Source organism: Balaenoptera physalus (genome assembly GCF_965194825.1).
Source record: "Balaenoptera physalus genome assembly, chromosome: 2".
Classification (NCBI taxonomy): domain Eukaryota; kingdom Metazoa; phylum Chordata; class Mammalia; order Artiodactyla; family Balaenopteridae; genus Balaenoptera; species Balaenoptera physalus.
This window is the reverse complement of record NC_138883.1, coordinates 1,187,887-1,323,835: the sequence shown is the minus strand read 5'-3', so window position 1 is coordinate 1,323,835 and position 135,949 is coordinate 1,187,887. Positions and strand designations below refer to the sequence as shown.

At 62.0% G+C, this 135,949-nt stretch overlaps 4 protein-coding genes and 1 long non-coding RNA gene across 21 annotated transcripts; 4 read left to right on the top strand and 1 right to left on the bottom strand.

Annotated features, from left to right (window-relative positions):
* Positions 1-37,250: 37,250 nt before the first annotated feature.
* LOC309655557 lies at positions 37,251-42,404 on the top strand. Of its 2 annotated transcripts, XR_014260889.1 has the most exons (4): positions 37,251-38,352; positions 38,825-39,221; positions 41,873-42,006; positions 42,149-42,404. It is a non-coding gene; the product is annotated as an uncharacterized lncRNA (long non-coding RNA). The 2 variants fall into 2 exon arrangements; XR_014260890.1 differs by lacking the exons at positions 41,873-42,006; positions 42,149-42,404 and adding an exon at positions 39,414-41,048 and having other exon boundaries at positions 37,252-38,352.
* A 478-nt stretch (positions 42,405-42,882) lies between these two features.
* On the top strand, positions 42,883-72,108 carry INF2 (inverted formin 2). 7 transcript variants are annotated; one of them, XM_082450877.1, is made up of 25 exons: positions 42,886-43,199; positions 43,442-43,815; positions 55,021-55,420; positions 56,728-56,843; positions 56,910-57,069; positions 57,552-57,585; positions 58,520-58,661; positions 59,340-59,481; positions 59,692-60,345; positions 60,756-60,901; positions 60,980-61,041; positions 61,715-61,817; positions 61,954-62,039; positions 62,598-62,698; positions 63,213-63,283; positions 63,373-63,480; positions 63,796-63,866; positions 65,246-65,366; positions 65,785-65,949; positions 66,108-66,213; positions 66,386-66,547; positions 67,171-67,351; positions 67,472-67,815; positions 68,255-68,311; positions 71,115-72,108. In XM_082450877.1, exons 1-24 carry the CDS (start codon positions 43,133-43,135, stop codon positions 68,308-68,310), a joined length of 3,972 nt encoding a protein of 1,323 aa, XP_082307003.1. In that variant the 5' UTR covers positions 42,886-43,132; the 3' UTR covers position 68,311; positions 71,115-72,108. The 7 variants fall into 7 exon arrangements, with proteins under 7 accessions (XP_082307007.1, XP_082307005.1, XP_082307003.1 ...); XM_082450875.1 differs by having other exon boundaries at positions 42,887-43,199; positions 67,171-67,815; XM_082450881.1 differs by lacking the exons at positions 68,255-68,311; positions 71,115-72,108 and having other exon boundaries at positions 42,883-43,199; positions 66,390-66,547; positions 67,472-67,638.
* Positions 72,109-75,222: 3,114 nt separating this feature from the next.
* ADSS1 (adenylosuccinate synthase 1) lies at positions 75,223-93,708 on the top strand. Of its 6 annotated transcripts, none has more exons than XM_082450833.1 (13): positions 75,223-75,494; positions 82,335-82,437; positions 85,664-85,726; positions 86,481-86,531; positions 86,759-86,825; positions 88,011-88,118; positions 88,215-88,296; positions 88,815-88,941; positions 89,390-89,544; positions 90,282-90,406; positions 91,819-91,916; positions 93,101-93,221; positions 93,323-93,708. In XM_082450833.1, exons 1-13 carry the CDS (start codon positions 75,303-75,305, stop codon positions 93,426-93,428), a joined length of 1,398 nt encoding a protein of 465 aa, XP_082306959.1. In that variant the 5' UTR covers positions 75,223-75,302; the 3' UTR covers positions 93,429-93,708. The 6 variants fall into 6 exon arrangements, with proteins under 6 accessions (XP_082306959.1, XP_082306960.1, XP_082306957.1 ...); XM_082450834.1 differs by having other exon boundaries at positions 75,224-75,494; positions 93,101-93,250; XM_082450831.1 differs by lacking the exon at positions 75,223-75,494 and adding an exon at positions 81,506-81,739.
* A 6,454-nt stretch (positions 93,709-100,162) lies between these two features.
* On the top strand, positions 100,163-105,404 carry SIVA1 (SIVA1 apoptosis inducing factor). 3 transcript variants are annotated; one of them, XM_082450853.1, is made up of 5 exons: positions 100,163-100,344; positions 102,477-102,671; positions 103,364-103,520; positions 104,711-104,794; positions 105,199-105,404. In XM_082450853.1, the coding sequence occupies exons 1-5, from the start codon at positions 100,227-100,229 to the stop codon at positions 105,254-105,256; spliced, it is 612 nt and encodes a 203-aa protein (XP_082306979.1). In that variant the 5' UTR covers positions 100,163-100,226; the 3' UTR covers positions 105,257-105,404. The 3 variants fall into 3 exon arrangements, with proteins under 3 accessions (XP_082306979.1, XP_082306980.1, XP_082306981.1); XM_082450854.1 differs by lacking the exon at positions 104,711-104,794 and adding an exon at positions 104,207-104,288 and having other exon boundaries at positions 100,164-100,344; XM_082450855.1 differs by lacking the exon at positions 104,711-104,794 and having other exon boundaries at positions 100,166-100,344.
* A 5,144-nt stretch (positions 105,405-110,548) lies between these two features.
* Positions 110,549-133,422, bottom strand: AKT1 (AKT serine/threonine kinase 1). Of its 3 annotated transcripts, XR_014260514.1 has the most exons (15): positions 133,194-133,420; positions 130,367-130,505; positions 118,571-118,699; positions 115,902-116,013; positions 115,649-115,796; positions 115,205-115,336; positions 115,057-115,122; positions 113,865-113,933; positions 113,594-113,719; positions 113,352-113,480; positions 113,031-113,245; positions 112,647-112,734; positions 111,777-111,879; positions 111,357-111,533; positions 110,549-111,181 (listed from the first exon to the last, which is right to left on the bottom strand). XR_014260514.1 is itself a non-coding variant. In XM_082449539.1 (14 exons), exons 2-14 carry the CDS (start codon positions 130,410-130,412, stop codon positions 111,454-111,456), a joined length of 1,344 nt encoding a protein of 447 aa, XP_082305665.1. In that variant the 5' UTR covers positions 130,413-130,505; positions 133,194-133,422; the 3' UTR covers positions 110,549-111,453. The 3 variants fall into 3 exon arrangements, 2 of the variants coding, with proteins under 2 accessions (XP_082305665.1, XP_082305664.1); XM_082449539.1 differs by having other exon boundaries at positions 110,549-111,533; positions 113,031-113,146; positions 133,194-133,422; XM_082449538.1 differs by having other exon boundaries at positions 110,549-111,533.
* Positions 133,423-135,949: the final 2,527 nt, after the last annotated feature.

The following is a 135,949-nucleotide window of genomic DNA, read 5'->3' as shown; positions in this document are numbered from 1 at the left end:
TCCCAGGTGAGGCCGGAGCCCTCTGTCCTCCCCGACATGTTCACTGGCTGAGTCCAGTGAGACCTGGATATTTGGCTGAAGGAGGCCATGGGCTGGCAAGAGCCAAGCGCAGGTGAGCAAGGTCACACCTCAGGTCCAAAGGCTCCCGTGCTGTACAAACGGTGACCCCACAGCCAACACAGTGAGTATCTGGCAAGGATCTCGGCTCTGGGGAGACAGAAAAGACCCCACTAACAACCACACTCGTTACCCGCCGGGTGTACTGTTAGTGATACATAATGATCAATCTAGTCCTTTACTTAAAAATACAAACATAAAACTAAGAACCCCCAGCTAATTGAGGGAAAGCAACAAAGTGCAAGAGAAGCACTAAAATTGTAAGCAGATCTCCATTGACAGAGGAATGGATAAAGAAGATGCGGTACATATATACAATGGAATACTACTCAGCCATAAAAAAGAAGGAAATAATGCCTTTTGCAGCAACATGGATGGACCTAGAGGCTCACATACTGAGTTAAGTAAGTCAGACAGAGAAAGACAAATTTATGATATCATTTATATGTGGAATCTGAAAAAAGGGTACAAATGAACTTATCTACAAAACAGAAATAGAGTTACAGATGTAGAAAACAAACTTATGGTTACCAAGGGTAAGGGGTGTGGGAGGGATAAATTGGGAGATTGGGACAGACACATACACACTACTATATATAACATAGATAACTAACAAGGATCTACTGCATAGCACAGGGAGCTCTACTCAATACTCTGTAATGGCCTACATGGGAAAAGAATCTAAAAAAGAGTGGATATATGTATATGTATAACTGATTCACTTTGCTGTACAGCAGAAACTAACACAACACTGTAAATCAACTATACTCCATAAAAGTTTTTTTAATTAAAATTTTTAAAAAATTATAAACAGATCAGGACTTCCCAGTTGTCCAGTGGGTAAGACTCCACGCTCCCAATGCAGGGGGCCCGGGTTCGATCCCTGGTCAGGGAACTCGATCCTACATGCCGCAACTAAGAGGCCGCATGCCGCAACTAAAGATCCCGCATGCAACAGCTAAGACCTGGCACAGCCAAAATAAATAAATAAAATAATAAATAAATAAATATTTTTTTTAAATTATAAACAGATCAACTCACAAGGAGACAGAGATAACGCAGGAAACAGAAGGAAAGTTCAAAGAGTTCATAAGACTCCACAGAACCAAACGGGCCGCCGGGGAAGGGCATCGGAGAGTTCCTGGGGTTAGACGTGAAGTTCCACGGAAAGAATGGCAGCTCAGATGACACTGAGCCCTGAGTGAGGAGCCTGGGAAATGCGGTCACAGAAGCCTGTCTGGACATGAGACAGCAAACGACAAGGGGCATCAATTGTTCCTGATGGTCACTGGCTCTTGCCCCTTTGCCCGACTCCCACCCTGTGGCCTGAAAAAGTCAACATTTCATTTTCCCAGTCTCCTTTGAAACGAGTGTTGTCACATGACGTGCAATTGGGGATCTGCTGAGGGGTCTCTGGGAAAGATTTCTCTCTTACAAAAGAAGAAAGGCTCGTGTGGAAACTCATACCACACTGGTGTCCCCTGCTTCCTGCTTTTAAACAGTGTTTGTGAACCTGATGGCTGGAAGCTCTGGCAGCCAACTTGTCATCAAGAGGCAACAAGTCTACATGCTGAAGATGGCAGAGAGGGAGGAGGAAACAAAACCCTCAGACCTGGCAGAGTGATTCAGTTACACATACACATGTATCTAGTCTTCAAATTCTTTTCCCATTTAGATTATTACAGAGTATTGAACAGAGTTCCCTGTGCTATACAGCAGATCCTCGTTGGTTATCTATTTAAAATATAGCAGTATGTACATGTCAGTCCCAAACTCCCAATCTATCCCTGCCCCCCACCCTTCCCCCGTGGTAACCATAAGTTTCTTTCTCTGTGAGTCTGTTTCTGTTTTGTAAATAAGGTCATTTGCATCATTTCTTTTAGATTCCAGTATAAGCTATATCATATGATGTTTGTCTTTCTCTGCCTGACTTATGGAATTACTTTTTTCTTTAAAGGAAACACACCCAGGGGCTTCCCTGGTGGCGCAGCGGTTAAGAATGCGCCTGCCAAGGCAGGGGACACGGGTTCGAGCCCTTGTCCGGGAGGATCCCACATGCCGTGGAGCAACTAAGCCCGTGAGCCACAACTACTGAAGCCCGCGCGCCTAGAGCCCGTGCTCCGCAACAAGAGAAGCCACCGCAATGAGAAGCCTGTGCACCAAAACAAAGAGTAGCCCCCACTCGCCGCAACTAGAGAAAGCCCGCACGCAGCAATGAAGACCCAACGCAGCCAAACATTAATTAATTAATTTTATAAATAAAAATAAAGGAAATACACACAGGTGAAAATTCTGAACTCCAGGGATGAAAAAGAAAAGCTGTCGATGTGAATAAACAGATTACCTGGTGAGCAGCGCACACCACGTGGGCAGACGACGGCTCCTTTGCAACCCCAAAGGCCAATAGATAATGAAGCACCATCTTCCAAAGGAAAACATTTATCAAAGGGAAATATTTGTTTCCTAGACCTCAACACCCCGGCCAATTGTGATTCAAATATCGGGGGGTGGGAAATAATATTCCCAGAGATGCAAAGACCAGTAAATTACTGAAGCTCCCTCTGGAAGAGCAAGAGTGCTCATGTGCCCGCACTGGCAAAATGGAAAAGTAAACTCAAGAAAGAGGGAAAATTAAATCAAGGAATGATGATGAGCAAAGAAACCATAAAACAGAAAATTATTCTTGATAATTATCAGCAGTGCAATCATCATGTTTAACGTGATTATTAAAAAAAAGATTCCTAAAAATAGTAGATATTTAAGGTAAAAGGCATTAATAACAGCTAGAAGCTAAAATTCTGGAAGACATCAACCAAACAAGAGATGAGGGTGAAAAAGAAAGGACTAAATGGGTGTCAAGCATCGTGTCCTGTTCAAAGGGAGGAAATAGACATGATTAAAATGCAGTGTGAGTGGAAAACACCCTTCGATGTTTTCATTTTAAAAATTTAAGGGAATTCCCTGGTGGTCCAGTGGTTAGGACTTCTCACTTCCACTGCTGAGGACCTGGGTTTGATCCCTGGTCAGAGAAATAAGATCCTGAATGCTGCGCAGTTCGGCAAAAAAAAAATTAAGGCTGGCCACTAATAAAATGCAAATGAAATGTAAAACTTCCAGCAGGCCTGGTGTCTATTCCAACCCCGCTGCTCCATGCTCTGTGACCTTGGGGACTTAACTTCATTCCTCTGAGCCTGGGAGGAATAAGCTTCAGCTAAAAGACGGCTACGAGGATTGAGGCCCCCAGGGGGCGCTCTCCGACGTGTCCTGTAGTGAGAGGGCAGGACACACCACAAGCACAGAGCAAGACGGCAGGACCCCGAGGCCAGACGTACACTCAGCCCAATAAACGTAAACGTGGCAAACTCTCCGGACGAGACACAGCCTCTCAAATCGAGTTGTTTTAAATCCAGCTGTGTTGTTTACAGCAGATGCACCAAAAACAAAATGCCACAGGTTGACTATATAAGGATGGACAAAGAGATAACAGGTGAGTTTAAAAAAAAAAAAAAGAAAGATAGAAAACAAACTTATGGTTAGCAGGGGGTAAGGGGGGGAGGGATAAATTGGGAGATTGGGACTGACATATACACACTACTATATATAAAAGAGATAACTCATAAGGACCTATTGTATAGCACAGGGAACTCTACTCAATACTCTGTGATGACCTATATGGGAAAGAATCTAATAGAGTGGATATATGTATATGTATAACTGATTCACTTTGCTGTACACCTGAAACTAACACAACATTGTACATCAGTTCTACTCCAACAAAAATTAAAGAAAAAAAAAAGAATGCAGAATTTGTGACAATGTCAGTGTTCAACTAAGTTGACTTCAAGGTAAAAGTACTAAATGGAATAAAGAAGATTTTCTATTTAGACCCTGTTGGCGAGCCCTGGAGGATGGGTTGGCCTCCAAGGAGAGGGTAAGCCCCCTGTGGCCCTTGTGACCAGGCAGCCGTGCCTTGCAGATGCACAGATGCTGCACACACACATATCACCACCTGCCCAGCTCCAACAGCCACACATTTCCTCCATGCCTCCCAAGGGGGCAGGGTCTGCACGCAGGAAAACAGTCCAAGCATCTCAGAACATGAGGATAAACTGAGGAGTCCAGAAGTCTAGAATATAAGTAGTACATTAGTCAGGGTTCTCCAGGGAAGCAGACCCAATAACCAATAGGGTGTGTGTGTCTATGTCTATATCTGTATCTATATCTGTATCTGTGTCTACATCTATATCTATATGGAGAGAGAGATTTATTATAAGAAACTGGCTTGTGCAATTACAAAGGCTGACAAATCCCCAGCTCTGCAGCCAACAATCTGGAGACCCAGGGCAAGCCAATCATGTAAGTTCCAGTCTGAGTCCAAAGGCAGGAGACTGATGTCACAGCTGGAAGACAGTCAGGCTGGAGAAGTTCCCTCTTACTCGGCCTTTTATGCTAGTTAGTCCTTCAACTGTTTGGGTGAGGCCCACCCCCACTGCGGAGTTCAATCTGATTCAAATGTTAATCACATCCAGAAATGCCCTCACAGACACACTCAGAATACTGTTAGACCAAAGAGCTGGGCCCCCTGTGGCCCAGTCAAGGTGACATAAAATGAGCCATCACAGGCAGCCAGCCCACCATCCATCCCTGGACACGGTGTGGGCTCTGAGTTGCTGGTATCTCAATCCTGTGCCTGTGACCATGACAGGGAGACAAAGCTGCGCATCACAGCCATGGCTGATCTCTGCCCCTGACATGATGTCAGCACCTCCAGTGGCAAGCACGGCCCCATCCGTGAGGCTCCCAAGCCCAGCCCACAGCGGGCCTCCCAGGGACACTCCACAGCCGCCCGTGCAGTCCCAGTGGGGACACACACTACCTAGGCAGCAGTGAGCAATGAAGTCATCAAATCAAAAGTCCCAGCTTCCATGGGATCTGGGAACTGAGGCCAAGAAGAAGTCCCAGCCAATTATTTATGAGACCTGAGCCTTCTCTCTACCAGACAAGTAGCTCCCAGGCAGGACCAGAAGACAGAAGGTCTCAGAGCAAGAGAACCTCCCTGCAAATCCAGCTCAGACATCACTCTGTGCTTTATTGCTTCCCGGTCTTCAAATCTATTTTAACTGGTATAAGAAGCTGGGATGGTTGTTTTGTTTTCTAAAATCCTTAAGGAGCAAAATCCTACACAGTCTTGTAGGGAATTAAATTTAGAAATTGGATGCTAGGCTTGGCAGAGACCACGGTGGAGCCCCCAGCTGGGCCAGACTGACACATCCACTGAGACCACATCACAGTTATTAACCTTTTGCTCCAAAACATATGGAGAAAAGCTGTTAGAAACCCAGGGAGAATTTGCCTAAATGACAGTCACAGTGGGAGACCAACACACCTCGAGCAGCAATTGCCAGATCAAAAGAATGAGTAAAGGAGAAGAGAATATTAATAGAACAATTAACCACCATAAATTAGATATACAGGACTTTACATTCCACAATGAAAGAAAGTGCATTCCTTTCAAATGCCAAACAAACAAACAAAAAAAGAGCATGTGTGAGAACTCCCAGAAAATCTCAATAGATTCCTAAGATCGGAAATCACGCAGGCGGCGCCCCCTGAACACATGTAGTAAAACACAGAACTAACATCAGATGATGTTTTTAAAGTTATGACCTCTTGTCAGCTTGGCAAAGCAGAGTACACCCAACCTGTTCTGCCACTTACAGGCTAGATGATTCTGCTTCTTCATCTGCAGAAGGAGGGCCACTCTGTCACCTGCACATTTCTGTGTTCCAAAGATTGAACGTGATGAAGCACTTGGTAAACGTGGCACACAGAGGGCACTCAGTAAATGTCAGCTGCCATCACTAATGTAAGATGAGATGCACACAGTCTTCTGAGTTAAAGAGAAAATGAAACATCCCATTACAGACTCTTGATAAATTTGATAATGAGGGCACTACATGTCAAAAAACGTGAATGCAACCAAAGCAGCTCCCTAAGGACAATGGATAGCCTTAAGGAATTCTGATAGAAGGCAAGAAAGAATGAAACTGTGCTTTCCTTTAAGAAGCTCTTGTGTGTAAGGCTTCCTTTACTCAGCATGTTTTTGAGATTCATCCATGATGTTGCACATATAGGTGCATTGACATTTTGAAAATAAGTGTTAGATTGGTCTTTTAAATATATCCAACAAAATCTAAATATGGTGATTTAAAACCCACCATCATCGATGATTTTTAAAAAGGCAATTCTTTAATAGGCATAAATATTTTTCTAATTTACCTGTAGTTTCATTCCACTTTGCCCTCTGAATTTTATCCTAGTGTAATGTATTTTGTGCTCATCTGTGTTAAAAATAAGGAAGGGGGGCTTCCCTGGTGGTGCAGTGGTTAAGAATCCACCTGTCAATGCAGAGGACATGGGTTCAAGCCCTGGTCCGGGAAGATCCCACATGCCGTGGAGCAGCGAAGCCCGTGTGCCACAGCTACTGAGCCTGCTCTCTAGAGCCCGTAAGCCACAACTACTGAGCCCATGTGCCACAACTACTGAAGCCCACGTGCTTAGAGCACATGCTCTGCAGCAAAAGAAGCCACTGCAATGAGAAGACCGTGCACTGCAACGAAGAGTAGCCCCCGCTCACTGCAACTAGAGAAAGCCCATGCGCAGCAACAGAGACCCAACGCAGCCAAAAATAAAATAAATAATAAAAATAAAATAAATGTTTTAAAAAAAGATGTTAGCACTAAGTGACCTTTTTCCCACGAGTAGGTATACAGGAACAAAAGGAGTTTTGTTACAGCAATTCCAAAAATTACCTAGAGATACATTATCAAAAGTGACTTTCGTGGTCAGCTGCTTGCAGAGCCATCTGCCACCCGGTGCTGGTGTCACTCACGTAGCCAAACCCGGATTTGGAGACCACCCCCGCCGCCTCCCCCCATTTGGAACCTCCTTTCAGCGAAGACAAGAAGTGTGATGCTGCATCTTGCCACCAGAGGGCGCGCCAGGCCCCAAACGGACCAGGACCGGTAGCAGAGGACTTGAGTACGCCTGCCTGGGGAGGGGTCCGGTGGCAGGTTTGGGTGGTCCTTGCAGTTGCCTGGGGTGAGGGAGGGGCGAGGCCTCAGCAGCAGGGAGCTCCATGTACCTGCCCTTCGTGTACCTGCCCAGGGCTGGAGTGGGTTGGAAGGCCTGAGCCCCAGGGCTGCGCCCTGGTCTCCCCTTCTCCTGGCTGAGGGGCTTGGCTGGAGGCCTGGCCAGCCCCCTCCTCTCACTGGCCCCGCTCTGGGGCAGAGCAGCTGGGTCCAGGGGGACTGGCGACATCACAGTGCCCTGGAGCTCTAGCTGGGTGTGGGGGTCCCCCGAGCAGGGTGGACCACCTCCCCCAGAAAGACCCCCAGGACCTCCTGCTGGAACAGGGACCGACGAGGTCCTGGGAGGGGCAGGGGGCACGCAGCCCTCTCTGCAAAGCACCTGCCCCTGAGTTCCAGGGAGCGGGTCCTGTGCCACTTCAGGGAATGACAGGGCTTCCCGGAGTGGGGGAGGGGGGCAGTCACCTGGGCTGAGCCCTGGCGTGGTCAGCTAGGAGCCGGTGACCCCCCATGGTCGTGGCCTAGCCCCTGACCCGCCGTCTCAGGTCTGCATGTGGTAACAGCGGCTCAGTGTAGGGCGGAGTGTGCCCCCAGGCCCGCCGGGGCATGTCCTGAGTCCCCTCTGCCCCGCCCACCCCAGGCTGGCAGATGAGGTCTCAGCCATGAAGCCCTGAAAGAGGAGCCCCGGCTAGGATCTTGAACCCCAGGGGCCCCTCAGTTCAGGGCAAGGCGCCCCCGCCCCAAGGGCCCAAGGGCCGGTCTGGCCCATGGCCCTCACTCCCCACCTCCATCACAGCCCAGCTCCGCCTGGACCACGTCACCTCCCAGGCCTCAGTTTCCCCCCCTGCAGAGCAGGGAGTTGATGGCTTCTGCCTGGGGGGCAAACAGGTCGTGTGCTGAAGTGCCCATCATGTAGCAGGTGCTCGGGACACGGCATTTCTCTCTTCCAGCCTGGGAGCTCGGGACACTGCGCTGCCCTCTTCCAGCCTGGGCCCAGCCAGGGGGGTGGCCAGTCTGCCAGCGCAGTGGGCACCCCTTCACTAAGCTCACTCCCAGGGGCTGTGGGCCACCCCTGACCAGGGGAGGCCCCACACACAGCCCCTGCCCGGAGCTCCCCGAGCAGGATGAGCCCCAGCCCTGGGAGCACGGGGCCTCGCTTGGGGGCCTGGGGGTCTCACCCTAGGACTTCCCCAGGCCCTGAGCTGGTTCTGTGCAAAGCAGGCGCAGGGTCCCTCCTTCCTGGCCGGTCGGGGGGCTGGTCGGTTGAGAAGGGCTTCTGTCAGGGCTGCGGCCACTCCTTAGAAGGGCCCCAGGCGGAAACCGGACCTGACAGCTGACATGGGGCCAGGGGGTCTCTGGGCACTCCCAGGTGGGCAGGACTGGCGTTAGCCTGAGGCCCAGGGACCGACCTGGGGCCTGGGATGGGTGACGAGGGCAGAGGTCACTCGGGCAAGAGGAGAGGGACAGCATGCAGTCAGGAGGGACGAGCTCCCGCTCTGGGCATGTGGCAGAGCTGGGCAGACAGAGGGGCCGCAGAGGGACGCTGCTGGGAGGGTCCTGCCCGGAGCCCCAGAGACCCGTTCCAGCCAGAGAGAAGCCTCCTTGCCCCAGCAGCTCCCAGGGCCCTGACCGTCGGCGTCCCTTGGGACTGGCGTCCAGTGGGGCTCTTGAGCGCGCATCCCTCCCGGGAGTCCCGGGGCCTGTCTGGGAGGTGGGTCCCCCGCAGCCCCACGCCTGCCCTGCCCACTGCTCTGGAAGCAGCTCGGGAACTCGGGGCCCTGGAAGGGGCCAGCCCAGGCCTCGGGACTGGCGGGGGCTAGGGCCCCCCTCCCCCCATCAGGGAGGAAAGTCCCAGAGGCCCGAGGGGAAGGGCCCGGCCGGCCAGGGCCAGGTCTGGGGGAGCAGATGGACGCCGGGCGGGCGGGTCCTCACTGAGTCCCCTCGGGTGAGAAGGGGGCCCCCGTGGGCAGCCGAAGCCTGGATTCGCGGCCGCCCCCTCCCAGCCTTGTCCTCCTGTCTGAAGATGGAAAAGAAGGCAGGCTCGCAGGCCTGGGGAAGCTGGAGGCTGGCCTTACAGAGTCACAGGTTCCAACACACTGACCCACGTCACGTGTGGCTTCACACACATACACACGCCCTCACGTGTCCCCATGTTTCTACCCACACATCCGAGCGGGCTCGGGGCCCCGGTGAACGGTTCAGCCTCCCTGAAGCGGTGGAAGCCGCCGCTCGGCCCTGGAGCAGGGGGAGTGGGGCGGGGGGGATACTTTGGTCCTGGGAGCTGAGCTCATGAGGGAGTCCCTGCAGGCCTGGGGCAGCCGGGCGCCGCCGGGTCCCTCCTCTCAGGCCGCCTTGCTGGACCACTCCCCCTCCCCCTCCGCTCCACATCCTGGGCCCCCACGGAGCGGCTCACCCTTGAGGGGGTCAGACCCCATGGGGCTGGCTCAGGTGACCTGGGGGCCCAGGAGGAGGAGGGGCTGCCGGAAGCTCTCCACCTCCCCCGACGGAGGAGACCAGGGTGCTGTCCTGTCCCGTGTTGCCCTGTGTTGTCCCGTGTTGCCCTGTGTTGTGTTGTCCCATGTTGCCCTGTGTTGTGCTGTGTTGCCCCGTGTTGTGTTGTCCCATGTTGCCCTGTGTTGTCCCGTGTTGCCCTGTGTTGTGTTGTCCCATGTTGCCCTGTGTTGTCCCATGTTGCCCTGTGTTGTCCCGTGTTGCCCTGTGTTGTGTTGTCCCATGTTGCCCTGTGTTGTGCTGTGTTGCCCTGTGTTGTGTTGTCCCATGTTGCCCTGTGTTGTCCCGTGTTGCCCTGTGTTGTGTTGTCCCATGTTGCCCTGTGTTGTGCTGTGTTGCCCTGTGTTGTGTTGTCCCATGTTGCCCTGTGTTGTCCTGTGTTGCCCTGTGTTGTCCCGTGTTGCCCTGTGTTGTGTTGTCCCATGTTGTCCCGTGTTGTGCTGTGTTGCCCCGTGTCGCCCTGTGTTGCGTTGCCCTGTGCTGTCCTGTCCCGTGTTGTGTTGCACTGTGTCTCATGGTGCGCACAGGAGCCTGCGAAGGCCTCTGGTCAGTCCTCACAGCCCGTGGCTCTGCGGGTCCCTGCAGCTGAGGCAGGGCCGTCTGCCCACACAGACTGCAGCTCCTTCGCCCGGATGGGCGTTTTCCAGGATTTCCTTAGTTCCTTAGATATTTTAAGGCCTTAGAGCCCCAGATCCTCCAAGTGGAAACCACCACATGGGCGATTTGCAGACACATGTGTCCTACAGACAGGAGATCCTGACAGCCCAGGGTCCTGGCACAGGGGTGGGGGTCCCATGACCTCAGACTGGGGCGCCCCTGGCGGGACATTCTGGCCCTTCACTGGGGGAGGGTGACCTGGAGGTGGACAGAGAGAGGCACAGCTCAGTGCCCAGCCCGCTGAGACCACAGAGCCGTCAGGGACAGCGGCCTGGGGGCCAGAGTCGGGGAGGGGAGCCGGGGACAAAGGACAGACGCCCAGAGGCTCGTGGCCTCTCGTCTGGTCCCCCCACCCCAGGTCCTGCTGACTGAGCCCAATTATCCTGGAAATAGATAAAGGCCACAGGCCGCGAACGTGAGGCTGCCCTGCGGGAAGGGGGCGGACAGGGCACGGGGGCCCCACCCTCACGCTGGGCAGGGCTGGGCGGCAGCTGCGAGGCTGCCTCTCGGCGGCGGGGCTGCTCCTCGCGAACATGTGTTTCTCGTACTCTCGGGTCCGGAGTCGGCCCTTCCTCCCTCCAAGAGGCCCCGGCGGCTCCAGTGGGAAAGGGTCTTCTGGGACCACAGTCTGGGCACAGGGATGCTCGCAGCCTCAGGTTAGCGCTTCCCAGCCTGTGGACACCTGACAGCAAGAGAAATCACTCTTCCGCACACGCGCAGAGGATTTCCGTCCCTGGAGGGCCGCCCGGCCGCCTTGATATTCCTGATCGTCTCATAAACGCGTCTGTTCTGGGTCGTGCTTCCACCCGGCATCTGCCTGCTCCTTCTTTAGGAGCTAAGGAAGCTCTTCACCAGGTGCCGGCTTGTTTGTTGCTAAAGCCTATTGAGGCGCCCCTGATACCTACGCAAAAACCCTGCGCGTACGTGACGTAAACAATTCGAGGAACAAGTGCTCATCTTTACATCTGCGTGAGGCTTGTAACTTTCCTCGTCTTTGGAAATTATCATTGAACACGTATAACATATTTCTCGTCATTACTCCAGGCTCAGTCCCACCGGTAAACATCTATCTGTGTCCGTGTCTCCCGGCCGTTCAGTTGTCTGATGTGTCTCTTAGTGGATTCTAACGAAGAGACGGTGGGGACAATATCCCTAAACTCTTGCGTGTTGATGGCAGTCTGTCAACAGCCACTGTATGTGCAAGTTATTCGGCCAAACATGAAAACCCCAGCTCCCTTGTCCCCCCTTTAGTGTCCTAAATATATCGCTGCATTTTCTTCCTACATATACCATTGCTTTTGAAAAGTCGCAGACAATCTGATTTTCTTCCCCTGATAGACGACAGGCATTTTGCCTGGCTGTCCACAGGATTTTTTTCTTTAATATCCAATAATTTTACAAAAATATGTCTCAGGGTTGGTCATTCTGGGTCAATATCCCTCAGTATGGAATGTGTCCTTTCAATATATGTTTCAGATCTTTTTATGCTAGATGAATCATGTTTGATTTTAATTTTTAATATCTGCTCTCTTCCAATGCTTTTGATTTTCGTTTTTGTTTTTCCAGGAATTCCTTGTATATGTACGTTGGCTCCTGTTCTTTCTTTTCTAAACGCCTTGATTGAGATATAATTTACGTCATGAAATTCACCCATTTAAAATGTACAGTTCAGTGGTTTTTAGTCCATTTGCAAAGTTGTGCAACCAAACCATCACCATAATCTAATCTTAGGTCATTTTTATCACCCCAAAAAAGAAACCACATACCTATCAGCAGTCCCAGCCTCTGGAAAAATACTTTCTGTCTCTATAGATCTCCCTATTCTGACATTTTGTATAAATGGAATTATACAATATGTGGCCTTCCGTGACTGGCCTCTTTCACGCAGAATGGTTTTTAAGGTTCATCATGTAGCAGGTGTCAGTACTTCATTCCTTTTTACAGCACGATAATATTCCATTATATAAATATACCATATTTTGTTTATCAGTTGATGAGTATTTGGGCTGTTTCCACTTTGGGGCTACTATGAATAATGCTACTATGAACATTCACGTACCAGTTTTTGTGTGGACGTAGATTCCAGTCCTCTTTGGTGGATATCTAAGAGTAGAAACGCCGATCGTATGGAAACGCTAACTTCCCAAGGACCTGCTGAGCTGTCTTCCTGGGGGCTGCCCCCTTTCACCTCCCCACCACCGACAGTGCACAAGGGCTCCACCTTCTCCACATCCTCGCCGACACTTGCTGTTGCCTGTCTTTTTATCTTAACCGTCCTACTGGGTATGACGCAGTATCTCACTGCAGCTTTGATTTGCATTTCGCTGTTGTTGAGCATGTGTTCATGTGCTTGATGGAGAAATTCATACAGCCTTTCTAGGAGAAATTTCTATTGGACCTTCTTTGCCTGTTTTCTGTATTTTCCGCTTTCTCGTGAATGCTTTTCATGTCTTTCTTCGTTTCTTTTTATCTTTCTCAAAGTGTTTTCTTTTATGTTTATCCACTCTTGTGTTCCCTCTGGTTTAATCTTAGTTTCCCAAAATAGTTTTCTTTTTATTGCTTATTCTTTTCTAAGTTTTTCTAATACTGATTTCTACTTTTTTCATATATTGTATCATTTTCTTACCATCTTTAAGTTTGTTTTGAAGTATTAGGTTGCGTTTTCGTCCAAGAGGGCTCATTAATCCTCAGATCCCAGCGTCCTTGTTCAAGTGTAGTCCCCGCCCACGTTAAAATCAGGTGGGCTCGTGTGATCAGTAACACCGGGGGACGTTACAGTGTTGACTCCTGGTCACAGGTCACAAAGGGACTGCAGCCTCCCCCCGCTTGGTTTCTCAGTGCACTCGCCCTGGGGGAGGCCAGCCACCTTGCTGTGAGGACACTCGACCATGCCGTGGAGGGGTCCACACAGTGAACCTGACTTGCCCCCAGGAAGCCAGTTGCCTTGGAAGGAGGTCTTGAGCCCCAGTCCAGCCTTCAGATAACGGCGACCCAGGCAAACATTGGCCACATGGGGGACCCCCAAGCCCGAGCTTCCCAAATGAGCCCCTAAGGGCCAGCCCACAGCAAGCATGACAGACGGTGGCTGGGTGTGTTGTCATGACCACCGTCTGGTGGGTGGTTCCTCATGTAGCAAAGGAAACCCATAGAGTGGGCTGTGTGGGCATCTCTTCTCGTGTCTGTCCTCGTCTGCGGGGATGTTATGCTACGCCTGGCCCTTTCTTTTCCTGGAGTATCTCTGTGCAGGGTCAGGATCTGACGACAAGCCATTTCTGTGGCTCACTTTCATATTAACCGGGTTCCCTGTGCTTTGGAACCAGATGTGGTTCAGACGTATTTCCAGCTCATGACCCTCGAGCTCCCCCTGGTGCTGATGTTGGGAAGTGCTCCATCCGCGGCGGCAGCTCCGACGTTCTTGCCCTTCCTCGGCCTGGACTTCTTCCTACTTCCCTGTGCTTCCCAGTTTGGGTCTATTCCCAGCGCTCTCTCCTCTGAGAGCTCATGGGCCGGCCCGACTCTGCTGGTCCCCTAAGGAACGCACCCCACTGCTGTGTCAACCCCACCCCACCCACCGGCATTCGCTGCTGCTTCCATGCTGGCTCCTGAGCATTTGAGGAAGTTCTCCCTGGGACTTGGTTTCTCAGGCCTGCCGAATGCCCAGCTGCTTCCCCTGGCTTCCTCCTGCTCCGAGGCCACAGGTCTCCACGCTGCTGGCGGGGTTTTCCTGCCACCAACAGAGGGATGCACTGACACCTGGCTTCTTGCAGATGATGTCCGTGCACTTTGGTTTCGCTGTCCTGGTGGATTTGTGGGTTTGTGGGGTTTGGGGAGAGCTAAATCCTACGCCACTCCTAACACATCCTTCCGCAAGTCCAGGACGCTAGAATGTTTCCATGCCTTAGGGCAACAAGCACCCCCTATGAGCCAGGAATCCAGGCTAGAGTGGTAATGGACTGTTGTCTTGGGAAAAAAAAAAAAATTAAGGAAATAAAATGCTTATAAACCACATTGACGACGTCTTCTTTTTTAGGCTGTGTTGGGTCCATTGCTGCGCGCGGGCTTTCTCTAGTTGCGGCGAGCGGGGGCTACTCTTCGTTGCGGTGCGTGGGATTCTCATTGCAGTGGCTCCTCTTGTTGCGGAGCACAGGCTCCAGGCACGTGGGCTTCAGTAGTTGTGGCACGCGGGCTCAGTTGTGGCTCACGGTAGGCTCAGTAGTTGTGGCGCAAGGGCTTAGTTGCTCCACGGCACGTGGCATCTTCCTGGAACAGGGCTCAAGCCCGTGTCCCCTGCATTGGCAGGCGGATTCTTTTTTTTTTTTTTTAAACTTTGGGTTTATTTATTTATTTATTTATTTATTTATTTATGGCTGTGTTGGGTCTTCGTTTCTGTGTGAGGGCTTTCTCTAGCTGCAGCAAGTGGGGGCCACGCTTCATCGCGGTGCGCGGGCCTCTCATTATCGTGGCCTGTCTTGTTGCGGAGCACAGGCTCCAGACGGCAGGCGGATTCTTAACCACTGCACCACCAGAGAAGTCCTTGACTTCTTACACTATGTGTATGTATAAAGTTGGTAGAAGTTAGAACTTTTAAAAAACAGCTGTGTAGAACCCCACTGACACTTGGATCTATGTAGGTGTGTAAATTTGATAAAAATGAAAACTTTAAAAAAATTAAAGGGAATTGCAAACATGAGCAAGGTACACGAGACTACCAAAAATTATCAGACAGATTTTTTAAAAGACTTTTATAGACTCTAAACTTATGCATCGTCATTGAAATCTGAAACTTGATTGATCGGTTTAACAGCAGATCTGATGTAGATGCAGAGGGAATGGTGAACCGGTGGACAGTCCGAGAAGGCCGCCCAGGATCCAGCAGAGAGAGGAGGAGGCATAGAAGGGAGCACGCGAAGGCGCCACACTTCTGATTGCTTCTCTGAAAGGCAAACGTATGCATAATGCGGAGAAGCAACAGGCAAGGGACTGTGGCTGGGGATTTTCCAGAGCTGGTCAACTCTTGAAGCCTCGGTTTCAAGAAGCCCAATAATCTTGAGCAGGATAAAGGAGCACTAACTAGATCCCTCAGGGTGAACCTGCAGGAGCCCAACTAGAAGGAGGGGCCGTGGACCCGGGTGGTGGCGGGAGCCATGGATGCGAGAGAGATTCAGGGAGCAGACAAGCCCCTCTGTGTGTGAAGATCAGGAGCGAGGCCCAGTTTGGAGCTCCAGCAAAGCGTTGGGGTGATTTATTGGGGTGGAAAAGGCTGCAGGGGGAAGGGGACGGGGCGGAGAGAGGGTCACGGGCTCTCTTCTGGCCTCGGCAAGCTGTGCGTCCCCTCGGACTTACACGGGGAGAGCGGAGGGAGGGTGGAGGCCTGGCAGAGCTCAGGAGAGGGACCCAGGGTGGAGGGACCCGTGGGGTCAGCAGCAGGCAAGATGCAACCCCCCACATGCAAAGGGACAGAGACAAGAGAAGCGGCCCAGGACCACGCCCTGGGCACTCAGATGTTTAGAGTCAGGACAGGGAGTTGACACAGGGACTCGGATGCTGCAGCCAGGGAATGAGAGGATGTTGTGGACGGAAATGTGTCCCCCAAAATCCACATGCGGGAGCCCTAACCCCCAGGGTGACTCTATTTGGAGATAGTGTCTTTAGGAGGTCATAATGGTTAAGTGAGGTCATAGGAGTCGGGCCCTAATCCACTAGGACAGTGACCTCACAAAAAGGGGAAGACACCAGGGCACATGTGCAGAGGGCATAAAGGTTAAATGAGGTCATAGGAGTCGGGCCCTAATCCACTAGGACAGTGACCTCACAAAAAGGGAAAGACACCGGGGCACATGTGCAGAGGGAAGACCTTGTGAGGACACCGAGGGAGGGAGAGAGGAGAAACCAACCTCGCCGGCACCTTGACCTTGGGCTTCCAGCCTCCGGGACTGTAAGAGTTCATTTCTGCCGTGTAAGCCCAGCCTCTGGCATTCTGCTGTGGCCGCCCGAGCAGGGGACAGAGGGCAACCACGACCGTGTGGGCCGGCACCCACAAAGGAGGGAGCGGAACCGGTCTACAGCCTGCAGAAAACCCCCAAATGACTCCTCAAGGAACGGCCGGGGCAGGGAGGTGCAGCCCCAAATCCGTATTTAGGAAAGAAGCATCTTCCTGGCTCACTCGGGCGCTGCTGAGAGGCAGAGGCCCCCACAGGGATCCGGCTGTTCTCCGTAAGGTGCCCGGACAGCCTCCATCCCCACGGGGCAGGCTGCGCCTCCCAAAAGTGGCCGCACACTGTCTCCCGCCCCATGTGTCCTCCTAGCACCTTGTCCGGAAGGAGAGTCCCCTCCCCTTGAATCTGGGCAGGTTGGCAACAGCAGAAGTGATGCTGCGTGACTTGGAAGCCCCTCCCCATGTTCCGCAGGGAGGCCCGCTCTTGGACCAGCGGACCCTTGCTCACGTGTGAGTGAACCACCAGGAGTGGATCCCCTAGCTGCCACCTGAGCCACCCTGACCGTTGCCATGTGGACAGAGTTGAGGCGACCCTGCTCACTGCAGATCTGTGAATCAGAGAAGCGGTCACTGTTGCTTGAGTTTGAGGGCACTTTGTTCCGCAGTAACAGATAGATGCACTTTGCCTGTGGCCGGCCCGCAGCAGGACCAGTTATTCTGCAGAGGGCGGCCAGAGACCCGGTCATCCCTGTGTCCTGGTGCCATCACTGGGATGCCCCGTTTCTCTGTCAAAAGTATCCTGGTTTGGAGGTTGAGTTGTGAGGTCATCCTGTCTGTACGAAGCCAGGGGGCCTTACTGAGGCAGCTCCTTCCTGGGAGGGCTCGGGACCCTGCCATCGGGCTGAGCCGGGTGAGTTTCCTTCCTGCTCTCTAAAGGGGAAATTAAGGAACTGAATGTGAAAACGTCCCATTTTCTCATAGTTTGGTTTCTGGAATCTTATTTTCTGGTTTATGCTGAATCAGAGGTCGTTCAGGGAGAGGTGAGCTGGTCCCAGAAGGGGAAGGGCTTCTTGGAGGGCTTCTTGGAGGGGGGGTGGGGAGCGGGGGCAGGCCCCACCCCTCCCGCATCCGGGCGGAGCGGCGGGGTGCCCGACAGGGTCCGCAGTGGGCCGTGTGGCAGAGCTGCCCAGCCCCTCCAGCACTCCACACAGGCGGTCCGGATTCTGGCGGGTCCCCTGGCTGGTCCAGCCCCCCGAAGCACCCACGTCTCAGCCAGATCACAGGCTGCGCAGCCGACTGGCAGCGGGTCCTCCACAGCTCCCTGGGTTCCCCACCAGGGTCTACCCAGCCCACAGGGTCAGGCAGGGCACCCAGGCCATCAGCCCTTCTCCTTGAGGGGGGCGGGGTTCCTCCCCTTTTACCCCACAGTGAATCGAAACCTGGGACCTCGTGACAGTCCCCCTTCGAGGGACCCCACTGAGCCTGCTGGCCCACCCCCCCCACCCCCCCAGGGAACTCCACAGCCCCACCTGCCATCCCCACCCCAGCTGGCACCTTGGGGCTGTCAGGGCTCCTCTCCAGGTGTCCCGCTCTCCACACACTCTCCTCTCAGGTTCCAGAGACCTCTCTCCCCCATCGCGCTGGGAGCCCTGGGGGTCCCCCACACCCGCCCCTTGACCAAGGCCTCCTGCAATTAACCGAATCTAAATGCAACTCTCTTTCCTGCTGAGACCCTGAGAGATCTAAGATCTCCCAGGATTTCAAGGAAGGTTCAACATAAGAAACCAATCAATGCAAATCCCATATGAATAGATTACAAGACAAAAAGCATATAATTCTCTCAGGTGATGAAGAGAAGTCACCTGATTTAACACCTATCTGTGACTTTTTTAAAAGTCTCTCAGCAAATTAGGAATAGAGGCAAAGGAAACATTCACAACTTGATAAATTCACTGAAAACCCACGACAAGAGTGTATTTAGGTAAACAGAGAGCTGGTTGCTGAGGCCTGGGGAGGGGGAGGTTGACCAGGAGAAGCACAGGGCATGTTCTAGGGCCTATTCTGTGCAGCACTGAATGGTGGATACAGGGCACTATGATTTTCACCATCCATAGAACTTGACAGCAGAAGAGCAAACCTTAATGTATGCAAGTTTCAAGTCATTTAAGAGGTCAGGTGCCCTGGGTTGGGAGGCAGACAGTGACAAGGGAATCTAACCGTTATTGCAAATGTATGAAACAACCTCTTGGAAGCCCGTGGAAGAGACAGATGCTAACCTAAGTAACTTTGGGAATGAGTGGAAACCGGAAAACTAAAGCCTGTAAAACTTAATATAAAAAAGTACATGAGCACGGTTGTTTCCCACGGGGGTACAATTCTCAAACCACTCACCATGTACGCTGGAGTGTAACGATGAAGTAAATGGGAGATGGATGGGGGCCAGTGTCTCACTGATGGGTGGGAATTTTCAGGTGGGCACGAGGAGGAGCTCAGGACGACCCACATGGTGATGGATTTGAGGTGGAGACGTCTGTAGGAACTCACGTGTAGCTTAATAGGGATGCAGGCGGGCACATATGGACACACGTGCAGACACGCGTTTATGTACACGAGTTAGTACACACGCGTATTCCCTGGCTCTGTCAGCCAAGAGGGCCAAGAAGCAGCAACACCCCAGTAGCAACCAGCACGTCTAGGGCCCAGATCTTGGTTTCTAATAGGATTCTCCAATAAGAGGAACCAGGGGTCCCTGGAGAAATGGCTGATTCTAGGGCTGGGCCAGGGAAAATTCCAGAAAACCTGCAGTTTCTTGTCGTGCCAGAAAGTAAGAAAGTGTCAACAGATAAGCATGTCAAAGACACAGGAGCCACCCAAAGAGCTCAATGGCCAAGGCCGGAACAATTTGAGCAATAAAATAAATAGCACTGGATTTTAATCCAAAGTATAAAATAAGTATTCAAATGACATAGCCATATAAACACATGATTAAATAAATAATAGAAGAAAAGAGAGAAATCTCCCTGTGTAACCAAGCAGTACCTTATGGGGCCTTCCCAGGACAGGCCCACCCACTCCTGCAAAGTCCTCTGCCTGCTTCTTTTTTTTTTAATAATTTTTTTTTTTTTATTTTTGGCTGCATTGGGTCTTCGTTGCTGTGCGCGGGCTTTCTCTAGTTGAGGCGAGAGGGGGCTACTCTTCATTGCGGTGCAGAGGCTCCTTCTCATTGCAGTCGCTTCTCTTGTTGCAGAGCATGGGCTCTAGGTGCACACGCAGGCTCAGTAATTGTGGCTCATGGGCTCTAGAGCACAGGCTCAGTAGTTGTGGCACACAGGCTAAGTTGCTCTGCGGCATGTGGGATCTTCCTGGACCAGGGCTCGAACCCGTGTCCCCTGCACTGGCAGGCGGATTCTTAATGACTGTACCACCAAGGAAGCCCCTCTGCCTGCTTCTTGTTTGTAGAAAAACTTTAGCCTCCTAGGCTTTCCCCAAGTTCCAAAGAACAAATTTAATCAAAGAAATGAGAAAATACAGAAAGAAAGGAAAGCAAACAAGACAAAATAATAACAATTTAGCCATTAAGCAAAGTCAAGGACCTTTAGTTCCTCCTCAAGGGCAATAGGTACTATTCTGAGCCACGTCCTTTGAGCTGTTTTGCAGATACTGAAACCCCCACCAGGTGGAAGAAGTTAACTGCATGCTGCCCATAAGCACGTAGACCCCTGGAACCAGAAGGACCAGGGGACCAGAGATTTAAGGCTCAGATAACGTTCCAATCACAACTGAGACGTGGCGGCTACTTAAAGCCACTTAATGGAGACAATCATCTCTAAAAATAGAAGATTACCCCCTCCCCAGCATGTAGCCCCTTCCTCTTTTCCCTGTATAATCTCCAAGCAAAACCCGGGGGCGGGGGGACTTGGTTCTTTGGGACGTGAGTCCACCTTCTCCCCAGGATTGCCAGCTTCCTCAGTAAATCTGTCTTTCCTTTTACCCAACACTTGTCTCTCAGTTTTGGATCCTTGAGCGACGAGCAGCTGACCCTGAGCTGGCTAACACCTGCAGAAGAATTCCAGATAGTTTATGCAGATGCTCAGGGAGGTGGAGGGTGGCTCCCCAGCCCTCAGGTGTGGGCTGCAGGGTGACCTCCTTCCAGAGGACAGTGTGCCAAGTGGGGAAAGAGTCACTCAGCAGCGGAGACACCTGGCAAGCACACCTCAGCCAGGTGATCAGGATGAACGTCCAGCATGACACGTCATGGTAACACTGAGTCCTCTTGAAAAGAAGTGATGGAAACAGCACGTCCCCTCTGTGCTCTTCTTCCCCAAACCTGTGACTCCAGTGTAACCACGAGGAAAACATCAGACAAACCTCAGCTGAGGGACATTCTACAGAATACCTGCCCAGTTCTCCTCGAAACCACCCACAGCAAGGGCAAGTGTAAGAACCGTCTCCACGCAAAGAACCCTAAGACCACACGATGACCAGTGGAATGTGGGGTCTGCATGGGGTCCTGGATGGAAGAAGACATTCGTATAAACTAAGGAAATCTGAATAAAGCAGACTTTAGTTAATAGTAACCCATCGAGGACTTCCCTGGTGGTGCAGTGGTTAAGAATCCGCCTGCCAATGCAGGGGACACAGGTTCGACCCCTGGTTCGGGAAGATCCCACATGCCGCGGATCAACTAAGCCCATGCGCCACAACTACTGAGCCTGTGCTCTAGAGCCCGCGAGCCACAACTACTGAGCCCATGTGCCACAACTACTGAAGCCTGTGCGCCTAGAGCCTGTGCTCTGCAACAGGAGAAGCCGCCGCAATGAGAAGACCGCGCACTGCAATGAAGAGTAGCCCTCGCTCACCACAGCTAGAGAAAGCCCACGTGCAGCAACGAAGACCCAATCAATGCAGCCAAAAATTAATTAATTAATTAATTTTTTTTTTTTTTAAAAAGTAACGCATGGATATTGGTTCAGTGGTCGTGACAAAGGTCTCCCTAACGTGAGATGTGAACATTAGCGGCATTCGTACAGGGTAGACTGGAATCCTGTACTATTTCTGCACCTTTTCTGTAAATCTAAAACTATTCTCAAATAAACAGGCTATTTTTTTTTTTCTTTTTTGGTCTTGCAGCGCAGCTTGTGGGATCTCAGTTCCCCGACCAGGGATCAAACCCATGCCCCCATCAGTGGAACTGCAGAGTCTTAACCACTGACCACCAGGGAAGTCCCAAACAGGCTATTTTTTAAGTACATTTAGTACAGAATCTTTTAGACCCATTCCTTCCAAAAGCCAGAACAAGAAAGGAAGAAGGAAATGGGGAGCCAGGCCCTTCCCCCCTGCCCCCAACCCCCATCTCCAACCAGGGCTCCCCCTTGGCTGAGCTGGTGAGAAGTTGGAGGGTCCTCAGTCCACAGACAGGCTTTCCAGCCAGGCTGCCAGGCCAAGGCCAAGGCCAGAGGCTGGAGTGGGCAGGACAAGGGCAGCCAGCCACCCAGCCCTACTCAGCTAGTAGGTTATGCAGGACTTTCAGCTTAAGTTCACAGAGGAGATGGACAGATTATCTTTTCATACATTTACCTGGTTTTAGAGTCAAGGTTGGTTCTAGCCTCATGACACAAGCTGGGCCACCTTGCTTGTGGTTCTTTTGTCTTCTCTTTTCTGAAACAATTTGTCCAGGAAAGGAATTAACTGATCCTTTAAAGTTCGGTAGAATCCCCTGTAAAACCAACTGGGGCCTAGGTGGGTGTTTTGGCGGGGGCAGGGGGGTGTGAGTCTGACTACCGTTTCCATTTCCTTAGTACTTATTAGTATTTAAGCTCTCTATTTCCTCTCGTGCCAATTTTAGTATTTCACATTTTCAAGGAGTTTACCCGCTTCCATCTAGGTTTTCAGATTTATCATCTGAAATGACAGTATTGTGCACAGCCCTCCTCTAGTTTGGAACCTATTGTTTTTTATAAGCTTCTTTCTAAGGACTGCACAGCTGGGTCTTGCAAATCTTGGCACGTGGTGCAAACATTATTTAATCCTAAGAATGTCCAATTTCCTGTTGGACCCAGCGGTCCTGAAGCGGCCGTAAGTGTGGTCGCGTGTGGGACATGGGATGTGCCATGACTCACCTATCCTCCCAGCAACTCTGTAAATTGGGACCTTTATCGTCCCTGTTTTACAGATGGGGAAACTGAGGCATAGAGCAGTGCCGTGACTTGCCGAGGCTGTGCAAGTGTATTAGCCGACCCCCGGTGGCGGGGGCGGGTGTTAGCCTTTTCCACGGCCCCTCTGGGGAAGCCTGCAGATTCCCTTCCCAGAACTCGATTTGTAAATGCATAAAATAAAACACATCGAGTTGCAAAGGAAACCACCTACACTGAAATACGGTTACCAAAATAACACAAAGTGTAATTTCCTTATACGGTAATAAAGGAGCCTTCCTGCTAAGGTATTAGGGGAGATCCAGAGGCCAGTCTCATGACCACCAGTGCCGAAACATCAGCCAAAGTGCTGCTGAGCCCCTACGGCGGCCGGACGATGACAGGGCATTTCGGGGGCTCTTCCTGCCTTCACAGGCGGGCACTCAGTTTAGGTGAGGGGTCTGGAAAGTGAGGATGGGACTCTTCCCGTCGGAGTTCACGGACGTCCCGAATTCCGTCCCCAGTGCGTTCCAGCTCAGGCACTCGGTGTAGTTTGCACCCGGGTGCTGTGAGTACACGGCTCCTTTTCCTTTAGTCCTGAACTTTCTCGGAGGACCATATTCTGAGCCAAGGCGTGGGATCCCCCTCCTTCCCACATGCCTTGTGGGGGAGGAGGGACGTCCTCCCGGATTCCTTTCACTCCCCGCTGAGTACTTCCTCCAAACAGGTTTTCCCTGCGGGCCTCTTTGGAGCAAACTTCCTGCGGCTTTGTGGCCTGAGAATATTTTCTTTCCCCCTCGAGTTTGGGTGTGGTTTGACTACAGGCTCCCGGGTCCAACTCCGCCAACACTGTTCCACTTCTCGCATCCAGAATTGTTGCTGAGACCCGGGGTATCAGCCTGATTTGTGCTCTTTGGTGGGGAATCTTCTTCTCTTTTTTTTGGAAACATCTAGAATTTTCTTTTTGTCTCCAATATTTGGAAACAAAAACATGCCTGGACGCCCCTACCTCTCCCATCCACATCTGAGCCCGTGAATTCTCCCAACACAGATTCTGAAAAGGTCTCCTCTTTACGTTTTCAAATGCTCCCCCCACCTCCCAGCCCAGAACTCCTATGTCCCAGGGTTGGCGTCTCCACTCTGTCCTCTGTGTCCCTCAGCTTTTCTTGTATACTTTCAATCTCATCTCGCCATGGTTTCCTGCTGCCCCTCGGATGCTTTCTTGGCCCTACAGCCCGCCCGTGGGTTCAGCTGTATCCATCCTGCTATTTGTCTTATCTGTCGTGTGATTTATTTCCACAATCACGGTTGTGAAACCCAACATTTCCGCTAGGTTCTTTTTTTCTCAATTTGCTGCTCGCTTCGTATCGTTGCTCTCCTCCTTTCTCCACTTGAGTAGATCTATCCCATTCGCTCCACTTTAATCTTATGCTTATGTCACACTCTTGGTCCACCTGTTCCAATCATAGTGCCTGACACCGCGGATGTTGCTGGGTAGCCGGCGTCCCTTCCCGGTGAGATCTCGTGTTCTGGTTCTGGTTCTGCAGGGCTGCACCCGCTGCTTGTAACTCCCAGAGCCCAAGGAGGACAAGTGATGTGCCTCCCTGTGATGCCGTGATTTACAACAGAAAGATATACATATTTAATCTTAATCCCCATTTCTGGCATTTTTAGAGCTCCTAAAACCCTCGGCATTTCCTAAGTGAAGAGAGTGGTCAAGGTGTCTTCTGTTGTGTGAATGAGGTGACCTTGGAAACGCCTGAGGGTGGGGACTGGTTGCCAGGAGAACCAATCACGTGATGACAGGGCTGGAACTGTCGGTCCCACCCACCCGACCTCTGGGGAGGGGAGAGGGGCTGGAGGTGAGCCAACAATCAGTGGCCGATGTTTTAATCAATTGCACCCATGCAAGAAGCCTCCATGAGGCCACAGGAGGAAAAGGTTCGGAGGGCTTCCTGGCTGGTGAGCCCGCGGAGAATCGGGGAGAGGGGCTCGTTCGGAGGGAGCCTGGAGCTCCTCGTACTTTCCCCACGCCTCGCCCCAGGCATCTCGTGCACCTGGCTCTTCCTGAGTTATATCCTTTTATGACAAACTGGTGATCTAGTGAGTAAACTGTTTCCCTGAGTTCTATGAGCAGCTCTAGCAAATTAATGGAACCCAAGGAGGGGGTCGTGGGAACCTCTGGTCTAGCCAGTCGGTCACAACCTGGACTCGAGACTGGGGTCTGAAGTGGGGGGAGGGGGCAGTCCTGTGGGGCTGAGCTTTAACCTGTAGGATCTGACACTGTTTCCAGGTCTTGTCAGAATCGAGTTGAATTGTAGGACACCTGGCTGGTGTGGAGAAGTTGTTTGGTGTGGGGAAGAAACTCACAAGGGAATTGATGTCAGAACCATACTCCCCCCGTACCTGTTCTTCCAGGAAGCCCTCCGCCAGCGCCTGGCCTTCCCCCTCCCCCCACCCAAGTGCTCATCAATCCCTCCCACCAGCATGTGTAGGTGCACCTGCCACGCCCACCCTGCAGCCTGGCCGTGGCTGCCCCCTACCGCGTCCACCCCATTGAAGACGACCTCCATCTCAGGGGTTTCCCTGGGGTCTTGCTGGGTTTTCACGGTTCCACAGAGCCATCATCGCCTGCCCTCTGTGGCTTCCCGGGCTTGATTGGGGAGGAGCCCATACGAACCACGAATCCAGACAGGATGGGGAAGACAGGCCCCAGGGGGGACCTGCATGGGAAGACTGTGGACCCCCAAATCCCCGCTCCCCCTCTTGTGCTGTATGAAGCTTCGCCAGGTGACGATGTCTTAGCCTCTGCAGAGCAGGCACCTGTGGCTGGTTAAAGGGAGACCTGCCTGGACAGGATAGCGTGGATGAGGTCATCTCCCCCACCCTGGGGCAGGGCACCCAGGGGAGAGAGAAGGGGGCCCGCTGAGGGGGTCTAGTGCCCAGGGGGGCTGGGACCACCCCCTCCCAACACACACGTGTGCACAGACACACACACACACACATACACATGCACTCACAACCTTCACACCCTCCTCCTGCTCCCGTCGCTGGGCATTTTCCACAGTGGGATTAATGGGGAGATCTGCGAGGGAATCCAGGGCAGGGAGGGGCCAAGGTACTCATTAGCCTCAGTAAATAAATAAGAGCCCAAGTGCTTAACAGAAGGCGTTTTCACTTCTCAGCGTGACCACAGCAGCAATCCTGCTGCAGGCAGGTGCGTTCGCTCTCGGATTCTCCAGCGGCTGGCACACAGGCCCGGTTCCGGGCTTCCCCCAGAATCAGGCCCCGCCTCCGAGGCCAGCACTGCTGGGGGCTGTGCAGGAGAGAAGCCTGGGCTTGGAAGGACTGAGCTGGCAGAACTGCGTGGGTTGCACCTGGGGACACCTGGGGAGGGAGGTGAGAAGGAGCTCAGGACTCCCCTGCAGGAACCCCCACCACCAGGGCAGGGGAGCAGGGCCGCCCACCCCGCGGGCCCTGGCCCAGTTCCTGAGTGTTGTGGGCTGAATCGTGTGCCCCGCAACGTCACTGGTGAAGCCCCGCCCCCAGTGTGACTGTATTTGGAGATGGGGCCTATGAGGCCGGAAGGGTGGGTCCCAATTCCACAGGGCTGGTGTCCTCATAAGAGGAGCAAACACCAAGCTCGAAATCTCTCCCCCGTGTGCGCGGTGAGAAGGCGGCCGCCTGCCACCCAAGGAAAGAGGCCTTCCCAGAGAAATAAACGGCTGTGGACTAAGCCACGCAGTCCGTGAGGTTTTGGCAGACACGTCCCTGAGGCCAGCAGCAGCCCCCGGGACCCGGCACTGCGCTCGCCCCCAGACTAAGCTCCTCTCCCCCGAGTCGGCCCACCCTGCCTGCCACAGGCCGTGAGGCCGGTTAGAGGTGCCGCCGCCAGCCCGGAAGCCGTGCAGCCCCAGCTGGGTCCTGGGAGCAGCTGACACTTGGCTGGCAGCTCAGAAGGAAGTGCCCCGCCCCCCCCCAGGAATGCAGCCTTTCTCCCCTCCCGCCTCCACTGCAGGGCAGAAGATGCCTCTGGTGCAAAGGTCTTCTGTCCCTCTGGCCAGGTGACCCCAAGCTGACACGGGAGCCGAGGGGGGGTAGCCTCGGGCCGGGCGGGCCCCTCCCGCTGCAGAGCCCCTCCCGCTCCCCAGGCCCGGCCGCAGGGCCCAGAGGCGGGGATGATGTGGACACGCCTCCCTGAGGGCCTGGCTGCAAACACGGCTTCTCTGAGCCATGTTTACCCACAGTTCACCTTAGGCCAGAACGAGGCACCGGGGATTCTGAGGAGGTGGAAACAGTCCTTGTTCTGGGTGAGGGTTACACGGGCTATTTATTCTCATACTTCATCAAACTGCACACTTTGGGTCTACACATTCTACTGTATGTAACTCACACTTCAAAAACACAGAATCAAAAAATAGTCATTATTCAAAAAATCAGAAAACACAGACAACCAGAAGATACTAAATAACTGCACCCTGAGTCCACGGCTGTGAGAGCAGGTGCGTGGGCCCCGCCAGACACCCCTCCTTCAACCCCGTGGCGACGTGCCACAAAGCCTTCAGACCACACACGGACTTGGATCCTGCAAACGTCTATCAATAGTAAAGCCCCAGCGTGTTTCCACTACATCTGCCACCATACTTTTAATGACTACACGACTTCACACTCCGCATAAACCAAAATTTTTTTTCAACAAGTTACCTATTGTTCTACAGTTTTTCTTTCAACATCCGAAGTAGTACTGCCGTAAACATCCTGGCAGCTTGATCTCTGAGCACATTCTAAATTCTTGCCTTGAGATAAAGTCCCAGGATTGGTATTGCTGGGACAAAAGGCACTCGCATTTTTTTTTTTAATATTTATTTTATTGGGACTTCCCTGATGAAACAATGGTTAAGAGTCCGCCTACCAATGCAGGGGGCACGGGTTCAAGCCCTGGTCCGGGAAGATCCCACATGTTGCGGAGCAACTAAGCCCATGTGCCACAACTACTGAGCCTGCGCTCTAGAGCCTGTGAACCACAACTACGGAGCCCATGTGCTACAACTACTGAAGCCCGCACACCTAGAGCCCGTGCTCTGCAACAAGAGAAGCCACCGCACTAAGTAGCCCGCACACCTCAACGAAGAGTAGCCCCTGCTTGCAGCGACTAGAGAAAGCCCGTGCGCAGCAACAAAGACCCAATGCAGCCAAAAATAAATAAATAAATAAATCTATTTTAAAATATTTATTTATTTAGTTGCGCTGCGTCTTAGTTGAGGCAGGCAGGCTCCTAAGTTGCGGCATGCATGTGGGATCTAGTTCCCTGACCAGGGATTGAACCTGGGCCCCCTGCATTGGGAGAACCACTGCGCCACCCGGGAAGTCCCAGCACTTGCATTTTAAAGGTTTCTTTTTTGGTTAAATACCAACTGGAAAGCAGAGGTTTGGACAGCACTTTTTTGTGTTGTTGTTTTTTTTTTTTTTTTTGGTCTGATCTCTCATTTGATCTTTACAAACCGAAGGAGGCTGAGCCTAGAGGGAGCATCGGAAACACTCCACTTTGGATTTGAGGCTAAATGACAGGAAGCAGACCAGAACGGAAATAACAAGTGTAAAAATAATTATTGGACGTCCACTTCTGAGGAGGAAAGGGTGGATCCCACATGGAAGGCCATCAGTCCTGAAGACAGCCACTGAGAGCGGCCGGACACATTACAAAAATCCTGCTGCGGAGGTCAGAGAAGTGTGGCGCCCTGAGGACTTAAGGACCTGAAACTCTGGGGACGGGAGAACTGTCCAGATGGGCAGATGGTCACAGCCCTCTTGTCCCCTGGGGACACTTGTCGGTCTGGGTGCTGGGCCGAGGACTGGGCTTGGCCCCAGCAGCTGCAGAGAAGAGGAATCAGCAAAGTTTTGCACAGTCCCAGGAGCAAAAGTGGCCAAATTAGAGAATTCAGGGGCCTTAAACACACCGCTGGCCTCCCACCCCCACTACAAAACATTTGTAAGGTCATGGTACTGTATTCGGCCGGAGGCTGACCTGCAAGTTCTCAGGTGAATCTCTGAAGAGACCGGTCCCCAAACCAGACAAGCCCCTTCCAGCCCCAGGTCATTCCTGATCCGGCTGTGGGATCTGCCCTCCTCCAGCCCTGTAACTGCCTGAGGGTTTGCTCCCAGTAACGGTCAGGTGGCTCCAACTGGACCAACTCTTGCACAGGTAACAACTACGATTGCTGGATACAAAGACAACTGTCTGACAGCACCGGAGAGCAGCCAGGACCAGACAGAGGCTGTAGGGGATGGACACAGGGGAGAAGGGAACAGCTGGGGTTCCCATGTTCCAAGGGCAGCCCCATCTGGGCCGCACAGGGTAGCTAAAATCATGATGGAACATGCGGTCTTACTGACGTGAAGAACCAGAGGACACAGTTTGGGGTGACCAGAGCAGCTAGAAAGTGAGGGGAAATCCCAGAAAAGAGAGAGCCACAGGACTTCCCTGGTGGCGCAGTGGTTAAGAGTCCGCCTGCCAATGCAGGGGACATGGGTTCGAGCCCTGGTCTGGGAAGATCCCACATGCCACAGAGCAACTAAGCCCATGTGCCACAACTACTGAAGCCTGCGCGCCTAGAGCCCGTGCTCTGCAACAAGAAGCCCGTGCACTGCAACAAAGACCCAACGCAGCCAAAAATTAATTAATTAATTAATTAATTTTTAAAAAAAAGAGAGAGAGAGAGCCACAGACAGGAAGCCCCAAATACTCCATAATAAACTCATCTCAAACCTCTGGCTGGTCTGTGAGCTGTGCTTGCACAGGACGGATTCCAAACAGCTCTGCGAACAGAACAGAGATCTTACCCACCAACCACCACAGGGGAGGCGGTGTGTACGGTTTGAGTTCAGTTGAGTTAACCACGGAATAGAACAAACAAAAAAATTAATAATCCTAAAGAGAACACAGCAGAATCCAGAGTCCCTAAAACAGTGCACAGGGGAGGAAACCATAAAACCAACACACATGCAAAGAAGCTGGACAGTGTGACTGAGACTCAAGAAAAAGAGCTGATGGAAGTCAGGAGACAAAGGAATATATCATTAAGGTGCTGAAAGGAAAGAAAACAGCCAACCTAAAATTCTGCACCCTTCAAAAATATCCTTCCAAGATGAAAATGAAACCAAGACTTCAGAGAAACAGAGACTTCCCTGGTGGCACAGTGGTTAAGACTCCGTGCTCCCAAAGCAGGGGGTCCAGGTTCAATCCCTGGTCAGGGAACTAGATTCCACATGCTGCAACTAAGAGTTCGCATGCCACAACTAAGGAGCCCATGTGCCGCAACTAAGACCTGGCGCAGCCAAATAAAAATAAATAAATAAATAATTTTTTTTTTTTTTTAAACCTGAGAAAATTTTTTTTTAAAAAAAGACTTCAGAGAAACAAAAACTAAAACTATTCATCTTTGCCAGATCTGCATTAAAAGGAATATTAAAGGAAATTTACTCAGGCAAAAGGAAAAGGATCCCAGATGTAAACATGAAAATGTAGGAAAAAATAAAGAATACCAAAAAGGATAAAATTTGTGGGCAAATTGAAATGACTATAGACTGCAAAACAATACTCATAATGTCTTTTTTTTTTAAATACATTTGTTTATTTATTTATTTATTTGGCTGCGTTGGGTTTTCGTTGCTGCGCGCGGGCTTTTCTCCAGTTGCAGCAAGTGTTGTTGAGGTGCGCGGGCTTCTCATTGCGGTGGCTTCTCTTGTTGTGGAGTATGGGCTGTAGGCGCGTCGGCTTCAGTAGTCATGGCATGCTGTCTCAGTAGTTGTGGCTCATGGGTTCTAGAGCGCAGGCTCAGTAGTTGTGGGCCACGGGCTTAGTTGCTCTGTGGCATGTGGGATCTTCCCGGAGCAGGGCTCGAACCCGTGTCCCCTGCATTGGCAGGCAGATTCTTAACCACTGCACCACCAGGGAAGTCCCTCATAATATCTTATAGAATTTAAAAATATAAGTAAAGCTACATGCATAACAATAAAGGTGGGGGATATTTGCAATACATGTGCAGCAAACCACCAAAGACTTAATGTCCAGAACATATACATATATAAAGAACATGTACAAAGCAACAAGTAAAGGACAGACAACTCCATAGAAAAATAGGTGAAAAGACCTGAACGGACACTTCACAAAAGAGGAGAGTCAAGAGATCAGTAAACATATAAAAAGTGACCCAATTTCATTAACCGTCATGGAAATGCAAATTAAAATCACAATGGAATATCACAAACCTGCAGAGTGGTCAACGTGATATAGATGAAAACTTCCAGTTACAGTAAGTCCCCTACATACAAACAAGTTCCTTTCCGAGAGCGCATTCATAAGTCCAATTTGTTCGTAAGTCCAACAAAGTTAGCCTGGGTACCCAACTAACACAATCGGCTATATAGTACTGTACTGCAATAGGTTTGTAATACTTTTCACACAAATAAGACCTAAAAAACAAACAAAAAATAACAAAAACATTTTTAATCTTACCATAGAGTACCTTGAAAAGTACAGTAATACAGCACAAGAGCAGGCATACTGGGGCACGTTTGCATCTTTGAAAGTTCTCAACTTGAAGGTTCGTATGTAGGGGACTTACTGTATGGGCAAGGATGTGAAGTAAGCAGAACTCATGATCACTGGTGACAGTAAAAGCCGGTGTGGCCACTTAGGAAAACTGCACCTACACAGACACACACCTAAGATTTACCCAGCAGAAGGGTCCGGACTAAAGACAGGTGCTTGAGTGTTCAGAGCAACAAAAGAGGCCAAAGCTGGAACCCCTGCAGTGCCCATCAGCCTTAAAACGGGACAGGTGGACAAATCCGGGGCCATGCACGGGGGAAATGGCATTCGGCAAGGGGGCCAAGAGCGACCCTCCCACACCTGGTTCTGAGTCCAGTAAAAGGAAAACAACCAAACCCAGTAACTCATGGCCCCCCCTGGGTGGGGTGCTGATGGGAGGAGGGGTGAGGGGCGCTTTGAGGGGGGCTGGGATGGTCCCCTTGATCTGCAAGTGGTTACGGGTGAGTTCAGGGTGTGTGAAAATTCATCGAGCCCTGCTTACGTTGGAGCACTTTCCTGTGCGTCTATTACACACGGAAGTAGAGGGAGGAGTGGGTGTGGGCAGAAGCCCGGGAGGCGCCTCCCCGCGTGTTCCTAGGGGCTCAGTACCTCTGGATCACTGTCAATTTCGTGGTTACGTAAACATAAGGACGCCCAGATTTTAAAGCATGACTATGGAAAACATGCAGATCTTTTAGGAACCAGTCTCTTTTGTTGTCATAAAATACATATTTGAAATTCAGCAACTCCTTCCATTTAAATCCAAATAAAGTTTGACATTTTATTTTAGAGTAAAGCACTATAGTATTAGCTCAAGCTGCTTTTCAGCTATTTCCAACCCTCTTCCCTCTATGTATTTGTGAAGCAAGATGTCTGGGTTAGGGTGGGGCAATTGAACGATGGTTACCTCTTAGTGATGGGATTTCAACTGACTTTTACAGACTTCCTTTTCCGTCATTTTTTGCATTAATAGATATTTTAATAATAAGCATTTTTCAAGATGATAAAACTGCTCTTTTGTGCCCCTGGTTTAGCCACTCCTAGCTGGGTAACCTTGAGGAGGTTTCTTAACCTCTCTGAGCCTCTCTACTTACAACTTTAAAATGTAGATAATAATATTACCAAGTTCATAGGTTTTTGTAAGAATTATATTAGATCATTTTTCAAAGCACCCATAGGGTAGGAGAGGCCCGTAAGGCACAGCAGCTGCTGCTGTTGTCGCCAGGCGTGAATAGGGGATGAAACAACAAACAGACTTGGCCTTTCCTGCAAGGAGATTATAGACCAGCAGCACAAGATGAGGCAAACACCCAAGCCCAGACCAATTCACCACCTGCTGCCCTGGGGGTGGCCAGCGAGCAGGTGTGAAGGGCAGAAAAACAGGGCCAGGAGGGAATGGAGGGGTGGGCCAGGGCCGGGGGGTGAGGGGCGGCAGGCCTCCTGAGGGCCCCGTGACCACACGGAGACAGCATCCGACCCCAGGGGCACGGAGCACTCAGTGCTGGGCGGGGCCCCAAGACCAGAAAGTCAGGAATACCTGGAGCCAGATTCTCCCAGCCTGAAAGACAGGTGGGTGTCCTGTATTTCTCTTTGCAGTAGCTGGCAACACTACTCAAGGGTGATGCTATGCTTTTGCTCACCTGGTATCACCAGTACTAACCCTATGCCCAGCACATGGCAGGCTTTCAATAAATGTTCGGTAGATGGATGGATGGTGGGTGGATGGATGGATGAATAGATAGAAGAATAGATGGATGGATGGATAGATGGATGGGTGTTGGATTCTGTAAAGGTTTTAACACTAATCAGCCTCAGGTATCTCATGACAGAGCCAGGACAGGAGCAAAGGAAGTGCTTGCTGATGGGCAGAACCCCAGCTCTAACACATCTCACTATCTCTGGCACCGTCCTTTTCAGCTTCTGTATGTGTATATGGGAAGGCTCTGTCGTGCCCCAGACAAGAAGAAGCCGGTGTGCCAGGGCATAGGCTGCGTGTGCCTGACACGGGGAGGTGGGTAACATGACTTGCCGGCCGGCTTCAAAGCCCTGCTGAGATCCCTGACTTCCCAGCCTCGACCTTCACACAAAGGTGACCAGGACCAAGGAGCTGCTCCCAGACGGCCGACCACGCCCATGGCCATGGCCAAGCCCGCCTGTGTCGCCCGGCAGCCCTCCAGAGGCCCCCTCAGTCCTGGTGTCCGGGAGGATACACCTCTCCCGCCTCGGGGTCGGGAACCGAGTCTTTCCAGAGAGACCCACCTCCACCTGTCGGGAAGGACCCGCGCCAGGTGCGTCTTGCTAACCAGCTACGCCTCCCCTCTTTTGGAGAGCTGCCCCCCGTAAAGCCAGGCACTGGAGAAAAGGCCTCCCATTCACAGCACCTTGTCTCCCCTCCCCCCAGCCCACCCCAGACTGTCCATCCCCAGGATTCTTCCTCCAAGGGCCCCAGGCAAGGAATAGTGGGCGGCAGCTACAGGAGGACGTGGCACCAGCCTGGGGGAGGACGACGCTGGCGGGGCAAAGCTGAGCCAGGGGATGGAGAGGCGCTCCTGACCGGCGCACCCCCGCCCTTGTGACTCCCGTCCGTCAACTCCTCTTTCTCTCCTCCACCAGGTTGGGGCTCTGACCCTGGCAACCAAAAGGCTCTTGACCACTTCCGCATCCCTGGACACGGACCACCAGGCCCCGGCGCTGCCCCTCCCCAGGACGGGGCCCAGCCCAGCAGCGCCTCTCCCGGCCTTTGGGGTCGCGGACGCCATTCCCATCTGGTGGCTTCCTGCTGACTGTGACCCGCGTCAGGCGCAGCAAGGACCGTAATGAACATCCTCTGCCCTGCCAGTCCCATTTCAGACAGGAAACCCGAAGCTCAGAAAGGTGAATGCATCTAGGAAGGGGTGCCGCACCCATGTCTGCTCGAGGGGGCGCACAGCGCAGGGCAGGCTGAAGCTCAGCTCTCAGGCGTTAGCATCTAGGTAAGCTCTCACGGGACAGGTTTCACTGCTAAGATACGCCTAATGCTCCACACCTTAGAACCCACTGATCCAGCCCAGCGCCTGTTTTTGCAGCTGCGGAGAGACCTGCAGTGAGACCGGGGGTCCAGGAGCCCCTTCCCCTCTCAGGCCTCAGCTGCCCCATCTGCACGTAACATGACAAGGGGAATCTGTCATAATTCCAGGAGGCTGGGAAGGCAGTGCGGCCTAAGGGGGTGCCCCAGTCAGAAAGGGCATCCCCTCCACCCACCCAGCCCCAGGGGGAGGGGCTGCCACAGAGGCGGGGCTGCAGAGCCACCCCACTCACACCCAGCCCCCACCTGCAGAGCTGCCAGGGCGGTGGTCCCAGGGATGTGTTGAGTGGGAGGCTTGGGGCTGCTCAAAGGCTCTGAGCCAAGGCTTCCCAGCCTGGGGGACGGGGGACATCTGGTCAGGGGTGGGGGCAGGGCACTTGGCGCCCTGCACCGGGCTGTGCTCAGGAGAGCCCTGCAGGCTCTGGGGTCCCTGAACTGGGGTGAGGGAGCCCCCGAAAAGACCCTTCACGGGAGCGCCTGGTGTGGCCTGGGTTTGCTATGAGCATCAGACGCCCCTCCCTGTTGACTTGCGGGGTCCCTCTGGGGGTTGAGGCAGAGCTGCTTTGGGAAAGAGCCTCCACCTCCACCCCAGTCCTCCCCAGGGACAGACAGGGAAGAAGGGTCCAGGTGCGGCCCCCTCCCCCTCCCCCTGCAGCCCTGCCCCCTGCCCTCTCCTCTCGGCCCCCGCCCCCACCCCGCATCTCCTCCTCCTCCTCCTGAGGAGCCAGATGGTGGTGGAAGCAGCGTCTCATTTTCCGGAGCGTGACTCAGATGCAGCTGCCTTCTCAGCCCCACACGGCAGCCTGCAGCCTGCCCTCCCCCACCGCAGCAGGGGCCCAGGGGCTCCCAGGCCACCCCCAGACTCCACCTGGGGGCCGCGGGGCGGAGGAGCTGGAAAATCTCTGCCAGGGCCCCCACCCCAGGCCCGGGGGCGGGGATGAGCTGCGTGTCCCCCCAACCTGGGCTGACCCTGCGGAGGCCTCTCCCGCCCCCCTCACCCTCTGGCACCAGCACCCTACGACCAGGCAGTAGGGAGACCGGCGTGTTCCGGGCCCCCCTAGGTGTCTGAGGCGGGGGGGAAACTTGGGGAGTGGGGCAGTGGAGGGGCCTGGACTGGACCAGGTGCCTGGGCTGAGCTCCGCTACTCAGGGACACTGCCCTGGCCCAGCGGAGGGCTGAGGGGAAGGGGAGGGGAGGGCCGGCAGGGAGTCCCAAGCGAGGACTAGAGAAGTCTCCAGATGCAAGAAGTCTGACCTGCAGGGGTCCACGCGGAAGCAGGCAGGCTGGCCTCCTCCCGGGAGAATGTGGGTCAGAGGGGAGCAGACGTCACCCAGGAATCCCCTTGGGACATTAACTGCTCTGAGCACGGGACAGCGTCCCCCTCCCCCCACCAAGTCCTCCCCCTGGAAGCCCCCAAAGACACTCTTGGGTGGGAGCCCGGAAACCTCTGGGCCACCACTGGGACCCCCGCCAGCTCAGGGCCCTTCCAGGGCAGGGCTGGGCCTCCTCGTCTCATCTGCCCACCTGGCTGCCCACTGCACGTTCTGGGGCCCTGGGTACTGGCCCGCATCCACCAATGAGGTGAACCACGAATCCAGGCCACACTGAGCCACCCAGAGAAAGCCAGAGGGAAACCCAGCTCCCAGGGTCCCGGGCCTGGTGTGTTTCTGTCGCTCTGATGGTTTTAAGTCCAGGACCTGCCAAGGGCTGTGGGAGAGCCGGCCACCCCTGCAGGGGTTTCTGGCCTTTCTCTAGGCGGTCACGGGGTGAGCGGGGACTGAGGCCCCGGGGGAAGGCAGCACCGTAGTCGAGACAGGCTCCCAAGTGTCCCCAACCTTTGTAAATTGCCAGCTGTCCCCATAGGCCTAAGCTTACTTCATCCTCAGTGAATACCAAGGGCCTGGCAGCCTTCACCACTGGGCACCTGCGTCCGTTCCTCGCCCCCCGCCACCCCGGAAAACTGACCTCTCAACAGGCTCCCACATGCGCACTCATGTCTAACCCCCACCAGACCTGCCAGTGCGGCCCCTGCGTCACAGCCTCGCCTGGCCCTGCCCCCCACCGTCTGTCCCTACGCCAGGGGGATCTTTCACGCCATAAGTCAGGGTGCCCCACGCCCACCCCTGCTTAAACCCCTTTGACTTCTTCCCCGATCTCAGAGTAAAACCTACTCTCCTCGCCCTGCGTAATATTCACACTGATTCTTGCCCCTCCCTCCTCCTGGTGTGTCCGAAGGAACTTTCCCTGCCCCCAACAAAGTGGCCCAGCACCACCACCCCTGGACTTCGGCCAGGTCACTGAAGGGCTGCCGGCAGCTCAGCCCCATCTCCCACCCACACCTCATGACACTCAGCTCCATGCGCAGACGGTAGGGGGACCGCTCAGAGGACCCCATTCAAGCCTCCGTAGCCCCAGGCGGGGGACCCCCAGCTCCAAGCAGCAGAAACAGGATCTGGGCCCAGGCTGTCTGGCTACAGGGTCCCTGGGCTGGACCACTGGGCCACACTGCCCACAGGGGTGTACCTGGCCGCCAGCAGGGTCCTCCCTACACGGGCCACGACAGGCTCGGAGCTCTGGAATTTGGCCTGTGGGCGGCGCACAAGGCCCTGCTGGGCAGTGGCGAGGCTGCACCCATCCCCCAGGGCCTCTGCACGCCCCCAACCTAGGCGGAGCCTGCCCCTCCCCCAACTCGCCCCTCCCCCCTCAGCTGCTGTTCCAGGTGATGCAGGCCTGAGGCAGCGGCTTCAGGAGAAGGGCGTGGCCACTTCTTTGCCAACACGAGGTGGCGGGGTGGGCGGGCGGGGGCTGAAGCGCCCAGGCTCTGTTAGCTGGCATCAGCAGGGACCCCCTGGCCAGGACTGAACCAACCACACCGTTGCCCCTTCCCAGAGCCCTGGAGGCCTCTCCCGGGGAAAACGTACATACACACAAAGCCCCCCCTGGGCGGGAGGTGGGACCGTACCAGCGACAGCCCAGCCCATGGAAGAGGAGCCAGAGACAGGGAGGTGGGGTCTCCAGGGAGGTGGGGTCTCCCAGGGAGGTGGGGTCTCCAGGGAGGTGGGGTCTGCCAGGGAGGTGGGGTCTCCAGGGAGGTGGGGTCTGCCAGGGAGGTGGGGTCTCCCAGGGAGGTGGGGTCTGCCAGGGAGGGGCTCTCTGGGCTCATCGGCCACACGCCCCCCAACCCATACCCAGCCACCCGCCCATCACCCAGCGCCCTCCGAGCCAGGCCCCGTGCTGGGCACAGGAGCAAATGAGGAAACGGAGCTGTGCCTTGGGGGTGCGGGGTGGGAGGGCAGCAGATGGGGGGGGAGATCCACAGACGCATCGCGGAAAGAAATAGCGCCGGGGTTAGGGCCTCCCAAAAGCTAAAGCAGGCAGGGGGCATCTCGCTGCCTCTCCTCCGCCCCTTACCGGCTGGTGACTCTGGATCTTAAGAATGTATTCAGTGTTCAATAAGGAAACTGATCCAATTTAAAAAGAAAGAAAAGAAAATCCCTTGAGAGCCATCAAGAGAAAGCTTGTCCCTCGCCTTCGTGGCACCAGATGCGGTGCTGGTTGCGCCCCAGCTGGGCTCGCCTGGCCTGGGGAGGGTCGGGTAGGACTCATTGTGGAGGGGCCCCGGCTTAGCACCCGGCACCCCGCGCGCCCCGACGTGTGCGCCCACGGAGCCTCCCACCCCAGGGCGCTCACGGAGCAATCCGCCGTCCCTAACAGCGGTGCAGTTACCACCCGCTAGAGGCGGTGCTGAGTCCCCGCGCCGCTCCTCAAATTAGAACTTGATTTCTAGTTAATTTCAAGAAAAAAAAATATGGCCAAGGTAATTAAGGTACTGATGGATGAAAGGAAACGGTGACGCCGCCTGGGACGGCCACAGAGGGCCTCCCTGGGGAGGGGCGGGGTGCCGAGCCCCGGGAGGCTGGAGGACGCGCAGGGCACGGAGAGCCTGGCGGGGTCCTGAGCTGCACCGCGGAGTGGGGCCCGTCCGGGGCCCATTCTGAGGCACGCCGCAGAGACAGGGCGGGCGGAGCTGGCGGTGGGGTAGGGGCTGGAGCTCACTCCTTCCTCCCACATGCCCACACACCGGGCACTCCAGGGCCGCCGGCACCCTGACTCTCAGCCCCGCCCCGCCTGGAACTCACAATCCAATCAGGGACACGGATGACGCCCACACGGGCCTGTGCAAGGGGAGCAGAGGTCAAAGCTTCCTGGGAGAGAGGGGAACGCAGGGATTCTTCCTGGGGCCGGAAGGGCGTGGAGAGGTGGAGCGTCCCCGTGGAGGGGGTCCTTGTGCGGGGCCAGGGGAAGTGCCCGGGGAGTGGGGGTGGGGGACGAGGGCAGTGGGCGGCAGCCCGTGCAGAGCCCACGGCCTGTGCAGAGGGACGGGAAAGACCGCGAGGTCTTGGGCTGGGAATTGGCAAGCCAGACCGGTGTATGCGGAAGAACCGTATTCGGGTTTTGGTTTGGGGGTTATTTTTAACCCTTAAACCTCCCCACCGGGCTGGAGGAGAAAAGGAGAGTTGTGATGGGGTCAGGAAGGTGCTGAGCAGCAGACAGCTAGGGGGTGGGGGCGGGAGGGGCTGGGGCAGAGCCCTGTCCTGGGGGCTGAGGGAGTGGAGCCCCGCCGCTGGGGGGTGGGGGGCCACAGGAGCCCCTTCCTCCATCCCCGCCTGAAATCTGTGAACTCTTCCTCCCCGGGAAAGCTCAGATGCCAGCAGGTTCTTTTCCACACAGGAGAGGCTGGGAGCCTAATTCAAGGATGGCTGGGAGCCGAATGGAACCGGTTATCCTGGGAGAAGCAGGGGACTGCCGCGTGGGGGGGCCTGGAGGCCGGAGCCCGGAGGGGTGGGACGCAGTGAGGCAGGTGCGCCAGGACAAAACCTCCAAGACCTGGGAGGCCCAGGCTTGGCGCTGTGCCTCTGAGAAACACAGCCCAGTGGCCAAAACCAGCAGCAAGGATTCCAGCCTTGATTTCCATCTCTCAGCAAACACCAGGGGGGACCCAATTCTTCAGCCTAAATGCCCTGTCCCCTCCCTTCCCAAGTCACCTCTGCCCCTCAGAGCCCTGCCTCTTTAGAGGGGAGAAGGGAGACCCGCCTTCTGAGTCTGCAGCTTCAAGGCCAAGGGCAAGGTGAGTCGAAAACTGCTACGTGGACGGAGACACCGGGTTTGGGGCAGGGTGGGTCTCAGGCACCTCCTCACCGTCGAAGCCCTAAGGAGGCCCCTGGGATTCCAGCGGGTGTGCCCGCCAGCAGCCTCCCTCTGCAGCACTCCCAGAGCCAGGGCTGCACGGCCCAGTGGTTTCTTGCCTCTTTCCCTGCAGAACCTTTATCCTGAGTTAAAGATGCTTCCCCCCCCCCCGCCATATAAAGAAGTCAGCGCTGAGCTGCTGTGTGCCCCCGTCACACTGGGTTATCTCTGCAGAACCAAGGAGAAAACCACTGTCCCAGCTAGACCTTCACTGGGTAACTGAGGCAACGAAGGGAGTCCAGGAGGCGAGGGACAGTCCAAGTCTTGGTGGGTCAGCAGAGGCCCCAGGCCCGCCCCTTTCCGCTCTGCAGGCTGCATCTCTGGGCATGGCCCCGGCACTCCCCAGGGATGGCCACCCACTGCCCTAGGGGACTGCAGGACCACTGGCCCAGCTGCTCAGAGAGGCACCAGAGGGGAGGTGGCTACGGACAGAGAGACCAGGAGCCCGGAGGTCGGCCAGCTCTGCCGACACCTCCGCCCCTCTGCATCGTGGCTTCCTTGGCTGGATGGGCCTGCAGACGCGGGGAGGTCCGTGCGGGAGCCCATGGGCCTCTTGCCCCGATGCGGAAGCCACACACCGTCTCGGCCAGCCCCAGGACACAGCGGTTCTGGTCTGTAGAGTCGCCACAAACACTGAATATTGGAGAACTGAGCCATCACCCCAGGCGGAGCCCAGGGTCAGGGTCCCACCAGCCTCGGGCCACATTCTTTCAGCCAGCTGATACATAATCTTGTTCTACGTATTCTTGCATTCCTGTTTAAAGACACCGTATTTGGTACGATTGTATTGTTGGTTCACGAGCGTTGAACCCGCTGCGGCTGCCCTGTAGCTCACGTGGACGGGATGGTCTTCAGACACAGGTGTTTTCTCTGTGAGGCACGTCCAACCTCCCTGTGCTAAGGGCCACTGGACGCACTTCAGGGCTGTGCTGGGGGCCGCTTTAGACAGGGAAATCTCCTCCCGAAAAAGCACAAAAATGTGGAAAACTGAACACTAAATTGGCCGTGTTTGCAGCAGGCGATTAAACGAGAAGGCACAGAGCATCACCTCGTCTGACCTCAGCTGGGGACTCAGAGTTTTTGCCGGTCTACACATGTCAGCAAAAGACTGCAAAACAAGTAGTGATTTTAGGGTCACAAATAGATTTTAGCGAGTAGGCAAGTTCCCAGATACAGAGCTGCAAATGATGAGATCTCCTGAGCGTGTGACCGCTACTCAGAGGAAGAGGCTAGAGGTTACTGACCCACCCGAGCCTCTGACTGACCGGCCCGCCCACTGTCCCTTCTGAGAATCTGGTCCCGACTCCCACCTCCCCTCCCCAGACCAGGGATGGGCCCTGACTGACGTCACCTTCTGCCACGAGGGGGTGTTGAGGCTACAGTGGCCAAAGCTGCCAGGCTACAGAGGAAAGGCGCTGAAGGAGAGGCAGGGGTGCTGAGAGGAGCGGGGCCCAGGGCCGGAGCCTGCAGCTGCTGCCGCATTACAGCCCACCTTTCTGGAGGTGGCCAGAGTGGTCAGCTTCCTGTCAACAAGCACAGGGGCAGAACGGTTGCCCGAGGTGCCATAGCTGCTCTGTAGCAGAGCTAGGTACCCCAGGTCTTACTCACCAGGTAGACCTAGTCCTGCAGTGGATGAGTGGATGGATGGATGAGTGAGTGAGTGGGTGCGTGGGTGGGTGGGTGGAAGGAAGGATGGGAAGATGGATGGATGGGTGGGTGGGTGTAATGGGTGGATGGTGGGTGAGTGGATGGGTGGGTGGGTAGGTGGATGGATGGGTAGATGGATGGATGGGTGGTAGATGGGTAGGTGGACGGGTGAATAGGTAGATGGGTGGTTAGGTAGGTAGGTGGGTGGGTGGGTGAATGGATGGGGGGCACACTTCTGCTGACTTTATTCTGTAGCAGTATCAGGGGTCACATCAGGGCACCCCAACAGGATAAAAAAGGAAAAACATTTCAAAAGGCAAATGGTAAAAAGCATTTTTGGTGCTGAACTGACACAGGAAATGAAACCCAAGGCCAGGCGGCTGCTTGGGGTCCCCAGGTGGGCCCCAGGCTCCCCTCTTGGCCCACAAGTGCCCGCTCACTACACTCAGGTCTGTCCTGGCATCAAACATAGGGCTGGAAGACCTGTCTCTGAGAAATTCCCGTGCCCGCCCGGCTGCTCCCAGAGCTCACGTGTCAGCGCCCAAAGCCTGTTCTGCCCCCTCATCCCAAGCTCTGTTTTCTGCATCCCAGCAGGAGGCAGTGCCAGGCTCTCCACAGGCCCAGGCACGGTGCCGTGGGTGCGGGCTCTTTGCGGGTCAGTCTCAGGCCTGCGCGAGTGCCACTGTGGGTGTATGCTGGAGGGGGCCGGGTGCGGTGAACGGACCTGACCCTCGGGTAGGGCCTCTACCATTGGTGCCATCCAGGACACCCGCCAGACCGGGAGAGTCGGGACTGTGCCCACCTGCCCCAGGCTGGAGCACAAGGGAGAAAGCCCTGGGCAGGAGCCAGCTCTGGGGGCAAGAGAGCTTCCCTCTCTTCCATCAGGGAGGGGTCCTCATGCCTGAGTGCGCCACAGAAGGGCTGCCAGTGGCCGAGCCGCAGATCCGTGGCCAAAGCCAGGCCTCCCGCTTCAGCCGCTGGGAGACGCTCAGGATTCTGCCTGCTCCCCGCCCCAGCTGGTAAGAGCTGGGGGTCCAGGGCACGGGAGGCCCCGCCCGACGCTGCTCTCCCAGCTGGGTCACCCTCGCCAGCCCAGCCTGAAGGCTGGAAAGTCACTCCCCACCTTCCTCCCCTGCGCTTCTCCATCCACTGGATCCACAGACACACCCACTGACCACAGCCGGCTGCAGCCAGGAGCCAGGTTCGGGAAGCGGTGAGTCAGCGACTGGTGTCACCCCCAGAGGTGCCAACTGCTGGGATCCAGGAGGGCATGGAGGGGCCTGAAATCCAGCTCAGGGAGGATAGGAAGGCTTCCAGGAGGAAGCCACACCTGCTCCACGGGAGGGTCAAGGAGAGGGGCCGGGAGCCAGTCGGGGCGCTGGCCGGCCCTCGGAGCAAGGACTCGCGCATTCCAAGAACAGCAGAGTCAGGGAGCGGCCTCCACGGTCACACGTCCCCTGGCTGGAGGGCGTCCAGGAGCCAGCGCGCCCTCCTTGGCAGCTCACCTGGGCACGCCCAGCCCTCAGAGGCCTTCGTTCCACACCGGCCTGTTGCCAGAAGCTGCTCCCTCACTGGGGCCGAGCCAAGGAGACTTCCAGGGGCTGTACACGCTGCTCTTATCCCCACCCGACGGGGGCAGGCTGGGCGCCAGGGGGCGTGTGGTTGGCCCCAGGGAGAAGCAGGAGCGAGGTTGTGAAGCCGCCTGGACCCGGCGCTGTTCCCTCTGCCCTGAGCGGCCCGTCATGAGCCCTCTCCACCCACACTGCCCCCACCATGGCCCGGACACGGCAGGTCTCGGGAGAGATTTGGCAAGACAAAACCAACAGTGGAGACACCACCACGTGTGCTCATCTCACCTGGTAACCTTTAGACGTAATTGTCAATGTTTTACAGATGGAACTGCGGCTCGGCAGTGCACGTCAAGCCCGAGCCTGAGGTTCAAGCCCGAGCCTGAGGTCACACCCTGACCGTGCAGGACCCTCAGGCCTGCTGCCTGCACCACCCAGCAGGGTCCAGGCTGCCCAGAGACCACCCAGACCCCGTCTCTGCTGGGGGTCAGGGAGCACTGCTGGAAGGGGTCCACACCGTCCGGCCCGGTTGATCGGGACACTCTCCATCCCGGAAGACCCGGAAGACCAGTCTCCCATGAGGGAGCCTCAGACGTCAGGACGTGCGATCAGCGGGCCCAAGGGGGGCTCCCACTCAGGGCGCAGTGAGCGAAGCGTGGGAAGCCGGTCCCACCTGCCGCCGGGCTTTGACAGGGAGCCTCAGTGGGTGAGCCGGTGACCTGGAGCGCTGCCAGCGCGGGTGGACCTGCAGGGGGTTTGTGGGGGGAGGAGGAGCAGTGGAGCCCAGGGAGGGGGCGGGCAGTGAGGGCTGAGGCGGGGAGACCACTTCCAGATGTTTCCCAGGACGCCCCCACCCCTTCCCCGCTCTGTGTGTCTCACTCCCCAGCGCCACCCCGGCCCACGAACAGCGAAACTGGCAGGGCCGGGAACGGGTCGAGCCGCGGCGGAGGCGGGCCGGGTATTTATAGACGCGGGGAGATTCCCTCGGCGTCCCAGCCCGCCGGGCAGGAGTGGGCGGGGCCTCTCCCGGGACCCCCACCGCAGACTCCGCCCCCGGCCGCCGCCCGCTCCCCACGTGGCCGCCGGCGGGCGGGGCTGGGCGGTGCCTCTTCTTCCTCCCGCGCGCCCAGCGGAGCCGGAGTCCGAGCTGTGCGGAGCCCCGCTGTGCGCCGGCGGTCCGCGGTTCCTGACCCGGCTCCTGACCCGACGCGGACCGAGCGCCGGCCTAATATACCCGCCCTCCGCCGCCGTCCCCTCCCGGTAAGTCCGCGCCCTCTGGGCCGGCCAGGAGCCGCGGGGAAACTGAGTCCGGGCCGTGGGGGCGCTTGGGGCCGGGGAGTGGGGTTGGGGGAGCGGCGCGTGCGCCCGGGGTGGCGGCCAGCAGCCCCGCGGCGCAGGGCGGCGGGATCCCGGCGCCCGGGCGGGGACCCCGCGGCGCCCCGGCCCCGCCGGCTCGCGCCCCACCCCGGACTGCCGGCCCCGGCGCGGAGACGCCGCCCGAGCGCGCGCTGCCCTCGAGTGGTGGGCCGAGGGTCGGCCGGGCCTCCGCCCTGCCCGGTGCCGGCAGAATTTACCCGCCTCACGGCTACTACATCCTGATTATGAATCAGCCACAGTTGGGGAAATAAACTTCAACTTCGCGTCCGCCGCCCCGGTGGCACCACAAGGCATGCGGCGGCCTGCGGCCCCGCCTGGGCTGCTGGGTCTGTAGCCGCCTGGATGCGGGTGGGCGCACACGGGGCCCTGGCACCCCCATAGACAGGCCTTGGGGGAGCGAGCCTCCGTCACTGCTCTGGGTTTCTCCAGAATGGGGCTGGCAGTCTGGCCCTGTGCTCCTCCGGTCCCACTTCTGGGCCCCTTTCCTGGGGAGGAACCCGAGGGTGACCATAGCCTCAGGAGGGAATCCGTGCTTCCACCAACCCTGGCTGCTCCTGGGGAGACACGAAGGGAGACTGTCTGCCTGGCCTCCTGAGCCTCTGTGACCCAGGGCCCCAGGCTGCGTGGCGGCCGGCCTCAGTTGTGACCGCAGCTTTAGTGCCCCACCCCAGCTGGACACACACACCAGGAGTCAGAGCACCTAAGATGCCCCAGCTGGGAATCAGGAACAAGGCCAGAGGTCAGGCGCACCCATGAAGGAGCTGGAGTTGGGAAGTCCCCTCCCCACCAGCCCCGCCCCCTTCTCCCTCTGGCAGTGGGAACCGGCCAGGACTCTGGCCTTCTCTGGGCCTCTGTCTCCCCACCTGCACCCTGAAGGGTGGGGACAGTTGCTCAGGCGTGAACCTCCTCTGTCACCCAGCAGTGCAGGAGCTGGGGACCCAGAACAAAGCCCCAGACCCCGTCATGGTGCTTCCCAGGGTGGCGGGCTTTGGGTAGCGCACACCGCAGCTCTCTCGTAGCAGCTGTGGATGGGCGTTTGGTTCCAGGTCTGGAGTCTGAGACCTCACACTGTCCCCACCCCTTTGCAGGCCGGCATCAACTCTCTGCTCAAAGAGCCAGGTTGGTGCGGTAGGCCCGTCCCGACCGCTGCCCAGGCCCACCCTCCTGTCTCTTCCACAAGAGTTCCCGGCCCCCAGCTCGGGGCTGACAGGTCATCGGGGCGGGTGGGCAGGCGGGGGAGGGGGGCACTGCCGGGGGACGTGAACCCAGGTGACCGGGTGGGGCTGCCCATCCCGTGACCCATCCAGGCCGCAAGTCCGTTGAGGCTCCGCTCCTTGGCGGCAAAGAGTTAACCGTCAGGTGGGGGCCCCCGCTCTGTGGAGGTGCTGACAGGCTGTCGGAGCTAATTGCACACACTTCACATTTGGGACCTGGAAGCTGTACCCTGAATAGATTCCGTTTGCCTTTCATCAAAGTGCAGTTGTTTTCCAGGTTGGAAAAGTTAGTGGTTTGAGGGACTGCAGGAGGGATAGATGGTAACTGGATGACGATGGGGCACCGCCCTGGGTGCAGGTGTGATCAGCTGGCCCGGCCTGGACCCTGGCGGGGGGCTTTCCCTGAGGTGAGCTCGAGCCCCTGGCTTTTGAGGGCACCCAGAGGCGAAGTCCCCCCACGGTCTGAGGGTCTGTGGGCTGAATGAATGAAGGAGAGGAGGACCGAGTGAACTAGCCCGCCACGTTCCCACCGTGATCTCTGACCCTCACGCCGTCCCTGGGTAAGGGTGGGTCCTGGGATTCTTGTCTGTTTCACGGGAAGAGGAGACTGAGACACGGGGTGGTTGGGTGACAGAACCAGTGCTGCCCTCCTGGCAAGAGATGTCTGTAAAGCCCCTACTGTGTGCGTCAGCGCTCATGCTCCCCTCACCGCTGTGGTGGCCAGAGCGTGGCATCCACCACTCTGGGCACGCGGGAGGTGCTGCCCCGGGGGCCGGGGGAGAACTGGCCGGCCCCCGGGGAGCACTTGGAGGACAGGGCTGTCCCCCTGCCCCTCATCACCGCCGCAGTTCCCACGGGAAGAGCAAGCACGTGGGTGCAGCAGCCTCTGGGTTCCAGGCCTGATGCCCTAGGAGTTTGGAGAGCTTTGTCCTGGCCAAGCAGCGCCCCCTGCCCCTGGCCCCCAATGCGGGGAGGGGGTGCCGGCCCACCCTCAGGGCACCCACCTGTGTGAGTGCAGAGCAGAGCAGCCAACGCAGACAGACAGCTGCCCTGGAGCCCGGGAGCCGCCGGCCCATCAGGGCGGTGGACCCTCCTGGCAGTGGCGGGGGGCGGGAGGGGCGGAAGCAGTCGCGGGTGGGTGAGTGACGAAAAAGCCCCTCTCCCTGAGCTGTCTAAAACAGAAGGGCAAAGGGCCAAGGCCGCTTTCCTCTTCCACCTGCCCTTCCTGCCCCATCGCAGCCCCCTCCCCCGCTGCAGCTTTCCCAGCTGCGCCTCCTGGGTGCCCTGGGCAGGGGCCCCTGCTCACGGGCTGCCAGAGCACCCTCCGGCCCCCCCCATCCTGTGAGCTGGGCCCAGTGGGAAGGGAGGGGGAGGGAGGGGCAGGGCAGACTGGAGGACCACCGGCTCCCATGAGGTCGTGCCTGGGCCCACCCGATCGGGAAGGCGGAGGCCTCCCTGGGAAGGGGGGCAAGGCCAGCGCTGCTGGAGGCCCGGCCGGCCAGGGCCATTGAGCGCAGCCCTCCATGGGTGGGAGGCACACGCCTGGGGAGGTGCAGGCTGTTTCTGCTTCCTGTTTTGCAGGTGGTGCCACCGAGGCCTAGCATCGAAGGGGAGCACTGCGGCTAGAGGGTGCCGTGGGTCAGGGTGGGGGCGGGGCCGGGTGGCCCACTCGGGCCGCATCACAGCCCTGGGCCGTGGTTTCCCTGCGTTACCTCTGAGACCCCGCTCGGCTGTGTGAGCAGAGGCCGGCCCCAGCCCCCCGCTGTGCCAGACACTGCCGGTCCCCCCACCCCACACGCGTGCACGCAGTCCCAGCAGACCCAGCTGGTGGGGCGGGGGCTTCTCTGTCCCTGAGCCTGACCTTGGTCCTCGCCGAGTGCTGGTGGGTGTGGGCGTGGGTGCCAGCGCCTCAGTCTCCCCGTCCGGCCTGGTCCCGGTCCTCTGGGGCCCTGGGATGTGGCCTCGGTGTGCAGCCTGCCTCTCCCACCATCCATGTCCCCGAGCCCCCCCGAGCCCACGTCCCCATTTCTGCTCCAAGTACGTACAGCTCGGCACTGCCGCCTGCACGCCGCAGCCGGGAAGCAGACATCTGCCCTTCACCCAGCCCCAGGGTGGGGAGGGGGTGCTGCCTGTCCCCCTTCCCGGCCTGGCTCCGCCGCCCCACACGCACAGGCGCAAGTGGCCTGAGAACGCCAGCCCCGCGTGCCCAGATCAGATGCTGCTCTCTGGGGACATCCGTGGCCCCTGCCTGGTGTTTCCGGGCTATCCGCCCAGGGGCTGGGCCAGGCCGTGCAGATGGAGGCAGAGCAGTCGGGGCTGCCTGTGGAAGGTGGCAGAGTGATGGGAGGGACGGCCGGGACACAGGCCCAGGGGTAGGACCTAGGAGGTCACCTCTGAGAGGAGGAGGGGAGCCGCCTGGGAGGGGCCTTACTGGCCAGGCAGGCCCGGCGCCTGTGCAGATGGTACTGGCCCAGCCAACCCACGGTCCCTGGATGACATTCTGGCCGTTTTGCAGATGAGAAAACCAAGTCCAGGACGGGCCTGGCCCCTCGGTGCCTGGCAGGGAACAGCACACAGCATCTGTGCCCGATGCCCAGGATCCCACTTGCCCGGTAGGGCCGGGCTCCTGGCGCCGGCTCTCCGGGGTGGCTGAGCCGGGGCTGCAGAAGAGGCACGCTCCGTTCCAGCTCGGTGTCGGCCACGGCAGCCTGGCCGAGGCGACGTCACGCGCAGTGGACTGCTAGGCAGCGGGGCACAGTACTGCCTGGCAGTAACGGGCCCGCTTTGCAGATGGCATCCGTGGCTCTGTCGGCAGACTGGGATGGGGAGGTGGCACCAACATGCTCATGCCTGTGAGAGGACAGAATCCAGGGCCCAGCAGGTCCTGTGTGTTGCCCAAGGGGCACGGCCGGTCAGCAGCAGAGCCTGGTCTCAGCTAGAACCTGAGCGGTCCCCTGCCCCCAGGCCCCGGCTGCAGCCCTTGGCAGTGCCAGGCTGCGCAGGCTGGGCCCCTCCCCGCCACAATCTGCTGCTTTGTTCTCCCTACTCTGGGCAGGCAGCCTGGAATGGGGATGCAAGACAGGCGGGGGTGGGGGCCCCCTGGGGCAGGCGGTGGGTGGCCTTCATGTCCCACCCCAAGACTCTGAGGCCTAGACAAGTACAGGGCGATCAGGGCCTGAAGCTGGCCTACGCCTTCCCTTCCCTGGACACCGAGGGTCCTCCTCCCTGCTGGGAGAGGCCTTTCCTGAGGGCAGCAGGGGGCCGGGGGGAGGGACACGAGGCTTCCTGGAGGAGGCTGCTTGGAGCTCTGTCTGCTCTTGGGGGAGAGAACCCACGCGGAGGGGACGCTGGTGGCGAGCCTGAGGGCTGCGTGCGGCCCAGCGGAGCCCTACGGGTGGAAGCTGTGGCCAGACGCCCCCTTGCCACCCGCGGGGCCACCCAGTTCCTCGCCCTCGCTCACTCCCTAACCGCAGGTCTGCACGCATCACTTCCCTCAAGTGTTCGTTGTCAGAGCTGACTCAGCTCCAGAAGGCGGCAGTGGCCTCTGTCACCGTTGGCCCCTGAGCCGCTCCCCTCCCTCCCGGCCTGGGATCCCCCAGAACCTGGACCAGAGCCCTGAGACTGGCAGAGGTGGCCCGGCCCTCTGGGAGCTCCCCATTATTGGCTCTGCTTGTGTGCAGCTGGGGAGGCCGAGGCCCAGCGACCAGGTGAGAGCGGGAGGCGAGGACAGACCCAGTTCCTGTGAGCCTGCAGGGCAGGTGGAAGCGAAAGCCTGGCTTCCTGGTGTGGGCGCCTCCACCCTTCCTGTCCTCTCCCTGCACCCGAGCTGGCCCATCCCCAGGGAATGGGGCTCCCAGATCACCCCCAGCCCCTTCCCAGAAACCCAGACACCCACAGTGCCCAGCTCAGGGCTGCACTGCGGACACCCTCCTCCCAGAGAGCCCGGGGTAGGGCGGCACCACCCACCCCCCTCCGGCAGGCGTTTCCTGTTCACCGGAGTCAGTTCCCTGCACCAGGGCCCCCCTGTGTGGCTCCCACCAGCTTCTACTCCTAACGAGGAGGGTGTGAGCAGGCCGTGTCGGTCGTGACTCCAACCTGCTCCAGATCCCTGGGCACAGTGGGCCGCCCGGGCCCCCGGCCCTTCTCCACTAGCTAACCGTACAGGAGACCCAGCTCCCAGGTCCGTCCCTTCACCCCTGGTGACCTGAGCTGGGGGCGGACCTGCTCTAAGCCCAGCTCCCTCTGTGAGATGCTGCTGGTCCCCTGCCGTCTTGCTTGCTCTGTCCCTTTATGACTATGAAGATGACCACTTCCGCCGTGGGCGCATCACCTCTTGGCGTTCGGCGCGCGTCTTGCGCGACACGTCACATTTCACGTGGTCGGGATCCCACACGGTGCGCCTGGCATCCTGGTTGTCATCTCTGGGTTTTAATTTGGTGCTGCCGCGAATGTCTTGGCGCCCACCCACCTCCCAGCGGGCCCCTCTGTCCCGCCGCTGGGTGCAGTGAGGGCTCCGAAGGCAGGGGCCTCACACCCCATCCTGGAGACGGCAGGTGGGGCGGGCAGGAGGGCTCCTTGGACGGGAGACGGGCCAGGGAACCGTGAGGACCCTGCGCACTCCACGCCCAGGGACGGGCCGGCGATGGGTGGACGCCCAGTTCCTTCCCCGAGGCCCACTGTGCACAGGACCCCCTACCTGGGGTGAGCCCACACGAGGTGACCCACACAGTTGAGTCGAGGCACCCTGAGGGCTCGGGGCCTGGCGAAGATGACACAGAGGCGCCAAGATTCTGGAAAGGAGGGGTAACGAGGTCATAGCAGGGCAGCCTCAGCTCCCCCTCCTACCCGGCAGGGCCCGGGCTGCCCCTGAGCTCCAGGGAGCTGCCAGGAATGTAATCCAAGAGTTGCCAGGCAGTGGAAAAATTTGGGTTCTTGTAGGAGCTAAAAATACAGTGTGGCAGCCCCTGCCTCCCAGTTCCGGAACCCCCCTCCTGCCGTTTTACGCCCACCCCGGGGGAAGACGAGCTAACTCTTTGCACCCGCCCCCGCCCTCGCTGGCTCTGGGCCCAGAAGCACCCCAGCCCCTTTGCTGATGCTGGCAGGGCTACCCCAAAGCTGTCTCCCCAGCCTCAGGCAGCCGGTCCCCCTCACCAGCGCCTTCCTTAGCCCTGGCCCCCGCCCCGGCCCCAGAGTCCCTCCGCCTGCCCTTGTAGGGATTGAGAAACAGAAGGCCTCACCCACCTCCACGAGGTGCCAAGTGCTTAGCCCAGAGTCTGGGCTTCCCCACCCTACCACGCTGCTCAAAGCCCAATGGACCCGTGCAGGGCCTCCCAGCAGCCGTGCCCAGGACACAGCTCAGTGCCCAGTGCCTGCCTGGACCGGCTCGCCCTCTCTGGCTCAGTTTCTCCATCTGCAGGGGCTGGTCTGGGAGGTCTGGGAGGCCAGCTTTGACCCTACCCCCGCCATACGCACGCACTCAGTTTGACGACTGCCAAGCAGGGGCGGTGGCTTCCCGAGAGTCTGCACAGCTGCCCAGGCATGAGGGTGCCCAGGTGGAGGTGCCAGCGTCACCATGGCAGGCTGGCCAGGTGCAGGAGGAGAGCCAGATGGCTGTCTGAGGAAGTGGCATCTGCGTGGGCTGGGCGAGTGCCCATGAGCAGGACACCCAGATCGGTGGGCTGACCCTAGGAAAGCTCAGAGGAGACCCTACCTTCTGGAGTTCCCGTCCTAAGGGGAAGGCACGACCCCGTCCAAGTGGAAACCCCACGTTAATGGAAGAAAAAAGGTGAACGTTAGAGATCCACGGGCAACATCCCACTAATGTCAGAGCCTCAGGGTCTCCCTCTGCAAAGGGTCACTGCCCCTGTAGTTTTGGTGCAGGGGTGGGGCGGACTGCTTGGAGGACAGATGGGGGTGCTTCAGCTCCCCGACCCTTCAGTTGCCAAGGGACGGGGGCTGGCCTGAGCCACTTGAACTTGGACCTCTGGGAGCCCCAGGTGGTCGTGCTCTTCTTAAGTCTGCCATGCTGGCTGCAAAAAAAGGTCTGCCATTCCAAATTCCTGGGCAGGCCCTGCCCTGGGCGGGCTGGCCACACCCCTCATCTGGGGGGGCCTGCAGAACTGGGAACACCTTCCTGAGCTTGGGGCCCCGCCCCCGCCCAGAGCAGGCCGGCCCCGCCCCACCCTGGCGAGACTAAGCTGGGTTGGTCCCCGAGACCCAGCGCCTGTACTGGCTGCGCGGTGGGCCAGGGCTGAGCAGGGCCCGAGGGCAGAGAGGCAGGCATCCACGGACAGGGTGACAAGAGCCGGAAGAGCCCTGCGCGCTCGCTCTGCCCACCGGGTCCAGCTTCTGCACGGAAACCCACTGCAGCCCCCTGAGACACTTCACAGACGGAGAACAGAGGGGCAGAGTAACTTCCCTGGGCGCACAGCCGGTGAGGCCGGGAAGGAGGCACCAGCCTCCCACCACGCTCCCTCCCGCGCAGCGCCCCGGGTGTTGTCAGGAAGGGCCGTCCCCGTCCCGCAGCCTGTGCTCCTGAGAGCAGTAGAGGTTGATCTCCTGCGGTGCTCCCTTTGGAAGTGCTCGGCCACCACCCAGACGGGAGCAGGCAAAGGCTGTGTATTCCAAGCTGCTGCAGCCAGGGAGTCGTCTGCTGGCTGCTTACTACAGACGTGGAGCGCTACATACGCACATACCCGTCTGCATACGTATTATGTAATATATGTTAACATGTTAAAATATTTTCTGTGTACAGAAAGCTTCTTTACAGGAAAAAGGGGGCCTCGGTCATGATGGGGGCTGCGGGACTGGGGAAGCTGGACGGCCCGTAAGACGCGGGGCGCCCACGTGATGGCTGGGGGCACATCTGGCTTTCCCCAGTTGGTCCTCAGTTGGAAGCGAGGACAAAAACAATGGAAGGCGCGGGTTACTGATCAAGTCCCGGCTGTGGGGTGATGTCACAGGGCAGTTGTAGAGCTTCCTGGGCTGTCACTAGAGATAGAGGTCTGACTTCCTGCAGGTCTGGCGCAGAGGGCGCGGGCTGGTTCCTGTGATGGTGGCTGGGTGTCCAGGGCTGGTGGCCGCAGCTGTGGCTCAGAGCTCCGTGTTTGTATATGATCTGGTCGTGGTCCATTTACGTAGTCAGTCTTTATCCTGAAAAGCAGTTGGAACATTTCTAGGAAGATGTCCTTGGCCCAGGGCCTGACGGCCCCGGATGATGTTGGGCAGCCTGGTGGGCATCACGGAGGGAGAAAAGCCGCCCCACCTAAGCCTCTGGGTCCCTAGCCGAGCTCGCTCTCCCAGCTGGATGCCCTGTGCTCAGTGGGCCGCAGCCAGCCGAGCCCTGCGCACCTTCGCTGCCCCACACGGCGCCTGGGGCAGAGCTCGGTGCCAGGGCACATGGCATAGGATCCTTCGTGGACCGGTGGCGGGCAGGGCTGGTCGCCTGCTGTGCTTCCCCTCCCGCAGACCCAGGGCTCCCATGTGGGGGGTCTTTCAGGACAGCAAGCCGGTGGGCCCGGGAATTGGGTGTGTACTGGGAGGACGGGGCAGCACCAGGAAGGGTGGTGCTGGTGACATGGGCGGGCTCTTGGCTGGCGAGGACACTTGGAGGCCAGAGTGCTGGCCTGGGAGAGTTCGCGCTCTGTCCACTCAGCCTGTGCCAAGCAGCCAGGGACTCGGGCCAGTGGAGGCGGGGCGGGAGGGGAGGGTCGGTGCTGGGTCCTCCTCAAGCAGCAGCACCCACGGCGGGTGGCAGTGTGTGCGGAGGTCCGTCTGCCGTGCTCTTCACGGTGCTGGTGGGAGTGGCCCCCTCCCCTCCACTGAGAGGCTGCCTGGGAGGGACCAGGGCCACGGCTGGTACCGGGCAGTTCAGTGGTCAGCAGCGATGAGACGCCAGGAGAGTGTGAGGGGCAGCCGGTGGCAGGGCCCAGAATCGATGGGCCGAGGCAGCCGGAAGGTCCTGCGAATCTGGGTGAGTGCCTGGGCGTCTGAGGCGGCCGGGCCTGGGAGGGTGCAGTCATGGGGAGGGCTCCGGGTTCTGCACCCGGCCTGGCCCAGCACAGGACCCAGGCCGTGGGGGCCCCTGGGGGAGGGCTGAGGAGCATCCCGCAGGCCCCTCGCCTCCCACCCCTCAGGATGCTGCCGGCAGCCCGACGCTGGTCCCGGTGAGGAAACAGGCTCGGCCAGGGTCTGCGGGGAGGGTCCGAGCTGGGGGCGCTTGCGGGTCAGCCCTCTCTCCCCCCAGCCAGGCTGCTTCCCGGAAGGACCCCATGGGCCCCGCCGGGCAGGTGGGCAGGTGGAGGGTGAAGGGTGGGGGGAGGGTGCTGGACTCCTGGTGCGGACCCACTGCAGACAGAGGAGGGGCTGCTGAAACTCCAGGAGGCCTCTGGCTGTTCTCTGTGCTCCGGGCAGGCGGGGGCGAGGGGGGTGGTTCCGGAAGCTCGAGGGAGGATGCCCAAGACCCTCACCCAGGCGGAGGGGGAGCGGGACCTCCGAGAGTGACAGCAGCGAGCGCTGGGGACCGCGAGCCCCGCCAGGGACGGGCACCTGGGCTCTTGGCCCCATTCAGCCTGTCTCCTGTGACCTCAGGCGGCCCCGCGGGTCTCCCCGCTAAATTGCCAGGGCAGCCCTTAGGGTGACGCTGCCCTGGCCATCCAGCATCTCGAGGGCCTCAGGCCGCCCTCTGGGGTCCAACCTCAGCTCTGCCGTTTCCATCCATGGGGCCATGGGCATGTGATCTGCTTTCCCTGGGTGCCGCCTCCGTGTCCCCTCCTGTGAAGTGGGGGCGTAGGAGGCCAAGGGTCGGGGCGGGCAGTGCTGGCACCAGGCCCTGGGCATGAGGCACAGTGGTGTTGCCGTGCCCTGCCCCTGAGGCCTCCCTCCACGCTGCCCTTCTCACACGCTAAATATAAGACCAAGCCATACATGGTGGCAGAAGAGCCTGGACTGCCCCTGACCTCTGGGGGCCGGTCCCAGGGTCTGTGGTCGTGGACAGCGTCACAGCCCGGGGCCCCAGGGAGGGGGCTCGCTGGGTGTGATGATGACACAGAGGCACAGCCTGCCTGTCCCGCTGTTGCGGTTTGGGGAGGGCACGTCTGGGGGTCATTCTGGGCTGGGCCACACCCTCGGCCTCCGGGGGATGTTCTCTGGGCAGCGATCATACCTCCTGCAGCTGCATCCGGGTCATTCTCCGAGAGCCACAGGCCTGGGGGACACTGGTCCTCCACTGCACGCAGGTTGCCAGAGTGAGGCCCACAGAAACTGGGGCCTGGCAGGGCTGCTGCCCACAGGGCCCTGGTCTTGCCCACAATTGGGCGGGCGGTGGACGTGACCCTCGAGTCAGCCCCCCTCGCCAGGCACATTCCCGGTGCTGTGGGCAGGCTAGAAATGACCAGGGTCTGGAGTTGTCCCCGCCCACCCTATTGTCCACATCTGATTCTGTCCGCCGGGCAGGGGAAGCACCCTGGGGGACAAGGGAGCCCCGGAGACGCCGTTTCTGCCGCCTGATCACCGCTGGGTCAGTGGTATTCCTGCCAGTGTAGCCTTCTGGGGTCCTGGTGCCTTCAGCGAGGACAGTGGTGCTGCCTCCTTGGTTGCCATGATGATCGAGACAGGGGTGGGTGTAAGCAGAGCCTGGCACAGGGGAAGCCAAGGGGCAGTGGCAGCCCTGGTGAGACGAGGGTTTGCCAGTAGTGTGTCCCCCGGGCAGGCCTGGGCATCAGCAAGAAACGCAGTGAGTCCCCAGTTGGCAGGTGGAGGCTCAGAGCAGGGGACGTTGCCTCCACTGACCAGCCAGGGGCCAAGCTGGGCCGTGGCTCCCCTCCGGGCCCAGGGCCGGGCTCCGGGCTGACACCCCTCTCCTCTGGCCCCACAGTTCAGCAAGATGTCGGTGAAGGAGGGCACGCAGCGCAAGTGGGCAGCGCTGAAGGAGAAGCTGGGGCCTCAGGACTCGGACCCCACGGAGGCCAACCTGGAGAGCGCTGAGCCCGAGCTGTGCATCCGGCTCCTGCAGATGCCCTCCGTGGTCAACTACTCGGGGCTGCGCAAGCGGCTGGAGAGCAGCGACGGTGGCTGGATGGTGCAGTTCCTGGAGCAGAGCGGCCTGGACCTCCTGCTCGAGGCCCTGGCGCGCCTGTCGGGCCGCGGCGTGGCCCGCATCGCCGACGCCCTGCTGCAGCTCACCTGCATCAGTTGCGTGCGCGCCGTCATGAACTCCCAGGAGGGCATCCAGTACATCCTCAGCAACCAGGCCTACGTGCGCCAGCTCTCCCAGGGTGAGGCTCCGGGCTGGGAAAGGCGGTGGGAGGGCTGGGGCACAGGAAGAGAGAGCTTGGCCCGGCAGCCAGGGAGGACTTCCTGGAGGAGGAACCAGTTTCCCATCTTCCCAAGTCTGAAGCCTCCAGGTCACCTTGGAGCTGTGAACTTCTACCAGCTGCACCTAGTTGCCCCCTCTGTTCTGTGACTTTGCCCGGCTTTTCCACCTAGCCCTGTGCTCGTTTGGGCCCTGCCCCCTCCCCAGTCTCTGGCCTCCGGGCCCCTGTCCACACCATGGCAGCTGGAGTCACCTGGGTCAGAAACACACGTGCACCTGAGGGGCCCGCTTCCACTCCGCCTGGCTCCGAGCTCCTCGGCCGTAGCCAGGCCTCAGCCCTTCAGGTCTGCGGCCCCTGCCAGTGACACCATCCTCCACCTCCACGCCCCCTCCCTGCCCCCATCCCTGCTCTGGCCACCTGGGGCTTTTCCTTCCCCAGCTGCCGGCCCCCAGTCTCCACCCCCTGCTCAGGCTGCTGTGCCCTCGTGTGCCTGCCAAGTCCTGCCCGCCCTTCAAGTTCTGGCTCACTGTCACCTCTTTTAGGAAGTCTCCCCGGACTGCAGCCAGACTTAGTCCTCAACCCTCGGGCGTGACCGCAAGTGGCCCTTGGTGGACAGTGGCCCCTGCGTGCTCTTTGCCTGCCAGGCTGTGCTGCTCCCACTGATGTGTGGGGCTCCGGGGCGGGCAGGGCCCGTGCGGGCGAGCGAGCCAGAGACCACCCGGCCCAGGCCCAGCTGTTGCCGTCTGTGGAGTCCTTTGTGCCTTAGTCTCAGCAGGGCCGGCCGAGAGACACCCCCAAAACTTTCCCAGCTCCGGGAATGCAGTGGGAGGCAGGGGTACATGGGGACAAGGAGGCATCGCAGGCTGTGTCTGCCATAAACACAGTTGGTCTAAGTTTGGAGAAAACACGGGCTCAGCCCTGGGAGGGCTGCCAATGTTGGCCTTGGGCCCGGAGCCCGCAGAGACCCCCCCCCTTAGACCTGAGGGCCAGCGGGAGTCGACCCCGGGTGACTGGAGCCGTGCCTGCCCCCACACCTCTCCCTGTGGCCCTGGGGACGGTCAGCGCGTCTGGAGAGGCCAGCGCCTGATGTGGGCGGTGGGCCAATACAGAGCGCCCCCTGGCCTCTGCCAGCCAGGCACTTGGCAGCTAAAGTGTGGGAGCCCAGGGTGGGCGGTGGGCACAGGCGGGGGAAGGGCAGGACTGGGAGGAGGAGGACCCCGGGCTGGGGGGTCGGTGGGCCCCTCTGAGAGGCCCCCTGCCCTTGGCAGCTCTGGACACATCCAACGTGATGGTCAAGAAGCAGGTGCTGGAGCTGCTAGCGGCCCTGTGCGTCTACTCACCGGAGGGCCACGCCCTGACCCTGGACGCCCTGGACCATTACAAGGTGAGCGCTGGGTGGCTGGCGCCTGGGTGGGGCCTGGGGGCGCACTGACCCCTGCCCACCCTGCAGACGGTGTGCAGCCAGCAGTACCGCTTCAGCGTCATCATGAACGAGCTCTCGGACAGCGACAACGTGCCCTACGTGGCCACCCTGCTTAGCGTGGTCAACGCCATCATCCTGGGCCCCGAGGACGTCCGTGCCCGCGCCCAGCTGCGCAGCGAGTTCATTGGTAACCCTGCCCGGACCTCCGCCACTGGGCCCCTGGCCGCCCAGCCCGCGCTGCCCCCTCCCGGGGAGACGCCCCGTGCCCTCCACTCCAGGGCCCCAGAGACAGGCTCTGCGTGGGCCTGGGAAGCCTCCTGCCCCCACCTGCTCCCTTCGGTGGGCCCAGGGCCTCAGGACCCCTGGGTGTTAGCCCTGGAGGGCTCTCTGGGCAAGGCTGCTGGGCAGTGGAGGGAGGCGGGTCCTCTGACGTCCAGTTCCAGCCCTGCTGGCTGTGCCAGTGACCGTTTACTGGGGACCACTGCGCGTCCTGTGTGGTCTCCCCCGAGAGCCCCGTATCCCCGGTGCCCCGAGGGAACGGGCCGGCTGCTTCGGGTGGTAGGCGTGAGCCCAGGGAAAGGGTGGAGGCGAAGGTGTCAAAGGTGCGAGTGGCCCGGGGTGGGCGGCCCGGGCAGCGCCTGTGAGGCCCACCTGCCTGTCCGTTCCCAGGGCTGCAGCTGCTGGACGCCCTGATGCGGCTACGGTGAGTCCCCACTCTGCTCCCCGGAGCCGGGCCCCCCCCCCGGGCCCCAAGCAGCGCCTCCAGATGGGCAGGGAGGGGGCTTCCTGGAGCAGCCCCAGCAGGCCCACCCCTCCTGGGGCCAGGTCCCAGGGAGGACCCAGCTTGCCATCCCTAGCGCTGCTGGACAGGCCACTCTGCAGAATTTCCCGCCCAGGGTCTCGGGAGCTGCCCCGAGAAACTAAGTTACCAGGTAGGGTACAGGACGCCCACTTAAACTGGATTGTAGGTAGACAACAGATCGCTTTGTTAGTGTAAGTGTGTCCCACTTATTGCACGGACGTACTTGTGCTGAATACCGTTCAGCGTTTATCTGAAATTCAAATTTAAATGCATATCTAGAAACCCGTGTAGCTGAGAACCCCATCCCAGGCCTCATCAGGACCACTCTCCAGGGTGGGGCCTCCGCCCCCAGCGAAGTGGGCAAGGGGCGACCCCAGAAGCAGGAGCCCCAGCCGGTGCGACTGGTGCTGCGCTGGCCTCGGGCAGAGGTCTGCCGGGCGCTGAGGGTGCGGCTCGTTGGCTAGGCTGAGGACAGGCCTGTGCTGGGCTCAGTGAACGCACGGCCCCCCGCTCAGGCCAGAGCCCCGCGCCTGCTCGCAGAGGCCGGGTGGACCCCTCGGGGGAGGCCTTGGTGCCGCCCTCCAGCACCCAGAGGAGGGCCTGCCCTCCCTACTGTGCCCGCCGCAGCACGGCCCCTCCATCTCTCCCTGCGAGTGTGAGAACGCGCGCTTCCCGTCCCGAGAGGCCGGCCCGACAGACCACGCTGCCCCCGGCCGCGGCGGCCACCGACAGGCCACGGGCCCTGCTTGGGGTTGTCTGCACGCCTGTCCCGGGGGGGAAGCTGGGGGAGCAGCCCGCTGAGCCCGCCCGTGCCCTGCCCACCCTCCCGCCTCAGAGACCTGGAGGACGAGGACCTGCTCATCCAGCTGGAGGCCTTCAGGGAGGCCAAGGCCGAGGACGAGGAGGAACTGCTGCGGGTCTTCGGGGGCGTCGACATCAACAGCCACCAGGAGGTCTTCGCCTCCCTCTTCCACAAGGTGGGCCGGGGCCGGGGCAGCCCCTCCCGGGACTGTCTCGGGGGAGGGGCCGGTGGGCTCAGGGCTCGGAAGTGGCCTCCTGTCCTGCCCTGGGCACACCCTGCCCTGCTGGGGCCGGGGGGAGCCACATCTGGAGCTGAGAGGGCTGGGGGGCTGGAGAGAGGTAGAGGCTGCAGCCCGCTGCCTGGGGCCGGCTCTGGGCTGCCCCCCGCCAGAGCCAGGGCCCCAGGACGCAGGAGGACAGGCTAGGCTGCGCTGTCCTGGGCCCAGCCGCCCGGCCACCATGAGGGGTACCGAGGGGACTTTGGGACCAGCGAGAGTCGGGGGGCCGGGTTCTGGTCCAGCTCAGCCCCTCCCTTCACCAAACCCAGCAGCTCTCAGCCAGGGGCCAGTGTCCCCAGGGGCGTCCAGAAACATCTGGAGACATCTGGGGTTGTCACAACTGAGCAGGGGTGCTGCTGGCTTCGAGTGGGTGGAGACCAGGGATGCGGCTGAACGTCCCGCAGGGCACGGACCGCCCGCACACGGTGCCCCGACCCCAGGTGTCCCAGCGTGCCCGTCAGGGAACCCTGACTCAGGCGCCTCGCCAGGGCCCCCGTGGGGTGTAGAGGGGTGACAGGGTGGACACTCCTGGCGAGGCGATGGCTGTGACCCCTGCTCCTCGCCCACCCCGCCCAGGTGAGCTGCTCCCCAGCGTCTGCCCACCTGCTGTCTGTGCTGCAGGGCCTCCTGCATCTGGAGCCCACCGTCCGCTCCAGCCAGCTGCTCTGGGAGGCCCTGGAGAGCCTGGTGAACCGGGCCGTGCTCCTGGCCAGTGACAGTGAGTGGGTGGGATGGGGCGGGGGAGGGGGCCCCGTGCCCTTAGCCCCCGCCCGCGTCCCCCTCCCTGACCCCAGCCTGGTGGGCAGACACTGGGTTCTTAGCCTGTGGGGGGAGGGGGCCAGCCTCGGTCCTTAACCTGCCCCTGCCCGAGGGAGGGGCCGCACCTTTCCGGATGCCCCCTACCCTGACCTGGATGTCCCCACCCCAGCCCAGGAGTGCACCCTGGAGGAGATGGTCGAGCGGCTCCTGTCCATCAAGGGGTGGCCCCGCCCGCGCTCCCTGGACAAGGCCCACAAGGGCGTCCAGGTCAACCTGGGCCAGAGTCAAAGGGGCAGCTCCCCCCAGAACACCGGTGCCCCGACGGTGGGGGTCGGGGGCCAGCAGCCAGCGGCAGCCCTCACTGGCCTGCACGTTGCCAGTGTCCAGGGCGAGAGTGGCAGGATGGCGCCACAGCCCACAGCTCCGGAGCAGCTGGAGCCCACCCCACCCCCAGCTGCACCCCCCCTCCCTGGCACCGCAACCTGTCCCCCGCCCCCGCCCCCACCCCCACCACCTCCTCCACCCCCGCCCCTGCCAAGCCTGGGGGCCGCGTTCCCCTCACCCCCACCTCCCCCACTGCCTGGCCCTAGTGGGACCATACCCCCCCCGCCTCCACTCCCAGGCCTGGGGTGCCCGCCCCCGCCCCCGCCCCTGCCGGACACCTCCAGGCCCCCTGCAGCGGGCGGCACGGAGGAGATCATCGTGGCCCACGTGGGCCACAGCCTGGGCTCCGCCTGGGTCCCCAGCCACCGGCGGGTGCAGCCCCCCACCCTGCGCATGAAGAAGCTGAATTGGCAGAAGCTGCCGTCCACCGTGGTCCGAGGTGAGTCCAAGCCCCCAGGTGGCTTCCCTCTGAGGGCAGGGGCTCGGCTGCCATGGGGGGCAGCCGGGGCAGGAACAGGTCAGGGGTCACCTCTAAGGCCCCTCTCCTCCCACAGCTGCAGGCCAGTGTGTGTCTCTGATGCTGCCCAGGGGCTGAGGGTGCTGATGGCTCAGAGAAGGTCAAGGCCAAGGCTGGCTGGCGGCCAGGTCACCTGCCAGCCTGGACGCAGGCCCCCCATGCAGCCACACCCACATACGTGGCATGACAGCAGCTGGAGGGCTTCCTTTGCCAGGCTTTTATTAAGTGCCTGCTGTATGCTGGCCCTGGGCTGGGCCCCAGGCAGGGCATCCCTGCCGGCCGCACCCCAGACTCCCGGGGTGTGAGCCTGACCGGCGGCCCCTTGCCCACAGAGCGCAGCTCCATGTGGGCGTCACTGAGCAGCCCGGACGCTGAGGTGGTGGAGCCTGACTTCTCCAGCCTCGAGCAGCTCTTCTCCTTCCCCGTGGCCAAGCCCAAGGAACAAGCAGTGGCCCCAGCCAGGAAGGAGCCCAAGGAGGTAGGGAGGGGGCCGGGGCTTAGACAGGGCTCCGTGGCCGCCCTCCAGGTACTGACGGGTCACGGATCACTTTTCCAGATCACTTTTCTGGACCCCAAGAAGAGCCTGAGCCTCAACATCTTCCTGAAGCAGTTTAAATGGTGAGCTGCGGGGATCTGAGAGCAGCTGGTGTCGCAGAGCCGGCCCCTCCCGCACAGCCCCGGTCAGACTCCCAGGCCCCGCCTGACCCGGCCCCCCATCTTGGGCTCAGCAGTGCCCTCTGCAGGCCACCCTGGGAAGTTCACATCCCATCCCTGGGGCTAGAGACAGCGGGGGTAATAGCCACAGAGGACCCCAGCTGGGGGCTCTGGAGACCACCAGTCCAGACTCCCTGGGGAAAATGAGACCCAGAGAGTGGTGGGGACCCCATAAGTCACAGACAGGCGGTGGCCAAGCCAGGCCGAGGACCTGGCCCAGGCTCCCAGCGCTTGAGTCCTTCCCTGCAGCAGGTGTCCTGCCCGGGAGCTCACTGGGTACCGCTGAGCCATCCCGCCTGTGTCCTGAGCAGCCCCCCGGAAGGAGGAGGAAGAGGTGCTCTGGCAGATGGGGAGTGTTCTATTCAGCCCCCAGCCTCATTACTGTGTGACCCCGGGCAGGTGGCTTGCCTTCTCTGTGCCCCGCAGCCCTGGCCCCTGCGATCTCCTAGGTGTGGGAGGCAACCCGGGTATGACCAGCAGAGGTGTCGTGGGCCAAGGGCCGTCCCAGGCTGGCAGGGTCCCGAGGAGGCCAAGTGGGGTGCCTCGTGTGACCACCCCCATCCTCTCACCCCGCCAGCTCCAACGAGGAGCTCACCGCTATGATCCGGGCTGGGGACACCAGCAAGTTTGACGTGGAGGTCCTCAGGCAGCTCCTCAAGCTCCTCCCTGAGAAGCACGAGGTGAGTGGGCCCGAGAGGTGTGTGTCGGGGCGCCCAAGGGGCCTGCAGCTCCACCCAGAGCTGCGCCCGGGGAGCGGGCGCCTCAGCGAGCCGCCGCAGGCCTCCTGGGTGAGCACGCGTGGGCCTCCTATTGCAGATTGAAAACCTGCGCTCCTTCACAGAGGATCGGGCCAGGCTGGCCAGCGCTGACCAGTTCTACCTACTCCTGCTGGGCATCCCCTGGTGAGCTCGGCAGCCCCGGACCCGAGGGCCTGCCCGCGGGGGCGGGGGTGGGGATTGAGGGCGGGAACTGGGCCCAGACCCAGAGGAGAGAGCAGGGCTGTGTAGACCCGTCCCCAGGGTTCCATGAAGAGCGGTACAGATATCACTGGTGCTACCCCCAACCGTGGGGCCCTTCGAGGGGACCCTGTGGGATGGGGCCTTCCTCCAGGCCAACGACGGCATTGGGGGTGGGCAGTGGGCAGGTCTGTGTGGCCTCCAGCAGGCAGGCCCAGGCCCCCTATGTGACCCCCGGGAAGGCCCCTGTTCTAGGGGGGAGGGGTGCCCCACAGGGGAGCGACTGCCCTCATCTTCGGCAGCCGGGGGCTTGTCCAGAGCGCCCTTCCTGGGCCCACCCCAGTCCTGCTGAATCCCACCTGGGGCCTGGCCCGGGAAGGTGCGTGCTGAACAGGGCCAGGCCGTGGGACCACCCCCCACCAGCTCTGTGCCGAGAGGACCCTGCGGGCCCAGGGCAGGTGGGTGGGGGACCCCGGGCCCTGAGCTCCTGCTCTGCCGCCCCAGCTACCAGCTCCGGGTCGAGTGCATGCTGCTGTGTGAGGGTACGGCCGTTGTGCTGGACATGGTGCGGCCCAAGGCCCAGCTGCTGCTCGCCGCCTGCGAGAGTGAGTGGGGCACCAGGCTGGGGGCGGGCAGGCCCTAGAGGGCACCCCTCGGGCCGCAGAGGCACCTGGGGGTGCCAACCTTCCCCTCCCTGTAGACCACCGCCCTCAGGCTCAGAAGCCTGAGCCGTGCACGCACGCACGCGTGCCCATGGCGACACACGTACGTGCACACACACGCACACCGCTTTCCCTGAGCGAGGAGTCCCGGGCAGGGACACGGACGGGCCTGACTACCGAGGCGTGGCTCGGTTCCGCTGGGGTCGCACGCCGGGCGGGGATGTCCCCTGTCGTCTTGGCCACAGACCTGAGAGCCAGGGTGGCTGCAGGTTCCAGAAGGTTCCCCTCAGTGTCCTCGCCCCCAGAACGGGCAGTGGTCACCTGCCCCCTTGTCGCTCCTGCTTCCCGAGCCTCCAGGCTGGCTTTCGGTCAGGGTTCCGCTGCCCTGCCCCCTCCCTCGTGCCCTGGAGCCTAGCGGGGAGTCTGGGGCAGGCAGTGAAGGGACGCCATCCTGCAGGCCTGCTCGCCAGCCACCGGCTGCCCGTCTTCTGCCTGCTGATCCTGAAAATCGGGAACTTCCTCAACTACGTGAGTGGGCAGCACGCAGCCCGCCCTTGCTCCCTGATCCCCGCCCGGCCCCGGGCCCGGGCCAAGAGGCTCCCTTGCCGCCCTCGCAGGGCAGCCACACCGGGGACGCTGACGGCTTCAAGATGAGCACGCTGCTGAAGCTCACGGAGACCAAGGCCCAGCAGAGCCGCGTCACGCTGCTGCACCACGTGCTGCAGGTGCCCGCGGGCCTGGGGGGCCTTCAGGATGGCGCCCACACCCCGCTCTGCCCGCAGCCCCTCTGGGCTCCCATTCGAGCCCCTGGTCTCCCCGTCACACCGCTGCACCCCCCGCAGTCCTCACCCACTCCAACTGGCCTCCGTCCCTCCCCAGACCCCAAGGAGAACGAAACTGGCGGAATCCGGCCAGGCCCGAGGGGAGGCCTTGGAGGCCCAGGGTGCCGAGGGCTTTCCGAGGGCCGTGAACCACAGCTACCGAGGGTGGGGGGTTGCAGGGTGGCCTTAGCGGATCTCACCGGACACGTCGTGTTGCAGGAGGTGGAGGAGAGCCACCCGGACCTCCTGCAGCTGCCCCAGGACCTGGAGCCGCCCTCCCGAGCGGCAGGGTAGGTACCTCCTGCCCTGCCCCCCACTGCCCGCTCCCCAGCCAGTGGGGCGGCTGGACTAGTCTGGGTCGCACGCTGCGGCGCCACCCCGGGCCCCCAGGGTCTGCTGCCTGATAGACACTCACTCTCACCCTGGGCAAGACCTCGTGTCCACCGTGGCCTGTGCCCGTGTGGCCTAGAGGAAGAAACTGAGGCCTAGGATGTCGGGGAGCGACCTGGCTACGGTCACGCCGGGGGCTGGCCTGACACGCTCTCTTTACGAGGTTAACCTTCAAGACGAGGCCGTGCCACCCCATGGTACAAGGAGGGAAACTGAGGCCTGGGGAAGCAGGGCCGGGTCCATGGGGTCACATAGCCCAGGTGCAGCTCTGGGAGGGCAGCCCGGGCCATCCGCCTCCAGGGTCCACACTCCCAGCACAGGCCCTGCCCGGCACCACGCCACCGTGGAAGGTCCTCTGGTCCTGGGGCTGCTGAGCCTTGTGGAGGGTCAGGCAAGGAGGACAGGCTGATCCGCAGGGGTTACTGTCCTAACGCCACAGGCGCAGCACCTTCTAGGGTGGGCACTTCATCCCGACACCACTCAGCCCATCTGAAAGCTCTTGACGTGTTTCTGGCAGCCAATGGGCGTGCAGTCCGGGGTCCCACTGTCCCTGAGGGTGTGCAGTCCGGGGGTCCCCGCTGTCCCTGAGGGTGTGCAGTCCGGGGGTCCCCGCTGTCCCTGAGGCTGTGCAGTCCGGGGGTTCCCACTGTCCCTGAGGGTGAGCAGTCCAGGGGTCCCCGCTGTCCCTGAGGCTGTGCAGTCCGGGGTCCCACTGTCCCAGAGGATGTGCAGTCTGGGGTTCCCACTGTCCCTGAGGCTGTGCAGTCTGGGGGTCCCCGCTGTCCCTGAGGGTGTGCAGTCCAGGGGTCCCCACTGTCCCTGAGGGTGTGCAGTCTGGGGGTCCCCTGTCCCTTAGGGTGTGAAGTCTGGGGGTCCCCGCTGTGCCTGAGGGTGTGCAGTCCTGGGGTCCCCGCTGTCCCTGAGGGTGTGCAGTCTGGGGGTCCCACTGTCCCTGAGGCTGTGCAGTCTGGGGGTCCCACTGTCCCTGAGGCTGTGCAGTCCGGGAGTTCCCGCTGTCCCTGAGGGTGTGCAGTCCTGGGGTCCCCGCTGTCCCTGAGGGTGAGCAGTCCAGGGGTCCCCGCTGTCCCTGAGGGTGAGCAGTCCGGGGTTCCCGCTGTCCCTGAGGCTGTAGAGTCCGGGGGTCCCCGCTGTCCCTGAGGGTGTGCAGTCCTGGGGTCCCCGCTGTCCCTGAGGGTGAGCAGTCCAGGGGTCCCCCACTGTCCCAGCAAGCCTGGATACCAGCTGTCACCTGACCTTACCGGCCCTCTGACACCTTCAGGATAAACCTTGAGATCATCCACTCGGAGTGCAGCACTAACCTGAAGAAGCTTCTGGAGACGGAACGGAAGGTGTCTTCCTCCATCCCGGAGGTGCAGGAGCAGTACTCCCAACGCCTCCAGGCAAGTGCTGGGCGGGTGGGGCCCTGGGCAGGGAGTGGCTGCCCGGTGGGAGGTGGGCCCCTCCGGCGTTGGGGAGTCTGCCAGGCCTGGGGTCTGTAAGGTAGGCTGGCGAGTCGGGCGGGGGGCAGGTGAGGAGGAGGAGAGACAGCTGGGGAGGAGACAGCCAGAGTGAGAGACCACCCCCCCCCCGGAGGGCGGCCCCCTGTTCCTGGTCCCTGATCCTGGGGCTGCAGTGCTCATAACCTCGGTCCTGCTCAGAGACCACGATGCCTGCAGGGCCTGTGCCGGTGGCCATCCTCCTGCGGCCATGGGCCCCACCCCGCCCTCCCTGGGGCTGCAGCCTGGGCATCTCCCTGTGACAGCAGGCGGTGCCCTGTGTGGGCCCCTCCGGGCCATGACCCTGCCCCTGTGCCCGCAGGCCAGCATCACGGCCTCCCAGGAGGTGGAGGAGGTATTCCAGGCCATCAAGCAGAAGCAGCTGGAGCTGGCCGCCTACCTGTGTGAGGACGCCCAGCAGCTGTCCCTGGAGGACACGCTCAGCACCATGAAGGCCTTCCGGGACCTCTTCATCCGCGCCCTGAAGGTGGGCCCCGCCGTTGCCGAGGAGGGCAGGCGGAGTGGGGGTGATGGAGGGCGGGGGTCACGGGCCGCGCCCTGAAGGTGGGCCCCGCCGTTGCCGGGGAGGGCAGGCGGAGTGGGGGTGATAGAGGGCGGGAGTCACGGGCCACGGCTATCCCGCAGGAGAACAAGGACCAGAAGGAACAGGCGGCCAGGGCTGAGAGGAGGAGGCAGCAGCTGGCGCAGGAGGAGGAGGCCCGGAGGCTGCGGGGCGAGGACGGGAAGCCTGGTGAGGCCGGGCCTGGGGCAGCAGGGACAGGCCACAGGGGGGCAGGGCACCGGGTCTGGGCCGTGGCCACTCCTCCTTCCTTGCAAGTCTGGCAGCACTACATCCCCTCCTCTGGGGTGAGTCCCCAGGTGGGCTCCAGGGACCCTCTGAGCCACGTCTCTGGGTTTCTCAGTCAGGCAGGGAGGCGGGAAGCAGGAAGAGGTGTGTGTCATCGACGCCTTGCTGGCTGACATCAGGAAGGGCTTCCAGCTGCGCAAGACGGCCCGTGGCCGAGGGGACACCGAGGTGGCCAGCAGGGCGGCTGCCGCAGACCCCCCGAGGAGCAAGGCACCTGGTGAGACCCTCCCCCACCTCCCCGTCACCATTTGCTTCCCGCCACCCCCACGCTATGCCATCCTTGCAGCCCAGCGCCTCCCTTCCTCCGAGAAGCCCTCCTTGATTTCACAGGAGAGCCCGCTCCTCTCCCCTGCTGCCCTGAGATAAGGGCCAGCTCACCCCCATGATGCTTCCGCATGTCTCTGCTGCAAGAGGGCTCCCCGGCTGGTGTGACGGCCGTCCGTCCAGCCCCCAGGCCGGCAGAAGAGTCGGGCCAATGGGCCCGCTGACAGATGCCCTGGGGCTCAGAGGGGCTCTGTGGTGGTGGAGGAGGCAGGCATGAGGCCCTGGGGTGGGACTCTCCACTCTTGAGGAGGCTGCCTTGGACTCCTTGGGGACTCTGGGGGCGGGGGTGACATGTGCCATCGCCTCGGGGCCCAGCGACCCCTGCTCTCCCCCACTGTGGACAGACCGTGGACATAAAGGCCCGGGCCTGCCCTGTGGGAACCCACACTCGGCCACCAGGAAAAGCTTCCCGGGGAGGGGGCTTTGCAGGGTGGGTGGTATTCGACTTGGGCAGGCCCTGGGGATCGGGATCACTGAGGCGCCCCTGCCCTCCGCTGATGTGTACTCCATCCACAGCGGCCACCAGGGACCCCGTGGGAGGCAGGAGCCTCCCCACCTCTGAGTCTGGTCCCGACGCTGCAGCGGCCAAGGAGCCCCGCGGCTGGGCTCTCGCGGATGCCGCCCCCAGCAGCGCCCAGCCCGCTGGAGACTCATCAGAGAAGGGTGGTCCTGGGTCCCGGGAGAGGCGTTCTTCCTGGTACGTGGATGCCAGTGATGTCCTGGCCACCGAGGACCCCCTGGGCCCCCGGCCCTCTGCAGGGGCCTGGCCATTGGTGCCGGGAGACACTCAGGCCCTGAAGCCTCTCAACTTCTCCAGTGACAAGCCTTCCACAGCAATGGGTTTGAGCCAAGACACCGAGGAACCCACGGCCCCTCCGGGCGCCCGCCAGGCCGAGGCTGACACCACACGCGAGGGCGCGGAGGATGCAGGTGCCCGCGGCCGCGGTGCTGGCCTCCCTGCTGCAGGCCGTGGCGGGGACGGAGACGAAGATGAGGAGCGCACAGCCCCAGACTCCGCTCTGGACACCTCCCTGGACAGGTCCTTCTCCGAGGATGCCGTGACTGACTCGTCAGGGTCTGGCACCCTTCCCAGGGCCCAGGGCCGGACGTCAAAGGGCACAGGCAAGCGAAGGAAGAAGCGCCCCTCCAGGAGCCAGGAAGGTAACTTGGGGCTCCCCCGTCCCTCCTTGTACCCTGAGCAGGGGTACTGGGCGGGCGAGTCGGCAGGGCTCGGGGCATTGGCGTGTGGTTGGAGCTCATTCGTCACACGCCAGGGCCCTGGAGCTCTCCCTGCGGCCGGCCGCTGCCACCCGTTCCCCCCGAGCGTGGTGGGCGATTCCCGGGGCATCTCCGTGTCCTGCCAGAGAGGAGGTGGCAGCGCCTCTGCACCGGGAGGGGCAGCCTTGGGGGCCCCTCCCAGCCACCACACCTCTAACCCACTGGCCCCTGCCTTACGTAGGCCACGTCCAGCAGGGTGCGGCGGGGGGCCTGGGGTGCGGCTCTTTCGGCGTAGCGTCCACGCGGCCCCGGCCCTGGCTCTGAGTTCAGGGTCGCTCGTGAGGGGCGAGCTGTTGAGCGCGTTTCTTTTATTTGGAAGCAGAGGTTGACCTTGACCCTGACGATAATAAAACAAAAAGACTCTGTGTGATCCAGTAAGGTACGTACCAGCCTGGCGCTCAGCACTAACGGTGGCGGCAGAGGCAGGGCCCGCGCCCGGCCTTCCTGGGCACTAACCCAGCTCCCCAGCCCTCCAGCCGGCGTCCCCCGGGCCGCGGTGTGGGGCCCTCCCGGTGCCCGGCTTCCCCTCCCTCTTGGAGAAGGGCGGGAGCCGTGCCTCACCTAGCTGGGGCAGGTGCGGCCTCGGAGCCTCCGCCGGGCCGACGGGGTGGATGGGGCCAGCCGGGGTGCCCTCGGGGAGCAGGGCTCCAGGGCCCGGAGGGTGGGGACGGCGTGGCCCTCGGCCCGGCCGGGCAGGCTGAGGTCGCCCTGCCGGAGCCCCTCGTGCTAGCTCCCAACCCCCAGCCTTCGCTTCCCCCGAGTCTGTCCACAGGGCACCTGGCCCTCCTCTGGCCCTGGCTCCAGCCACACGTGTCCCCGGGGAGACCGTGAGGCACAGGGAAGACCCTGGCGGCTGCTGCCAGGGACAGGCAGGCCACCGGCCCCTGTGGAGATGCACAGGCGTCGTCTCCCTGGAGGCAGTGGGTCTGTGGGCACCGCCTGGGACCCCCGCGAGGGAGTGGGACAGTCAGGGTCTTTGACGAGGCTCACAGCTGCAACCAGAGTAACGGGCCTGGGTCCCACGGCGTCCCGGCCTGTGCTGTGGGCCGTGATCTGGTGCAGGGCCCCAGAGCCCTGCCCAGGTGGGAGCTCTGTAGGGGGGCGCCCTCGGTTCCTCACGCACCTCCTGCCCGATGTGCCCGGGGCTTGGACAGGGCATCGAGGTGAGGTCGGGCTGGTGCCAGAGCCCAGGGCAGGGGTTGGTCCAGTGCAGCTGTGACCTAGTTCATCCTCACTGCCGGGCTCAGCCTTCACCCTGCGCTCCGGGGGTTTGCCCCCTGGGGGTTCTGAGCTGGGCTCTCTGCTGTCACGAGGGCACCCGCCTGTCCCTCAGGGCCAGGATTTGTCCTTGCAGCCCCAGCTGCTGGCCCTAGGCGTGGGGGACGTTGGAGGGTGCAGTCTTTGGGTTTGGGACAGCGACCGTGTGTGGCCACTGTCTGGTGAGAGGTCGCTGCACCCAGAGCAGGGTCTGCGCTCCCCGAGTTCCCCCCCACCCCACCCCCGGCCAGGCCTGGGGCTCCCAGTCTGCAGGCTCGTGGGCCCCGTCATCCAGTGTTAGGACGGGAGGAAGAACCCCTACCCTCCTCGTCTCCCCAACTTCTCATTTGGAGAAGAACTTCAACTGGACAGAAAATTTGCAAGGAGGTCCCAGTGAACACCACCTACCCTGTACCCTGAAATTACAAAAATGAGGAAAACATAGGAGAATTGCTGACATCTGCTGCATTGCTCCCCCCACCCCCCGCAGCTTTACGGACCGATTTGAGAGTTGCTTATAGCCATCAGGATATTTGCGCCGGGGTTTGTCCCCGGGGCGCCCAGGTCAGGGCCGTTCTCCCGCACACCCGGACGCCGAGCTGTCTTCACCTGCAGCCCCGGCCGGGGTGACCCCTGGCCCCAGTCTCCCTGTCGCAGTCGTTGCTTTGCTTTTCTGGAAACAAAGTCCTGCCCAGAACCACACGTCCAGCCCCTTTTGCATAACACCGAAGACACGAAGTCACTTTGGAGGCGTCCTGTTTGTCCCCCACCTGGGTCCAGGTTGCGTTTAGGGCAGGAATCCTACACCCATGACGTGAGTCCTCCCCCAGAGCATCGCAGGAGGGGCTCAGGGGCCCGTTTGTCCCGGTGTCGGTGGCATCGACGCCGCCCCAGACGTGTTATGGTGGTGATTCTGGCAGAGCCCCGCTGCACAAGTACTGTTTTCACTCTGATTAGTAAGCAGCCGGTGGGTGATGCCCGGGGTGACGGCTCCCAGTTTGCACCAGCATTTCTGTTCTGTCGTGCCTTCCACAAACTTCTCTTCTGCCATCTTTCAATCGTGCAAGTGTTGAGTGTGGGTGGTCTGTTCCGTCCTCTGTCCTGTGCTGCGATGCTCCCGTGGCCACGGGAAGAGTGGGAGGAGTGGCGTCAGGTTGCCTCCGCCGGCTCCTGCGGTCCTTTCCTGGGTGCAGCGCCACCCCAGCTCCCTCTGCCCGCCCCGCCCCGGCCTGGGCCCGCCTGACTGTTCCTCCTGGGCCTGCAGTGGGGCTGGGACTGGAGCCACAGTGTGAGTGACTCTGATCCTCTGCTTCCGCCCCACTCGTTTTCCTGGCCCATCTCTTTTGAGCTCTGGTCCCCAGGCCCCACGCTGCCGCCTGGCTCCGGGGTGCCGTGGGCGCAGGGCACCTGGGGGGAACAGCCAGGCGAGGGCCCCCGGACTACAGAGCACGGAGGGCACTGGGTGGGCGCAGGGCCGGCAGGGGGCAGGAGCCATAGGTGTAGGGCCCGGTGCCCTGAGGACGGAGCTGCAGAAAGACACGGCAGGAGACGTCCACATGAGGGGCCGGTGGGGAAGTGACTGGGGCCTCCAGGGAGAGCTGGTGACAGTGGGGACCTGTGAGCGTAGACGGAGTGAGACTCGGGGAGACCCCGCCCGCCTGGTGATGAAACGTGCCTTGTGAAACCCAGTCTGGACAGGTGGACGAGCCACCTTGCCAGGGGTCAGCTGGCACCTGCTTCCTGTGTGAGCCTCGCTGCTCCAGAGAAAGGGCCTGCGGTCAGAGTGGACCTGGGGACACGCGGTGCAGCCCACTGGGCAGGGGTCACCAGGGGGCAGCAGGAGCCTGGGGACCCGATGCGGGCCCCCTGCCACTGCTCACAGCAAGGCGGCTCCTGACCGAGTTCTTTCCTCTCCCTCCCCGCAGGCCTCAGGCCCCGGCCCAGAACCAAGTGAGAGGACCCGCAGCAGGACCGCTGGACGTGCTGCTGAGCAGGGCTCCTCCGGGGCCAGGCTGGGACCGGCCCCCGGGAAACCAAAACTCTGTGCCTTACCCAGCCAGTGCCGCGGTCTCCCGGAGCCCTGGCAGGGGCTTGTAGCTGGGACCCCAATGGGCACTGGGGCCCGGCCCCCCTGGCGCCTTCCTGGCCCGCCTGAATGCCCCCAGCCCCTCGCGGTTTGCTTTCCAAACGCCGATGCCCAGCCCCAACCCCACACCGCATGCACCACGGCGCCCGCCCACAGCCTGCAGGGGGCAGGGTCAGGTGGCTGCGGGCCCGGGCACCGCTGAGCTTGTGACCTGGCACCCAGCTGCTTCTGGGGACAGGCCCTCACAGACCCCCTCCCCCTGAAGCTGCGGTTAGCCGGGGGGGTGGGGGGGGGCTGGAGCCCCGGCGCCACAGCTCATCCCCCCAGCCCACTCAGTTGGTCTGAAGCTTTAACTGAAATGGGATTGTTGATGGGTTTCTACAGTTCTGTGATGGCCGAGTCGGGGATAGGTAGGTGGGTGAGAGGACCCCAGGGCCTTTGGGTAGAGGCAGGCTGTCTGGCAGTGCATGGGAGGGCCAGCGTCCCTCTACTCAGCAGGGGGGGACCCCATGGAGCTGACACCCATCCTAGCATCTCCAGCCCTGAGGTGGGGAGGGGTCTGCCTTTGTGGCCACAGCTGGGACCTGGTCCCCTCGTCGACAACACGACCCGCCCTGCGAACTGCTGGTCCCACCCCCAGACCCGGCTGGGCTGAGGGGAGGCCAGGGTCCAGGCCTAGGGGACCGGACAGATCTAGCCAGAGGGGCTGCCGCCTCTCGTCTCTGACCCCATGGGCCCCCTGCCTGCACTGCGCCCCCGCCCACCCCCCACCCCCCCACCGTGTGCTGCTGAGATGGAGGAACTTTGGCCAATAAAGAGCAAAGCTTGCCCAGCACGTGACTACATTGTATTCAGAAACCGTGGGTGAATGTGGTTTGATCACAATGGCTGTGATGATGTGGGTGGGTGGATGGATGGATGGATGATGCACAGACGGGTTGGTGGGTGGATGGATGGACGGATGGATGATGAACAGACGCGTAGATGGAGGAAGGGAAGGACAGACAGGTGGGGGGAGCGAGAGGGTGGGTAGATGGGGGTATGGCTGCATTAGCACGTAGGCGGCTGTGTGCATGGCTGGACAGGTGGATGGCTCGCGGGAGGGGTGGGCCTGAGGGGCCCTGCCTGCTCCCACAGAGCCCCGAGAATAGGGGCAAGGGCAGGACGGTGGTGAGATGAGCACAGCTCTATAGGGCCGTAATTTACCGACATAAACCTCCCCTTCTGTGTGTGTGATTCAGCTACCTTTCCAGCAGATTTACAAGATGCTGCAATCATCACCGTGGTCCGCTTTTAGTATGTTTCCATCATGCCCCCAAAGTCCCCGCACTCCCGATGTGGCAGCTCCCCCTTCCCCCAACCCCAGCAACCACTAAAGTGCCGTCTGTCGCTACGGATTGGTTTTCCGTGGCTATTTCATGTAAGTGGGATCAGACAGTAAGTGGCCTTCTGTGACCGGCTTAGCATGTTTTGGAGATTTGGCCGGGCTGTAGTGTGTCAGGACTGCATTCTTTCGTGTGGCTGAAGAAGGTTCTGTGGCCAGACCACGTTTTGTTCACCCGTTCACCTGTCTGTGGACGTTCGGGTGGTCTCCCCGTGAGGCTTTGTGAGCGGCGCTGCCGTGAACACGTGTGTGCTGCCCGTGTGTTTTCATTTCTCGGGGATAGATTCCTAAAACGAGAGTGGCTGGGTCGTATGCCAAATTTATGTTCAACTTTTTAAGAAATTGCCAAACTGTTTCCCAAAGCGGCTGTACCAGTTTTCACTCCTGCCGGTGCACTATTTCAAGTTCCAGGGGCACCTGTGTCCTGGGGCACCACGTATGACGTGAGGTGAGGTCCCTTGATGTGTGGCCCCAGAGAGTGGGAACCCTGGGCAGCCGAGCCTGTGTGCTTCTGCAGGGGGTTGTTCTAATTTGGGCTGGGCCATGTGATTGGCAGGGCCCCAGCTGCTGGGCCTGGACAGGGCTGTTTATAGAAAAGCCTGACTCCCCCCAGGCCTGCTGGCTATTTATAGACCCGGGCTTGGGGGAGTTGGTGCCCCGGCCAGCGTCTGGCCCTGCAGAGCCCGTCTGAACCCCCATGGTGTCCCCTTGGCCCCCATGAGCCTCCATCTCACACCTGCTGGCCCAGAGTCCCGGCCTCCCGCAGGAAGGGCTCGGAGCCAGCAGTCCCCGCCTGGGGCCTTCAGCACCACCCAGTGGTGGACAGAGGGAAGCATCACCACCGCCCCCCTTTGACGTGACTCCAGCAAATCCCCCTCCAGGGCTCCTGGTGGCCATCCTAAAGCTCAACTCCTGCATCCGGAGACAACAAAGAAATCGCCCAGAACTCCTTTGGTCCCTCCCGCTACAATCCCGCCTCTTCCTTGTCGACACAGCCAGCCTCCCACGCCCTCACTCCCTGAAACACTCTGCCCCCCCCGGCCACAGCCCCCCCTTGCCAGCCCACGGTTCGCCCCATCCTCAGCCTCCTCAGCCCTCGGTGGCTTCAGAGCCTGGCACCCGGCCCTCCTGACCCTGCTCCAGCCGATTCCCAGGGCTGGCGGCCCACAGAAGGGCGGGGGGGGGAGGGGTGCTGCCCACCCCCACTCCATCACTGTCATCCAGAGAGGCCTCACACCCTGCCTGTAACCCCTGGTGTCCCCATGTGAGAGGAGAGGGACTGGGGCACAGAGGGGCCACGAGACCTGCCTAGGGTCGGAGCCAGGCCTCTGGCCAGGAGCCCAGGGGGCTGGAGGATGCGGGGCGGGGGGAAGGGGGGCGGAGGAGCAGGAGAGCAGTGCCGGGGCTTGAATCACTAACTCTCCAGGAGTCTGTGACAAGCCCAGGGTCCACTCCCTTGCTGCCGGGGAGTATCTGGCCCCCTGCCTCTGGCTCGGGAGCCCAGGGAGCTCAGTGGCCCTCTGAGCCCTGGGCAGAGGCCAGCGCACAGGCTCCAGGCCCCTCTGCACCGAGAGTCCCCCCAGGGAAGGAACCAGGGGCACTGGCTCCCAGCCCCGGGGCAGGGGCCTACCAGGACACTCCTACCCCCAGGGGCCCATCCCTCGCCCCTTCTCCGACCCATAGGGCCAGTCATGTCCAAGCCCAAGTCCACTTAGGGTGTGTGTGTGGCAGGGTAGAGCGGGCGTTCACTCAGCTGGGAACACAGGAGCCCAGCAGACCATGGGGCGCCCTCTCTGGGCACCCAGTCCCTGCACAGCCTGGGGCAGGGAGGAGGTCTGGTGGGGCCTCCTCGACACCCCGGCCCAGCGCGGTTGGTGAGCACACTGGCCGCTCCAGTGCCCAACCAGGTGACCTGACAGCACCGTCCCTTCTCCTTGGACTCAGGGCCCTGAGACCCGAGGGCAGCCGGGCTCCTGGATTTAGCCCGCCTGTGATACCAGGGTGCCCAGTGCCAGACTCCGGGGCCCCTGCCCATGTGGGAGGGCGCGACAGGACGGGGGACGTTGGTGGGGGAGACACTCTGTCCTCTCTCTGCGCCCACCAGAGGGCGCCCGCGCCAGTCTGGAGAACCCGGGTTCACCGCGGGGCAGGTGCGCACCCCGAACACCCCGAGTGGGGCGCAAAGACGCAGCTCCCCTTTGGCAAACCGCACTCCCGCCCTGGAGGGGACCCCCGCGGTTTCTGGAACGCCGAGGTCCTGGACCTAGCGGGGCCGGGGTGGGGTGGGTGGGGGGAGAGGTGGGTCGCGGCGTCCAGGCCTCGCCTCGGGGAAGGCGAGCGCGATCGCCCCCAAGAGCATTCCCGGGGCTCCCCCGGCCTGGCCGCGTGGAGGGACCCCGGAGCGCGCCCTCGGGCCTTGCGCCCCCCAACCCCTGGCCGGGCCCGCGGCCCCACCCGGCTGCCGGGTGGTTGCGGAGGCGGGACCCGGCGGCCGGGAGGTCACGGCGGCGCGTCACGGCGCCCGAGAGCCCGCCCCCGGCCCCGCCCCCCGACCCCCTCCCCCGGCCGGTTCCTTTTAATGGCGCGGCGCACTGGTGCAGCGGGCTCTCGGGCGGCCCAGCGCAGCGGACGAGCCGAGCCAGCATGTCGGGGACCCGAGCCTCCAACGACCGGCCCCCCGCCGCAGGCGGCGTCAAGCGGGGGCGGCTGCAGCACGAGGCAGCGACCACCGGCTCCCGGGTGACCGTGGTGCTGGGCGCGCAGTGGGGGGACGAGGGCAAAGGCAAGGTGGTGGACCTGCTGGCCACGGACGCCGACATCATCAGCCGCTGCCAGGTGCGGGCCGGGCGCCGGGTCCCTCCCCCAGCGAGCCCCCCTCCCCTCCCCTCGGACCCAGACGGACCCTCTCCTCCCTGCCCTCCAGCCCTCCCGGGACACGCCTCTTGGACGCCTCCCCTCCCGGGACACCCTTCCCAGCCTCCACCCCCGCCCACTCACACGCACACACCGCCCACTCACAACCCCTGCCACTCATGGGCGCACACATTTCCCTCCCCCACTGCCTCCCCCAGGGACCCCGCCTTCCCCACCAGCCCCACCCCCCAGGGCAGTGGGCCAGGGGCAGAGCTATAAATACAAGTCGCTGAGTTGGGGACACCGGATCCTCAGGGGGTGGGGTGTGCCGTGGGTGTGACACTGGGCCCTGCAGTGTGGGGGGCGGGGACCCCAGCTGCCCAGTGGTTTGAGGGCCACGGAGACACCCTCCCTTCCTGGTTCTGTCTGGGCCTGGGACAGGGCTGGCTGACCACAAGGGGTCAGTGCACGCTGAGGAGGCCGAGCGCCCAGAGCCCAGAGTGGGAGCGAGCAAGGCCCCTGTGAGAGGGGTGGCCCTGGAGGGTGAGCCAAGCGGAGGCAGAGGCCAGGGCAGGACAGCGGGCCAGGTCCTGAAGGCAGGCAGAGCAGGCACAAGGGGGAGAGGTAGGAACCTCGGACTTACGGCCAGGGTGACCCAGGGGCTGGCAGTGCCAGCCAGGAGGCCGGACGCAAGCTCTGTCCCCTGAGGGCCCAGGGCGGGGCCTCTGCCGGCTGTGGGCTGCTCTCTGCACCCCGTCTGTCCTGACTGCCACCGGGCAGTCCCTTGGGGCCCCGTGCCATGCTTGCTGCTATGGGCTGACTTACAGCTCGGGGCGCAGAGGGGTCAGCTTTGGGGTGCGTGCATTGGCGCTGCCAGGGTTTGCAGCCACGGGCGGGAGTGCTGCCAAAAATGAGGAAGGGATGCCCTCTGAGCTCCTCCTCCGTGGCTCTGTGGCCTCATTCCTGAGCTGCCGCCAGGTGGCTCGGGGCTCGGCCGCCCCAGGGGAGACCAACATTGCCGGGCTTGGGGAAGATGCTGCCATCTGGACCACTCCTGCCCGACGCAGACAGTGGGTTCCTGGAAAGTGCTTTCTGGGGTGGTGACAAGTCTCCCACCCTCTCTCTGCCCTAAGCCACGGCGAGCAAGTCCACTCCTCTCCCCTGGACCCTGCAGCCGGGCGCGTGGTCCATGCCCACCGCCCTCCCTCCCCAGCTCAGGGCATCCCCTTCTGGGGCCTGTCTGCTCCAGCAGTGATGCCCAGGGCCCTCCGTGTGACCTGCCAGCTCTGGTCAGCCTCGCCCACCCGCCTGTGGCCGTCTCCCCTCCTCGAAGTGACCTCGGGGCTTTGCAGGTACCCGTGAGAGCCCTCATCTTGAAGCCACTGGGATGTCCTGGCTGTGGAGATGGTTCTGGAATGAGGCCCTCCCTGCTCTACCACCTGGGTCAGCAGGCCAGGCCCTGCCCTCTTCCGTCGCTGGACAGGACCAGCCAAGGGCAGAGCAGGCTGGAACCCCCCACCCACCTGGGGGGCCCCCTAGGCACCCTCTCCCCCACCCGTATTCTCCAACTGACATCAGTACATTTCCACCTGCAGGCCTCTGCTCTGCAACATGTGGGAATAACTCTCAGCTGTCCTGGGAGCCCACTGTGGCTTCTCCTCTCCAGCCTCCAAACAAGCTGGTGAGGCAGAGCCTCAGAGAAGTTGAGCAGTTGGAATAAGCAGCACTTATGGGCCCTCACGTGTGCCACACCCGCATGGCAACAGCGCTAGGCATCAGGGGCTGGCACGGGGAGGGTCCAGCCCATGCTCCGGGAAGGCTGCTTTCACTTAGAGCGTGTAGGCGTGAAGCCCGGAGTCGTAGCCTTCACCCCGCACCTTGACCCCAGGAGCTGGTCCGAGCTCGGGAGCGAGGGGCCAGGGCAGCTGGCGGTGGAGTCGCGTGCAGTGGCTGGGCTGGGCTGGGGCCCGTCTGGGTGGCTGCCCTGGTCCCCAGCTCTGGTCTTGCCTCTGCTCACCCTCTGCCACCAGCAGGCCTGTCTTCCGTCTTGGCTCTGGCACACGTGGGAAGCCCTTTGGTGGCCTTTGGCCACCTGGCTCACCTGGACTCACTTTCCGCCTGCCCAGAGGCGGCCTGGGGCCAGAGCCACCCATGCCCCCAGCTGCCATCCTCATTTCTTCCCATCTCAGGGGTTTGGGGCCTGTGGTCAGCAAGCGCCCCAAGACCCCCAAGACCTTCCTTACGGTCCAGAGACTCAGGCCTTAGGCCCCTCCTGCTGTTTTCTTTGACTCTAGGACCCGTTTCCTGGCAGCCTCCCCTCTCCCTGAATAGAGGGTGCGCACGCAGCCCTGCCCTTCACCACCAGCAGCCCTTCTGCAGCCTGGGTCCCCGGTCTGCCCCAGGGCTGGCTCCCTTCTCTCCTCATTCCCAGCCCAGCCCCTTGGGCTCAGGGATGGCCACGCAGGCTCCCCCTTTCCTCTCTCTGGTTCAGGTCCTGCCACGGCGCTGCTACGGAGACCCCAGAGCCCATCCGTTAGCGGCCTCCCCGCGCTGGCATCTCATGCTCTCTCGGCCGCTCGGGCTCCGCTCACTCCCTGGGAGTCCCCGCACCTCCGCTGGGCTCCCGCTTTCCATGTCTGCTGAGCGTCCTTCCTGCTGTTTGACGTTGCCCCCGCCGGCCCCCCCCGCCCCCCGCCCCCCGCTGCCCCCTCACCCCCGCCCCTCACCCCGCACCCCCCTGCACCCCCCACACCCGCCTCCGTGGTGTAGATAGGAGCCTAAGAGCCCACACACCTGGCCTGGCCGTCGGGCCTCGGTGCCAGCCCTCCTTCCATTCCCAGAGTTGCCTCCGTCAGGCTTTGGGCCCCCCGCCCAGGACCCCGAGGCCTTCACGTGCACTGGGCAGGGTTTCAGATTCCCCTCCTTCCAAGGGCACAAGGGCGCGGGCGGGTTTCCCAGGGAGCTGTGGCGGTGGGCACGGTGGTCTCACTCGTGGGGGCCGCGTCCTGCGGCTTGTTGGCGCTCTGGGTCCGCTCTCCCCGGGGGGGGGCGACTGAGAAATGCCTCACCTGGAGCCCCAGGCCAGTCCAGGAGCCTCCGATGGGGAGGGAGAGTGGGGAAAATTCCTGGTGGTGTTCCAGAAGCAGCCCCCTTCCACGTGTACACCCTCCGATGACACCGGCCCCCCAGCAGTGGCTCCAGGGGGAGGGTCTCCGCAGGGTCGCCCAATCCCTCGTGGCTGTGGGAACGTCCACGTGGAGCCCACGCCCTCCTCCCTCCAGGCCTCACCCCAGTGCCTCATGGGACAGAGTAGCTCTGTTTGGGATGAGTGAATGAGTGGGTGAACGAATGAACGGCAGGAGCCTGCCAGCAGAGCAGACACACAGGAGCTGACAGCTGCCTGGGCGCGGGCACTCCGTGGTTTCACCCCGGCCCTGGTGGGGGTGGGGCAGCGCACAAGGGTCTCGAGCCGGAGAGCCGGCCCCTTGCTGCGTGCTGTGCTGTGCGCGCCCCTGATAAAACCCGCAACTCCTGCGCTGCCCAGAGGCCTCCGCCCCCGCCCACGGCCACACCCGGGGCGCGGGAGCAGCTTCACAGCCTCTGAGACGCCGTCGCCCCGCACTCAACCTCTCTGCTGTCTTTGTGCACTCTTGCCTGGCCCCCAGAGAGGGTGGGCTGGAAGGACACCTGCAGAAGCAAGCAGGGTCAGGGCTGGTCAGATTCCCCGGCGGGTTGGCCTTGGCCCCGTTGCTGCGTCCCTGAGCGCGAGAGCCCCCCTCTCTGAGATCCCTGCTGCCAGGGAGGCACCTGGCAGGAGCATCCGCCAGGGAGTCTGAGTGACCGGCCAGGCCACAGGGGTGGCTTCAGCATCCCTGGGGACTCAGAGCTGTGCCTGACCCGAAGCTGCATCACGGAGGGGAGAGCCTGGAGGCTGGCAGAGCCCTGAGGGTCCCCCTGGGGCACAGGAGAGGGGCGAGGCCAGCTCCAGCTCACTCTTGCGGGGCCCTGGGCATGGAGCTTCCAGAACCTGCCCACCCAGGGACGGGGAGGCAGAGCACCACCCAGGAGCGAAGGCCCTGCAGAGGCAGCCGGGCTGGGCCTGGGACCTGGACCGGCTCCCCCTCCAAGTGGTTTTCCAAACCAGGCCCCGCATGGACTGCCGGCCCCCCGCCCAGCTCTCCCCGGGCCTGCAGGGCTGGAGCCTTAGGAGGGCAGGTGGGGTGTCCCTGCCCCGACCTCAGCCCCTGACTCTGTGCGGCCAGGAGCGGGCAGATGGGGGTCTCTCTGGGACGGTCACCTAGACCTCTGCAGAGCTGCTGGGAGGTGCGTGCTGTGGGTCGGCAGACCCTGGGCTCAGCGTCCAGGGCTGGCTCACGCCCCTGGGAGTAGACTGTGACCTGGTGCCTGGGCCCTGCAGCCGGCGGGGGTCATCTGCCGCCCACAGGCCCACAGGGGCCTGCGCCTGTTCCTAGGCGCTGGTGTTTACCCCAAACAAATGTGGCGCGTGCTCAGGCCAGCTGGCGTTGGCACTGGGCACTTGAGAGCAGGGGAGGGAGGCGGGCCGTCTGGGCCCCCACCAAGGCAGGCAGGATGCGGCTAGGGGGGGATGTCTGGCATACGGGGAGAGCATCTGCAAGCTGCCATCTGGTCTAGCCTGGGCTCTGCTGCAAACTCCCTTCTGGGGACCTCAGTTTCCCCATCTGTCAAAGGAGGCCATGCACCCCGGGCTGCCCCACCTACGGTGGGAAACCTGCCCCTGGCTGTGAACTCCGCAGAGAACCTCATGTGAGGGGACTCACGGCACGTGTACCGAGGCAAGGGCAGAGCGAGGACCGGGGTCTCGGGGGGGGGCACAGTTGACCCCCAAACCCGGGGCCCGTCAGTCACGGTGACTCAGATGGTCAAGGCTGAGCCCACCGCCCTACTCCCCGCCCCCCACACCTCGTCAGCATCAGCTCCCTTCCCTCCCACAGCCCCTCTGGGGTCCCTTCCCTGTCTCCCTCCATGGCGGCCCCCCCAGCACGGTCTGCATCCGAGCTCCCGTGGCCTGACACCGCCTGCCCGCCCTTGCTCGCAAGGCACCCCCTCCTTGGCCCCCAGCCCCCCCGTGTCGTGCCCTTTGTCCTTTTGCTTCCCCTGTCATTTGTTCAGAGCCTGCACTCAGTTCCCGCAGCCAACCACCTGGCTCGGGGCACCTGGGGAGGCGGCAGGCTGGCCTTCAGCCGTCGTCGGCCTTCGGGAGGCGGCTGAGCCGTGGGACCTGGCACCGTCGCGCAGCAGGGCCTCGGGGATGCACAGCAGGATCGCAGTGACCCCAGGAGTCAATTAGAGGCAAACCCACCCCAGTCCTCCAACCCCCGTGTCAGGCCAGACAGGCCTCCCTGCGTGCGTTTGACAAGCGGAACGCTAGGGTGTCTGGGGACCCCCGTGGAAGGGGCGTCTAGCCGGGCCGTGGTGGGGCCGTCTGGCACAGATCGTGGCCAAGCCCCAGGGCGAGAGGGGTATTGTGGGTGAGGTTGGGCTCTGGCCCCGTTGCTTAAATTCCCCGGGGGTGCAGTGAGGTCCAGGAGGAAGAGGCCCTGGCCAGGTCTCCTGGTGCCTGCGCCCCCAGCCTGGGCCATTTCGGTGGGGGGGAGCCGGGAGACGTGTGAGTTTCATCCATCCCCAGCCTGAGGAGCAGGTGCTCCTGGCGGGAGGAGGCCGCCCTCCTTCAGCCCTGCCTGGACGGGGCAAGGAGAGGCCTCGCATGGGGGGAGCCCCACCCTGCTGGGCCCTGCGGAGGGGGGCTGAAGCCCTCACAGCCAGCAGCCACGGCCCCCGCCACAAGGCTGGAGGACAGCGGGGCGTGGAGGGTGGAGGCCCAGCCGTGGAGAGCCTCCACGGATAAGCGATAAGCGTGTGCTTCTGCAGGAGATTCAGCCGGGAAGGTGGAGCTGGGCCAGGCTCCGAGGCTCTGGGGGCAGAGCGGGCCCCACAGGACAGGCCCACAGCCTCTGGCGCCACCCGGAATGTGCCCCTCCCCAGGCCCTGCTCACTGGCTCTGGCGACCCACGTGCTGGGGCCCGCGCTGTCCACTAGTGGCCGGAACTGGGACAGGAGGCCGGTGCCCCTCAAGGGCGGGGTCTTCCCCTCCTCCCCAGACTCAGCCCCGCCAGCCTCAGAGTGGTTTTTCCCTCTTTATTCTTAGATGGGAGACACAGGCCTCAGGGAGGGTGCCTGCTGAGAGGGTGAGAGGCCCTGGCCCTGCTGGCCCGTGCCAGCACCCAGTCCCCTCACGCGGCCCGAGGAGGGCTGTGCTGCGTGGCCCGCCCTCTGCTTCCCCAGAGCTCGGGCTGTGTGGCAGCAAGGGCCGTGGGGGCCTGAGTTTGCTCCCCGGGATGGTTGGGCCCCCTCATTCCTGCATCAGAGGACGGACCCCCAGAGGGACTCGTGGGCAGGGCAGGCAGGGCTCTGAGTGTGTCCACACTAGCCAGCCTCCCTGGAGCATCAGCACGTGACGGTCCTGGGCGTGGGCCAGCCCCTCTCTTGGACCCAGTCCCCTGGCCAGGCCCCTTCACCCCGTCCCAGGAGCAGGGCCCTAACCCAGCACCCCAGACGTGCATCAGAGCCGACCACTGGACCAAACTCCCCAAGTCCGAGCATGGACGGCATCTCACACTCCTTGGGGGACAGGACCACCACCCCGGGCAGCCCAGAGGGGGCTCCTGAGCGCCTGCATTTAGAGCTGCCTGGAGTGAGGCCGGTTGCCGGGCAGGCCTTCCCAGGGTGGGTCCAAGGCCCCCGGGCTCCTGGATGCTGAGCCAGTTTGTTTTCTGTTCCCAGGGGGGCAACAATGCTGGCCACACCGTGGTGGTGGACGGCAAGGAGTACGACTTCCACCTGCTGCCCAGCGGCATCATCAACACCAAGGCCATGTCCTTCATTGGTGAGTGCCCGCCCCGCCCCACCCCTGCCTGGGATCCTGAGTGTGTGAGCAGGAGAGACCTGGGAATTCATCCAGCCCGAGGGCCCGCTGTGAGGCCTGGACGCCGCCGGAGAGCTGGGCTGGACCCCCGCCGCCCCCGCCCCGCCCTGCCCGCGTGAGGAGCAGGTGCTCCCGACCAGGAGGGAATGACCTGCTCAGCCGGGGCCTCGGCCCTGGGCCGGGAGGTTCCAGGCCCCAGCCTCAGGGGGCCGGGAGGTTCCAGGCCCCAGCCTCAGGGGGCCGGGAGGTTCCAGGCCCCAGCCTCAGGGGGCCGGGAGGTTCCAGGCCCCAGCCTCAGGGGGCCGGGAGGTTCCAGGTCCCAGCCTCAAGCGGGAGCCCTCGCAGAGGCCTCTGATGCGGGACCTGTCCTCAGAGCCCCTCCCAGAGCCCAGGACCCCACCCGGCCTGGGCCAGAGGGAGGGAGAGTGCAGGAGGCTCCGCTGAGGGCTCAGACTCCCGCAGCGCGTGTGTACAGGCCTGTGTGCCTGTGTGTGAGTGAGCGCACGTGCGAGTGTGCATGTGTATGAGTCTGCGGGCGTAGGTGCATGAGTGTGAGCGTGTGCGTGCAGGTATTGTGTGTGTGTGCTCTCGTGCATGTCCTTAAGCGAGCGTGCGAGCGGCTCGGGCCTGGCTCCCTGCTGCGTGGCTGGAGCCGGGTCTGCACCAGAAGCTGTTCCTGGCCTGCTCGGGCCCCTCTGCGGTCGCCTCCCCTCGGCCCCTTCCCATTGCCTTCTGCTGCCCACCCCACCGTGGGACACGCTCTGGCAGCTTCTGGTACTTTTCCTTCTGGCTCTTTCCACGACTTGGCAGGCCCACACTCGTGACTTATCTGCCCCGCCCTCTCCCTGGCTGGGAAGCCGGGAAGCAGGGGTGGCGCGGCAGGTGTGTGCCCGGCGGTGGCAGGGGGTCTGCCCCTGCGCGTGAGCCCAGGGACACAGCGGCGGAGGGGCCGCAGGGGCAGTGGGCAGTCCGGCTGAGCAGGAGGAAAGGGTCTCCCAGAGCCTCCTCCGTGGGTGCGGACCGGGCCCCAGCAGTGGGTGAGGACGGGGCAGCGAGGACGCCAGCTCACCCGGGACCCCACGCCCAGGGGCTGGGGCTTTGCTGCAGGAAGCTTGTCAGCGCCAGCCTCGGTTGCTGGGCCCCGGGCCCCTCTGGGAGGGAAACGAGGCCAAGGAGGCACCGTTCGGCCAGGGGGCGCTCTGCCCGGTCTCCGAGGAGCTGGGGGTGGGTGGGGGCCGGCGGTCACCGGGGAGCATGGGCAGGGGCTCAGGTCGGCGGTCAGCGGGCCAGACGGCGACGGCGGCGGGAAACCCCTTCGCAAGGGCAGAACGAGCTGGCACTCACACAGCTGCCCCCCCAGCCCGGGTCACTCCCCCAGGCCCTGCCACGTGGCCATTTCAGGACTCGTGGCATTTAGGTGACCTTTTGTGCTCGGGGTGGCTTGCACCGTCTCTGAGTCACTCCTGTCTGGACCCACGTCCCGTCTCCCTCGGCCAGTCCCAGTGCTCAGGGGACGGGCTCCTCCCAGGAGGGCAGCGGGGGCCCTGCCCAGCTGGTTTTGGTCTTAGAGGGAGGGGCCAGCGTTGGCTTTAGCCTGGGCCCACCGTGACCTCGTGACCTTGGTGAGCCCCTTCCTCCCCTGGCCTCAACCTCCGCCCTCTGTGGACCCTACTTCGGTTTTACGTGGATGGGGAAGCGTGGCTCCCCCAGGGCCCTGCTTGGGTCCCAGGAACGGCTGGAGGCTGCATTTCTCCGCACCTCCTGCTTTCCCATTTCCATGCCACTTAAATAAAACACAACAACTTTACTGAGGTATAATTTACGTACCGTGAAGTTCACCCCTGTGAGGGTACGATTGTACATCCATCACGATTCAGTTCTAGAACATTTTCTTCCCCCTGAGGAGTCTCCCCTCCCCCCTCCCACCCCACCCCCGACAACCACTGATCTGCTGTCTCTGTAAATGCTTCATGATGGCTTTTGTTTTGCTTTGACCGTTTTCTTTATTGTGATAAAATGTACATAATATAAATTTACCACCTTAGCCATTTTTAACTGTACAGTTCGGTAGCGTTAAGTACATTCACGTTGTTGTGCAGCCTTCACCACCATCTGTCTGCAGAACTGTGTCATCTCCCTAAACAGAAACTCTGTCCCCATTAAATACTCACTCCCCCTTTCCCCCTCCAGCCCCTGCCCCCAGCATCCTACTCTCTGTCTCCACGAGTTTGACTTCGCTATGGACCTCATACACGGCGATCATACAGAATGTGTCCTTCAGCGTCTGGCTTATTTCACTTTATATAGCGTTCTCGAGGTTCATCCATGTTGCCACCTGTGTCAGAATTTCCTCCCTTTTTAAGGCTGGATAATATCCCATCACGTGGATGAACCACATCCTTCTGTTGATGGACGCCTGGGTTGCTTCCCCATCTTAGCTATTTTGAACAAAGCTGCAATGAACATGGGAGCACGAATTTCATGCTGTTTTTGTTTTTATTTATTTATTTTAAAAATAGGCTATTTTATTTTATTTTTTAAATTAACTTATTTATTTATTTTTGGCTGCGTTGGGTCTTCATTGCTGTGCGCGGGCTTCCCCTAGTTGCGGCGAGCGGGGGCTACTCTTCACTGCGGAGCGAGGGCTCTAGGCACGCAGGCTTCAGCAGTTGTGGCGCACGGGCTCTAGAGCGCAGGCTCAGTAGTTGTGGTGCGTGGGCTCAGTAGTTGTGACTTGCGGACTCTAGAGCACAGGCTCAGTAGTTGTGGCTCGTGGGCTCTAGAGCACAGGCTCAGTAGCTGTGGCGCACGGGCTTAGTTGCTCCGCGGCATGTGGGATCTTCCCGGACCAGGGCTCGAACCCATGTCCCCTGCATTGGCAGGCGGATTCTTAACCATTAGGCCACCAGGGAAGTCCCTGTTTTTGTTTTTAGATTTTTTTTTTTAATGTGGACCACTTTTAAAGTCTTTATTGAATTTGTTAACAGTATTGCTTCTGTTTTATGTTTTGGTTTTTTGGTCATGAAGCATGTGGGATCTTAGCTCCCCGACCAGGGATTGAACCTGCACCCCCTGCTTTGGAAGGTGAAGTCTTAACCGCTGGACAGCCAGGGAAGTCCCTGTGCTGTTTTAAACGTAAGTCCCCCGCGTCCGTGATCCGATTCAGTCTTGTGTCTGTGTGTTGCAGGCAACGGAGTGGTTGTCCACTTACCAGGCTTGTTCGAAGAAGCAGAAAAGAATGAGAAGAAAGGTAGGTCCGTGTCCCCGCAGACCCGCCCCGCCCAGGACACGTGCACGTTCCCAGCGGCCAAGTTGCAGGGTGGCTCGCCATGTGGTTTCTCCTGAGGGCGGCGGCAGGTGGGCAGGTGGGGCGGCCTCCACGGCTGGCGCCCTGCCTGGGCCTGCAGGCTCTGCGTGTGCAGGAAGCCGGGAGCGGGAAGTCCAGAGGCCCCAAACTCTGGCTTCAGGCCACAGCCTCAGTGTCGCAGGGGAGCTTTCATGCCACTGGGGACAGGTGGCACTGTCCAGGAAGGAGCCCTGGAACCTGGAAGGTGACCCTGATGTCCGGCTGAGGCTGGGGACCGTTGGGCCGACCATGCGAGCAGGGAAGAATGTGGTCCCTGGGGGCTGTTCAGGGGCAGGAGGCTGGCAGGCCGTGACTGAGGCCACCAGCCAGGCATCTGGGCAGGTGGGACCCCAGTGGTTGTTCAGAGGCACGCTGATGGCACAGCAGCCCTGCAGTGCCGTGGAGGGAGCGTAGCCTGGGCCTCAGGGCTCAGTGCAGGCATGGAAAGGGCGAGTGGGACCCTGGCCCTGGGACGCGGGCACCAGCAGGTGCCGGAACGGAGACCCCACAGGGAGACAGGCTCGCCCGTGGGGACGTGGGTGGACGTCCCCGGGGGAGGGCCCAGGACCCCTCCCCCAGAGAGGCCACCATGGGGAGGGCCCGCCACTAACCGGAGGTGACTTTGTGGCCCGTGGCCGACCACGTGCCGTGTCCGCAGGCCTGAAGGACTGGGAGAAGAGGCTCATTATCTCTGACCGGGCCCACCTCGGTGAGTCTCAGGCCCTCCCTGCCCACCTGTGAGTGAGGCCCCCATCCCCACCATGGCCTGGGGCTCCCCCAGGCCTTCTCCAAGGGCTTCCGGGGGTACCAGGTCGGGATCACTGCCCCCACTGGCAGATGGGGAGATTGAGGCCCGGGGGACCCCAGTGCGTCCCCGGAGGCCCTGTAACCGTCTGTCTCTCCCGCTCGTGGTGCCCCCGCCGGCCCGGCCGGCAGTGTTCGATTTTCACCAGGCGGTGGATGGGCTCCAGGAGGTGCAGAGGCAGGCCCAGGAGGGCAAGAAGTGAGTAGTGCGTGCGCTCCGCGCGTGGCCCTCGAGTCCACGGATGGAGAGCTGGGGGCGTGTGGGGTGGGGAACGTGCGTCCACCCGAAGCCCCCGAGGACGGTGCCCGTCGGTTCACCCCAGGCCTCCCTGGCCCTGAAGCCCAAGCGAGCCGCCTCTCCCCGGGGCCGTGCCGTCCTCCCCGGCTGCCACCCCGTGGAGTGCCCGTGCTGTCTGTCGCCTGCTGCGCCCCCCGCCCCTGCTGGGATCGCAAGCCAGCCTTGACCACAGCTCCGTCACGGCACCCCGTCCTGCCCACCAGCTCTCGGTGGCCGTTCACTGGTTCTCCAGAGATGTTTATTAGAAGGTGCCGGGGACGGTTCTCAAAGCTGGGGCAGGGATGCAGCAGACCAGAGTACTGCCTCTCACACACACGTGCACACGTGCCTGCACTGCCCATATTCACTCTGCACACGCTTGTCCACAGGTGCACACGTACGTACACACGCATGTACCGCACACATCCACACACACACACGCCAGTGCACGCATGTCTGCACACAAATATGCGTGCACCACATGCCCTCACACGCGACACACGCTCATACACAGACACGTATGTGCGCACGTGTATGCGCGGCAGACATTCACACGCTGCACGTGCTCATACACAGGTGCGCACACGCTCCCATAGGAGCACGTGCACTCACACACGCGCACGCGCACACACGGGGCTTGGCCACACGCAGGTGGCAGTGCTGAGCCTGGCTGGGCTGTGGCGGACACAGCGTACAGGCTGGGCACAGCTGGGCTCCACGCCCGGAGCAGCAGCCTCCGTGCCAGGCGAGAGGGAAGCCAGGGCAGAAGGCAGACGGGCCGGGGAGGGCACCACTGGGCACTGGGCCTCAGGGGGGGTCAGGGAGGGTCAGGGCTGGGACTCAGTCAGACCCGGGTGCCACCACCGCAGCCCCGGGTCCCTGGAAGCTGGCCACGTGAGGTTTCCCGTTGTTCTCACGGCCGACCCAGACTCCCGGGTGCTGCTGGGAGGGACCCTCAGATGTCACCCAGCTCGACCTTGATTTATGGGGCTGGAAACTGAGGCCTCAGGGGCTGGCCGGGGAACCCGCGTTCCCAGGCTCCGCCCCCAGGCCCCAGGCAGGCTGGCCTGGGCGACCCGAGCTCACCGCCTGTGGCCTGTCTCTTAGCATCGGCACCACCAGGAAGGGGATTGGACCGGCCTACTCGTCCAAAGCGGCCCGCACGGGCCTCCGCATCTGTGACCTCCTGTCGGACTTCGACGAATTCTCCACCCGGTACCTGACCTGTCCGTGACCCCAGGGGAGCCTGGCCAGGGAGGTGGGCGCAGGGCTCCAGGGGGCCGGGGGTCTCAGTCATTGTCGCTTCTGCAGATTCAAGAACCTGGCCCATCAGCACCAGTCCATGTTCCCCACTTTGGAAATAGATGTTGAAGGTCAACTCAAAAAGCTCAAGGTAGAGCTGGGTGCCTCGGAATCAGGGCAGACCCCACCGAGGGTCCGCGTCCCACCCGACTGCCCGTGCACATTCGTGCAGTGCACCTGTCGCGGGGCATTATCACAGGGTGCCTGGCTTGGGGACTGCGGGCCTCCCAGGGGAACCCCCTGGCCAGCCGTGCTCACGGTGGTCTTCTCAGGAGGCCGGGGGCTCACCTGCTGGCCTGGCCCCTTGCCTCCTCTCTGAGGAAATTGCCCCAGATGTGCTGGGGGACGGAGGCCAACGCTGTCTGTCTGGGGCAGGAGCAGGCGGGAGACAGGACGATGTCAGCGCAGAGCCCTTCTGGAAGTTTCCAGGGCTGGGACCCCAGCTCCTCCAGCCTTGTCTGGGGCTGTAAATGTGACAGGGCGGGACGAGCGGGGATATTTGCAGATCGAGCCCCTCGCTGGGCGGGAATTTGCTGGAAAAGAGAGGCTGTGGGGAGGAGGCCAGAGCTGGGTGGACACCCTAGTTCCTGCATCCCCCCCTTCCCCCAGGGCTTCGTTGAGCGGATCCGACCCATGGTCCGAGACGGCGTTTACTTCATGTACGAGGCGCTCCACGGCGCCCCCAAGAAAATCCTCGTGGAAGGCGCCAACGCAGCCCTCCTCGACATTGACTTCGGTACGCCCCGGCCGCATCCCCACAAACCCCGGCTTTCAGAGACAGGCATGGTGCGGCCTCCCTCCATGGCCACGCTGCCGGCCGTGCCCAGGAAACATACCGCCCTCGTTTCCCTAACTTCAGCCGAGAGGGGAGAAGTGAGAAGCTGGGCTGGAGGTGCGGGAGGGAGGGCGAGAGAGACCGGTGGGGCCCCAGCTGCCCCACGTGGGCCTCCGTCCACCCTATCCCCGACCCAGGGACACACCAGCACCGAGGCCGCAAGGCGCAGGCAGGGGAGGCACGCACAGTCCAAACCCGAGCGACCCTCCCCCTCCCCTCCCCCACAGCTCACACCCACTGCGCCCTGTGCCGGCCACGCCCCCGGGAGGGTCCCCCTGGAGACCCTGCCGAGGGGGACCCCTGGGCCCAGGCGATCTGCGGGCTGGTGGCCTAACTGGCTGTCTCGCAGGGACCTACCCCTTTGTGACGTCATCCAACTGCACGGTGGGCGGCGTGTGCACCGGCCTGGGCATCCCCCCCCAGAACATAGGCGAGGTCTACGGCGTGGTGAAGGCCTACACCACACGCGTGGGCATCGGCGCCTTCCCCACCGAGCAGATCAACGTGAGTCCCCAGCCCCGCGGGACCGCGTGGGCACCTGGGGGAGGGGCCTGGGGAGGCTAGCGAGACGCAGGAGGCTGCCGCTCCAGCCCCGTCCCGCGCCGTGGCCGTGGCCGTGCACAGTGGAGCCCCTCGGCTCGGGAAGGGCACCGAGAGCTGTCTCTCTGCTCCATCCTCGGGGGCACAGGCCACCTTCGTCCTTGGGGGCCTGAGCCCGCTTGGGTTTTGGTCTCAGCCAAGCTAGAGCAGGGCCAGAAGCACCGCCCCCGCCCCGCCCAGCAGACTGCTCTCCAGCCTCGTGGGTGTTTCTGGAAGCTCAGGACACCGCCGGCCTTCCTCTCACCTGGCCTGTGCCCTCATGGCCGGCAAGCACCCGAGACTCTTGTCCTGGGCAGATGTCTGAGAGCCAGAGTGGGAAGGGCTGAACGAGGCGCAAGGATAGGGATAGGGACCCCTGAGAAATAAACACACACCTGCCCGAGGCTCAGCTGCAGGGCCAGGTCAATGCACCCTCAGCTGCCCACGAGGCCCAGAAGGAGGCGCTGGTCGGCGCGGCCCAACCTGTGGGGGCCTCAGCTGGGGCAGGTGTGCCAGGGACCAGGGAAGCAGGCGTGAGGAGGGGCTGATCGTCAGGGGCTGCAGGAGGGTCGGAGGGGACGGCAGAGGAGATCGTGAGTGCCAGGCAGCCGGGCACAGGCTCCCTTTCCCATGGCACTGGGGCCCTCTCTGTCCCCATGCAGGAAATCGGGGACCTGCTGCAGAGCCGCGGCCATGAGTGGGGTGTGACCACGGGCAGGAAGAGACGCTGTGGCTGGCTGGACCTGATGATCCTCAGATATGCCCACATGGTCAACGGATTCACCGCGTAAGTGGCACTCCTGGCACATCTGCTACTGAGCCCACCCGGGTGCCCGTCCACCCCGGAGTCCGTCCCTGAGTCCCCAGACACCATGGGAGCAGGGAAGCTGGGCATCGGGGCTCAGGGCCACCGTCTCCCCACGCAGGGTGATGTCACCCGAGGGAGACCCTTCTCCACGGCGAGGCCACAGGGGGGTGACGTGGAGGCCCATGCAGGGCACCTTGGAGCTGGCCCTGTGGCCAGCCCTGCATCTGCTCCTGAGCACAGACAGGGCTGGGGCTCCTCCCACGAGCTGTGCCAGCAGCAAACGCCATCACTTCAGTTCCCCCAAACCCCCAGAGTGACACTGGGCTCCTAAGAAGGGGGCAGAACAAACCCCCAGCAGGAGAGGCCACGCTTGAAGCTCACGAGACCCCGCAGAGAGGCAGCAGTGGGGACGCAGCCTGCGCCGGTCCTGGAGAGCGGCCGGCCGGGTTTGCAGCCCCTCGGGGGCCTCCGCAGGTCCCCCCGCTCTGGAGCCCCGGCCTGCGAGGCTGTGGACGGGATGATGACCCCGAGGGTGCCGGGAGCAGGAGCCCCCCTCCTCTGGAAGCGGCATCCCCCTTGGGGGCAGGGCGGGCCCCCCACAGGGCCCCCGAGACCGACCAGGCAGCCGGGCTGCTCTTGGTGACGGTTGTGGTTCCGGCGGCTCAGACCTTGCCCTGGGAAATGAGGGGCTTCGTGCGAATGGAGGACTTGCTGCTCCCTCCCCGGAAAGACGGGCCAGGGTGCGAGGTGCACGCTTGTCACAGCGCACGGCCCACGAGTTAACCACAGCCACGCTCGGTGTGTGTGGGCCGTCCGTCCGCGGGAGGCACAGGGACGAAGTGGCCGAGGACACGGTGTCCAAGGTCCCCGGCCCACCCAGCCCAGGTCAGGGCAGTGGCGCCACGCACGGTGGCCCACGTGGGCTCGGGAAGCCCAGGGACACCCACCCAGAGGCCCTTGAAGCCTGGCCATGCAGAGATGAGGAAAGGAAGGGGAGAAACTTGCATGAAGCCCGGGCTCCCTGGCCCCGGGCGGACGGTGCGGGAGACCCTCAGGGGTGGACGACGTCGTGGGCACCGGTGGTCTCGGCCCAGGCTCGGGGTCTCCCGGGTCAGAGGGGCGTGGACGGGCACAAGGCTCACATGCCCAGACCCTCAACGCGGCCGTGAGAAGGGCAGAAAGGACAAGGCCGCCAGATCGGGGTCCCCATGGGGTGCTCAGGGCCAGGCGGGCCGGGCGGCTGGAGCTGGGTTCCAGCCTGGCCATAGGCGGCCTTTTCCATGCTCCTCTCGATTCCTGGCAAGTAGAGGACAAGCGAGGGGTGGAGCCCAGACAGGAGAAATGACAGCGTAGCTGACCGCTACTCGGCTTCTCGCTGTGGTTTTGGACAGGCTGGCCTTAACGAAGCTGGACATCCTGGACGCCCTGGACGAGATTAAAGTCGGCGTCGCATACAAGCTCAGCGGGAAGCGGATCCCCTACTTCCCAGGTGCGAGCACGGAGGCTTTCCTGTCCTTGGCCTGTCTCGCAGGACCTGGGAACAGACGTGACCCGTGGTTTCTGGGGCGAGGGGACAGGGTGTATGTGTTGAACACGCGGGGTGAGTGCATGTCTGGAAGACTCATCCCGATTCTGTCTGTGGCAGGTTCTCACCCCGATGGGAGGCCTGGCCGGGCCTCAGGGCAGTTGCCAGGCATCCATGGTCTGGGAAGGGCTCAGAGGGACTCAGAGGGACCGGCCTGACTCCGGGACCCTGGGGGACCCTCAGGCGCCTGGGGTCAAGGCCCACCTCCCGGGAGCTGGGGACTCACCTGAAATAGCCGACGTCAGGTCTGGACGCTCAAAGCTCTGGGCAAATAGGAAGACGACTTTGACCTAAGAAAAGATACATTTTTGGTTAGACTCTTTAAGGTCCTAACTGGAGTTTCTGTGACCAAGGAAGCATCCTTTCTTTTAAAAAGCATAAAGGCAGTGCTATTTTCTTGGTGTCACAGTTACTTGTGCGTCTGCACTGGGGTCACGTGACCCCACCCTCACCGGTGGCCATGGGTGAGCTGCCCTCCACTGCCCCACCCCCAGCACGTATGTACACCCGCCAGCACCGGCGGCTGTGGGAGCCCCCTGCGTCCTCTCAGCCAGTGTGCCCCAGGCCTACTGACCCTGAACTTCGAGAGGGCGCAGCAGGATTGTGGTGTGACCCCAGGGGAGCATTCGAACTTGGAGCGCATCCACGGCCCTTGCAGTGGACGGCTCCTTGCAGCATCTTCTGACGATAAGGGGTGGTTGGTGTCTGCTGTAGACCCGGAGTCCCCGCCAGGTGGGGTCCCTGCCCTGAGGAGGGGGATATAGATCCTTTAGGACCTCTTGACACTTCAGGACCCTCGATCCCCTGAGAATTTCCAAGCAGGGGCCTCGGAGTTCCTCTGATGATCGCTGGGGACGTTGCAGCAGAGCGCGTAGTGAATCCGTGTCCAGGGTGGCGTGTCGCCTGGGCTGGAAGGGGTACAGCCGGTGTCCGAGAACCACCCCCACCCCCTGAGTAAACCAAGCAGGGCGGCTTGCCTTCCCCGCCTCTGAGCCCCGGGGCAAGCGGACCCCAGGCTGGGGGTCCCGGGCCCGTGGCCGAGCAACTGTCCGCAGCACGTGGTTCACCCCCGCCCTGCGTGTCCCCAGCCAACCAGGAGATCCTGCAGAAGGTGGAGGTGGAGTATGAGACGCTGCCTGGGTGGAAGGCGGACACTACGGGCGCCAGGAAGTGGGAGGACCTGCCCCCGCACGCCCAGAGCTATATCCGGTTTGTGGAGAACCACGTTGGAGTGGCAGGTGGGTGCCCTGAGCCCTGGCTGCCCCCTCACCCCGCCGCGCCCTGGGCTGAACCTCCCCTTTCCCTTTCAGTGAAATGGGTTGGTGTTGGCAAATCCAGAGACTCGATGATCCAGCTGTTTTAGACAAAGACAGAGCTGATCCCGGCAGGCCACGTCCACGCCAGCAGCCACAGTAGTGTTCTTTCCCCAGCCAGCAAAAACAACGCCATAAACAAAGAGATTTGAAAACTATTTTCTGTACTTTTATATTTCGCTTTAAGCCTTCAGCTCCACCCACTGATTTCTACAACAACTTGAAACATCTGAAAACCAGTGTTGGGTACATTTTTTAAAATCCCGCTATTTCAAATGAGCCGAAGCGCTCAAAACAGAGACCTTTTATGGCACGTGAATTGTCACATGGTTGTATGCCCGGTTGGAGCCATTTAGTAATAAACAAATCCGACAGCCGCTGAACGGTAGTGAGCAGTGCATGTTTTGTTCTGACTTGGTCGTCGTCGTTTTGACTTTTAAACTCTGGAAGGCGCCACTTTGCCGCATCAGCAGTCTGGGTGACACACATTTTCTTTTGTTTTTTAATAAATTTATTTATTTATTTATTTATTTTTGGCTGCGTTGGGTCTTCGTTGCTGTGCGCGGGATTCCTCTAGTTGCGGCGAGCGGGGGCTACTATTTGTTGCGGTGCGCAGGCTTCTCATTGCGGTGGCTTCTTTTGTTGCGGAGCATGGGCTCCAGGCACGCGGGCTCAGTAGTTGTGGCACGCGGGCTCAGTAGTTGTGGCTCACGGGCTTAGTTGCTCCGCGGCATGTGGGATCTTCCCGGACCAGGGCTCGAACCCGTGTCCCCTGCATTGGCAGGCGGATTCTTAACCACTGCGCCACCAGGGAAGCCCTGACACACATTTTTGTGTCACGAAGCCAAGGCATGAGTTTGCTCAGACCACAAAATGCAACCAGCCCAGAGAAGAGAGACCACGGGCATTAAACAGGTTTTCCAGAACTAAACACGTCAACAGATTCACCCTAGCGCCCCGAGCCCTTCCCCGCAACCATCAGTCCCCTCCATTTCAGTGGAACAGCCACTGGCCCCATCCCTCTTGAGTCCCCTGGGCTAGGAAGCCACTTCTCAACTGGCTGAAGCTTCAAAGAGCCTACTGTAGTCTGTGCTCAACCGGAGGCCGAGTGGTAGCTTCCCTAACCCTTCACATTTTGGGGTAAGTTTAGAAAAATAACAGGTCTTTTGGTATCATTTCAGAGAGGAAAGGGATTATACATATGGAGAGACCTAGAGTCTGCCGGGCTTAAATCCTAGCTTTTTTTTTTTTTTTAACTATTTATTTATTTATTTTTGGCTGCGTTGGGTCTTCATTGCTACACGCAGGCTTTCTCTAGTTGCGGCGAGTGGGGGCTACTCTTTGTTGCGGTGCACGGGCTTCTCATTGCGGTGGCTTCTCTTGTTGTGGGGCGCTGGCTCTAGGCGCGTGGGCTTCAGTAGTTGTGGCACGCGGGCTTAGTTGCTCCGCGGCATGTGGGATCTTCCCGGACCAGGGCTCAAACCTGTGTCTCCTGGGTTGGCAGGTGGATTCTTAAGCACTGCGCTACCACGGAAGCCCTAAATCCTAACTTTTTAGAGCTGAGGATGCCAGCTGGGTTCACTGACATTAGGCCGCTGCCAACTTGGCTTGCTTCCCATGGACCCTGCCGGCCCCGGGCGGTTCCACAGGGTCCGGTGTCACCGGCTTGCACCACAGAGTCCCAAACTCATGTGACAGCATGTTGGGTGAAAGGGCCACAGATTGGGTGTATGGCTTCACACCTGCTAGCGAACTTTTCCAAACAGTGCCGAGAACGGCCTTCAGCAATTTGAAAGATGTCAGGGGCATGCGTGTGGACCACCTTCCTCAGGCAGCAGGGCTACAGGTGAGAAGCACCAGCGGAAACTGATCTTGGAGTTTCCCAAGAATTATTTCCTTCCACGACAGAGCAAGAGGGACGAAAGGAGAGGCCAAAGGCAGGGTGAGTTCTTAAGGAAAGAGGAGGTGGACCCCAGCTCTCTTCCCTGCCCCCGGGGATACTGTGCTTCTCCTGACCAGATGACCATCCTGCTACGACAGAGGGATGCACGCTTTGGGCGATCCACCAGAGTAGGCATTTTCCAAAGAAAGAAATCATTTCATTCTGCATAAAAAGCTGCACTCCTGGCTTGGCAAGCTCAACCTGCAATTTAAATTACAAAGCTGCAAAAAGCCGCTATATTATGTAGTAGCTGCTAAATCCTCCACTCGAATATAAGTTGTTCTTTCCTTTGATCTCTGGACAAAATCTTGGGGAGGCAGCCCCAGGCAATGTCTTTGAGTATCTGCAGGTGTTATACAAGGTAAAAAGACACCAATTTGGAGGGGAAATCATTCTTCCCTGGCACCAGCTTCCTCACTCCCATGTGGCCCAGGGATGGGAGGCTCTGTCCTCTGGGTTGGGTTAGGACAGACAGCCCCCTTTTTCTCAGTATCAGATGTTGTGAGGGTCTGAGTAATTATAATAAGGTGCTCTCTCTTCTTTGCACCAATAACACAGCCCCAGTGTAGACGAGCTCACAATGGTCTCAGGTCAATACGTGGATAAAAGACAAGTAAGTGACTTGATAACGTTGTTTGATAAAACGTGTTTTTCCAGGGACTTCCCTGGCGGTCCAGTGGTTAAGACTCTGTGCTTCCACTGCAGGCGGCAAGGGTTCGACCCCTGGTCGGGGAACTAAGATCCCATATGCCACGGGGCGTGGCCAAAATGCAAAAAAAACAAAAACAACAAAAAAGTGTTTTCCCAAACACTTTGGAGAGCTGCCGGTTTGCTCAGAAGTTTAACATTCATCTACCCTACCATCAAGCCATTCAACTCCTAGGCACTGACCCACAACAAATGACCACGAATGTACAGAAAAAGCCTTAGACAAGAATGTTCAGAGCAGCTGCCCTCATCAGAGCCAAAACCTGGCACAGCCCAGGTGTCAGTCAACAGGTAAACAAACTGTGGTCCATCCACACAGGGAATACACTCAGCAACAGAAGGAATGGACCACTGAGGGGTGCAGGACGGTGGCCGGTCTCGGAGCGAACTGAGGGAAAAAGCCAGACACAAAGGTGCACGTGCAGAATGAGCCCCAGCCTGTGAGGTTCTAGGACGGCAGCGTCCCCATAGGGATGAAAGCAGAGCAATGGTCACTTCTGCCCGGGGCGGGGGAGGGGCGACGGGGTCATCGTAACTGGCAGAAGTGTGTACATTTACCATCTGGGCATTCCACTGGGCGTAGATACACACAACCGCGCTGTAAGTAAATTATACCCCAATCTACAAGTTACTCAAAGTAACCATACAACCATCTTACATAACAGATGATAATTACTCACAATTTTAGGACCCCGAGGCAACTGTGATGAAACATATTAATGACTACGTTTCCTGCCAGCCTTACCCACTCTGCCTTTGTTGGAGGGGAAGTTTGCTGCACTTCTCGTGGGAAAACAGAAAGCGTGTTCCTTCCTCATCTGACACATACTCACTTCCAGAATGTCCAACTTTCTAAGGTCAAATTATGCCGTTCCGCAAATGCTTTGCATGAGTTCGGTTTTCCTGGGATATCGCCCAGCCCCGGGCAAGGCAGTTCTCCTTACTCTGCTTCCACAGCTCCCGTCCTTCCCCTTTTGTGACATTTGTCCCCCCAGAGGGCAGGGACCCTGCTGGCTCTGCTCCACACCACCCCTAAGGGCCTAGCCCAGAGCTCGGTATCTATTATGGGCTGACTTGTGTTCCCCTAAACTTCACGTGTTGATGCCTAAACTCCCAGTACCTCCGAATGGGACTGTATTTGGAGGTAGGGACTTTGAAGAGGTCATTTTTTCCGAAGCTTTATTGAGGTATAACTGACATATATTTAGATATAATTGAAATAGAACATATAATTGGCATATAATGTACACCTTAATTGTATACTGTTGACCTAAAACAATAAAAGAGACCAGCAAAATGGGTTTATTTGGGAACGGCAAAAAATTGCAATTCAGGACATGTAATCTATGGCGAACCACAGGCAACTCTGGAGAACAAAGGTGAGAAAACTCTTGAGAAGCGGGAGATGGAAGGGGCTAGTCTGAGCAAAGAACCCATTGGTGGAAACTGGGAGTTTGACATGTAAGTGGTCTTTCATTGGCTGAGTTGTGACAGACTCTTATTGGCTGGGCTGTTGTCGGGCAAGGAGAAATTCTTCCTCCTGCTAGGTAGTAAGGTAGTAACCTTCTTCTTTGTAGATGCGAGGTACTCTTTTCCTATTGGGTCTGCAATTAATGTAGTGCAGTAGGGCATGTTTGCTCCCTCTTCTGGCCTCCTCTTTTTTTTTTTTTTTGGCCACACCATGTGGCTTGCAGGATCTTAGTTCCCCAACCAGGGATTGAACCCAGGCCCTCTGCAGTGAAAGTGCGAAGCCCTAACTACTGGACCGCCAGGGAATTCCCTCTGACTCCATTTTAAATGAGGTTTCTGTTTCTTAATTTTTACATTAAGGTGTACAGTGTGATGATCTCATACACATACACATTGCAAGCCATAATAAGGTTACATAATACATCCTTCACCTCATATAATCACCATTTTGTTGTTGTTGTTGTTGGTATGGTGAGAACAGTTAAGATCTACTCTTAGTAACCTTCATGTACACAATACTTGCTAACTATAGTCACCGAGCTGTACATTAGATCCCTGGAACTTATCTACCATATAACTGGAAGTTTGTACCCTTTGACCAACAGCTCCCCATTTCCCCCAAGCCCAGCCCCTGGCAACCACCATTCTACTCTGTTTCTATGAGTTTGATGATTTTTTTTTTGGTTAATATTTATTTATTTATTTAGGCTGCGCTGGGTCTTAGTTGCGGCATGTGGGATCTTCGTTGCCACGTGCGGACTTCTTAGTTGCGGCGTGCATGCGGGATCTAGTTCCCCAACCAGGGATGAAACCCAGGCCCCCTGCATTGGGAGCACAGAGTCTTACGCACTGGACCACCAGGGAAGTCCCAAGTTTGATGATTTTGGATTCCACAGATAAGTGATATCATACAGTACTGTATTTTTCTTTCTCTGACTTATTTCAGTTAGCAAAATGTCCTCCAGATTCATTCACGTTATTGCAACTGGCAGAATGGCCTTCTTTTTTATGGCCGAATAATATTTCATTATATGTATATTCCAAATATCACATTTTCTTTATCCACTCATCCACTGATGAACACTTAGGTTGTTTCCATGTCTTGGCTATTGTAAAAATGCTGCAGGGAACATGGTGCAGATAGCGCTTCAAAATAATGATTTCACTTCTTTGTATACACAGAAGCGGCATTGCTGGATCACATTGCAGTTCAATTTTCAACTTTTTGAGGAACCAGGAGGTAATTAAGTTTTAAAGAGGTCATATGGGTTGGCCTTAATCCAGTCTGACTGGCGTCCTTATCAGAAGAGGAGATGAAGACACAGACACACACAGAGGGACCACCACGTGAGCACAGGGAGAAGACGGCTGTCTGCAGGGCAAGGAGAAACCAGCTCTGCACACACCTTGATCTTGGACTTCCAACTTCCAGAACTGTAAGAGAATAAATGTCTATTGTTTAAGCCCTCAGTCTGAATGCTTTGTTACTGCACCTCTAGAAAACTAATCCAGCACTGACTGGGCCCTCAACAAATATTTCTTAAATTAAAATTAGGTTGAAATAGAAGAGCTAACAAGATTCTCTTTTAATCACAATGTTTTGCATCTATCTACTGTGTCTTAAACGAGCCTAAGGCAGTTTCAAATCTGAACGCAAATAAGTCTTAAAATTCCCAAGACCTGTAAGAGTAAAAACAATACTCCCGGGAATTTCATCTGTTTCTGGGATAAAACCAATCGTCTTTTTGTCACAGTGACCGCAGACCGCTACCAGGAATCGTACCCGATCATGCGGTCACGCAACAGGAAAAAAGCTGGCCGAAGCCCCACTTTCGGCCTGGTCTCCCTAGACCCGCCATGCCTGGCGGGAAGAGGCAGGTGGACCGGAGGCTGGCCCCGCCCCATCCCTGCCGGTGTCCTGGGCTGTGATGTGCATCACGTGGCGTGGTGTCACGTGAGGGGTGCGTCGCGTGGGGCGTGGCCTGTAAGACGGAGGCCCTCGGCTTGTCAGCGGAAATCCAGGGGACAGAGGAACGAGCTGGACGACCCCGGGGCAGCGGACAGGACGAGGGTCGGGTGGGCAGGCGGCCGGCAGAGGCCGAGGTGGAGCCGGAGCTGCACGGCTCTGTCAGAGCCCGACATTATGTCAGGCCTGCCCCGCATGACGCAGCAGGGCCCGGAACCCGGCCCGTGACGTGTGTCCAGTGCGTTCATCCGGCACTCTCCACTTGTGAGGGCGGGGCAGTCCTCCAAATTAAGAATTACAGAAAAGTGAATCATCCGCGAACTTTTGGTGATTTAAACGGAGAAGTATAACCAGTTTCGAGAGTTGTTTGGGGAGCAAAATTAAAAACAACTGAAACGCCCTTCCCTTCCGCACCTCCTTGTACGAGTCCCTCCCACATGTCGCCTCCGACCTATCACGAGCCGCCCCTCACACGAGTCCCGCCCACGATGTCGCCTCCAGCCCATCCTGCGGCGCGTGCGCACCACACCGCCTTCCCGCTTCCCCACACCCGGGGCGCCCACTCCGACCCTTGACCTCTCCCGGACTTTCCCGCGTCTCCGAGTCCCGCCTCCCGGCGCACGAGCCCCGCCCCCGCCCCGGGCCTATCCCGCGTCGCGCCGCGCAGCAGCCCTGCCCCGCCCTCTTCCCGGGCCTATCCCGCGTTGCGCCGCGCACCAGCCCCGCCCCCGCCCCGCGCAGGGGTTGGCGCGCGGCTGTGACATCATGGGCAGGCGAGGCGCGGCCGCGGAGCTGCGCCGCTGCGGGCCGCGGCCATGCCCAAGCGGGGCTGCCCCTTCGCGGACGCGGCCCCGCTGCAGCTCAAGGTGCGTGTGGGCCGGAGGGAGCTGAGTCGCGGCGTGTGCGCCGAGCGCCTCACGCGGGAGATCTTCGGTGAGTGAGGGGAAGCGGGGTCGGGCAGGCGGTCTCCGCAGGCCGCGCCCCCTGGAGCCGGGGGCCGGGGCCAGCCCCCCGGCCGTGTTTGGAAGCAGCGATTTGGGCGCTGTGAATGCGCCCGCGTCCACGACTTGTCCCCGCCCTCCACCTTCGCGAAACAGGCGGCCTCCGCGTGGGGCCGAGACGGGGCTCTGTCCTGTGGGAATGCTGGACTCGCTCAGGAGCCAGCCCTGGTCTGACCGGCCCAGCGAGAGGCCGGGGAGTGGGATGTCCCGGTGGAATAAGCCGGTAGAAGCACCTGTTCTGACCCGAGAGGCGTTTGTGGAGCGCGCCTTCCTTGCCAGGCGCTGCGGCTGCGGGAGACCCTGCCTTGCGGTCTACTGGGGGGCCAGCCAGAGAAGGACTCTCCAGAGGTCATCAGGGCAGGCACGGGTCGCTGCAGGACCAGCTGCAGGCTGTCAGAGGTCTCGTGGAGGAACAGAGTCGAAGCCGAATCCTGCAGGGTTAGGCAGGCAGAGAGGGAGAGGAAGGGAATTCCAGGCAGAGGGAACAGCTGTGCAAAAACCGGGAAGCCGGAGAGTGCTGTCCGGTTCATTGTGGCTGGAGTGTCCAGTTCCAGAGATGTAAGGACACTGACCTAGAAAGCCTTCTCTGGCTTCCTCATGCAGGTTTTCGGGCGCATTGATATTATTGATCATCACTTCGGGGAGGTTAATACCCTGGGGTAACTACAGAGTGGAATTTACCTTAAGTAGTGGTTGGAGGCACAAGGTTTGTGCGTGTAGAACAGTCAGATGGTTACCTGGGTGTCTGTGATTGAGTGGTGCTGCCGTGCATTAGGGATGTGGGGAAGAGCCTAGCCTGGGGAGACCCTGCTTCTCTTCCTCCTGCTGCTCCCCACCCCTCACCCCCGCCCCGCTGCCCCCATCAGCAGCTGCTGTGCCCTTTCTTTTCTTGCACACACAGGGTTGCAAATGCAAATGCCTTTCCAGGCCTTGCAGGTGATAAAAATGAGTGAAGCTGTGAGTACTATGGCCAGACTGCAAGTGTTATCCTCTCAGGACCTTCAAAAAATGTAAACACTGCAGACAGAAGAATTAAAAATAAATGGGGGCTAAGTCAGTCTAGCTCTTGACCACGATGTTCTGGAGCATTTGCAGGGGCTTGTCCTTCGCAGGGCCCCGTCACAGAGGGAGTGCTAGGCTCCCTGGGCATTCCCTGAGAAGGGCAGGACATAGGCCAGCGTGAACTCGTGTGTAATGAATTCCAAGCCTGAACCCTGGTCTCTTTATCTTGAACGGACCACAGGCCCTTGAAAGCAAGTATTAGCCTCACCACATGACCTCCCCCCAGTCCCACCCTATTATAAGTGGGGGTGGGGAGGATTGGAGGAGGAGGAACTGGGTGTGACGGGGCTGTCATCAGCCGCTCCATTTGAGTTACCCAACTGTGTGTTTCTGTCGGTTTCACTTAGCACCAGCAGCTTCTGAGGTCTCCACCCTGGCTCTGTTGGGACAGGGCAGAAAACCACAAACAAAGCATTTCTGGGGCTGGCACCTGGCATTTGACCTTGTGAAAGCCCCCAGTGCCCTGAGAAACCACCTCAGCTCTGGGGTCAGGGGGTGGGGGGATGTCCAGGGCCCACAGAGGGCTGGGAAGTTCTGGGGTACCTTGTCCGGAGCTGGTTGCTGCCATGCCGTCTGCTAGCAGCTCCGTGGTAGGTGAAGGGGTGCGTGCTGCCTGGGGGGTGGGCTCAGCTCTGAGTCTCTGGCTGTGCGTTAGCTAGCACTCCACAGCGCAGAGCTTCCTCTGCTGGACGAAGCCGGCTTGTGGGTGCTGTGGAGGAGACGAACGGCAAGGAGGTGAGGCCACACGTGTGGAAAATGAGCAGAGTGATAGGACAGGGAGCCCAGGTGGGGCTGCAGGGTCCAGAACCTTCCTGGAGGAGGTGGCCGCTGAGCCCAGGCAGGAGGTCAGGGTGGGACCCAGCTCGCCAGGGAGCAGCGTGGTCTGGGGTGGCTGGATAACCACGCAGGAGACCCGGCCACGCACAGCTCAAGGGACGAGGTGGCCAGGCAGGTGCTTCCATGCTGCAGCGGTGTAAGCGGGGAAATGGTTGTCCTCCGCAGAAAAGACCACGCAGCTCCTCTTCCGCGGGGCCCAGGCCTGCATGGACCCCGCGTGGGAGGAAGGCTGCGCCATCGTCGACACTCCGGAGTCCCCGAAGCCTGGTCCCACGGAAGCCCCTCGGGCCGCGCGCGGGCAGATGCTGATCGGGCCCGACGGCCGACTGACCAGGAGTCGAGCCCAGGCCTCCGAGGCTGGTGAGTGAGGCCCACGGCAGGTGCTTCCCAGCTGTGTGCTAAGGACGGGGTGGGGCAGGGGCTTTTCCTACCTGGGCTGGCGGGAGCCGGGCCCGAGTCTGACAATATGAACAGGAGGCTCTGCTGTCACCAACATCCACGTCTGGTAGCTGCGAACAGCTTCTAACTGTTGGATCGGAAAGGAGCAGAGACCCCTCTGGGTGACCCTCCTGGTGTCCTGCCTGCTTTCCACCTGCAGCTCTCCCACGGAGTCCCACCTGGGTGGGAAAAGCCTGTTCGGGTCCCTGTGCAGTGTGGGGTGCGTCTCAGACTGTCACCTGTGTCGCTGGTTAAAAACTCTCCCGCCCCCGGGTCTGGGTGAGGCAAAGGGACCCCTGTGTTAACCCGTGATGCAGGGACCACGCTTTGAGACGCAGCTGTGAGACACACAGGGGACGAAGGCCTAGCGACTTCCGACGCAGGTGGTCAGGAGAAGGGCTGACCCTTAGGTACCGACATTTGGGTGGTGGGAGTTGTAGGTGGGAGTCACGGAAGCCAGCTGGGATATCTCCCTGGTGAACGGGTCTGGGTGCTGTGCTTACGCACAGGCTGTCGTCTTAGGACCTGGTGGTCGGTCAGGCGCGGGAGGAGGCGTGGCCCCCAGCCCCAGCGCTCAGGTCCCCTCTGGGCTGACGGGTGTTTCTTCCCCACAGACCCAGCCATGGCGGCGTCGGGCGCCTGCTCGTCGTGCGTGCGGGCCGTGGACGGGAAGGCGGCGTGCGGCCAGTGCGAGCGGGCCCTGTGCGGGCGCTGCGTGCGCACCTGCTGCGGCTGTGGGGCAGTGGCCTGCGCCCTGTGTGCCCTCGTGGAGTGAGTGAGGGCCCCGTCGGGGAGTGGGGGCGGCAGGCCCATCCCGCGTTGCCCCGTGGGACGATGTGATGCCAGTAAATGCTTTGCTCAGCTTGAGTTTTTCCAAGACCTTTAGATCCTTTCTGGAGGAAGTCCAGACCTTGCAGGTCAGCTCTGCGCTGTCTGTGGTCTGTCCCAGACCGTTCGTGCTCTAGTCCTTTGAGCCCTGGCATCAGGAAGCCTCACGTGGCCTTCCTATGTAGCGTGCTCATTAGCGGAGGACGCCTGACAGGTGAGGGCAGGAAACAGGCGTTTGTCTGTGACTTGAGTGAGCGTGTCCGCCGCAGCCGGTGGACCCCTCCCTGCCCAGGAGGTTTCGGGCGCTGTCCTCGTCCCAGCGGCCACTCCCGGCTGACGGGTGGGGATGGGCAGTGCCCCGTAAGAAAGGTTCTGCAGATCTCAAACCAGTTTAGTCCCAGTGGCCTTTAAAACCAACCCCAACCGTGGAAAGTTAAAAACACGCCTGCTGAGAGGTGGGTTGCTCCCCGCTTGGGACGCGCTGGGCAGAAGGACGGAGGCCAGGCGTGGGCCTCCCGTGCTGGCCAGGTCAGGGGTCAGGTGCTGGGCGAGTCGTGAGTGTGGAACACTCTTTCTTTTGATTTTGCCCACTCAGTTTTTCTTTTCTTCCTATTTATATGTAAACTGAGACGGGTAGGGCCTTGCCGGTGGCCAGCGGCTTTTCCCTGGAGGGGGAGCTGCGCACAGCACAAGGGCCAGCTGAGGGGCCAGGTGGGCGCCCCGCCTGCTGGCAGCCGCTTCCCTCCCTGGGGCCGTCCTCGTCTGCAGGGACTCCCGTGGCAGCCCCCTCCCGCCCCTGCTCTCTGCTGCCTGGTCCCCATGCGTCTGCAGAGCCCGCCGCGCACCTGCCTGTTTCTCGGGCCCCAGCGGGCGGGGCTCTCTGACCCGGGTGAGAAACAGACGACGCGTTCCGGGTCCCCGCTGGAGGCCACGCTTCAGGCCTCCAAGCTTCAGCGCCGCCCTGGAAGCGGGCATCCTGCCCGCACCTGCTGGCTGCCCCGTCCCCAGGGTCAGGCACGGCCGCGGGTGGGGGGGGGGGGAGGGCATCGCCGCCAAGAGCTGGAGCCGAGCTCCTGGCCCTGGACGCGGACCCTTTGCCGCTGCGCCTCAGGCGTGCTGCTGTCCCCTTTCAGCGTGTCTCCCGACCCTACCCTACCTGAGCCGCTGCCCCTGGGAGCCATCCGGGGCCAGTCAGCCCTGCTGCACACCTGGCCGACGTGAGAGCCGGGCTGAGCCCTGGGGGCTCCTTAGCTGTCAGTCCGTGGGGGCGGCTCCAGCGAGCGCTCCAGACGTCTACCCGCGTGCTCCAGAGGCAGATATCTGTCGGGGGGCTGGTTCTAGAGAGGCCGCGGGGGGCTGCTCCTGGAGCCCCGCACTCCGCGGGTTCTGTGCTCCGGCCTCTCCCCGGACCCTTGAGCTGCCTCTCTCTGCGGGTGTCCTTCTCCGAGGACCCGGCCCTGTGGGCTCGGCCCCCTGCGGCAGTGGGGCCTCGTCTTAACTGGTTCTGTCTGGGCCCATGGCCCCACCTCCAGATAAAGTCGAGGGACCAGGTGGGGTCGGCAGCTCCCGTGGAACTCAGCCCTAATGCCAGCTCCTCTCCCCCAACCTCGCGGTGTCGCAGCTGCAGTGACCTCCACGAGAAAGTGCTGTGCGCCAGCTGCGCCATGTTCGAGGCCTGAGGCCAGGAGAGGACGGCAGCCCTGCCTGGACGACCTCGCCGCCGTCCACGCTGAGGGACTGGGGGGAGGGGCGGGAGGGGACAGCCTTTCTATTTTGTATTTTGTTCTCCTGATCACAGAAGAGAATAAACCCTTTATATTTAGACAAGAGGACTCACTCGTCAGCGCCCCTGGGGCCCGTGGTCTGCCCGGCTCCCACCTGGCAGCGCCCTGAGCTCCATGCCAGGTGCCGCCGATCGTCCCGTTGATAGGTGGGGACACTGAAGACCAGAGCGTGTGAGCCCAGGTGGGGTTCCAGTGCCCCTCGGGGGTGGGGCTGCATCCCAGGCTGTCCCTGAAATGCCACCGTAATACGCCACTGTCCGGGTGGCTGGGCCCCGGGTGACCTGCCTGTCCAGTTCCGTCTGGGTGGTGCAGCCCATGTTGCCTGAGGGAGGGGAGTGGACGAGAGGGGGAAGGGAAGGTCGCAGCCCTGCGCGGGGCCTCCTCACCTGGCTCTCGGGCCCCGGTTCCCACACGCGGGGGTCCTTGCAGCGCCGTGGGCCCAGGCCCTCGGGATGAATCCGTGGGTGGTCAGTCCCAGCCCCTCCGAGAAACCCTGGAGGAAAAGAGTGGTTCTTTGGGGTGGGGAGCAGGGCGGTGTCCTGTGGGCAGCGGGGGCACCCACGGTTGGAGGGTCAAATGACTCTTCGAGGGGGCTGGGCCAGGGTGGAGTTTGCCCCCGAGTGCAGAGCCTAGGACCCCTGAAGCAGGAGCGGGGGAGGGCCACAGGGAGGCGTGAGGTCTTGGGGGCGGCTGCAAGTGAGCCCATGGGCCTTCCTGAGCTGAGAGCATTCAGAGGCCTCTCCGGCTGGGCCGCGTGAGTGCGGCACGAGCCCTCATCGTGGGGTCACCTGCTCTCACCTGGCTCCCTGTAGAGGCCCTGGGCCTCCGGCGCAGTGTCCACGTGCAGACCACAACCCCAGTGAGCCCGTGAGGAGATGCCCAGCATCGCTCATCATTAGGGAAACACAGCTCAGCATCACAGGAGATGCTGCCTCCCACCCGTCAGGGGGGCCGCTATTTAACAGAAAACAAGCGCTGGCGGGGCCGTGCAGACCCGGGAGCCCTGTGCACTGCTGTGGGGATACAAGGTGACGCAGCCTCTGCGGAACAGTATGGCTGTTCCTCAGAAACTGACAAGTAGAGCTCACGTGACCTGGCAAATACCCAGCAGGGATTCGAGCAGGTGTCTGTACACCTATGTTCATAGCAATGTCATTCACAAGAGTAAAAATGTGGAAACAAACCACGTGTCCATCAAGGGATGAAGGGATAAGCAAACCGTGGCCCGTCCATGCGATGGAATATGACTCGGCCTTAAAAAGGAGGGAAATCCTGACACAGACCGCGGCGCGGACAGGCCTTGAGGGCGTCAGGCCGAGTGGAGTAGCCCGTCAGGAGGTCCTGACACAGACCGCAGCGCGGACGGGCCTTGAGGGCGTCAGGCCGAGTGGAGTAGCCCGTCAGGAGGTCCTGACACAGACCGCAGCGCGGACGGGCCTTGAGGGCGCCAGGCCGAGTGGAGTAGCCCGTCAGGAGGTCCTGACACAGACCGCAGCGCGGACGGGCCTTGAGGACGTCAGGCCGAGTGGAGTAGCCCGTCAGGAGACCCTGACACAGACCGCGGCACGGACGGACCTTGAGGGCGTCAGGCCGAGTGGAGTAGCCCGTCACAAGAGGACAGGTCCTGTGTGATTCCACTCCTTTGAGGTCGTTAGAGCAGTGGGGTTCACAGAGACAGACAGTGGGAGGGTGGGGGCCAGGGGAGGGGGCAGTGAGTGTTGAATGGGAGCAGAGTTTTAGTTTGTGAAGATGAAAAGTTCTGGAGACGGTGGTGCTGGTGCCACAGCCACGTGAATGCATTTCATGCCACTGAACTGGTCACTTAAAAATGGTTAAAGTGGTAAATTTTACATATATTTTACCAAGTAAGAATATTTAAAATGTTAAAAAGACAATTGTTGAGGGGCTTCCCTGGTGGCGCAGTGATTGAGAATCTGCCTGCCAATGCAGGGGACACGGGTTCGAGCCCTGGTCTGGGAAGATCCCATGTGCCGCGGAGCAACTGGACCCGTGAGCCACAACTACTGAGCCTGCGCGTCTGGAGCCTGTGCTCCGCAACTAGAGAGGCCGCGATAGTGAGAGGCCCGCGCACCGCGATGAAGAGTGGCCCCCACTAGCCGCAACTAGAGGAAGCCCTCACACAGAAACGAAGACCCAACACAGCCATAAATAAATAAATAAATAATAAAGAACGAGGAAAATCTAGGCTCCTGAACTTCAGAAGTAAGAAAAAAAAAATTGTTGAAAGCAAAATTAATAATGTATGTTGGGGATTTTGAACATGTGGAAACAAAAGTTGTGACCACAGCACGGAGACGGCAAGTGGAGGTGTGTCTTCTGAGGACCGTGCGTGTGAAGGGCTGAATTTCACTCCAAGGCAAGCTGCTGAGTGAGTTACAGACTGACATCCGACAGGCCATGGCTACAGTCGTTCCTTCAGGAGAGATTTGTTCTAAATTCCACATGGGATCCTGGGTTGGATCCTGGAACAGAAAAGGAACATCAGTGAGAGAGCTGGTAAAATCGAAATAAGCCAATAAAAGAGAGAAAATGGGGGAGTTCCCTGGTCGTCCAGGGGTAAAGAATCCGCCTTCCAATGCAGGGGACACGGGTTCGATCCCTGGTCAGGGAACTAAGATCCCTCATGCCGAGGAGGAAATAAGCCTGCTCACCACAACTACTGAGCTCACGCGCCTCAACAAGAAAGCCCGTGTGCTGCAAACTACAGAGCCCACGCACCCTGGAGCCCGAGTGCCACATCCGGAGAGAGAAAACCCACATGCCATAACTAGAGAGAAGCCCACGTGCCACAACTGAGACCTGACGTGGCCAAAAAAATTAAGAAAAAATTTTTTAAAAAAGATAAAATGGGTTGTTAAAAAATAGTTATTTAATCCAAAATGAGGGAGAAAAAGAGGAAGGAAGGCACAAAGAACCCATGGGACGCACAGAGGAACAGCAAGACTGTGTTTAAGCTCAGCCACGTCTAGATCCCACTCCTGTAGGTGATCTCAGCACCCCCGTAGGGGTGGAGACCCTCAGATTGGCTAAACAAGACCCAGCCAACTCTGTTGTCTGCAAGAAATTCACCTTGAGTATGAAGACACAAGCAAATTCAAAGGGAAAGGGTAGACTGAGTATCTGTTGAATGATGACCCGTCTTTGAGCAGACATTCCCGGGGTGGCATTTACTGGGGGGCAGACCCCGCCCCTGTGCTGTCCCGACACCCCAGCCTGGCTGGCTCCTTGCTGGGAGCTGCTGACCTACCCGCAGCCCCCAGGGCCTCGTCTGCAGCACCCAGCCATGCCTGCTGAAACATGGGCACTACGGGTGCTAAAGGCACTTCTGTTCCTGTCTTGCTGTGTCCCTCCCGAGGCCCGGCCTGCTGCTTGGAAGGGCTGGGTGGGACATGGGAGGGCGTTCCGGCCCCCGTGCATGCCAGGCCGTGGGACCTCCACCCTGCTGGTCCTCGCTGCCCCAGGCCGCTGTTCACCAGGCCCCTCCGGCTCTGCTCTGGCCCTGCGGCCAGGACGGGATAGCGCCCAGGAGTTTCCTCCCCGAAGTGCCCGTCTCCCTGCACCCCTACCGCTCCGCCCCGATGCTGCTGCAGGAGGCGCCTGCGCAGCCCCACCTCCGGGAAGGCCGAGAGGCTCTGGGGGCTCCGGCCTCGGCTCATTCCCTCTTGGCCCCACCCACCCGGATGGGACACGCCATCAGGGTAAGTTTGTGCTCGTGTCCATGCCCATGACCTTGAAACCTGTCCCAGGCCAAGGAATGTCCCTAAGACCATCACCCCCACCCCCCAGTTATCCCCCAACCATCCCCCCATCCCCCAAGCATCACCCAAGGAGGTCCCATGAGAAAGAGCAGCTCGTGCCCCTCTACCTGGCCAGCTGGCCGCCGCCCCCCAACACCCCCGGTGCCCCAGCTCCAGCTTTAGAGGCACCTCCCGGTTTTCCACACCACATCTGCCACTTTGGGGTACCATTTGCTCGAAGTTCGAGGATAATGGAAAGATACTGCTGTAGGTTCTGGTGTCTACAATATACATTTTTTTCCCTTTTTTTATGTGTTAAAATACACACCTCTTCAAGACCCTGCCTTCAGCTCTTTGGGGTATATATGTGTACCCAGGAGTGGAATTGCTGGGTCACATGGTAGTTCTATTTTTATTTTTTTGAGGAACTTCCATACTGTTTTCCAGAGGCTGTGCCATTTTACATTCCCACCAACAGTGCACAGGCTTCCAATTTGAAGGACGTGTTTATGTATCTGAAATCTGGATCCAAAGCATCATTTAGCAGGTAACATTTGGTGTGTCTGTGGTTTCCAAAAAAGCTGTGGGAGTGAAATAGTTCAGAGCCTATCCAAACTGAGCAATCAGGCACCGCCCAGAGAGGCACCCGCAGGCCCGGACTGACCCCGCCCACCCCATGCTCTGCGCAGGCGCCCCTTCCAGCAGAAGGGGCCGCCACCCCGCCCCGAGGAATGTCTTGTCAGGGTCGCCGGCCCCGGAGCCTGGAGAAGCAGGCTGCTTCTGCCCCCTCCCCCGGGCCCAGGCGCCAGTCCCTGCGAACGGAATGTCCAGACCTGTCCCGGCCACGCCTGCGGGGTTGAGGCCGAGTGAGAGAGGAGAGCTGAGGCCCCGCCCGCCCCTCTGGGCAGGCGCCCGGAGGCCGACGCGCGGGCCAGTGCCGGCCGCCGGCTCCTCTCCGCGCCCACCAGGTGGCGCCCACGGCACGTCCCGCTGGGCTGCTCGGGCGCCCCGGACCCACTCCCGGCTGCCCCAGGCTTGCGGTGTGACCCCCGGCAGGCCGCTCTCTCGGGCCTCCTCAGGGCCCAGGGCCTGGCAGTGACCCGAGTCTCGGCCTTGGCCAGCTCTGGGCCCTGCAGGGTGGCTGGTCCTTCCTGGTGGTCAGGGTCTGCGGCATTGCACGGACAGAGCTGGTAGGCAGACGGCTGTGCACTCTGGGTGGCCTCCTTGGGGCGTGGGGCTGGGGTGAAGCCAGGTGGAGGCAGGGACGGCCAGGGCATCCCCCCTGCAGTGAGTCCCGCCGGAGTGGGGTGGGGGGACATCGTCCCTCAAAGGTCATCCCTGGGGCCTCCGGGCAGGAAGGAGAGGATGCCCCTCGAGTGGACCGGCCACACGCTCCTTCACCTGCCACCCAGCAAAACAAGCCACAGAGTTGAAAAGCAATTTTTATTGAAGAATTTGGAGGGAAAGTCTCATAATAGTAAAAATACTAAAGTTGAGTATAAAAAACGCCACGGTGCAGCGCAGCGTCCGGCTGGGAGACACGGAGGATGCAGCGATGGCCCCTCCCAAGGGCGTCAGGTGGGGCCAGGGCGACAGCAGGAGAGTGAAGCTTCTATAAGGACAGGTGCTACCAAGGGAAGCCATCGGGTGAGACGGTCCCAATGGGGAAGGGGGCGGAGGGAGGGTTCTCTCCTGAGATTAGAAACCCCAGTATGCACGTGAACAGCATAATACACGGCAACAGATGTCACCTGGCTCTTCTATCTCGCCGGTGAGCCCCGGCCCAGCCCCATTGCAGGGGCCACCCTCCTCCAGCCTCAGCGCTGGGGCTGCTGTGTGCCCCACCCCAAGCGAGAGGGGGCCGGGCCAGCACACCATGGCCAAGTGGCTTCTGGGGCCCCCGGGCCGGGCCGAGACAGGGGCAGCCAGGGACAGCCGGCGAGAGGGACGGAGGGGCCGCGGGCAGGGCCCACCCGGGCCCGATTGCACTTGGCTGCAGAAGTCCTCAACGTTTTCCTACGTGAATCTAATCGTTCCGAAGGCCGAGGCCACGTCTGGAGAACTGGATGAATAAATTAAGAAAAACCGCAGGATGTCTTCCTCCCGACCTGGCTGGCCAGGGGGACACCGCCCCCAAGGCGGGCAGCCCTGCCCACAGCACGAGGCGTCTTCCCATCCGTGTTGGAGGACGGCATGGTTCCGCCCAAACGCATCCAGAAATGAGAAACATTAAATACAGGTCATCCGTGCGAGGCTTCCTCCCGATCCTTCCAAGCCCTCGTCCGGAGCATGCGGCTGCCCACGGTGGCGTCCCAAGCGCGGCCGGCGGGCCCCTCAGGCCGTGCCGCTGGCCGAGTAGGAGAACTGGGGGAAGTGAGGCCTCCGTTCGCTGTCCACACCCTCCATGCTGTCATCTGCGGGCGGGAGGGGCGGCTCAGCTCCCGGGCACCAGGGAAAGCGAGGCCGGCCCCGAGGGCTCGCCTCCCAGACTCCACATCCAGCCTCGGCGAGCCCCCCACCACGATCCCGGGGCCGGGGGGCCGCGGCCCTCCCGCCCTGACGGCCACCCTTGAGGGAGCCTTCCCAGTGAAATGCTGAGCATGGAGTTCTGTTGCCTGGAGAGAAGGAAGGGGTCGGCAGGGAGGCCCACCCCTCACCTTGGTCGGGCGGCGTGATGGTGATCATCTGGGCTGTGAACTCCTCATCAAAATACCTGGTGTCCGTCTCGGACGTGACCTGAGGCTTGAAGGGCGGGTTGAGCTGCAGGAAGGGGGCTGGGTTACAGGCCTCGCCCTGCACACCTGGACCTGGACCTGGACCCAACGCCCCACCCAGGAGCCAAGGCTGGGGCCAGGCCTTCCTCTGCCCACGTCCCCTCTGGGGCCTCGCCCTTCAGGGATCCACCTGCAGGGCCACCGGCCTCACTTGCGGCCCCCGGATGGCAGAGTGGCCCGGCAGCGTCAGGCCTCAGAGAGGACTCACCACGACGCAGGATGCGAGGGCAACTGCAGAGGGACAGGCTGGCGGGAGAAAGGACCCCCCACTCCCCCGACCCCTGGCCCGGGGGCAGGGCTGCCTGGGACCTAGCAGCAACTAGCAGCAGGGGTCCTGGGTCGGGGCTGGGACTAGACCCCTTGGAGGGCAGGCCCAGGAGGCGGCAGGACCCTGGCTGGAGCGGAGCAGGGTTGGAGAGCTCTGTCTCACAGGGACAGAGGCCCAGCCGGCCATGCGTGGCCTGCAGGGAGGGGTGGGCTGGAAACGGGGTGGGAGCATGCTTGGGGACAGGCACCCAGCAAGCCTAGGGACAACCTTCCGGAGCCTGCTGGCCACCCCACCAGCACGGGCCAGGGCCTGGGGCTCCCAGGTCCCTCAGAGGGCAAAGGGCAGAGGCACACGTGCAGGAAGCAGCTGCCTCGCTCGGAGGCCTCCTCACGTGTGTGTGTGGGGCGTGTAAGCAGGCATGTGGGTGAGCAGGAGGGTGTGAGCGGGCATGTGCGGGGGGAGGGGTGTGCACAGGCCCCACGCACCTTCTTCTCATACACATCCTGCCACAAGATGCTGGCGAAGAAGCGGTGCTGCATGATCTCCTTGGCGTCCTCGGAGCCCCCACCGAGCCTGCGGGGAGACGGAGGCCACGGTGACGGGGTCGCCACCTGCTGGGCCCACGGTTCAGACCCCTCCTCCCACAGGCTGCGGTCGGCCGCCAGGCAGCAGCCCAGGCAGCCGCGGCAGGTGCAGTGTGCCGGGTGGGCAGGAGCTGCCGGCAGGGCCGGGTCTTCCTGAGCAGGTGTGAGGAGGCCCTCTGCCCGGGGCAGCCCAGGCCGAGGACATCACACACGGCCACCAGCACGGTCATTCCCTGGGGGTTTCAGGGGACAGGTGGCTGGGGGGCAGCCCAGGGCAGGGCTCACCGCTGCTTGGGGTCCTTCTTGAGCAGCCCTGAGAGCAGGGACTTGGCCTCAGGGCTGAGCGTGCGTGGGAAGCGGATCTCCTCCATGAGGATGAGCTCGAAGAGCTTCTCGTGGTCCTGGTTGTAGAAGGGCAGGCGGCCGCACATCATCTCGTACATGACCACGCCCAGCCCCCACCAGTCCACCGCCCGGCCGTAGTCATTGTCTTCCAGCACCTGGGGTTGCAGGGCACGGGCTCAGAGGGCACCTGAGACGGGGGGACTCGGGGGTCGGGAGGGGGGAGTGGGGGACACGGGGACTCGGGGCGCGGCAGGCGCGCACCTCGGGGGCCAGGTACTCGGGCGTCCCGCAGAAGGTCTTCATGGTGGCGCCATCCTTGATGCCCTCCTTGCACAGCCCGAAGTCGGTGATCTTGATGTGCCCGTCCTTGTCCAGCATGAGGTTCTCCAGCTGCAGGAGGCGGCCTCCGGGTCAGCCCGCCTCCCCGTCCCGCCTCCCAGCCCTGCCCTGCCACCTCCCTGCCCCGCCTCCCAGCCCCGCCCCCGATCCCCGGCCCCGCCCACCTTGAGGTCCCGGTACACCACGTTCTTCTCCGAGTGCAGGTAGTCCAGGGCGGACACGATCTCGGCGCCGTAGAACCGGGCCCGGTCCTCGGGGAACACCCGCTCCCGGGACAGGTGGAAGAAGAGCTGCAGGACAGGGAGCCTGAGCGGGGCCGGCGACCCGGGCCAGGGTCACGGGGCGGAGACCCTAACCAGGCTGGGAGCGGGGAGGACAGCCACCCAGACGCCCGAGGCTCAGAGAGAGAGGGCCGCCCCCGGGACCGGGCCCTACCTCGCCTCCGTTGGCGTACTCCATGACGAAGCACAGGCGGTCGTGGGTCTGGAAGGAGTACTTCAGGGCCTGCGAGGGAAGCAGAGCTGGAACCCGGCCCTCAAGCTGGGCAGGAGCTTCGCCCTGTTCAGGGCGGGGGATACCCCACTGCCCCACCGGCCGCGCCCGAGGACGGGCAGCTGCAGGTCCAGTGACCGTGAGGAGGCTCCCCTGCAGGGCCGGCCCCGCTGCCCTCACACCTCAAACCACAGGCGGCCTCGCTTTAAAAGAAAGGCCCGCTGATGACCGGCTCGCTCACAGGAACACGGATGGGAGACCCTCCCCGGCGCTCGGCTCCCCCACGGCCAGGCCTGCTGCACCGACCAGGGAATCTCTGCGGAATGCGACGTTAGCGTCCCGTACAGGGACCCGCTGGAGGGTGGGGGGCACGACAAGGCCTGGCCTCTTCCTCACAATCCTCCAGCCAGGCAGAGGGGAAAAGGGCAAAACGAAGCAGATGAGGCAAAGCCACGATAACGAGTCACGTCTGGACGAACAAACACGACATCTGCTCTTGGAGTCCGATGTTTCTCGTAAGAAAACGTCTCAGGAAAAAAATCGCCCCAAGTCTGCCCACTCCTCTGCTCTGCCCCTGCTTTGGATCAGGCCGTCCCCTGGAGCAAGGACACCTGTGCTGAGCGGAGGGGACAGGCCCACGTGGTCCCGGCACAAGACCTCGGAGGCCGGCCCCGGGTCGCCCAAGGCCTGAGTCCTGAGCCCCGTCCGCCTGACTGCTGACCTTCTGGGGGCGGAGCTGGCTGGGCCTGGCAGACTAATTCCAGGCACTTCCTTGTTGCTCCCAACGGCTAGGGGTTTTCCATACACCCCTCCTGGCCCAGGTTCCCCCAGGACAGGGACCTCCCGGAGTGAGCCTCAAAGGGGAAGCAGTGGAAAACCGTGCAGAAGGGTGGGCACGGGGAGCGTGGCCTCCCAGGGTCTCAGCGGGCCAGAGGGAAGGCAGGGCCTCCTGCCCTCTCTGTGCACCGGCGACCCCACACCAGGCACCTCCACCCGCCCCTCCTGGAGGCCCGCCCGCCATCCACGGGGCTCTGAGCCCGCCAGATTCTCAGGGGAGGACGGGTTGGTGCGAGTGACTGCGCGACCCCAGCACCTGGCACCCGAGCTATCCCCCCGGGGTCCAGAGGGGACTCACCGTCAGGAAGGGGTGCCGGGAGTTCTGGAGGACGCGGTTCTCCGTGAGCGTGTGGGCCACCTCGTCCTGGAAAACAGGGCCCACTGAGCCGCCCGCCCCGTCCCGCCCGGCCCGGCCCCCAGCCCCCAGCCCCGGCCCTGGCCCCTACCTTGGCCACAATGACCTCCTTCTTCAGGATCTTCATGGCGTAGTAGCGGCCGGTGGCCTTCTCCTTCACCAGGATCACCTTCCCAAAGGTGCCTTTGCCCAGCAGCTTCAGGTACTCAAACTCATTCATGGTCTGAGGGCAGCGGGCAGGCACCAGGGTCAGGGGGCAGCATGGTGACTGCTGGAGGCCCAACGGTGGTGAGGGGTGCCAGAGGCCGGGGCCGCCGGGGCCGCCGCAGCCAGCCTCGGGGCCGAGCACAGGTGGGGCCTGAGGGGTCCGGGGGGTCCAGGGCTCGTGGCAGATCACGGGGCTGTGCGCCCCGACTTGGAGCCCTGGGGTTCGGGGGACGAACCTGGCGGCCCTCCCTCACTCCTGTGCGGGAGCTGGGCGGGGCGGGGCGGGGACCCACGACTGCAGGGCCCCGAGGGCAGGGCCGGGCCTCACCACGCGGTGCTTGGGCTTGGCCAGCGCCACCTCCATCTCCTCGGCCCCTGGGTTCTCGCCGGGCGAGCCTGACCGGAAGTCCATCATCTCCTCCTCCTGCCTCTTGAGCCCGTCGGCCACCGTCTGGATGGCGGCTGTCCACTCCTCCCTGCAGGGCAGTCAGTCGGGTGAGGCCCCAGCCCCACACAGGCCTGGGGCCTCCCGCTCCGAGGTCCCCGGGCTTGGGGCACCGGGACTCGTCTCCAGCTCGTACCGCTCCTCAGGGGTCTCTACATGGAACGTGCGCTCGATGACCGTGGTCCACTGCAGGCAGCGGATGATGAAGGTGTTGGGCCGCGGCCGCTCCGTCTTCATCAGCTGGCATTCTGGGGGCAGGCGAGCATCCGTCTGCACCGCGCCCCGGCCCACCCGCCACAGCCCAGCCCTCCCCAAGCCTCGGTCTCCCGCCCTGTAAAAGGGGGCCGGGACCCCCACTCCAGCTGGGACCCCGCTCAGAGCTCAGCTGCGCCCGAGGAGGTGTCTGGGGGCCGGTCAGCCCTCCGTGGTCCTTCCTTAGTCTCCGAGCCCCCCTGCCAGCCAGGACACGGCCCTCAACCGGCCGGAGGGTGAGGGGATTGGGAGAGCAGCTCGCCCCCCCCACCCCGAGCAGGAACGTCCCACCACTGGCCCAGCCTCACAATGCCCAGCGCTCCGCCTGCCCCCTCTCGGCGCAGCGCCAGTCCCAGAACGGAGGGGGGTAGCGGCTCACCCTGTGGAGAAGTTGCCTGTCCGCCCCAGAGGCCACTCGGGCTGCACCCTCCCCGCACTGCTGCCCACGCCCCCAGGTGCACACGGGAGTGAAAACAGACACATGCACACCTGGAGCACGCACACCTGCAGCCGAGGAACCGTGGTGCCCCAGGCCCGGAGAGGGGCTGGATGCCAGCCCAGCCTGTATGAGGCGGGAGGGGGCCGCGGGGCCAGCGCAGGGGTCTCTGACATTCCAGCGTCTAGGCCCTGGCAACCGCGAGGGGCCCCGGCCGGGCTCAGCCGAGCGCAAGGGAGCGAGGAATGGTCTGCCAGGCCGCGGGGCCAGGAAGGGGCTGGGGGCCCAGCCTTATGCGGAGGGCGGCCTGTGTCTACACGGGGCAGGGGAGAGAGGAAAACCTGTGCGGCCAGCCTTCTGGGTCCCCACATGCCCCCTCCCACTCGCTCAGCCCATCGGAGACCACCAGGAGCCCCCAGGGCTCAGGCGCCTGACACCTACCCAGGGCCTGACTTCTCATCCCCCCACCCTGGAACCTATCCCCAAGGAAGAGCCCGTGGTGCAGAGGCCCCTGCACAGCCGCTTGCCCCTCCCACACGCCTCTGCTCCTGCGCCCGGAGCCCCTGCTGGCCTGATGCCCGGGTCAGGGCTCCAGTCCCACCCACTGCTCAGGGAGCCCCTCTGGGAGGTGCCCACCTCCCATGCGCCTCCTGAGAGCCCCCCCCTGCCGTGCTCCCCTGCATTCAGCCTGGGGAACACTCCCGAGGGGCCTCTGCCCCCCAGCAAGGCAGCGTCCCCCTGGCCGAGCATCCTTGCCAAGCCCGTAAGCCCCCAGCCTGACCCAGGAGGCCCTGCGGGGAGCCCAGACACACTGCAGTGAGGCTCCCACGTGGCCACGAGGCTGCGGGGACAGGGGTCTGCCTCCTTGGCCTCCCCTCACCCCCAGGCCCCTGTTCTACCTGCTGCTTTGCTGAGACTTGAGGAGCCTGGGAGGGGGTTCAGGGCTCACAGGAACCAGGCCCTGGTAAAGCACCCCCAAAGGAGCCTCCCTTGTGGCGCAGGGCCTCTGCTCCTCCCATGGGAAGCCCTGTAGCACGGGGCCAGGCACACTGGGGGGTGGGCAGGACAGTCAAGGTACCAGGACGGCCCCCACCTCGGAATATCTGCAGGCGCGGAGACTGGGAATCCTTCCCCGTCAGCCGAGGATGGGCCACCTGTGCTATGCCCCCTCCTGAGACCCTGGACCAGAACCTGTGGTCTGGCAGCAGGGGGGCCGCTGGAGGACCCCAAGCTCCCAGGGCAGGGAGGACAGAGCCAGCCGGAGGGCGGCGCATGAATGAAGGAGGCTGGCGTGGAGCCGGGAGCTCTGCACCCCAGACAGCAGCCCAGGCGGACCCCGGGGTGTGCTGGTCAACGAACCCATTGCTCACCCACCCACCAGGCCCGTGTCCCGGGCCAGCCCGGGCAGAGCACCGGGAACAGGGACCAGGCTAGAAGGCCCGCCCGGCCCAGCATCCCACCCACCCACCTGTCCCCATGCCTGGGTGCCCCCCACCGTGGGTAGGGTCACACCTGCCATCCCCCTGCAGATACGTAACGAGACCACAGTAGCACTTGGTTTAGAAAAAGTGCCAGTTTGTTCAGCCTCCTGAGACGCCCCAGGCCAGCAGTGCTGCACCCACCCACCTGGCACCCCAGCTGAGGGTGGGAACAAACGCACTGCCACGGTGGACTGGGGCCTCTGAAAACCTGTGGTGGGCACTCGTGCTGGGGCGACGGAGGCCCCGGGAAGCTGGGTGGCCCCCACCCCCGCACTCTCTTCCTGCCTCTGCCCGGGGGCTTTGGGGAAAGAGGCCCTGGTGGGCTCGTCTGGCCCCCGCTGGAGGAGGGGCCCAGGTTGGCCGGCTGCCCCAGGCCAGGCCCTCCGGCCTCCAGAGGTCCGCCCGGAACAACCTCGGGCTCGGCTCGGAGATCCCTGGCAGCCGGAGCCGACCACTAACCGGTCCCCGAGGTGACGCGGAGCCGCGGGCCCAGCCTGGTCCCAGGAGGGCTGCTGGCCCCAGACACAGAGGCCAGGGGGACCCCATGTGGGGGCGCTGGGCCCAGAGGGCTCTCTCCGCCCCGCCCACCGGCCCGGCGCCCTCATCCCGACCCGGGGCGGCCGCCGGCACACTTACGCGCCACGGAGAAGTTGTTCAGGGGCGACTCACGCTGCTCCACGTCCTGCGGCCGCTCCTTGTAGCCGATGAAGGTGCCGTCATTCTTCAAGAGGAAGTACCGGGGCCGCCAGGTTTTGATGTACTCACCTGAGGACACGCGGGCGGACAGGCACTGAGGGGCTGCGGCCGCCAGACCACACTCCCGGCCCCCTACGCACCCCGCTCCCCGGGGTAAGTCACAGCTGGTTGTGCCGGGACAGATGCGCCCAGGATGCCCCAACTCCGGGCACTGACCCCGATTCCCCCGGGGCAGGCAGAGGGTGGGTGGGAAGACAGGTTTCATTGTGTGAAAGCGCCACCTCTGATGAAGTGCCAACCCCGAACCTGTGCTGGAAAGGGGGCCAGGTCAGCACCTGGACCTGGGGGAAGGGGTACAACTGACGGGAGGCCGGCCCGATCCAGAGGGCCTTCCTGGAGGAGGTGGTGCCAAACCAGCGGGTCTCCAGCCAGAGCACGGGCACCAGCTACAGCCACCCGCCAGGGGCTTCAGGGCCAAGAGGACTCCCCACCCACCCTGGGTGCCGCCAGGTGGTGGACGCGGCAGCTACTGCGGTGACCGTGGCGACTGGGCTGCCCACCACAGCTGGCCCCCGCCGAGAGGATGGAGCCCAGCGTCTCACACTCAGAGTGCGACTCATGGGGGCTTGCCCGGCAGACACGAGCCCACCTGCAGCACGTCCCCAGGGTGGGCACTCGGGACACAGCCCCCTCTGCCCGTGTGACAACACTCACTGTGCAGGGGCCCTGAGCGCTGTTGTGAAGCCAGACGCAGAAGGCGGCTGGGTGGTCCTCGGGCTGGGACCTGCCGTCCTAGGCCCCCGCATCCCACCCATGGGTCACCCAGGTCCCCAGGAAAGTTTTCCCTGAAGTTCCGCAGCATCAGCCATGAACAGGCGCTCACACTCAAGAATCAGAGCAGATGTCCTCTGTGACGTTCCAGCGACTGCCATTTTTCATACTGACACCCAGAAAAAACGTTTCATTTACATTTTGCCGAGCAAGGAGTTTGAACAACACCGAAGAACTTACTAATTAGGCGCCCGCTTCAGCAGAGGGCCACGGGGCAGCAGGAGGGGAGGGGGCCGGACCTTCCCTACGAGCTGAGCCCCGCACGCGGCCACCTGGAGGGCGGGCAAACGCCCAGAGCCCTGCACCTCGGTCTCCCCCGCCCCACCGCCCAGCCCTCACCCGGCATGACCCAGGGCCTCCGGGGGAGGCTGGGCAGTCGGGGCCTCCAGCCACTCCCTTCCCTCCCCAGGGAGCCCAGACACCACTGGCCCAGGGAGGACACGGCAGTCGGCCGGTAACCTGCCCTCACCCCGACAGCACTTAGCGGGGCCTCCACCCAGTTCCGAGCCCCCCAGACCCCTGGGGACGTGGGCTGGGAAGGTGGTGAGGCCACCCTTGGATGCTGCCTCCCCTCCCGGGCCCGGGGACCGCCCCCCCCCCCACCGGCCACCGGTCCCACCCAGCCTCCCCGGCGCCCCTTCCTCCCCCGCCCCGGCGCAGGGTGGAGCAGAGCCGGCTCCGGGGGCTGAACGCGGCCCAGCCCGCTCCACCCCGGCACCCGGAGCGGTGCTCGCTCCCACCCGCCTGCGCTCCAGTCTGGAGCTGTCGGCCCTGATGGAGCGCCTCCCATCCCGCCAGCTGCCGCTCCCCGGGACGCTAAGTGCGCGGGGAGAGTGATGAGCGCCTCACCCGTGCAGCCCCGAAAATCCATCTTGATTCACCAACTGCTGCCGGCCCCCACCGTGCCCAGCACGGCGGCCCCCCAGCGCCACACCCCACGCGGGCAGTCGGCACGTGTGTGCCCGCAGAGGCGTCCGCGCTCGGCAGGACCCGCACACACCAGCCTGGGCCTCGGACCCCACTGTGGCTGAGGCCCTGGGAGGGGGCCCCGCCCCCAGCCACGTGACCCTGCACCTGCCCTCCAGCTTTCACCCCACAAGCCCACCCCCAGGGCTGGGAAGGCTCTGGGATCCAGAACTGGGGGTGGGTGGCGGGAGCGGCACTGGCCAGAAAGAGGCGGAGGGGCAAGCACCCAACGCTGTTGAGCCCGTGGGGAGGGGTCCGGGGGGATGGGCCACAGGCCGGCTGGGCCCCCCGCCAGCCCCCAGACCCAGGGCACTGAAGCGGGGCCAGGCGACAGGAGCTGGGCAACACACGGGTGGAGGCGACAGCCGGCCCCTGGCCCTCAGCAGCCGGCATCCAGACCCCCGGAGGAGGAGCAGGGACGCTGGGCGGGGCCGGGGGTACCAGGGCCAAGGCTCTGAGACCCACAGGCCCCTTTCTTCAGCCTCTGGGACACTCCTGCCTGCAGACGTCCAGCCAGGCGGTCACTTGGGGGCCGCCAGCTGCAACCTGGGCCGTGGCCTGCATCTGAACGAGTTCAGCACGGACAGGACGCCGATGGGCGGCCGGCCCAGGCCCAGGGACGGGGGTGACACAGGAGGGGCGAGGGGAGGAGGTGGCCACCCTGTGCCTGGCCACGGCTGTGCTCTGTCCTCTCGGCTGTAACACCTGTGGGCCAGCTAGGGGGATAAGGCAGCACAGACACACACGGCCCATGCTGGGAACAGACGAGAAAGCCCAAGTCTGCTCTTCGGATGCCGCTCCCTAAACGGGGGTGGGGGGGTCCCCTGGTCTCTGGGGCCAGATGCCCGCCCACCACCGGGTGGCCTCCCAGCAGCGGCCACACCAGGGGTCAGCAGGGACCGGCCTGGACCTGGACCCAGATCGGGTCCCCTCGTCCCTGCCACTCCCGCCCAAGCCCAGCCCAGGACTCCAGAAGGGCTCCCACCCACCCCATCCCACCTGAGCGGACGCTTCAGACCGGGGCCCTGGAGCCCCACATCACAGCTGGCCCAGCTCCCCTCCGCGCAGGGCAGGACAGCACCCCGGCCGGGAGACCGGAGCTGGGGCCGGGCACTTGGAGGCACGCGTGGTCTGGTGCCCACCCCCACCTGGAGGGTCCATCCTCAGCCCGCCCGAGGTGGGGGGCTCTCTCAGAAGCCCAGCCCTGGGCCAGGGCGTGGGAGGGGCCCTACGGCACCACACCCACCCCTCCCAGACACTGGCGCCCCACCCGGCCACCAGCGAAGGGGACGCACACCCCCTGAACCCCGAATGCCCAGGCCTGCCCACCTGCCTCCCAGGCTCCAGATGAGGAGGCAACTGCCCTGGGTGGGGTGGGCGTTGGGGGGCGCCCAGGTCAGCCAGGCTCCTGTGCCCAGGGCAGGGCTTCCCTCCTCCTCCTGCCCCCCTGGGACCCCCAGCCCCCAGCCCCGGCCCCTCGGCGTCCCCGTGTGTCGTCCACCAGGAGGGCCCTTCCACCATCCCAGCTCACTCCCAGGAAGGGGCTGCAGGGCCCCGAGGAAGGGGGATTCCTCGCCAACATCACTCGTCTCCCACAGCCCAAATCACGCTGATGGGGCCACACAGCCAGGATCGGGGACAGGTCGGGTGCCGGCTGACGGCCTGTGCCTCTACACCTCCCAGCCCGGGTCCCAGGCTGCGCTGTGGGTCAGGGCACCCCCGGCAGGAGACCCGGAGGCCAGGACCCGAGCCGCTGGGGGGCCCAGGGGGGCAGCGCGCAGGCTCCCCACACCCCAGGCCTGCCACCCGCGAGTCCTCCCTTGCCAGGCACCTCTGCCCCTCCAAGCCCCCAAGCGCAGGCCGCCGGCTGCCACGCCCTGAGCTCGTGAACGGTCTGAGTCCCCAGCTCCCGGGGAAACTGCTGGATAAACGCTTTGCCGCAGCGGTGGCAGGCGGCGGCTGGCAGGGCGCCAGGCGGCGCTGAGCTATTTCTCCACAGCGAAGCGAGCCCCAGCAGGCCGGGGGAGCGGGTGCCAGCTGACGGCGGCCACCACGCGGTCCCCCGCCACCGCCACATCCATCGCTCATGGACAGCTGCCTCACGCCATCACCCCCTCCGGCGCCGCGAGCAAAGCGGGGCGGGCGCGGGCCTGGCTCATTTCGTGTCCCCACGTCCCCGTGTCCCTGTCCCACCGGCAGGACACCAGGCCACGGACAGTCAGCGAAAGCCCGAGAACCGGTGCCAGGGAGGGGGCATGCCGCCTGCTCCTTGCTTCTGGGGACGCCTTTCCGAGGGCAGTGCTCTCGGGGTCCTCACGGGGGCACGAACGGCCAGTGTGGACAAGAGGAGAGGAGAGAGGGCCACTCCCGGCCCAGCAGGGGGGGCGACATGTGGAGGACGGGTGTTCCCCCGACACAGCCCCCCGAGCCCGGCTGGGCCGTCCTCAGGCTGCCTGGCAGGCCGAGAAGGTGGGATCATTATGACCAGTCGCTCCCGGGGGAAACTGAGGCCCAAGGGAGAGGGCTCTCAAGGTCACAGAGAGGCAGATGGTGGCCAGAGTCCCAGGTCCGGCTGCCCAGGCGGGGCTCACGCCTTGACACAAACCGAGAACTCTTCGCAGGTCGTTGGTTCTGCCATCAAGCAGGCAGGGGCCCAAGGCCTGAGCCCAATGCACACAGACTCAAGAGGAACGTGGGAGGCGGGGTGGGAGGGAGGGACGCAGTCAGGGAGCAGCGCTGTGCCCCCGCCCCCCACCGTCAAGGTGCAGCAGACAGCTCTGGGGTCTCCCTGCCCCTTCCTGCTGCCCCAGGACGGTGCCGGCTTTCAGGCCTCTCACCAGCTACGACCGACAGCCCCCCTCGCTGCAGCTGCCTGCACATCACCTGGGCCTGGACGTCCCACCCACTTGGCCATCTTCTCCGGAAACCCTCCTCTTTGGGCACCACACATCACCTGCTGCACAGGCCAGAAAAAGGGGCCACCCCTGACCCCAGCCCGCCCCGCCACCCGCCTCCCCCACGCTCTCCGCCTGATGTGCACCTGGCCTCACTACTGCAGGGTTCAGGGGGGCTGCTTGGAAAGAGCTGGGCTGGGTCCAGGGTTCAGGGCAGCCATAGCCATATCTCTGCCTGCAGGAGTATCTGGGGCCTACATTCTCCAGGGCAGGTGGGCCTGGGGGGTGGAGCAGGCAGCCCCCAGGCCTGTCAGTCCACCAGCTTCCCCCCATCTGCTGGCCCCTTGGGTCACAGGCCCTGGCAGAGGGGATTCTTGCCTCCACCGGTCCTGGCCCAGGCCCTCAGGCAGCGTCTGCCCAAAGCCACACGGCACTTAAGTTCTAGGTTTCCAGAATGTTTCCCTAGGGACACGCCTCTCACTCCTGTGCTAAGAGCCCAGGACGGACCCAACGAAACCAAGGGAGGTGCCGGGGCTCCCCCGGGCAGGGCGGAGGCAACGAGAGGGAGGGGGTGGGAGTGAACAGACGGCAGCACGGGCTCCCGGGAGAGCAGGTGGGGTGGCAGCAGAGCCCTCCCTGCAGACACAGCTGCAGGAAAGGAGCGCCCCGTGGGCACCGGCCCTGCCCAAACCCCCTCCCTGCAGACACTCAGAGGAGGCAGAGCAAGACCCTGGCATCTAGGTGACCCCCAGCCTCTGTGAGCCAGGGCCCTCCGGGGGGCGAGGGGCTCCAAGCACCAACCCCCCCTCCCCCAGGAAAAAGCACCACCTACACAGGAGAGGGGGCAAGGGAATGAGGGACAGGTCAGGGGGGCCCTCCAGAGAAAGGGCCTTCCACCTCCCAGCCGCCCAGCTCTTATTTATTGTTCCCTAACTAGGAGCCACGTCGTGGTGCGACAGCCGTGAGGACAGCAAGGCCTGGCTGGGGACGTGGTGGGGACATGGTGACATGGTGGCAGGCTGCATCCTCCCAGCTGCCAGCCCTGTCACCTCATGTTCCCGGCCACACCCACCCTGGCCCCAGCCCCGACCGAGCTCATCACAGCCCCCAAACTCCAGCTCGCGGTGTACCCCGCCCCCCAGCCCGGGGTGGAGAGCCAGCATGGGGCCCCCACCCCCGCCAGGGACAACCGGCTGACGCCTCTGGGCCGGCGGAACCAGCGGGGGGAGGCTAGGGGCCGGGGGGGGGTGGTCTGTGGTCCTGGGCCTGCTCAGGGATCTGTGAGCCCAAACCCAGTGCCCTGGGGACCCTGCCCCAAGGCCCCCAGGGGTGGCAGAAGAGGCACCAGAGAACCCCCCCATCAATGCCAACATTCCTGAAACTCGAGGGTTATCTCCGACGGTTACAGAGCCACGCGCATGACGCAGGAAGAAAGGCAGCAGGGGGGTGGCCGGGGGGGCGTGGCCGAGGGAGCGCACGCGGCCCTCTGCCAAGCTGCGGGGGGCCAGGTCCGGGCTGGGGGCCTACCCGTGGGGGCGAGTGGGCGGGGGCCCGGGGCACCCACCGCTACAGGTGCAGAGGCGGCAGGCGGCCACCGGCTCCAGTTACGGGAGGGCCCGTGGGGAAGGCGCTGGCAGCGAGCCTGGCCTGGTGCGCCCCGTCAGAGGGGATGCCAGCCGCGCCCCCGCCCCCACCCCCACCCTCCCACGGCACTTCTAGGAACTGGCCTGACGCGACCCGGCCCAGGCCCCTCCTGAGGGCCCCCTCCCCTCCACGTACGGGGGCGCACACTCAGCTCCCCGGGGCGGCTGGGCTGCCGGCAGAGGCCCCCTGCTCGCCACCACAGGACCAGGAAGCGGACAGGAGCACGGCCCGCTCAGGGCCCCTCAGGCCCGGGGCAGCGGTGACCCCTCATCCCCCAGCGCAAGGACGCCCGAGCTTCCTCTTTCGTTGTTTGTTTTGAAGGGAAAACTCAACCGGCTCACAAAACAGGAAACTTAGTCCCACACAGGCCGGCAGGCCTCGGCCTCAGCCTCGTGCCACCGCCCACGGGCTCAGGGGCACCCCTCCAGGAACGGGCCCCCCTCCCTGGCACCGTCCTTCGGAGCAGAGGCCCCAGCACCTGCTCCCACCCTTGGGCCGGCCGCCTGCACGCACCTGCCTCAGTGGACCAAGGGGACCCCCCGGAACCAAAGCCACGGCTGCTGCGGCGAGACCTGAAGGGGACCTGGGCATCCCTCGCCTGAGCCAGGGACGCTGCGGTGCGGGGGGAGGAGGGCCCCGGACAGCCCCACCCTCCAGCCGGGGGCACGGAGCGAAGGGAGCAGCCTGCCTCCCCTGACGCTCCCGTGAGCCCCTCGCCCAGGCAGAGCGGCCCGGGCCGTGCCCACAGATGATTCACCCCACGGGCCCCCAGGCAGGTGTGCTCAGAAGTGGGTTCAACAGGCCCCTGCAGGCCTTGGCCCCTGCTGTCCGCTCAGCAGAGCCGTCGCCCCCTCTAGAGGGGAGCTGGGCTGCACCCCCACGGCCCCGCCCCATGGGAAGCCCAGGACTGGGGATGGGTGGGAGTCTGTGTCAGCAGGTGGGACTGACTGCCGGCTCCCCAGCTTAGAGCCACCTGAGGGGGCAGGTAACGCCCAGGGCCGCAGCCGGCAGCAGGACCTGGCCAGGACCGAGGGGGGGGGGGGAGCCACCACAGTCCAGAAGCCCGCCCCCCACCAGGACGCCGGGGACCGGCGCAGCGGGGTGGCAAGGGCCCGGAACCGGGGGAGGGTCTGGGCCAAAAATGGGCTGCGTGGGTGTGGGGGGAGGGGCGGCCACAGCCAGGCCTGAGACGCGCCAGGGACCAGCCCCACCGAGCCCCGTGAGCACAGGACGCCGCCAGGCCCGCCGCTCCTGGGGTGGGGGGAGTTAAGCCGACGCACAGGCGCTAGCCTCCCACGTGTGCACGCACCGGGCACACCTCACTTGGGGCCACGTCCAGGCAGGGTCCTGGACGGGGGACCCCGTGCCCACAGGCCAGCTCTCCTCCACCCCGCCCCTCAGCCCCCGCTTGCCGGGCTGCGGCGCGGTGGCTGGCCTTCGGGACCCTCCTGGCCAGGCCAGCAGCCGGCCCACGTGAGCCCAGGGATGCCCGAGGCCGGTGCCCCACCCCCACCCAGACCCTCAGCCCCTTCCTTCACCCCGTGGCCAGCACCTCGCTGCCCTCCTCCCTCCTCCCGGTCCACGTGGCCCAGCTGGCCCGTCCGTGGTTTGGAGACACCCAGGAGGACGCCCACAGACCCTGCCCACTCCACGGGCTCCGAGAGAGGGACCCGCGGGTGGGGCTCTGCTGGAGCAGCTCTCCGCGGGGTTGGGCTGCAGCCGAGGTGGTGCACAGCCCGGCGGGCACCAGGGCAAGCGGGCAGGGACAACGGGGCCCTGGGGACACGTCCCAAAGCAGCTGCACGGACTCAGGCCCGTGGCCTTGCACACCGCACACAGCCTAAAGACAAAACTGGAGGCCGCAGGCCAAGTCCAGCCAGACCTGCATCCTGAAGGACACGGTTTTTAACTGTCAACCTTCAAAAGTCAGGAGAGCGCACATAACAGACCAAACCTTCCGAAAGGTGACTTTCTGAGCCACACTGAGCCCACCGGCCCCCAGCACCAGCGGCTGGAGCTGAGCGGCAGCTGCCCACCGCTCGGGCTGTCCACCCGTAGCTTGGGGTGTCTGCCCATCACTCGGGATGCCTGCCTGTCACTCAGAACGTCCCGCTTTACTCAGGAAGTCTGCCCACCCCTGGGGACACCCACCCATAGCTCGGGACGTCCATCCGTCTCGCAGGACATCTGCGCACGGTCCCTGCGGCCCCACCCGGCTCAGCCCTCCTCCTCACCACCTTCTGAGCCTTGAGCAGCTGGACCCCACTCTCCTGGGGACAGCCGGGGACGCCGAGGCCCAGAGGGCCTGCCTGGGTGCCGCAGGGCAGCAGAGGGCTGGGACTTGAGCTGTGGCGTCAGCCGCCAGGCCAGGCTCTCCTCTGCCCCCTCGGCTGCTCTGGCCCAGAGCACACGCATCAGGACACCAGGGCCGCAGCCCCGGGCCCTCCCCAGAGATGGGAGCCCGTGTCCCTGAGGGGCGGGAGAAGGAGCTGGGGGCCGGGGGTCTGTCCTGCCCTGACCCTGGCCAACGGGCCGTTGGGTCAACTCTCAACACCCACTCAGCTCCAGAGGTCCCTTCGCCCCTCACGTGCAGGCCCTGGGCTGGACGCAGGGCAGACACAGCACGGTGGGCAATGCAGGCCCTCATCCCACAGCAGCCCCCCAACCTACGTAACAAGAAGCAGCAGCGTGGGGGGCCTCAGGGGTCTGCGAGGAGCTGGAGGACAGTCGGAGCTCCCCCAACCCCACTGGGGATCAGACCCCCGGCGGGGGGAGGGGGCAGGGAGGTGGTGGCACCTCACACCAGTGCTGCAGGAGCCCTCCGCCCGCTCCCAGCCCAGGGACCCCCCAGCTCTACCCAGAGCCACCCCACAGGAGGCCTGGCTCCCTCTTCCAGCCAGTCCTGAGAGGCGGGGGCAGGGCCGGGGGGTGGGCGTGACGCTGCAGGTGAGGGAGGGGCTCTGGGAGCGGAGCACACACACACACAGCATCTTCCAACCGCCCAACCTCCTGCCCGCGACGCGGGGCTCGGCCTGCACGTCCGCCCGCCCACGACCAAGGCCAGGACGCTATCCCCACCCAGGAAAGGTACGCAAGCCCCCCCCCGCCCCAGTCGCGGGAAACAGCACGGCCGCGTACCTCCAGCCCCAAATCAGGGTCCTCCTCGATCCCCCAACACCTAACCCAAACCCACCCATTCCCACCCTCGGCCACATGACCCCTGCTCCTGTCACCCAGTCACCCCAAAGTCCAGCACACAGGAAGAGCCCACGTTTGTGGGCAAAAACAGATCCGTAAAAGACGGACCGAGAGACGGACAAAAGGACGGAGAGAACAAGACAGCAGTGGGGGCAGTGGGATGAGCCCGCGACACACAGAGGTTCCCACGGGGTCACTGGGAACGGGGAGCGGAGCGCGGTGGGGGGGCCTCGAGGGCAGGCAGTGGAGGTGGGACCTGGCACGACCCCTCCCGGGCTACAAGAGGGCCTGGGCCACATCGCCGCCCCACACGCTGCCTGGGTTGGCACGTGGGCTGGAGAAAGGAGCAGAGGCACGTGGGCGCGTAGGACCCTCTGTCCCGGCCTGAGTCTGACTGCACTCTGCCCCAGGGCCTACCCCACCAGGCCCTTGCCCACCACCGCGCCCACTGTACCCATGGGGAAACCAAGGCCCAAGGAGTCAACAGACTTGCCCTTGGAGAAGGACACAGTGATGGGGCAGCCGAATCAGGTCAAAACCCAGCTCCCTGGATGCCCCGCTGGGCCCGACATCCCGTGCCCCCAGCGCGCACACCCTGAGTGGCACTCTAAAATTCACCCAGCATGAGAGGGGCACTCCAACCCGAGCCTGGCTGGCCAGTGGATGCCCCAGTAACTGGGACAGGAGCCCTGGCAGCCCTGAGGCCTAGGCATCTCCTAGGTCAGTCCTTAATCGAACAGTCAGTTAACAAACATTTGCCAAGGATTAAGAGGTACCGGTCCCCGTGTGTTCTTGTGCTGCCACCAGGCACAGAGGGGAGGGCGGGGACCAGGGTCAGAGAGGGCATCCTTGACACCGAAGAGGGCTATGAGGTGAGGCAGACAGAGTAGGACCTGATGGGGAGCGGGGGTGGGAGGCTCCAGGCACAAGAAGTGGTACTCCTGGGGGTCAGGAAGGGGTAAACACTGGGGGAGGGGATCCAGAAGGCCGGTGGGTGCAGGAAACCTTGGAGGGGCTCGCCACGGACCACAGGCCCCTGCGGCCACCTCACCTCCGTCTTGAGGCCCAGTGCACTGTTCTCCCTGCAGCCGCCTAAGTGAGCTCTAAAAACACACAGCTGACCACATCCTTGATCCCCTGCTTTGTGCCCTCTGCAGCCCCTTGAGGTCTCATCTCCATCACTCCTGTGCTGCCCACCGCAGCTCCTGCAGCTTCCCAGACTGCTCTGCTGGGAGGCTCCTATGCATCCCACAAAACCCAGTCTCGTGACACCCACTTTTGCCGTGCCTCCCTGTGAGCTCCACCTGTGTCTGAGGTTCCCCCTCCCAACAGCCTGTGGGATCCCGCGGTGGGGACAGGGACACCCTCACCAGAGGGTGTGCATGAAGAGTGGCGTGGCTAGTGGCTAGCTAGCGTGGGATCGCCAGAGCTTTGGGAGGAACGGGTCTGGAGGAAGAGCAAGCTGGGGGAGCAGGTGGTGACTGGCCAATCCCCGCCCTGGAGCAGGAGGGAGTGACTTACCCAGGCACCTGGACAGGAGGACTGTCCAGCCCCCCACCACCGGCCGCTAAGCAACAGAGGGCGGTGGGGCAGGCAGGGCCGGAAGGCGAGGGGCCCAGGCCCAAGCTCCCGTCCCACCAGCTCCTCATCGAGCCCCTCCCTGGGCACAGGGCCACGTGAGTGAGCAGAGGGGAGGCTGAGGGGGCTCCAGGCCAGCCAGCTCGGCAGCTCCAGCATAAACCCGCCCCGAGCCGGGCCACTGGGTGGCACGGAGCCCCCTCCCGCCTACAGCCAGGCCCGAGGCCGGCACCGGGCCAGGCCAGGCAGCCCTGCCCTGCCCTCAGGAGCCCTCGGGCAGCGCCCCGGGCCGCTAGTGCGCCAGGCCTTGGACCGGCCCCAGTGTCCTCACTGCCTTCCAGGAAAGCGGGTGGCTCTTCCCGCCCACGGCCCCAGCCAGGCAGCCACTCCACGGGCTGCACGCCGGCCCAGGGCACACGTCCCCTCCTGGGAGGTCCCGCGAGGCCATGCCCTCCAGGCCATGGGGACATTGGGCCCCAAAGCGCACCCGGGCTGGTCCAGGAGGGTCCAGGAGCCCAGGGAGGCCTCACTCGCCTGGCAGCCACGGCCCAGGCCGCCCCTGGCCACTGAGGAGCCGCAGGCCCACTTGGGACCCTCACCCCCGGCCGGCCCCGCGGGCACTGACCTCGTTTGTGCAGCCAGCCCTCCTTCACGATGGCCACGTCGTTCATGGTGCCGGGGCTCCCGCGGGCCTGCGTGGCCCCGACCTCGCTCACACGCCTCTAGCAGGGTCCTCCCAGAGCCCAGCGGGCTGTCAACAGCCTCTGGAAGAAGCAGAGGGAAGTGTGAGGCTGTGTTGGGCTTGGGGACACTCCTCGGACCCCGAGGTGAGCCCAGGAGGCCCGTAGCGCCTGGGGTCTCAGCCCGGGTGCGCCTTCCCACGCGACCTGTCCCCTCTTAGCATCCAGAGCCCCCGCTGGCCCCTGCTCTGCCTTCCCGCCACGGCACCTGGTACAAAGTCACTCACACTGCTCCCTGGGCCCAGGCCTCCCCTCCCCCTGGGCTTCAAGCCCCTGCCACCACCCCTCCTGGACCCCCAAGCCCTCAGAGCTCACTGCCCCCCTTACTGACCCATTCCCACCTCCCCTGACCTTTGTACAAATCACTCCTGCCCCCAAAAGGCCCTCCTGGTATATCCCAGCCTCCCTAACCTGCCGGCCCAGCGGAGGCCACCTCTTCCAGGCAGCCCCTCTGACTGCTTCAGCCCACACCACTCAGCCTCCCCAATCCCCTGGTGAGGGTGCCCAGTTCTCCCTGTCCACGGTGTTCCTGCCCAGAGGCTGGGGTTCCCAGGCAGAACCCAGAGCTCCTCTTCCCTGCCCCAGACTGGGAAAGGAGAGAAATTCAAACGCGAAGAAGGCAGGGCCAGGAGTGCAGGCGATTGGTGCAAATGAGAGCCCGGAGCCCTCCAGGGTGACATGAAAACCCCCTACACACACCCATCCCAGAGAAACGCCAAACCCCTCCTAAACCACAGCGCCCCCGCCGGTCTGAATCTGGTTCATTCATTCGGCCAATATGTACCAGGCATCTCTGGTTTTGCCAGGCTCAGCGCTGGGCACTGGGGACAAAGAGAGGTTCAGACGAGTCCTGTCTGTAAGGAGCACCCAGTCCAGGGTGGTTACAGACCCATAATTACAGCTTTCAGGAGGCAACAAATGGGGGGGGGGACTGTGCAAACTCAGAGGCACTGGCACCCGCCCTTTGGAGGCCCACCAGCAGCCTTCTCTTGAGCAGACACTTTGGCCATTGATCCTGTGTGGCCCACCCCATTGCTCCCCTGCTGGATGAACTCCTAGGCATCCCTCAAAACCCCATTCTCACAACACCAGTTCTGGGCATCCTGGGAAAGAGCACTCTCCCCATGAGCAGTCCTCTGCTACCCTTCCAGTTGGGCACTCAGGAGGGCAGGCCAGGAAAGACTCCTCTCGGGGACACCCAGGCCGGACAGAGACCCTGAGTACCTCCAACATGGGTCTTCCTATAGCCACCTCGACACTCTCCCACAGCCCACCTTGCTGGCCTCCTGAGGCATGGGCTAAGCGCCCAGAGAAGGCCGCTTTGCACTGACTGTCTTGGGCTAAATTTGGAAGGACAGGAAGACCCACTCACTGCCTTGGGTCTGGGACAGGGAAGACGCTCGTTGCCCAACACACTCCGCAAGCCCACAGGCAGGGATGGCAAGTAAGGCTGGAGGAGGTACCCCCAAGGACAGGGCTCTGAGCCCCACCTGGCAGGCACAGGGGGCTCTGGTGACACTTGAGTAGGCGTGGCCTGGAGGCAGAGGGCTGGACTCAAAGACCTCTGGATGCGCCCCTAGCCCCACTGGGGCCTGAGCAGGGCCTGGTGCTGACAGAGTCAGACAGCTGCCGATGGCCCCGTGTGTAAAAATATATCTGCACATACACAGGGTGGTGTGCATGTGCACAGAAACACACACACCAAGCCAGGGCCAGGGCTGCCTCTGGGCACAGCGTGGGCAGCACGGATGGGACCTCTGCTTCCCGCTGCTTCTGTCCTGTGAGTGACTTCCCCACAAAGGTGAATTACTGCTATTATTACTTAAGTCACAACCTTAAAAAAAGTAATAATAATTTGTGCTCTGAAGGGCCCCCTCCCCCTGCGTCCAAAACACTGGTTATGAACTGGATGCTCAGCTGGGGGGCAGGGAACCCAGCCCCACAAGTGTACCCCACCCTTCACCTGGACCAGAGCTCACAGCAGTTAGGGGTGGCCTGAGCAAGGTGGGAAGGGGCCAGGAGTGAATGTGGGGGGCCCTCTGGCCACAGAGCACAGGCCCAGGGCCCCAACTCTGTCTACCACGACAATACTCGGGAACCAATTCCACCCACCAAGCTCACCAGCTGCCCCGGGCCTCTGGGATGGGTGGCCAGCACCTCCAGAAGCCACCCAGCTCAGGAACAAGTCTCAGGGCCCAGGAGGGCTGTAGTCCTTTGTGGGAGGGCCTGGGCACCCAGCCACCACGGACAACTTTTTGTCTATGGGAAAATGAGGTCCCTTCCAAGGGCCCACCCACAAACTTCAACGAGGGCCGGGGCGAGCCTTTTCCTCGGCCCCCTGAGCACCTACTGTACGCCGGGGCCCCCCTGGCCGGGCGCCCGGGCAGCCCCCGGCCGCAACGGTGCCCCGGCCCCCCGCGCGCGGCCGCACCCCTCCGCTCCGGCCCGGGCCTCGCCCGGCGGAGCCGCTTCCCCAAGGTCATGCGGGAGGCCGGGGCCAGAGGCACGCACCCCCAGCGCCGGCGCGGCCCGCGCCCTCCCCGCCCAGGCCGCGCTCGGCCACTTCCTGCTCCCGCTCCTCCATTCCAGCCGCGCGCGGCCCTGGCCCCGGCCCCGGCCCCGGCGGCCGCGAACAAAGCGGCCGGGCCGCAGGGAGGAAATCCGGGCCCCGGCGGCGGGCGGCGGGCGGCGGGCGGGCGGGCGGGGACTCACCGGGCGCCGCGTCCGGCGCGAGCGCGGGCCTAGCCGGGCCGCGGCCTCCGGCGCCCGCCGCTCCGCATCCCCGCGGGCCGGCCGGCCGGGGCCGGGCTGGAGGCCGCGGCGGGCGCTGCTCGGGCGGGCCTCACGCGCCGCCGGACCCGGAGCTCGTGCGCGGCCGCCGGCTGGCTCCTCCGGGCTGCGCTGGCTGCGCTGCTGCGCTGGGCCGGCCGCCCGCCCGCCGCGCTCGGTCCCGCCGGCCCGCCCTCTCTCCGCCCCGCGCCCGCCCCGCCCGGCCGCCCGCCCGCCCACATCCGCCTCCGCCACTCGGGGCGCCCCCACCGCGGGCCGAGCGAGGGCGCGGCGCCGGGAGCGGGAGCGCGCAGCGGGCGGTCCTAGGGGCCGGGGACCGCTGCGCTCCGCCGCGGGGCCTGTCCCCAGGCCACGTCCTCTCTGGCCTCGGTTTCCCAGTTTGTCCGGTGAGCCCGCACTTCTCGGCCCAGTTCTGCCCCGACCCTGTTAAAGGGGCCGGTCTGGGACGAATCCTGGGCTTCTGCCTTCATCGGGCGGGGGTGGGGTTGGGGTGTAGGTTAGTGTGACTTTTAGAATGTGCCCCAAGTGGGTAGTTCAAGCTCGGGAGCTGGGGGCTCCAGGGATCGGGATAGTCCTAAAAGACCCAATCCAAGGACCCTGCCTAGTGCAGGTCCCCTGGGGGTCGTGCAGGAGGCTGGCTGGAAGGTGGGCGATCCGTCATCTGTCTGTGTGCTGAAGGCCTACTGTGGGTCTGGCCCTGGAGTGACCGGCAGTGCGAGCCCTGCTCCCTGGTTGGGGTCTTCCGGGAGCTCCCCTTCCCCAGAAGGATAATACTGACACCTGGCAGCTACAAAAGTGGACGGGGACTTCATGTGGTGACAGAGGGAGAAGAGGGCCACAGGGGCCAGTGGAGGGGCCTCCAACTGGCACCGCTTCGTCCAGCACACCTGGCCTGGAGTGACCGCCCCGAGTCGGGCACAGACACCCAAGGGGGTGCTGGAGGGGGCAGACTCCAGAGAAGAGCTGTCACAGCTGAGGCAGCCCAGGATCCTCCCTAATGTCTGATTGGGCCCCAGGCAATCACAGCCCACTGGGGGACAGCTAAGGGGCCAGCAGGACACTGCAGACAACTCCCCACCCTGACCCCTCCCTGGGCCCTGTTGATCGCAGGTTTCTGCAACAGCTGCCCCTCCCCCCAACCCCGAGGCCTCCAAGTTGATGGTAAGCCTTCTGTAAAAGGAAGACTTGTGGGCTACCGTTCTGGGGTTGGTATGTATTTGGGGGGAGGAGGACATTTTTGTTCCTCGTCCAGGGTCAGAGTTCAGCCTGGGGGGTATAGACACTTCATCTGGGTCAGAGGTAGAAGCAGCTGAGCACCCAGGACAGCGTCTGCAGCTGACACTGGGGCTCCGTCCCTTCCCCTGGGGCTCCGTCCCTTCCCCTGGGGCTGACCGAGAGGAGGACGCTCCTGAGGGAAGGCCTGCCTCCCCTGCTCAGGGGGACACTCGCTCCTCCGGGAGAGGACACCCAGTTCTGGGCCGCTCCCCTTGGCACCCCGCCCTCCCACCCCAGCCAGCTGTGTGGGCTCTGAATGTGCACCCCCAGGCCCCGCCTCCAGGGGCCAGGGGAGAGGCCCGACTGGCCCCCGCCGCTGGGGCACCTGGCCATCGCTCACCCCCTTCTGGGACCATCCCACCCACCCACCATTCTCCCAGGAGGGGTTTCCGCACCCACCCCCCATCCTGCGCTGGCAATGCTGAGGAGAAGGCAGAGGAGGCCCGGTGGCCTCGAGGGCCACTGGGGGCCCGGGAGGGCGCCCTCTCGTGGATAGTGTGGCGACTCCCCAGGCTGTCCTCAGGCCTGCTGGCCATTTGAAGACAGCATCTTGGCCAGAGGTGTCATCACAGTGGTCCAAAAGACGGCCAGGCTTTCCTCACCAGCCAAGCTCCAGGCTTCCTCACCGCTGGCCCATCTCCAGGAGGCCTCCCTGCCTGGTGCGCCCACCAAGGGCCCGTGACCTGCGGTGAGCCCCACACCCCATTCCGTGCAGCGCCTACGTGAGCCTGCCCTATGGCTGGGGCATCTCTTTGGGCAGGGCCAGCGCCCTCCTCTGGCCTCCGGAGGGAAAGCAGAGTCCCTCTCTAGAACACCTCCTGCCTGCCCCCCCAGACAGAATGTCAAGGAGAGGACCCAGACCCACCGGCCACCCTGGCTGAGGCTCAGGCCGCGGAGGAGCCCCTTAGACAGATGTTTGCAACAAAAACTGCTGCACCGGCCCCTGGGGAGGAAGGCCACCTGCCCCCTCCTAAAGCACAGGGTCCTCCGGCCCTGTCACCTTCCGCAGCTGCCAGCCATCGGGCAGGACTCAGGGGCCGGAGCCCCGGGCTGCCTAGTCTCGGCAGCAGCTGCAGGGCGGGGCCTCCAGGCAGCTCCCGGGCCAGATGGCCGCCTGGCTGGCTGCGTTCAGGGAAGCTCTGCCCCCACCACTGCGACAGCCTCCTGTCATCCTTGTACCTGAGACTGTACCAGGCCAAACAGGGGATCTGGGGGCCGAGGGGCTGCTAGCTGCCGAGTGCCATCTCGGGGCTGCCTGGGACGGCCCCTCCTGGGCCTTAAGGAAGACTTAACTCCAGGAAGACTTAAGACCTTCCGACCAGAAAAATGCAGGGTCGTCTCTCCCCCATCCCCTCCTCCCAGTGAGGTTTCTCCTCCTTTAGCCATCCCTACCCAGCACAACC

Excerpts from the sequence above, each read along its gene's own strand:
- INF2 (XM_082450875.1), top strand. The coding sequence starts at position 43,133 with ATGAGGGAGCCTCAGACGTCAGGACGTGCGATCAGCGGGCCCAAGGGG. Across the intron at positions 58,662-59,339 it reads TCGCCTCCCTCTTCCACAAG|GTGAGCTGCTCCCCAGCGTC; the intron begins GTGGGCCGGGGC and ends CACCCCGCCCAG. Across the intron at positions 61,042-61,714 it reads TTCCTGAAGCAGTTTAAATG|CTCCAACGAGGAGCTCACCG; the intron begins GTGAGCTGCGGG and ends TCACCCCGCCAG.
- AKT1 (XM_082449538.1), bottom strand. The coding sequence starts at position 130,412 with ATGAACGACGTGGCCATCGTGAAGGAGGGCTGGCTGCACAAACGAG. Across the intron at positions 115,337-115,648 it reads CCAAGCCCAAGCACCGCGTG|ACCATGAATGAGTTTGAGTA; the intron begins GTGAGGCCCGGC and ends CGCTGCCCTCAG. Across the intron at positions 115,123-115,204 it reads AGGAGGTCATTGTGGCCAAG|GACGAGGTGGCCCACACGCT; the intron begins GTAGGGGCCAGG and ends CCTGTTTTCCAG.
- ADSS1 (XM_082450831.1), top strand. The coding sequence starts at position 81,521 with ATGTGCCCCTCCCCAGGCCCTGCTCACTGGCTCTGGCGACCCACGTGC. Across the intron at positions 85,727-86,480 it reads AGAAAAGAATGAGAAGAAAG|GCCTGAAGGACTGGGAGAAG; the intron begins GTAGGTCCGTGT and ends CCGTGTCCGCAG. Across the intron at positions 88,942-89,389 it reads CCTCCTCGACATTGACTTCG|GGACCTACCCCTTTGTGACG; the intron begins GTACGCCCCGGC and ends GCTGTCTCGCAG.
- SIVA1 (XM_082450853.1), top strand. The coding sequence starts at position 100,227 with ATGCCCAAGCGGGGCTGCCCCTTCGCGGACGCGGCCCCGCTGCAGCTC. Across the intron at positions 100,345-102,476 it reads CCTCACGCGGGAGATCTTCG|AAAAGACCACGCAGCTCCTC; the intron begins GTGAGTGAGGGG and ends TGTCCTCCGCAG. Across the intron at positions 102,672-103,363 it reads AGCCCAGGCCTCCGAGGCTG|ACCCAGCCATGGCGGCGTCG; the intron begins GTGAGTGAGGCC and ends TCTTCCCCACAG.